The sequence below is a fragment of the Delphinus delphis genome, chromosome 19, assembly GCF_949987515.2.
Source record: "Delphinus delphis chromosome 19, mDelDel1.2, whole genome shotgun sequence".
Lineage (NCBI taxonomy): Eukaryota > Metazoa > Chordata > Mammalia > Artiodactyla > Delphinidae > Delphinus > Delphinus delphis.
Window position 1 is genome coordinate 19,663,833 of NC_082701.1, and position 110,498 is coordinate 19,774,330.

Sequence of the window (110,498 nt, forward strand, 5' to 3'; positions counted from 1 at the left end):
TGAACAATTATTCCTGTTTAAAAAAATATACTTTGGGCCCTTAAAATTTTCTGGCAATATGAATAGCTATTGACAACACTGCATTTGAGTAAAATCTGCGAAGTAAGTGAAGTTTAGGAGCTTTTCAGTCAACTTCTATATGCCTCTCTTCTATTTTTTCATTCAATACAAGGTTTTGTGCTTGATATGACCCAGGCCTAGATATAGGAAATTGGACAAGGCCCTAACCTGAAGGAGCTCATAATCTGTAATACAATACGGATTTTATTAGTAATATATAGATAGTCCTATGGATGCACTGATAAAGGTATCACTAAGTATGCTTTGAAACCTTTACAGAGGAGGGCTTCCCTTCCCTGGTGGCGCAGTGGTTGAGAGTCCGCCTGACGATGCAGGGGACACGGGTTCGTGCCCTGGTCCGGGAAGATCCCACATGCCGCAGAGCGGCTGGGACCGTGAGCCATGGCCGCTGAGCCTGCGCGTCCGGAGACTGTGCTCCGCAACGGGAGAGGCCACAACAGTGAGAGGCCCGCGTACCGCAAAAAAAAAAAAAAAAAACCTTTACAGAGGAGATGAAATTTGAGTTGTCTTAAAGGATGAGCACGTGTTTGCCTGTGAACAGACTATGAACCTGGTCTGTTCTCTGCCTGCATTGGTAGTGATTCCACCACTTCTCTGCAAATTGTTTCCTTCAAGGTCACAAAAAGATCAATCTTTTTTTTTTTTTTTCATATATAGCATACAGCAGTGTTAACTAAATTCATCCTGTTGTACATTACATCCCTAGCACTTATTTATCCTATAACTGAAAGTTTATACTTTTGACTGCCTTCATCCAGTTCCCCCTCCTTTCACCCCCCCACCTCTGGTAACCACAAATTATTTTTGTGGTTCTATAAGTTTGTTTGTTTTTGAAATATAACTGACCTACAACACTCTGTTAGTTCCTGTTACACAACACAATGGTTCGATAGCTTAGTATATTTCAAAATCATCACCACGATAAGTCTAGTTAGGATCTGTCACCATACAAAGATGTCACATCATTACTGACTATATTCCCCACGCTACATTTCATAGCCGTGACTCATTTATATTGCAACTGAAAGTTTGTTCCTCTTAATCTCCTTCACCGATTTCTTCCCTCCCCATACCGTCCTCCTCTCTGGAAACCACCTGTTTGTTCTCTGTATCTGTGACTCTGCTTCCATTATATTATGTCTGTTCATTTGTTTTGTTTTTCAGATTCCACGTATCAGTGAAATCATACAGTATTTGTCTTTCTCTGTCTGACTTATTTCACTTAGCATAATACCCTCTATGTCCATCCATGCTGTGGCAAATAGGCAAGGTTTCGTTCTTTTTTATGGCTGAGCTATGTATCTATATATATCTATATAGAGATATCAAATATGATTGACATACATATATATATATATATCTCACATCTTCTTTATCCATTCATCTATTGATGGGCACTTCCATATCTCGGCTATTGTGAATAATGCTCCAATGAACGTAGGGGGTGTGATCTTTGCTAACTAGTGTTTTCATTTTTTTCAGATAAATATCCAGGAGAGGAATTGCTGGATTGTGTGGTAGTCCTTCTTTTTTTTTTTTGGCCGCACTGCGCGGCATGTGGGATCTTATTTCCCTGACCAGAGATTGATCCTGTGCCCCCTGCAGTGGAAGCTTGGAGTCTTAACCACGGGACAGCCAGGGAAGTCCCTATTTTTTAACTTTTTGAGGAATCTCCACACTGTTTTCCATGGTGGCTGCATTTACTTCCACCAGCAGTGCACGAGGGTTCTCTTTTCTCCACATTCTCACCAACACTTGTTATCTGTTGCCTTTTGGATAATAGTCATTCTCACAGGTGTGACATGATATTTCATTGTGCTTTTGCTTTGCATTTCCCTGATGATTAGTAAGCTGAGCAAATATGTTCTGACCCTTTCTCTCTCTTCTCCTTCTGGGACCCCTATAATGTGAATGTTAGTAGGCTTGCTATGGTCCCAGAGATCTCTTAATCTGCCCTCATTTATTAAAAATTCTTTTTTCTGTTCAGTTTAAGTGACTTCCAGTACTCTGTCTTCCAGTTTGCTGATTCATTCCTCTGTATCATCTAATCTACTGTTGATTCCTTCTGGCATATTTTTAAAATTTCAGTTATTGTTTTCTTCATCTCTAGTTGGTTCTTCTTTATATTTTCTAACTCTTTGTTAAAAATTTCTAACTTCTCACTCTGTTCATCCTTTCTTCTCCTGAATTCTTTTTGTTTTATTTGGCTGTGCGAGTTCTTAGCTGCAGCACGTGGGATCTTCGTTGCTGAGTGTGGGATCTTTAGTTGTGGCATGTGAACTCTTAGTTACGGCATGCATGTGGGATCTAGTCTCCTGACCCAGGATCAAACCCGTGCCCCCTGCATTGGGAGCTCAGAGTCTTAGCCACTGAACCATCAGGGAAGTCCTCCTCCTGAGTTCTTTGAGCAGCTTTGAGCATCAGCCCGGGGGTACTGGGCTACTGTCAGCCTGCTGGTGTGTGGAGCTGGTCCTGGGGTCTCTGACTGCAGGGCCCTGTGGGTCCCAGAGTTGGTGTTGGCCCACTGGTGGGTGGGGCCAGGGCCCAGGGGTCCTGGGGCTGGTGCCTGCTCATTGGTGGATGAGGCTGGTCCTGGGGCTAGTGCCAGCCCACCGGTGTCAGGGTTGGGTCCTGGGGCATCTGGGGGTCAGAGGGTCTTAAGGAAGCTGGCCTGCTGGTGGGTGGCTGTATGTCTTCTTCTGGCTAGCTGTTTGGTCTGAGTTGTCCCAGTACTGGTGTGGACGCGCTGATGGCTGGGTCGAGGTTCTAGTGCTAATTAGCTAGAGAGAGGATTCCAAAATGTATCTTGCCAGCACTGGGGTCCTCATGGGAGAATGAGTTCCCAAAATGGCTGCCGCCAGTGTCTATGTCCACGGGGTGAGTTACAGATGCCTCCTGCTTCTCTGGGAGGCTCTCCAGGATCAGCAGGTGGTTCCTACCCAAGCTCCTTTCAAATTACTGCTTCTTCCCTGTGTCTTGGAGGGTGTGAGATTTTGTGTGCACCCTTTAAGAGTGGCGACTCTATTTCCTACAGTCCTCTGGCTCTCCCAAAAGTAAGCCCCGTTGGTCTTCAAAGCCGAAAGTTCCAGGGGCTCATCTTCCCAGTGCAGGAACCCTGGACTGGGGAGCCCAATGTGGGGTCTGGACCCCTCGCTCCTTGGAGAGAACCTCTGCAATTGTAACTACCCTCCCATTTGTGGGTCACCCACCCAGGTGTATGGGTCTTGACTATATTGTGTCTCTGCCCCTCCTACCCGTCTCACTGTGATTCTTTCTTTATATCTTTAATTGTAGAAGATCTTTTCTACTAGTCTTCTGGTCTTTCTCATCAATAGTTGTTCTGTAAATCGTTATAATTTTGGTCCACCCATGAGAAGAGGTGAACTCAGGGTCTTCCTACTCTGCCATCTTGGCCACTCCCCTCTCATGTTTTTTAAATTAATTAATTAATTATTTGGCTGTGTTGGGTCTTCATTGCTGCACGCGGGCTTTCTCTAGTTGCGACGAGCGGGGGCTACTCTTTTTTTTTTTTTTTTTTTTTCTTTTTTGGCTGTGTTGGGTCTTCGTTTCTGTGCGAGGGCTTTCTCTAGTTGTGGCAAGCGAGGGCCACTCTTCATCGCGGTGCGCGGGCCTCTCACTATCGCGGCCTGTCTTGCTGCGGAGCACAGGCTCCAGACGCACAGGCTCAGTAGCTGTGGCTCATGGGCCTAGTTGCTCCGCGGCATGCGGGATCTTCCCAGACCAGGGCTCGAACCTGTGTCCCCTGCGTTAGCAGGCAGATTCTCAACCACTGCGCCACCAGGGAAGTCCAGGGGCTACTCTTCATTGTGGAGCGTGGGTTTCTCTCTACTTGTGGCGTGCGGACTTGGCTACCCCACGGCATGTGGGCTCTTAGTTCCCCGACCAGGGATTGAACTCGCGTCCCCTGCATTGGAAGGGGGATTTTTAACCACTGGACCACCAGGGAAGTCCCTGTCTGGTTTTCTATATCAGCGTTATACTGGTCTCATAAAATGGGTTGGGAAGGATTCTCTTCTAATTTCTGGGAAAGATTATGTAGAATTGGTGTTAATTCTTCTTTATATGTTTGGTAGAGTCTCCACCAAAACCATATGGACCTGGATATTACCTTTTTTTCAGACTTTTACAAAATAAATTTCTTTACAGTTATAGAATTATCCGAACTATTTCATATAGAGTGAGTTCTGGTAGTTGGTACTATTTGAGAAATTGGATTATGGAATATTTACTTAATCTCAAAATACCACGCTACAAAATACGCATGACAAAGAAGAAAAGAGTAACTTTATACTGGAAAAGTCTGAAAGACATCACCTTAACTGATCAAAGTTAACGGTACTAGCAAAAGGCAAATCAAAATTTTGTACCACCTGATAGGATACAATGAAAAGAGCACAGCCTCTCTTTCATGCTATTCCTGCCAAAGGTAAAATCCAAAATCCAATCATGAAAAAAAAAAAAAATCAGAAAGCCCAAATTGAATAATCTTGTACAAAATAATTGTCCTGTAATCTTCAAAAACATCAATGTTATGAAAGTCAAAGAGAAAATGAGGAACTATTCTCGTGACTGAAGGAGACAAAAGAGATGTGACAACTAAATTAAAGTGTGATTTTAGATTGGATCATTAAGCTATAAAGGACACCACTGGGACAAATGATGAAATTTCATAGGTTGCTGAAAACCAGATGGTGGTATGTATCAATATCAATTTCCTAATTTTGATGGTTGTACTGTGGTTATGAATCCGAATGTCCTTGTTTGTAGAAAATTCACACTGAAGTATTTGGGGGGTGATGGAACATCAGGATGCCAATTTACTCTCAAATGGTTCAGAAAAAAATAATCTTTTTGTACTTAAAAGAAACTTTTCTGTAAATTTTAAATAATTTAAAAATTTTGTAGGACTTCCCTGGAGGCGCAGTGGTTAAGAATCCGCCTGCCAATGCAGGGTACACGGGTTAGAGCCCTGGTCAGGGAAGATTCCACGTGCCGCGGAGCAACTAAGCTTGTGTGCCACAACTACTGAGCCTGCGCTCTAGAGCCCATGAGCCACAACTGCTGAAGCCTGTGCGCCTAGAGCCCGTGCTCCACAACAAGAGAAACCACCACAATGAGAAGCCTGCGCACCGCAACGAAGAGTAGCCCCCGCTCGTCGCAACTAGAGAAAAGCCTGCGTACAGAAATGAATACCCAATGCAGCCAAAAATAAACAAATAAATTAATTAATTAAAAAAAAATTTTTTTTTGTAAATTACAGAAAAAAAGTTTCCAGACAGCCTCTTTCCATTTTGATCACTCTATTATTCTAGGGCTCCTAAACATTGATGGATATATTTTACTTACGCTTGTGCTGGATATCATCTACTCATTTGGAAATCTTTATACTTCTTATGCATCTGTTTCCTTCATGAGATTATTAAGCACCCAAAGGACATAATTTTGCCTCTGTTTCCTTTATATTTCCTTGTGGTATCAAGTAGCTGCTCTTAATAACCACTTGTAAACACTAAAGGTTTTGGAGCATGAATTATCTGAATAGTTGAATTGCCTCTTTCAATTTAAGCCCATGCAAAAAAACTAAATCATATCTCTTAAGTCATATGATGGATCCAGGAACCAAGTCTGTGCTGACTGCTCTTTCACACCAATCAATGGCCCCTGGGATTCAAAGAAATATGCATCTTGGTGGAAAAATGAGTCACTCCACCAACGCACAGCTGGACTCTCACACCAGACCACAATGGAAATGTGGAAATCTGAGTGGAGCACAAGGGATCTACATGTAACAGGAGTTCACACTCTTCCTGTTCTGTTACATTGTGAAACGGAAACATTGTTTTCTGGGAAAAGAGCCAGATTCCACAAATGAAATGGTTTTGCCTAACTGTACACAGCTGCTAAGCACTTACTGTGCTTATTGAGAGTGTCTTGTTTTATAGATTTAGACTTTGTTCCAACTGCAAAGTTTAAAGGAAGAGGGGTCCTATCGTGTGCAACAGAATAGAGGGTTTTTTGTTTCTTTTTTTTTTTAATTTTTTTTTCTTTTTGGCTGCGTTGGGTCTTCGTTGCTGCGTGTGGTCTTTCTCTAGTTGCGGCGAGTGGGGGCTACTCCTCGTTGCGGAGCGCGGGCTTCTCATTGCGGTGGCTTCTCTTATTGCGGTGCATGGGCTCTAGGCGAGCAGGCTTCAGTAGCTGTGGCTCGTGGGCTCAGTAGTTGTGGTTTGCAGGCTCTACAGTGCAGGCTCACTAGCTGTGGCCCGCGGCCTTAGTTGCTCCGCGGCATGTGGGATCTTCCCGGACCAGGGCTCGGACCCGTGTCCCCTGCATTGGTAGGCGAATTCTTAACCACTGCGCCACCGGGGAAGTCCTATTATTTATTTTTTTAACATCTTTATTGAAGTATAATTGTTTTACATTGTTGTGTTAGTTTCTGTTGTATAACAAAGTGAATCAGCTATACGTATACATATATCCCCATATCCCCAACCTCTTGCGTCTCCCTCCCACCCTCCGTATCCCACCCCTCTAGGTGGTCACAAAGCACCAAGCTGGTCTCCCTGTGCTATGCGGCTGCTTCCCACTAGCTATCTATTTTACATTTGCTAGTATATATAAGTCCATGCCACTCTCTCACTTCGTCCCAGCTTACCCTTCCCCCTCCCTGTGTCCTCAAGCCCATTCTCTCTGTGTGCGTCTTTATTCCTGTCCTGACCCTAGGTTCTTCCGAAACTTCTTTTTTTTTTTTAGATTCCATATATATGTGTTAGCATATGGTATTTGTTTTTCTGTTTCTGACTTACTTCATTCTGTATGACGGACTCTAGGTCCATCCACCTCACTATAAATAACTCAATTTCGTTTCTTTTTACGGCTGAGTAATATTCTATTGTATATATGTACCACATCTTCTTTATCCATTCCTCTGTCGATGGACACTTAGGTTGCTTCCATGTCCTGGCTATTGTAAACAGTGCTGCAATGAACATTGTGGTACATGACTCTTTTTGAATTATGGTTTTCTCAGGGTATATGCCCAGTAGTGGGATTGCTGGGTCGTATGGTAGTTCTATTTTTAGATTTTTAAGGAACCTCCATACTGTTCTCCATAGAGGCTGTACCAATTTACATTCCCACCAACAGTGCAAGAGGGTTCCCTTTTCTCCACACTCTCTCCAACATTTTAGCCAATGTTTTATAATTACTATACATGGAATATAACCTTTAAAAATTGTGAATCACGGGCTTCCCTGGTGGCGCAGTGGTTGAGAGTCCGCCTGCCGATGCAGGGGACACGGGTTCCTGCCCCGGTCCGGGAAGATCCCACATGCCGTGGAGCGGCTGGGCCCGTGAGCCATGGCCGCTGAGCCTGTGCTCCGCAACGGGAGAGGCCACAACAGTAAGAGGCCCGCGTATCGCAAAAAAAAAAAAAAAGAAAAAGAAAAAAAATTGTGAATCACTATGTTGTATACCTGAAACTTATATAATATTGTACATCAACTATACCTCAATAAAAAAATAAATTTCCACAGAATAGCACAGGCTTAATACATACATAATCCAATCTTCTATAGTTTCTACATCTGTACTCCTAAATAATGAAAATTGTAATATTTTAGACTTCTCCCTTTCCTTCATTCTCTACATGTAATCAGTCACCAAGCCCTATTGATTTTCCCTCCTATAGAGTTCTCCCATCAGACCTCTTCCCTCTATGAACATTGTACTGCTTTAGTTCAAATGATCATCTTCTCTTATTGGGACTATTGCAGTAGCCTCCTGATGGATCTCCCTGCTTCTAGTCTCAGCCCCTTCCAAACTATCATTTACATTTCCTCAAATCAATTTTCTTCCTAAAATGAAAATCAGTTCCTCTCCCTCTTTAGGTTAAAGTCCTTAAATTGTGCCTTATAACCTTGAGGATAAAGTCCAGACCTCTTAGCATGATTTCAGGATGCTCTGTGATTGGACAACATTTCCTGTTCAGCCTCACCTTTAGCCTCTCTGCCTCCAAATACCTCATGCTCCAGCCTCAATAAGCTATTTTCCATAGGCTCAGACGTCCTAATGTCTTTACCAAGATCTTTCCTCTGCTTAGAATCCCAACCCCCAGCTCCCTTTTTCTGCTCAGCAAATGCCTATTCATTCTTCAAGCCACAGCTCAACTCCTCTGAAATGTCTCCTGTGTCCCTGATGCAAACGTAATCACTCCCCTGACTGGTGCGAGGTGATATCAATGGGAGCTTAATATGAAATTAAGCTTCCATTGCTCCTTGTATATGTTGCCTTTTATGGCAGTTATCCCACTAAATTGTAATTGTTGAGCTACATATCTAGCTCCCATGTTACACTATAAGCTCCTGATGGCGAAGACCATGTCTTTCCATCTTTGAGTCCCCAACTCATAGCACTAGAACTAGCAATTTACAGGTACTTGGTAACTAGTCGCTAAATGTTTGCTTGAATTAATGATGTTCAAAATGAACTTTTTCTAAAGTACTATAAGATCCCAAAGGGCTTTCTGAGTTATCAGAGATTAGAATCATAGAGTCATAGAATATCAGAACTGGAAGGAATCTTAGAACTCCTATACAGATATCCTATATGGTATCCTAATAGATACTCCTATTTTTTTCATTTGTAGATGAAAAAACTAAGAACTAAGAGAGAGGTGAAAAGCTAAGAGAAGGAAAGTCATTCGCTTGAAATCACACCAATTTGGAGACAGATGTGAATAAATATTCTGTTCATCAGATGTGTAGTGTAAAATGGATTTCTCCTAGTCTAATAGATTATGTACAATCTATTCTAATCAGATTATACATTCAATTAACCAATTATTAAATTAACAAGAGCCCTCCTCTTTTTTGGATAAGTGGACTGTTTATTATAATTCAGTTTGAACTGGAATAAAGTTTTGCTGTTATCATGGTCAGGGAGGCTTTTTTTTTTTTTTTGCGGACGCGGGCCTCTCAGTGTTGTGGCCCCTCCCGTTGCGGGGCACAGGCTACGGATGCGCAGGCTCAGCGGCCATGGCTCACGGGCCCAGCCGCTCCGCGGCATGTGGGATCTTCCCGGACCGGGGCACGAACCCGTGTCCCCTGCATCGGCAGGCGGACCCTCAACCACTGCGCCACCAGGGAAGCCCAAGGTTTATTTTCTTTAACGTGCTGGTAGCTCAGATTGAACTGGAGCAAGTCATTATCTCCAGTGTCTAGGAGATACTCATACTGCGTGTTAATTAAATTTGTTAAACCCTCGAAGGATAGCTATATTTCCAAGTTATTTAGGAGAAACTCATTATTACCATCAGTTCTGCCTATAGGTGACACTGGGCGCATTAAAAAAATTAAACCTGGGCAGAAGACCTAAATAGACATTTCTCCAAAGAAGACATACAGATGGCCAAGAGGCACATGAAAAGATGCTCAACAATGCTAATTATTAGAGAAATGCAAATCAGAGATATCACCTCGCACCAGTCAGAATGGCCATCATCAAAAAGTCTACAAACGGGCTTCCCTGGTGGCGCAGTGGTTGGGAGTCCGCCTGCCGATGCAGGGGACACGGGCTCGTGCCCCGGTCCGGGAAGTTCCCACATGCCGCGGAGCGGCTGGGCCCGTGAGCCATGGCCGCTGAGCCTGCGCATCCGGAGCCTGTGCTCCGCAACGGGAGAGGCCACAGAAGTGAGAGGCCTGCGTACTGCAAAAAAATAAAAAAAATAATAACATAAAATTATAAAAGTCTACAAACAATAAATGCTGGAGAGAGTGTGAAGAAAAGGCAACCCTCCTAAACTGTTGGTGGGAATGTAAATTGGTACAGCCACTATGGAGAATAATATGGAGGTTCCTTAAAAAACTAAAAATAGATCTATATAATCCAGCAATCCCACTCCTGGGCATATATCTGGAAAAAAAACATGGTTCGAAAGGATACATGCACCTTGGTGTTCATCTCAGCACTGTTTACAATAGCCAGAACATGGAAGCAGGCTAAATGTCCACCAAGAGACGATGGATAAAGAAGATGTGGTACATATATACAGTGGAATATTACTCAGCCAGTAAAAAGAATGAAATAATGCCATTTGCAACAACATGGATGGACCTGGAGATTATCATACTAAGTGAAGTAAGTCAGACAGAGAAAGACAAATATCATATGATATCACTTACATGCGGAATCTAAAAAAAATGATACAAATGAACTTATTTACAAAACAGAAACAGACTTAGAGAACAAATTTATGGTTACCGGGTAGAAGGGTGAGGGGAGGGATAGCTTGGGAGTTTGAGATTGACCTGTACATACTGCTATATTTAAAATAGATAACCAACAAGGACCTACTGTATAGCACAGGGAACTCTGCTCAATATTGTGTAATAACCTAAATGGAAAAAGAATTTGAAAAAGAACAGATATATGTAAATATTTGTATAACTGAATCACTTCGCTGTACACCTGAAACTAACACAACATTGTCAATCAGTGATACTCCAATATAAAATAAAAATTAAAAAAAAAACTTTTTTATAGAAGGATTTGTGCTAAGTATTGCTGTTACGCAAATAGATAGTTCTAATTTCAAATTCCATCTATTTGTTTATCATAGAAGGGTTAAGCATAATCTCTACTAGGAAAACTTCTGCGATCAGAGTAATTATACACAGCAGGAAATAATAAAGTTGAATTTCTTTTCAAAATTGTGTACTATTCCATAATTTAAACTCTACTAATTCATTTTCTAAAATGATTCACATTGAAGCAAGTTTCCATTTATGTACCCCACCCCTTCAGGCCTTAGTTTCCTCATCTGAAAAACATTTAATCAGATGATCCCTAAGGTAATTCACGATCCTGAAAGAACATTGTACTACTGAGATCCCTTACTGAGCCAACATTCCATAATTCACTGATTTCAAGCCATAATTCTAAACTGAGTGCCTTCTGAATATAACAAAATGTGATAGGTGCTGTATAGATTTCAGAAAAGTCCAAGCCTATAAGAATTTAGTTGAAGAGAGCAAACAGACACAGAAAGAAATACTAATGCAAGAGATGTCTGAGGGGATGTTGCTCATGGCATGTCTTTGGAATAGGGTCTATCAGGCAAACTGGAATAGCAGGAAGTTAATGTAAAGGAATAGAACGAATTAACAATAATAATCAACTTGTATTAAATCGTACAAAATCCGGCAGCCAAAAACGAATAAATCTCCACTATACTGAGTGGAGCCACAGAAGGTGATTGGTTTTTTGCCATGCCACAGGGCTTGCGGGTTCTTAGTTCCCGGCCAGGGATTGAACCTGGCCCCAGCAGTGAAAGGTCCAACTCCTAACCACTGGACTGCCAGGGAATTCCCCATAAGGCTTTTTTTTTTTTTGCAGAGGGAAGACAACAATCAAAGTAACTTTTTAGGGAGATTAATAGGCAGCGCTGTGCATGCCGGGTGAATTGGAGGGAAGAGATTAGAGACAAAGAAATGGAAATGACATGGGCTTCGCTGGTGGCGCAGTGGTTAGGAATCTGCCTGTCAATGCAGGGGACACGGGTTCGAGCCCTGGTCCGGGAAGATCCCACATGCCGCGGAGCAGCTAAGCCTATGCACTACAACTACTGAGCCTGCGCTCTAAAGCCCGTGAGCCACAACTACTGAAGCCCGCGCACCTAGAGGCCATGCTCTGCAACAAGAGACACCACCACAATGAGAAGCCTGCATACCGCAACAAAGAGTAGTCCCCACTCTCTGCAACTAGAGAGGGCCCACACGCAGCAACGAAGACCCAACAAAGCCAAAAATAAATAAATAAAATTTAAAAAGAATAAAAAGAGAAGAATCCACCTGCCAATGCAGGGGACACGGTTTGATCCCTGGTCCGGGAAGATCGCATATGCCGTGGAGCGACTAAGCCCGTGAGCCACAACTACTGAGCCCTCATGCCACAACTACTGAAGCCCACATGCCTACAGCCCATGCTCTGCAGCAAGAGAAGCCACTGCAATGAGAAGCCTGTGCACCGCAACGAAGAGTAGTCCATACTCGCCGCAACTAGAGAAAGACTGAACGCAGCAATGAAGACCCAACGCAGCCAAAAAAATAAATAAAATTTAAAAGAAAGAAAATAGCATTATGAATAAAAATAGAAAAGAAAATAGCATGAATGTTCATAGACTTTTTCATAAGAGCCAAAAAAAAAAAAAGGAAACAATCCAACTGTCCATACAGACATGTAGCATAACTATACAATAGGATTTTATGCAACCATTGTGTACTGATAAACACTGCTTGTCCCCACGGATCACTCGGAACAAAATGCTTATTATCAAAACTTTGCTTAAACTTATCTCCTTCCAGGCCCCTGACCTTTGGCCCACTCTTAGCCTGAGCCAACACACAACCCATCCTGAGGATAGGCTGGCTTCAGAGAAAAGCGTTCTCTGCTCTGCTCTCTCATCATGCCACCCTTTCATCCCATTCCCTGATCCTCGTTCTTTCTAGCCTTGTTTACTCCTCTCTATAAAAGAAAACCCTTTTTTGCCTACCCCTTGAGACACCTGCAGATCTTATGGTCACAGCATTCTCTTTATTATATTAGACCCCCTCCCCTGACTGCCATAGTCCCTTTCTTCCCCTGCAATAATCCTTTCTAATAAAGTCTCTCTTTACTAACTCTGGATTTGTTCTTTATTTGACAGGTTGTTTATTTGGGGGGTTATGAAACTGTTCTAAAATCGATTATGATTGCCACCTCTTCGTACTAAAAACCATTGAACTGTACACTTTACATAGGTGAATTGTATGGTATGTGAGCTGTATGTCAGTAAAGCTAGTGGTTGTCGTTTTTATTTTTATTTTTTGAGTGGTTTCAAAAGCTGGGTTTTTTTAAGACTATGAAAGAAAGAAAAAAAAATGTTAGCAAGCGGGATGAGAAATACTGTAAATAAAAATAATACAACCTCACAAAGGCCAAGAGGGAGAGTCTCAAGAACAAACTGGTCAGCAGTGCTAAATCCTGTGGAGAGTTCAAGTAACGTTAGAAAAGGAGAGATAATTGGTAGAATGTGGAGTTTATTGGTGATTTTTAAGTGCTCTTTTAGTAGAAAGGAAGCCACCTTTTTGGCTTAACTGCAGAAATTTAAGGACTGAATTGAGGGTAAGGGATATGTAGCAGCAGTTCTAGAAAACAATGAATCTGAACAGGAGAAAATGGACGGACCCAGCCTTGGGAAGGCAGGAAGGTAAAACCAATTAAGACTGTAGTTTTGGTTTATGTTTGTTTTTTATTTTTAGGATAAGAGACCAGTGCATGCTGAAGGCAGAGGAGGAAAAGAGATTTGATGGCATTTCCATTCCCTTATTTTCGTGACTTTTCTGTTTATCAGCCAGACTCACTGCTTCCCTGAGACGAAAATTCTCACCCTGCAGCAAATTCCCTGTGTTCTTTGAATGTTTTCAAGCACCATACTATGCATAAATTAGCACTTAATAAATAATTCTCATTGCTTTCTGGTTCAGGAAAGCTACCCTATATATCAATGTTTGAAGGAGAAGAAAGGAAGGGATTTTTGAGGAAGAGAAATATATAAATATTATAGGCACTTTTCCTATATGTCAGAGAAGCAAGAATAGTGCTTATAAATCTGGGGAGAAAAACATCTCTGCTGTCTTTGGCAGCTGTAAGCCAGCTGCTGAAGACTGGTTTTCCATTCGGGATGGCTTCTCTGATGTGACAACACATCATTCACCCCAAGCATTTATTGTTAACAAAACACACTGTCTCCCTAGGGTCTCTTCCAGCACGACCCCAAACTGAATGGAACATACTGCACGCTGCACCCCTCACACCTTGTTGTGGGCTCCCTCAGTGTAAGCTGGTAAGATTTAAGGCAGAACCTCGATAAGAGATGAGAATGCCTGGCTGCTCTCCCACCCACCCGGCCTGTACTTTCACGCCTCACGTCACTGCAGGAAGGGTAGGGGGTGGGGTGGGGAGGAAGGCTGTACCCTGTGAACCCTTCCCTATTCTCCCAGGAAGTAGTGGGAACCTTCCCAGAGCACCTTCCCCTTTGTATCAGAAACTATTTGTGCATCTGTCTCCTCATGCTACGCTATGAGCTTCTCAACAGGAGGGACTGGGCTTTATTGAAGTCCCCAGCCCAGTAGCTGGCTCCTGGTAAATAGTCACACTTTGCTGAACAAATGGATGGATAGAGGAACACGATAGAGAGCTGTGAGATTCCAGCTGCTGACAGGGTTGCATCCTGGTGTTCCTTTTCTGGGCCAAAGGGTTGTTTGTTTCCATCTCTCTGTCCCTTTTACAGACCCTGCCTCACCAGCTGAAAGCACACAGTGGAACACTGTGCCTTTCAGCAGATAGAGTGAGCAATGGAAAATGCAAAGCATCAACCCTGAATACAAGCTATGGCATGCTGAACACAATTCCAAATGAAGAGAAACTGCTTATTTTCACTGAAATGGAGTGGAGTCCTCTGGGAAGGATTGTTTGGCTCCAGTTCTGGGTGTCGGTGTTGATAAAGCTGGTGCACCAAGGCTCAGCACGCCCCCTGTCGGATTTAGCTGGCATTTAGTAAGAAGAGGAACAGGAGAGAAACTTTGTCTGGTGCAAATACTTCTCTTGGACATAGGCAAACAGGGAGGGTAGGGCTCTTTCTGCGAAATTCTTCTCTGTTAAAGAGGCATCAAATGAGTCAGAGACTCCACAAATACGGACATTCCTTTTTGAAGAATAGAAATACTTTCCTGATGGGAAAATCAGATGGCATGGACTTGATTCCTTTTAGCAAGCATGCAACCACAAAAACAAATCAACCACTAAAACTCCTCTTCAGGACCCCTCCCCCACCAAGTGAGGTTTAAATTGTAATGTGTATATGTCCACTGATAGAGAACTGGTTAAATAAGTATAGTATCAATTCATCCCTACATTGGAAAACAAGGCAGCTCTGCATGCACTGATATGGAACAATCACCAAGATATATTAGTAACTGACAGAAAGCAAAGTGCTGATATATATACATATACATATATATATATATATATATATATATATATATATATATATATATATATATGGTGTGCAGAGACTTCCTATAGAAGATTCCACAAGAAAATATAACAACTGTTGTCTCCTTGGCCAGAAATTAGTTTGCTGCAGGCAGGGATAGAAAGAAAACTTCTTTTCACTATATTTCTTTGTGTGCTATTTGCAATTTGTACCTTACGTGTCACCTATGAAAATAATCTAATCAATTTTAAAAAGAACCTTATGAAGGTCCAGTAAGGTTCTCTACGGTCACTCTTCTTCCTCTCTAGAAGTCTTTTCAATCCTCAGTGGAAGGAACTTAAACTGCTAAAACACATTTTCTCTCAAATTCTAAAATAAATTGGCAATCTGTCAGTTCTAGTATATAAATACATGTGATTTATACACCAGTTCATTCTATTTGAATCTCAGATACGAAAGCCACCTGTTTCTGTGGAAACAGCTATTGAAGTGTCAGGGGAAATATTTTGTTCAATAGCTGTTGGGACTATTCCGGATGATCCCACGCTATCCCAGGCAGTGAGCTCTTCAGCACCTTTCTGGGTTGGTGGCTTCTCTGACTGGATTAATAGGGCCCAGGGTCCCCACCAAGCAGTTTTTCACTCTGCCTAATGATGACGCATGCCAGACTAGAACTGACCTTTTGCCAAGACCATCATCTACCCAGCTGGGGAAACCCAAGGTTGGTTTCCTAACCAGGGAAAAGGTTTGCAGCTTTTCTGGGGGAAAGGGGGCTGGTGCTGCTTCAGGGAACTCACTGCTCCAGTGCTGTGGGAGAGAGCAAAATGGGGGAGAATTGGCACTCTCTCTCCCCCGGACTTCTGAGCTAAGGGCCTTTCTTGATCCTGCTCAGAACTGCCTGCTCCTCGGTACCCATCATGGTTGAAAATATGTTTGTAGTTAAGGCTTAGGCCAACAGGTTGGCGGCACATTCGGGTGAGCGTCTGCTCCTCCCTGACCCAGTGAAAGATACAGCCTGCTAAGGTGGAAAGTGCAAGAGAGGAGTCCTGACACCTGGTTTGAGTGCCAAGCCAACGCTAACCTGCTGGTAACCTCCTGGTAAGTCACTTGCCCTCCGTTTCTGGTCCGTCAAGTGAGCAGGTGGCCTTTGATATCTCAGATTGCTGAGTGCGAGTCTCTGGGCTCCAGAGAGATGGATGACTCCCAATCCTGCTCTCTGAGGTGAGTGTCAGCCAGGGCTCTGGGGCAGGCGGAAACACAGGGAAAGGTGATTTTTAGTGAGTAAAAAGCTTTAGTTTTTACTTTATTGCCCATCTTAATCTTCCTCTGTTAGAATAATTCTAAGAGGAACCTAGAGGAGCTTGGTGGCCCCTTACCACCGCTGTGACTCTAACTTAAGTTCTCCCTTCCCTTCCACAAACGACCCCCAACCTTTTAGAACAGTGGTGGGTAACTTTGTGGGATGGGTAGTTAGAGGCCCCTTCGAAAAGATTGTGGAAGCCATGGGTCCTTTCCCTCTCAAAAACTGGACACAGGCAAATACTACAATATTTTGCACGTAACTTCAGGATATCCTGTCCCACCTGACGACCTAATCTAGAACTTAAAAAGGGGGGAGGTGGGTTAGCCGGTGAGCGAAAAGAGCGAGAGGGAAAAGTAGAGCAACACTCTAGGACCTGTTTTCCTACCGCAGCTCACATTCCTCCGCCCCAGTCCCGCTCCCGCCGCCTCCGCTAACAGCGGAGGCCCTAGTCTCCCGCTCCAACTATTCCAACCATCCTGGGAAGGGTGGGGCGCTCGGCTCTTGGGTCCCCCTGGGTCGCCCCCCCTTCCCTAGCATCGGTCTCCCCTTCTGCCCCGGTCCCTCCCTTTCTGGGGCCGAGCCAACCAATGGGGGACGAGACTCCGGGATTTGGCCTGGGAGCCGGGCAACTCACCGATCCCCCGCCCCACAGTTCTGGCCGCCATCCCGGTGCGCACGGACGCGGCTCGAATTTCCTCCGCTATCCGCTCTCTCTCGCTCTGCCCCCTCCCGCTCTTCCTCTTCTCCGGGTCTCCCGCTTCAGCTCCAGATCCACCCGGCCGGCCCCGCACGGCTCCGGGCAGCCATGGAGGACACCCAGCTCCACATCATCGAGCAGCCGCTTCCCGGGTACCCCGACGCCGGGGACCAGGGGTCCTCCACCATGGGGGCTCCGGCGGCGGAGGAGCCGTCGGGGGCCGGCTCTGAGGAGCTGATCAAATCCGACCAGGTGAACGGCGTGATGGTACTGAGCCTTCTGGACAAAATCATTGGCGCCGTCGACCAGATCCAGCTGACCCAAGCCCAGCTGGAGGAGCGGCAAGCGGAGATGGAGGGCGCCGTGCAGAGCATACAGGGGGAGTTAAGCAAGCTGGGCAAGGCACACGCTACCACCAGCAACACCGTGAGCAAGTTGCTAGAGAAGGTGCGCAAGGTCAGCGTCAACGTGAAGACCGTGCGCGGCAGCCTGGAACGCCAGGCCGGCCAGATCAAGAAGCTGGAGGTCAACGAGGCCGAGCTGCTGCGGCGCCGCAACTTTAAAGTCATGATCTACCAGGTGAGCTGGCGGGCGGACCCCGCCCAGAGGCCCGCCGTCCCCCGCCCGGGGCTTGGGGTGGGGGGACCTACCCGAGGCGCGGCTCTCCCGCCAGCCTGGCCCGGCTCGGGGGACCCGCCCTCCTTCCAGCGAGCGTTCCTGGGGTGGAGTGGGATGGGCGGCGGGCTCCTGGAGCGCAGAGGGGCGCGCTCTGCATCCTGCGCTCCCTCACCCAGCCCCTCCCTCTGGTGTCAAACGCGTAGCGGAACCGAGTTAGGGGGCTGGACTCGGGGACACTGCCCCTCGCAGATCGCTCCCGACACGGCTCTGTCAAAAGTCTTCCTACTTGGAGGAAGTTTTGGGGAGAGCCGCGGTGCCTGGCGGCCGTTGGGGCCCCCTGTAAACGGACACTGGCGGCGCGGCCCGTGTTTGGGGCCTCCGGCGCTGCCCGCCCGATATAGCGGGTGATTCAGGGCTCAGGCACGCACCGCGGGGGCTGCGCCAGGCGAGGGACGCGACTGCCAGCACGCCCCCGCGGACCCCGCATCAGCCTAGGCCGCCCACGCCGCCCCCTCGCTGCGATCTGCTCCCGCCTCGCGGCACTTTCGGCCCTTGTGGACACCCTAGCCCGCGGCGTGCATGTACCCTCAGTCTGTTGGAAGCAGCCGGCGGGAGGGTGGCCCGCGGCCTGAGGAGTGCTAGAGGGTCTGGTGGAGGGGAGGGGACAGCTCCCCACACCCGGGGCCCCGCGATCTGGGCGCGGTGAGTCACCCCGCATGCCTGCGGGGGCGGCCGAGGAGCTGGAGGACAGGCGGCTGGAGGCTGGCGCGCCCCAGGCTCCGCCCAGACAGCTTGTTGCTTCCTTTGCACCTCTCCCCATTCCTCCCGCCTGGATGAAAATGGAGTTTTTGTATCCTAACCCCATGTAAACCTGGGAATCTCAGCATTGCTGTTCCTCTCCACTCTGCCTCTCCAATCCCATTAGGGGTGGGTCTGAGCCGAGCGCTCTGTGATCTTTGATGGCGTGGGAATGTGCCCAGCCTTGCCTCCTCTCTGCTTCCCGCGGGCCTGGTTGATGTTCCCACCCAAGGAGGTGAGATCGTGGGGGTGGAAGGGTTAGTCTATGTCCCCTCTTCCCCTTCCTGCCCCTACCGAAGGGAATGGAAAGAAAAGAAGGCCAGATTTCCCACATCCCCCCAGGGAGAGGACTTCTGTCAGGAAGCTGTGGTTTCACTGACTGCCCAGAGGCCCTGGTACGCTGGGTTCTGAGTGACCATCAGGGATGTGGTGAGGTCCTTGGCTTGGTCAGTGTGGTGGAGCTAAGAGAAATGCAGACTGGGACAAGTTTGGGGGCAGTAGACATACATGAGCTGACACTTATCTGAGGAGGTGGTGGTGGGACAGAGGCTGAAGTGGCGCTCCCCCAACCCACCAGCGCCCAGGGACTCCTCCTGAGAGGTACTTGGCCTTTACGCAGTTTGCTTCCCCCATATAGCACTATCTGATAGAAAATATTTGCCCAGAATTGTTTCTACTTAATTTAACTGCTCCGAGGAAGTAGGATGGGGTGTGTATGTGTGTGTGTGTGTATGTGTGTGTGTGTGTGTGTGTGTGTGTGTGTGTGTGTGTGTGTGGTGTGTGACTTTTAAAGAGAACTGCCTAGTGCTGGGGTACATCAAAGCAAGGAGAACAGGGCAGGGGTGTGGGGCAGCAAGCCAGCTCTGTCTTTTCTCCAGAGCCTGGTGTGGTAGAGAGGAGCCATGTAGGGCTTGGATGGGTGACCCTTCTCACGTGAAATGTCCCAGACCGCAGAACCTGGGAAAATTCTCAGCCTGGAGGTAAACCTCCTTATGTCAAAGATGGAGATTCTGAGAGGACAGGTATGGAGAGAGACTTCTGTGCAGAGGCCAATGGCGTGTCTCTGTTACTGCCTCTCGGCAGTTGGCACGGACTGTGTGTCTGTATATTGTGTATGTGCCGTGGGGAGGGGGTCTAATCACAGGGTGGCTTTGACTGCATCAAGGTCAGTGGGGGACAGAGAGTTGAGGGAGAAGGAATAGCTCAAGCTGGGGACCCTGAGCCCCCAAACCACAGGAGAAATAACTAATACCTAAAGTGGTCCCGACCCACAGAGGAGCTCAGAGGTAAGGAAAAGATTCCAGCAACAGGGAATCTTCCCTGAGTTGCAGAGCAGATGTTCCAGGTGGGGGCGAGGGGGTGGAGTACTCAGCTTCTGGAGGAAGTTGGAGGCTGCTCCTCCCTGAGATCTGCAGGCCTGGGAAGAGAATGAGGTAAAAATAGCTCTGGGCCTTGGCAGACCTAATAGGGAAGATTGGGGGCAGCAACATTTACAATAAACTCAGGCTGAGGGGGTAGGATGTTTGGGTGGCCAGGCAGAGAGATTTGGAAAAAGGCCTCCTGGGATGATGTGAGTTTTCCAGTGTGGGAGCAGGGGAAGTGGTATGGTATTCCCCACTGCAGATGTGGGAGGTGGTGATGTGGCAAGGAGGGGTAAGGTGGAGGGAGCATGAAAGGGTGGGAAGGCCTCAGCTGTGGGATCAAGCCACCTGGCCTCCCACACCTTCTTCCTGGGGAATAAAGGAGGGAATCCCTTGTGTGACCCCACCCAGATTCAGGGAACTGCTAGACATAATGATTTCACGGGTTATGTTTGCATTTGACACCTCCCTACACAGACACAGACACACACGAAATTCAGCCCTTCCCATCACAGGATATCAGGGCCCTCACCTTGAACCCACTTCTGAGTCATTACTGTCCTTCTTTGGCATTTCCCTTCCTGTCTCCCAAACAAAAACTAGCAGTTGGCATCCCATCCTGTCAGGTGACACCTCATTAGGCAACAGCTAGTGAATGAGAGAAGTGAATTCTACTAGTAGCTAGGGGTAGTGGACTGAGAACCGCTGGGAAGATCAGGCCGACTGTGGGCACCATGCAATAGGAGGAGCTGTGGTCATTAAGAAGCCAATTCTCCCAGACGACGACTAATTTGGATATTGTTAGAGTTCTTCTAGAATCCAGAAAGGGAGGCTAAACATTTTCCGAAGTAGTTTTGATGAGGCATGGGTCCTACCCATGGACCCATCAGACCTGCTCCAAGTGCTTGAGGACAGGACCAGGAAGCATTTAAGGGCTTAGGTGGCTCATGGGCATTAAAGGGGAGGATACCAGGACTGGAATGAGGGCCTGCTGGCTTCTCCTCCTCAAATCCTAACCCAACCTATAGCTCCTTCCTGGACTCAAAGCAAATCAGGGCTATCTGGTTCCAGAAGAACCCCACACTTTTGTCCAAAATTCTTCCCAACTTGGGGCTCTGGTCCCTCTCACCCCGTACCCCGGTGGCCTAATGGAGAGAGTGTTTACCATACCCTTCCTCCAAAGAGCTAGCTTTGGTTTGTTTTTCCTGGTCACTGGATCCAAAGCAGGGAGCATGGGAGCATATTCTTAGACGTATTCCTAAGACCAAAGGAAATCATATTCTTCTCTCTGATTTTTTTTTTTAAAGCAAATAAAGTCTGACTATTGTAAAGGTCAAAATCAAAAAGGGAGGAGATAGCACAGAGTGCGCAACTGATAGGGAAAGGGAATATTGTTGCTAGGCAACCAACTGCAGAGATGAGTGGTGGTTTGTGCTATTATTTTGAACCATACCATTGTGAATATTTCATCATTCTGTCACTGTAGACTTTTTGAGCTGGAAGATGCCTTGGAGATAATCAACTTCAGCTCTTTTATTTTGTAGTGGAGGAAGCTGAGGCCCAGAGAGGGGAAGTCACTTGCCTACTGTCATTCAAGTGATTGGGGGTCAAAGCTGGGGCAAGAGCCCAGGTGTACCCCTTCTTCTGCTACACTTTCTGCTCCCGGCCTCCCCCTTCTGTTCCCGGGCTGTGCAGAAGAAATCAGGGAGGAGGCCAGCCCTAAGCTAGTTCTGGCTCCTTCATTCTCTGAGGGAGATAGTTGCACAGTCCTGGCACCGGGGCTGCTGTGTGTGCGTGCGTGCGTGCGTGCGCGCGCACGTGCAGTGTGAGCTGAGTGGCTACGGTTGGTGGTCATTAGCTGCTCAGCCTCATGGTGCTGAAGCAGAGGCAATGTGTGGTCACCAATGGCAGTGGAGGAGAGGGGTGCTGGGTATAAGGAGTGGAGCTCCCTGGCCAGCAGGGGTGTCCCCTGGCTAAGAGAGGACCACATTGGCTCCTTTCTCCTCAGCCTCCCTGCCACTCACGCCTTCTCCCTGTATCCTACAGGGAAGGTAGGCACCTGCTTCTTTGGGTATTTGTGGCTGCACGCCTTACTCAACACTGTTGTCGCTGGAGTCTGGTAGTGCCCCTAAATATCCCTCTCCCCTGACTTCTCCTGATTGTCCAAAGCAAGAGTGGCACCTCAGCCACTCAGGAGGGAGAGTTGGGAGCTGCTGCTGGGTGCCTCAGGACATAGGCCCACTGGTTGTAAAAATAGCTTGGTTTGGGGGGGTTTTTTTTGGCCGTACCGCGCAGCATGCAGGATCTTAATTCCCCAACCAGGGATCGAACCCATGCCCCCTGCAATGGAAGTGCAGAGCCCTAATCACTGGACTGCCAGGGAATTCCCCAAAATATCAATAGCTTTGTTTTTGATCCTGATTTCTCTGTGCATCTGGGTGTCTGATGGCCCATAAGTGGGTGGGGGGGATGGGTGGCAAGGGAGGCAGGAGGTGGGGATGTGGCCAAAGGGAAATAGCCAGGATGTCCCTCGTCCATGCCTCTCCCTCTCCTTATCCGGGGCGGCACCCGCGCCCACCCTGCCCTGGGGAATAACTGGGATCAGCAGCATCTGACTCAAGACAGTGAAGTTGTTTGCCTTCTCTTTTACTCCTTGGAGACTCCCCAGTTGGAGTCTAGCAAGTGGCCTCTTAGAAAACTCCTTCCCCGCCCCCAGCAGCTTCTTTCCCCCATCACTGCAACCTCCAACAGCATCATCCCACGACCACAGCAGGGTCGGGGTAGAAGGTAGGAGGCCAAGGATGGGACTGGGGAAGATTCTAGAGGGAGGCAGGGAGGTGGTTCTGATTAAACTGTGGTTATTAATTCATGGGCCTGGGTTTGTCCCTCCCCTTTCGGCCCTGGGGCCCTCTTGTTGAAGCATTTAAACTGTGGTGTCTTTCCATCCTAATCCTTGTGTGCTCCCCTCCCCTCTACTCACCAGCCCCAACTCTGCATGCCAACCAAGGCTTCCTTCCCCCAACTCTGTCCACACCCATCCCAAGCGCCACTTAAACCCCTTTTCCTCATCTTAGCCCAAGAAGAAGCTGAATGTACCCTCAGACCTGGCCACATCCAAGATCGTGCCTTTTGACCTTCTGCCTGAGACTGAGCCTTTTGACCTGAAGCCTGAGACAGTGCCTGAGCTCCCACCCTTTGACCAGACACCTAGGACCCTGCCCTATTACCCAGAGCCTGGGCCTCTGCCCACCCCAGAGGAGCCAACAGCCGGTGGGGGTACTTAGGGTCTCCTGGGTCACATGGGGCCGTGGGCATGGGGTGTCACACACCCAGTCCACCCCCAGCTCACTGCTTAGCAGTGGCCAGTCCAGGGTGGCTGGTCTCTTCCAAGCCACTGCCCCTTGTGCCTGGGTGATGGGTATTGTGAAAACACTCTCTCATTATGGGGAGTTCAGGCAATGGGGTGGGAGGTGATGGGAAGGGCCATCCCCTACGTCTTGGTTTCTGTCTTAACGGTCGATGCTCCAGACACCACACCTGAGCTGCACCCACGGCTGCCTGCATGAGATAGCCTGCAACTGCCCACACTTCTGATGCCCCCTCCCCTCCCCTCCCCCTCTGCCTCCTCCTCAGGGACAGACCAGTTTGGCTCAAAGCCTCTTTGGAGAGGGCCCTCATGAAGCCCAGGCCTGGGGTCTGTTCTGTGCCCTCTCTAGCCGCTCTCTACAGTTCGGGAAAACACTGACGCTTATTTTTTTCCAGTTTTTTTTAGCAAGTGTTTTGCAAAGCGATCCCTTATGTTTGCCAGATCCTGCCTTGGGTGGGGCACCCAAAAGCTGCCAATCAGGAGGCCAGAAGGGGGCACATTTTCATTGGCTCTGGCCTCCCTATCGCACAGTGTTTCTCAACCTTTTTGTTTGTTTGTTTAATAGCATTCTCCTAAGGAGTCCTTTTAGACATTTTTTTCCCCTAATTGTCCTCTCCCCCATGAAATTTTTTTTTATTTGAATTTTCTTTTACTTTATTTATTTTATACAACAGGTTCTCATTACTTATCTATTTCCCATGAAATTTTAACACTACAGATATACTATATATCAGGACTCTTTGGAGCCCCACAAACTATTGCAATATCTAAGATTTGTGCCCTCCCCCGCAAGAACCAATTTCCACCCACTTGGGGGCAACATGCCCCCTGTTGAGAATCATGCTATAGCAGAAAAGAAGGACCCTTCTACCTTTAGTGTCTTTCACCCCCTTGTCCTGGCAACCTAAAGTGGAGGTCCTGAGTTTTTAAGACTGCCCTCTCTTTCACCTCTCCCCATCTGCACCCTCCTCTAACATGGTCTCTGAGCAGATCCAGATCCTGGGTCTCTGAATGACCTCTGCAATGTCTTCTCTGGCCATTCACAGGCAGTGGCTGGGTACAGAACTAAGTCAAGAGAGGCTCTACCCAGAGCCATATGACACCTGTCCCTTCTCCCTGACAAATGTGAAGTGCCTGGCCAAGGACCAGGCAAATAGTAGGTGCTCAATTAAATTATAATAATATAAAAATCTTCCTAAGTCAGAGGATCTTAAGTTCATATAGCAGGGTTAGGGAGTGGAGAGGAAGGGGCTGGAAGCCATCCTGGGGCTCCTCTAAAATTCATCCTGGACTGGCACTTTCCTGGGTTGGGGAGCTGTGTGTGCTTGGTGGGGGGCAGGGGAAGCTGTGCATGCTTTTGTTCAGACCTGGTCATTAAAGGTAACTCTGGAAACTAAGCCTGTTGGGACTGGTGGTTTTGTTTAATAAAAATGTAGAAACAGAACAAACAGAGCTCTCTCTCCTTGCCACCCTGAGGCCCCTCCTTTAGCTTAGGAGCTCTGCCAGGGAAATAGGGGTGGCACAGGGGTGCCCAGCCTCTGTGCCCAGGGTTGGGGGAGGTGTTTTGGGATTGTGTTGCTGGTTGTTGTAGCAACAGGCCAACTGGGTGGGCCCAAGACAGCACTCCAAAGCTGTGAGTCATAGGGAAAACCTGGCTTGGAAACGGGGAGAAAAGACAAAATCCATTAATGGAGGCAAAAAGCTAAAGTCATGGTGGTATATCCTCTCCAGCGCCAATCCACTGGATATTATCCGGGACTTAGGTCAAACAGTTTCTTCCCCTATCCCCTGACCTTCCACCAAGAAGGCAGCTCCTCTGGTGTAAGCCATCACTCTGGAGGAAGCCTACAATGAATGGCTTCCAAGTACCTTTCTGGACTGGGGGGAGACAACCCCAGATCCAGGAATAAACCTCCCCTCACTGGGATTGCTCCCTGATGTTGTATTTGAGACCTTTCATCAGGCACTAGGAAGACACGATTGGCTACAAGAAGTCTGGAACTCTCTCCCCAGCCTTGTTCACGTTCAAACTCAGCTGGCAAAGACCTTTATCTAGGAAGCCAGAGGCCAGGAAAACCAGCCAGCTCAGCCTTTATGGGTTGGAGTGGAGCAGAGGGGAGAATCAGGGGTGCTGGTGTGGGGCAGGGAGACAATGTGGATCTGTTTTCCAGCAGCAGGGACTGTTTCCTGACTACTTCCCACCCATCAAGCTTAATCCTTCCCTTAATTCATCCACATAGTCTGAGCTTAGTGAAAGGAGGCATTCTCCTTCAAACGTCGGGGAGCGTGGGTGGGTTTTTAGACTAGGAGGCTGTGAAGGAGAGATCAGAGCTGACATTTTTTGATACTAGGGCTGCCGGTAAATTCTGGGTGGAGATGGATGAAGAAGTAGCTGGGAGTTTAGATGATAGAGAGTCCTAACATGGTGTGTAAGAGAGAGCACTCGGGTAGCAGGCAGGGAGAAGTGATTGCAAAAGGGAGACCCAAAGGGTACAACTGGGAATCAGAGGGACTGCTAAGAGAGATTGGGACCCTCCTACACTCAGAGCAAGGAAAACACCCCTTCAATGCCTCCATGAGTGATAAGAAACAGAGGATGGACGGACTGCCACAGGATGCCCATGATAGTACCCAGCCAGCTGTGGCAGGTGGAGACTACAAGTCCCAGCATGCCCTGAGCCCTGGTCACCTTGCCTGCTGGGAGGTGTAGTTGAGTAACGAGAGGTTGAGGTGGCTTGGTGCCCAGCAGAGCCGGTGCCCAGTTTGGGAGAAGAGGTAGAGCCAGCATTCCCTCTTTGTCCCTGCTAATAATATTGACAGGGAGGGAAGGAAGTTGGGAGGAGGTGTTCCTAGTTTTCAATGTAAACCAGGAAACTCTGTGGGGATGTGGATGGGAGGGAAGAGGAAAGAGGTTGGGGGCTGGGGAAGGAATTTCTGTAGCAGGCGGTACAGAGATACCAAGCAGTCAACGTATACGTGTATGTGCGTGCGTGTGTGTGTGTGTGTTCATGGGACGGGTCAGCTCGTGTTGCCTCATTTTTCTCAGATGGGGTTTTCTTACAATTCTGTGAAACAATCTTTAGAAAACCCTTTAGAAAAAGTACTGCCTATCATTCCTTTGTAGGAAGTCCCTAAAGAGAGTCTGGGCCAAAGAGGAGAGCCTGTTTACATTCTGGGTTATGTCCCCTTTTCCTGTCTGTGCTCAATCTCCCCTACCTTCTGGTGAGAGGTGATCCTGAGATTCTGAAATGTTGGTCCAGAGTCAGGATCTTGGAAAATCTTCCCGGAATGGAAAGCAGTGCTGGTGCTAGGTGTTCCCAGGGCAAGAGGGAAGAACTGGCTCTGAGCTCCAGGATCTCTTGCCCTCCTACTCCTGGTCCCTTGAGCTCCTGTTTGGGGGGAAAAAAGCAAGAATGGAAAAGCAATCTCTCCCTTCCATTCCAAGGCAGGGACGTCAGAACCAGAAGAAACGTCCAGGTTGGGAAGAAAACATGTCCTTGGCTCCCAGCCAGCTTCCTCCTCTTTCCTCAATTTCTTCATGAGGGTGGAGAATGTCCACTGGTGGAGCCAAACAGTATGAGGCGGGGGAGGGAGATAGGGCCACAGCTCTGCTTCCCTAATACTGGTTCTTCTGAAATGATACGAAGTCTGGGACACGCACTCCCTTTATGGTAAACTTGCCTTCAAGTTACCCTACTTGGGGGCCGCCTGAGATTGACTGTGAGCTCGTCCCCCTACCCGCACCCCTCAACCTAAACCGACTCTGCCCTTTGGTTTTGGGCCTGGCTTGGGCAGTGTGGGGCTCAGTGCACCAGAGGGCGCTCTGCCCATTTCCAAAGTTAAGTTGTGGTCCCTGGGACGCAAAGGGTAAGGACTGGTTTAAAATGGGCAGTCGCAGGGCTCAAGGAGACGGTTGGAGGGCCGCAGAGATACTTAACTGAAGTGCGAAAACATAGGCCAGACTCCGATCCGAAGCTCGGTTCCCTCCTCGCCCTGTCTGTATAGTTACTATTCATTCAATACATATTTCTTGAGCGCCCACGAGGTGTCCAGCTCTGTGCCAGGCGCTGGGGATACAACGGCGAGCAAGTCCAGGCCGATTTCACGGGTACCACGCACTCCGCAGGATCACGGGTGCCACCGCCCAGCCCCGGGTTCGCCCGGCGTCCCCCCAAGTCCCCGCCCAGTTCTCCGGCTCTGCCCCCTCATCTGTTCGCTCTGATCTCCCTTTAGGATGAAGTGAAACTGCCGGCCAAAGTGAGCATCGGCAAGTCGCTGAAAGAGTCGGAGGCGCTGCCCGAGAAGGAAGGCGACGAGCTGGCCGAGGGCGAGCGGCCCGAGGACGACGCGGCGGTGCTCGAGCTGTCCTCGGACGAGGCGGTGGAGGTGGAGGAGGTCATCGAGGAGTCGCGCGCCGAGCGCATCAAGCGCAGCGGCCTGCGGCGCGTGGACGACTTCAAGAAGGCCTTCTCCAAGGAGAAGATGGAGAAGACCAAGGTGCGCACCCGCGAGAACCTGGAGAGGACCCGCCTCAAGACCAAGGAGAACCTGGAGAAGACGCGGCACACTCTGGAGAAGCGCATGAACAAGCTGGGCACGCGCCTCGTCCCCGCCGAACGGCGGGAGAAGCTCAAGACCTCGCGAGACAAGCTGCGGAAGTCCTTCACGCCCGATCACGTGGTCTACGCGCGCTCCAAGACGGCGGTCTACAGGGTGCCGCCATTTACCTTCCACGTCAAGAAGATCCGCGAGGGCGAGGTAGAGGTGCTGAAGGCCACCGAGATGGTGGAGGTAGGCGCCGACGAAGAGGAGGGCGGCGCGGAGCGCGGCGAGGCGGCCAACCTGCTGCGCGGGAGCAGCCCCGACGTGCACACGCTGCTGGAGATCACCGAGGAGTCGGACGCCGTGCTGGTGGACAAGAGCGACAGCGACTGAGCGGGGCGCGGGGCTGTGCCCGGGAGGCCGCGCCGCCCCGCCTCTCCCCGCCCCCGCCCCCGATTCCTTTGTCTCTCCGAACTTTCTCTTTCGCATTCTCTCTCTGCCCCAAACGGGCTGGGATATTTCTAAATTGAGAACACCTCCCCTCAAGTAGCACCCCTCCGAGTCTTACGGCTGTTAAGACGGGAGGGGGAGGCAGCCTGCCCCATGGACAGCCCCAGTTTAGGCATATGCTGGGTGGAAATGCAGAGGGCGGTGATGCACGTCCTGGGGATCCAAGTCGGGGATTCTAGAGGAACTTGCTGTCGTTTCCATGATTGGGCCCCCCTTGGGCAGGCTGCCTTCCCCGCACTTCTCCGTAACACTCACACCCAGCTGCTGTCATTCCTGCTCACTGAGCTCTTCTTTCTCATCCTGATCCCTGGCGGCTTCAAAGCCAAAATTACCGTGAAAGGGAAGAGTGAATCTTGAAGAGGCCCCTTGCTCACATGGGAGACCCCATACTGGAAGGATGTGAAAGCAGCTTTGGGGAGCATCTGGGGCAGTGTCGGGGGAGAGGGCAGAGCGAGCCGTGACCCTGGATGACGGTCTAGCGCAGGCTGTATCTGCAAAAGGTGCCAATAAGGAAGGCTGGAGCCAGGCAGAGCCCTTGGGGAGCGGGGGCGGGGGGCACTTACTGTTTATGCATCTGCACCCAGGAGCACGTGGCTCTGGCTTTGAAAGAGAACAGGAAATAGTAGAAGGTGGAAATGGGTGAAAGGAGAATGTCCATTAGCAGCGTGAGAAACACAGCACAAGAATCCCATCTTACTGGGGTTCTCCGAGGACAGCAGGACCATTTTCAGGATAAGAAGGGAGGGCAATGTGAGAAATCCGCGATCCAAAGAAGAGAGAGGTAAGCCCCACCCCATGCCTCCACTGGGTATGGTGCTCCAGGGGCAGCCCGTTTCTCAAAGCCTAGAAAATTAGGGTCCCAGAAGAGGGCAGCACCAGGCTGCGGAGAGCTGCTAGGTAGGAGGGAGACGGATGGGGAAAAGAACGAGGTGCTAAAGGCCAGGCCACCAAGCTGAGAGCTGGAGGGGAGGGGAGGAGAGTATAGAATTCCTGTGTGTAGAGCAGCCCAGACTTGGCCCACTCCTGGCAGCTTCTTCTCAAGATCCTTCCCTAGAGCTAGTTATAATAAAGCTGCAGAACTTGCCAGGACTTCCTTGTGGGTTCCTCTCCTGACTCTTTGGGTTGAGAGGGGTGCTGCTTCCAGTCCAAAAGCCTGATTTCTGATCAGGTTCTCCTCAGGACACTTTAGTCCCCCTGTTCCTCCCCAGTAACGGTGGCTTGTCAGAAGCAAGGACAGACCCCCCTCACCCCCAACTCACAGTCGGAAGAGGAGGGCTGAAGGCTCCCTCGTTCGCCCCCTACCTCCTGTGCTTTACCTTCTCTGCTCTGCATTATAGAATTGCAGCAAATTGTTTTTAAGGGGTGGAGGGAGGGAGCCTGGGGACACATCTTTTTTACAATACAAAGCTTTGCTTTTTTTTTTTTTTTTTTTCCTGTTGGTTCCCTTCTTTCTTCTGGATGGTTGGAGACACACTGGCTGAGGGAGGATGGGGATTGTGGGACGAGGTCCCTTGGTGCTGATGGGCTGAAGGGGCCTGAGTTGTGGGCAGATAGAGTTTCCTGTGGGCTCTGGGGAGCCTCTCGTGTTGCTGTGTCCTGGTGAGCAGCCCGACCAATAAACCTGCTTTTCTAAAAGGATCTGTGTTGGATTGTATTCTCCGAAGGCAGTCACATAGGATGAGTTCCAGGAGGACAGGAGGGAACCAGGGAGGGAAAGAGAGAGAGAGGACCTTGGGTTTAAACGGGCCTCACTTACCTGGGTGGGGAGTGGGGGTGGGGTATTGTTATCATCCCCATTTAGAAATGGAAAAACACACACACACACACAGTGACTGGTCTAAGGCCACGTAGCTGGTAAGTTGTGAAGCTGGGATTCTAAGGCAGCCTGGCTCTAGTCTGTTTAACTGTGTCTGTAATCTTGTACTGTCTAGATGCGCTTCTCACTGTCAGAGCTTTAGTCCTCCAGACCCACCCAGTTAACTCTACTCAGCCTGAGCTTCCCTCAGATTCACGCTGCCAAATCAGACCTAGAGGAGGCAGTCTAGGGGAGAGGAAAAGTCAGAGGCCCTGACTCAGAGGCCTGAATGTCATAGAGAAGGGATTCCAGTGCATGGTATAGATGCCAGTCATAACCACACAGCATATTTAATTCTCCCCACAGCCCTGGGATGGGCACCACTTTTTTTTTTTTTAAAGATTTATTTTATTATTTATTTTTGGCTGTGTTGGGTCTTAGTTGCGGCACACAGGATCTTTGTCAAGGCATGCAGGATCTTTTTCGTTGTGGCGCACGGGCTCGTTGTTGTGGTGCGTGGGCTTCTCTCTAGTTGTGGCGTGCGGGTTTTTTGTCTTCTCTAGTTGTAGCGTGTAGGCTCCAGGGCGCGTGGGCTCAGTAGTTGTGGCGTGCGGGCTTAGTTGCCCTGCGACATGTGGGATCTTAATTCCCTGAGCAGCGATCAAAGCTGCGTCGCCTGCATTGTAAGGCGGATTCTTTACCACTGGACCACCCCAGAAGTCCCTGGGCACCTCTTTCATTGTCTGTACAGCCTGTCTTCCCCATGAGCAGCCTGCCCTACCTGCCCACAAGTTATGGATTTCCTAGAGCAATGGACACAAATCATCATGTGGGTTCTGCCAGCATCAGAATCACCTGGGGGAGTGGTGTCCCTAATAAAAACAATGTCATTTCTGGGGCTGTATCCCCGCCTCCTGCTGCTACCTCAAACAAGCTGAGTCCTTCCTCAGGGGCCATACGTTTCCTTTGGACTCCCCTGCCTCCGCCCCCAGCAGCAGGCACAGCAGTCTTGAGTTCTAAATCCCCCAGAAAGAGTCGGCTTTCCTCCAAAAAACATGGTCACTAACACAACATCGTAAAGCAGCTATACTCTGATAAAAATTAATTTAAAAAAAGAAATGAAATTATACTATACTCTACTCTGATAAAAATTAATTAAAGAAATGAAAATTGAGGCTGAAAATTCAGAGCCTGGGAGCCAGGAAAGCCAGGAGAAACCCACTAAGGATCCTCCTTCCTCTGGGATGTAGAGGTGCAGCTGTGAGAAGCAGGGAATGACGTCAGCACCCCAGCAGCGGAGAGATAAGCCCGAGGGAAACGAGGAAGGGCCCTGGGATAGCAAGCCGTTGTTTACTTCTCTTACCCACAGCAACAAGGTTCCTGGCCCCTCCCGCTTTGTTTCTACAAGCTACCCCCCTCACTGGTCCACCACACTTTCAATACCAGCCAAGTTACTTTGCTGTAACTTCCCTACGCAGTTCTATGTCACAGCGTGGGGCCGCAGCCCCAGAAGCTCTCCCCACATCAGAAATTATTCCTTTTCTTCTCTTGCGACTGAAGGGAGTTAGGAGGCTTTAAAGAAACAGCTGCCCACCGATGAACGTTACAAGGTCGCACTCCCACGAAGCATCTTTTTTACCAACCGGTCATGAGCTTGCCCATCCATCATTAACACTATTTCCATGGGTTAGAATCAGACAATAAACTAGGGGTATTTTCTCTCAAAGGATCCCATCAAATGTTACCTGTGTTGACCAAAAAAAAAAAAAAAAAAGCACAACCTAAAAGTTGAGTTATGTTTTATTCGGCAGACATGAGGGCTTCAAGCCTGGGACACAGCATCTCAGATAACACTGAGAGACTGTTCCGAAGAGGCGAGAGGGAGAGCCAAGATATATAGGAGTTTTGCAAAAAGGCCAGGTAGTTGGAACATCAAAAGATTATTGTTAATTAAAGAAATCCAGGCATCTCAAGTTAATGAAATTAGAGCTGTTTTGCCTATGGGAAGATGCAAAATCTGGGCTCATTAAAATCATTCCTTTGATATGCACCTCAGCTATTGGGGCCAGTATCCTGAGTTTTCTCATCCTGAGTCTCCTCAGGGTGCACCATTGGGGGTGGCTGCAGCAGTTGACTGCGGGATGGCGGGCATTCTTTGTTTCTATCCTGAGTTCCCTCAGGGCTCACTGTTGGAGCAGTTGTAATATGGTGGCTTGATGGCTGCAACATCCTTTGTTTACTGATAATGGCAGGCAGCGTTCTTAGGTCACGCCTGGGATCTAAGGACGTTCCTCTGCAGCCTCAGATTGAGTTATCAGGTCTCTAAATGGTGCCTCCAAAGTCCTTATCCCTAAGAGGTAATTTTCCATTGGGGTCAGGAGAAGACAGCTGCAGCCAATCTTGGACTGGTCCAGACCTCATTTGCTCTCACCTGGAGTATTTGAAATGACTTTAGATGCTCTTTCCAATCCATTCCCCACATTACTGCTAGTTAGAGATGGAGATAGAGATAGATACAGATATAAATATAGACATAGATATTTATATAGATTTTTTTAAATGAAAACATACTTTACGGTTTAAATGTCTTCCTTTGACCAAAGGGTTAAACTCCTTGGCATGGCTCACAGGATCCCTTGAGAGTTTGGTCCCTGCCTTACTGTTTGTTCTTCAATATACTCGTTAGGAGTCTGCTGGTCAGAAACGGACCACAGGGACTTACTTCCCTGGCCCTCCAGTGGTTAGGACTCCACACTTTCACTGCCGAGGGCCTGGGTTCAATCCCTGGTTGGGGAACTAAGATCCCATAAGCCGCGTGGCACGGGCAAAAAAAAAAAGAAAAAGAAAAGAAGGAAATGGACCACACGCTTTGAGGCCCGTGGGCCTTGGCTCAGGTTGTTACCGCTCTCTGGAATGGCCTCCCTCTTTCCATGTCCCTGCGTAAACCAACCTCTTCCCCAGCTCCACCCAAGCCAAACTGATCATTTCCTTCTCAGGGCTTCCATAGAACTCTATGTCAATAAACATTTGTTGAATGAATTATAAGACTTTATTGCAAGTGTCATAAACTCACCTCAAACTGGCTTCAGCAGAAAAAACAAAATGAAACAAAACAAACAGTACATATGGTCACCTTATTTTTTAAATTTTTTTGCAGTACGCGGGCCTTTCACTGTTGCTTCTCCCGGGCTTCTCCCGTTGCAGAGTACAGGCTCCGGACGCGCAGGTTCAGCGGCCATGGCTCACGGGCCCAGCCGCTCCGCGGCATGTGGGATCTTCCCGGACCGGGGCACAAACTCGTGTCCCCTGCATCGGCAGGCGGACTCTCAACCACTGTGCCACCAGGGAAGCCCTGGTCACCTTATTTTTGATAAAGGAGGCAAGAATATACAATGGAGAAAAGATAGCCCCTTCAATAAGTGGTGCTGGGAAAATTGGACAGCTACATGTAAGAGAATGAAATTAGAACACTCCCTAACACCATACACAAAAATAAACTCAAAATGGATTAAAGACCTAAATGTAAGGCCAGACACTATAAAACTCTTAGAGGAAAACATAAGCAGAACACTCTATGACATAAATCACAGCAAGATCCTTTTTGACCCACCTCTTAGAGAAATGGAAATAAAAACAAAAATAAACAAATGGGACCTAATGAAACTTAGAAGCTTTTGCACAGCAAAGGAAAACATAAACAAGACAAAAATACAACCCTCAGAATGGGAGAAAATATTTGCAAATGAAGCAACTGACAAAGGATTAATCTCCAAAATTTACATACAGCTCAATATCAAAAAAAAAAACCCAATCCAAAAATGGACAGAAGACCTAAATAGACATTTCTCCAAAGAAGATACACACATTGCCAACAAACACATGAAAGGACGCTCAACATCACTAATCATTAGAGAAATGCAAATCAAAACTACAATGAGGTATCACCCCACACCAGTCAGAATGGCCATCGTCAAAAAATTTACAAACAATGCTGGAGAGGGTGTGGAGAAAAGAGAACCCTCTTGCACTGTTGGTGGGAATGTAAATTGATACAGCCACTATGGAGAACAGTATGGAGGTTCAAAAAACTAAAAATAGAATTACCATATGACCCAGCAAGCCCACTACTGGGCATATACCCTGAGAAAACCATAATTCATAAAGAGTTATGTACCACAATGCTCATTGCAGCTCTATTTACAATAGCCAGGACATGGAAGCAACCTAAGTGTCCATCGACAGATGAATAGATAAAGAATACGTGGCACATATATACAATGGAATATTACTCAGCCGTAAAAAGAAACAAAATTGAGTTATTTGTAGTGAGGTGGATGGACCTAGAGTCTGTCATACAGAGTGAAGGAAGTCGGAAAGAGAAAAACAAATACCGTATGCTAACACATATATATGGAATCTAAAAAGAAAAAATGGTTCTGAAGAACCTAGGGGCAGGAAAGGAATAAAGACGCAGATGTAGAGAATGGGCTTGAGGACACGGGGAGGGGGAAGGGTAAGCTGGGACGAAGTGAGAGAGTGGCATGGACATATATACACTACCAAATGTAAAATAGATAGCTAGTGGGAAGCAGCCACATAGCACAGGGAGATCAGCTCTGTGCTTTGTGACCACCTAGAGGGGTGGGATAGGGAGGGTGGGAGGGAGACGCAAGAGGGAGGGGATATGGGAATATATGTATATGTATAGGTGATTCACTTTGTTATGAATCAGAAACTAACACATCATTGTAAAGCAGTTATACTCCAATAAAGATGTTAAAACAAAACAAACAAACATACAAACAAACCAAAGTGGAAAACAAGCATAGAGGGAATTAATGTAATTGAAAAAGTTCCCAGTGATAGGTCCAGGGGTGTCTGGTTGCAAGTTCTGATGTAATGTCTTTAGGAATTTCTCTCTCTTCCTGCCTCCTCTTCTCTGCTGTGGTTGTTTCATTAACAGTCAGATTTTCCACATGTGTTGGCAAAGATGACCATCCATAGCTGCAGGCTTATGGCTTAACAGCTCAACAACCTCAGTTAAGAGGGTTTCTTTCCAAATCTTTCCAGAATCTCAGATATGGCCCTGATAGGTCACATATTCAAATCACTGTGCCTCCTGACCAAATCTAGGTCATGTACCATTTCTAGAACCCACTTGCAAGGTGGAACTGAGAGTGGAGGAAGGCTCATTTCCCAAAGGAAAATTGGGTTGCTGTCAGAGGAAGGAGAGAGGCCAAGGGGCCAACAAAGCGACAGGTGTTCTTTCCCGATGATCTGTTTGTGATGTTGTGCTAGGAGCTGAGAGACTACAAAGACGACATATCTAGCTCTTGATCTGAAACAGTTTGCAATTAGTGGGAGAGGCAGATATTCAAAATAACTCCAAGTGATGACTGTAAGAGAGGTAAAACAAAATGCAACATCAATACATCGAAGACAGATTCATCCGCTTGGGGCACATGGGGAAACTTAAGGAGAAAGGGGGCTTTTGAGTTACAATCCTTAACACAGGGTAAGATTTCAAATACTTGTTGCTGAAGGGCAGAGACCATATTTTACTTGATTTTTGTGTCACCAGAGCCTAACAGTGTCTCGTATACGATTGCACTGGTTAATGTTATTTGGTTGAAAGCATAAGAAAAGAACATTGGCCAAAAGAGCAAAAAGGACCTTATATGGGAAGGCTGCCAAGTTATCCCATGGACTCCAAGGCTGGGAAGAGTAGGAATCAGGGGATCTCCAGGGACTTCTGAGAGGGAGTTGATGGATGGCCCTCTTGAAAGTGCTGACATTAATGCAACTCAGCTCTAAGGGCTCCCAGGCTCTGTGTCTCTCAGTTTCAAATTCCAAATTCCTGGCATAGAGAATCTGATTAAACCAGTAAACATGTGTTCACCCCGGATTTAATAATCTATGGCCAGGAGGACAGGACCATGGAATACAGACATGGCTGAAGGGACCCATTCCAGCATATGATTGGGGAGCGAAGGGGGCAATTCCCAGGAAAGGAGGACTTATTGTGAGCCAGGCAGGACCTAAGAAGTATCTATTGACATAGCAGATACTCAATACATGTTAATTAAATATAAGTAGTGATGTGGGACAGGGAAAGTCCTCCAAGCAAAGGGAACAGTGTGTGGAAAGGCAAAGAGGCAGGAACGCTGAAGGCATGATTGAGGAACGGTTAAGAGAATTATGGAATGTTAGACCAAAAATGGTTTTGTTTTATTTTTAATTTATTTTTTGGCTGTGTGGCTTGCGGGATCTTAACTCCCTGACCAGGGATCGAACCCAGGCACTCGGCAGTGAAAGCATGGAGCCCTAACCATTGGACAGCCAGGGAATTCCCCAAAGGTCTTGTTTTATAGATAAGAAAAAGTAGGAGTTGTTTTACAGAGGAAGTTGCTGTGGACCTGAGAAAGTAGTTTATCTGTACCTTATAAGACTCAGCATAAAAGAGTTATCAGAAGAGGGGTGGTCTTTGAAGTGTTAGGAATAAATGAGTTTGCCAAGGGAGAGAGGGGGTTAGGGAGAGAAGAGGATGGATTTTACTTTATTTATTTATCTTTGTTTTTAAAATATTTTTGAGGATGGATTTTAGAATTAAAGCAGGAGCGCCCACCTTTAGAGGATGGAGGGGGCTGGGGGAACAGCAAAGTAGACTGTGGGATGGTTGGAGAGGGAGAAGGACATCTTACTGGGTGCAGGGCACTTTCATAAACATGATCTCACGTAATTCAGATGTGTATTGGATGTCCCTCTGCTTGGAAAACCCCTGCCCCCTCCCTCCAGGGCTTCGTCTCTGCTGGTTGACCAGGTCCCCTGCCCCTGTCCATAGCTGCTTTGTAAAGGATGCCTGTCTGGGCCAATGTAATCTTCTCTGCCAGCAGTTTAGAATTTTGAGCCTACATTTACCAGGAAATTGGATATTTAATCTCAGTCAGATGAATCAAATGAAAAAGAATGCTTGAAGTGGTAGCATAAAAACACAAGTGATTAAAAACATTTGGAAACTTTGCTTAACCTTCAAAGGCATTTGTTGCCATAGTTAGAGACTGAACATTTCAGTAGGAGCCTCAAGCCAAGTCAGGACAAGGGAAGGGCAGAGTTTAGTGGGACTTCCACTAACTCCTTCTGGTGAGGTTCCTGGAATTGTCCTTTATAAGGTGTGGTTGTTCAAGTCTTTATTGGAATTTGAGAGAGATCTCAGATTCTTTCCAATAAGTTTCTCCCACACTGCCCTTGTTTTTTTAGTGTTTTTTTTTTTTGCATAAGATAATCATAGCTAACACTGTACTGAACGCTTTGCAGGTTACCTCCTTTAATCTTCACGACAACCTATGAGGTAGGTGCTCTCATAGTCTCTGTTCTGTCGATGAGGAAACTGAGGCTCAGAGAGGTTAAGCAACTGGCCCAGGGTCACACTGCTGTGTAGGTGGGCTGCCTGAGCAGTGGATGCTGCCATGACCTGGCTCTTATTTGTCATGTTGCACACTTAATTTGAGAGTATCATCCAATCAAGAACGCTTTAATGCACACTTACCAAGGTCAGAATTAGGTTCTCGATTTGAAGATGAGGGTGCTGATTGCCCAGGGTTGCACTATCTATTCTGTGTCAGAGCCAGGATTCAAACTCTGTGTGTCTCACTTCAGCTTCCATCAGCTTTCTAGTTAATGCAATTGCTTCTTTTAACCATTGTGATGGTTGAGGGAGGAAAGAATGTCTAGGAGGGAGGAAGGGGGATGATCGCAGTACCAGATTCTACAGCAAAGTTAGATAAAATGAATGACCGAGAAGAAGACATCAGCTTTGGTGAGGAGGAGGTCCCTAGTGGCCTTTAAGAGCCCTGTCGTATGGAGAGGAGAGGGCAGAAGCCACCTTGGTGCAGCAAGTGAGGGTGAGGACATGGGGGCCATAATGGGAAAGAAGGAGCATCTTCAGAGACAGAGAGAGGGAATAAGTGGAAAAGGTCCGGAGGGAGAGGAGAACGGATAAAGCTCAGAGGGGGAGGGGTGGGACCAAGAGGACTTCCATTTAGTCCATGTGTTTATTGAGTACCTACTATGTGCCCTGCACTGGAGAGATAAGGGAGCAGTAAACAGTCAAGGTCCATCTTCCTGGAACTGACAGTATAATGAGAAAGACAGATAAGAAACTGTTAACAGGGACTTCCCTGGTGGTGCAGTGGTTAAGTTTCCATGCTCTCAATGCAGGCAGCCCAGGTTCAATCCCTGGTCCAGGAACTAGATCCCACATGCATGCTGCAACTAAGAGTTCACGAGCTGCAGCTAAGGAGCCAGTGAGCCACAATCAAGGAGCCTGCCTGCCACAACTAAGACCCAATGCAACCAAATAAATAAATAAATAATTTTAAAAAAGGAAACTGTAAACAGATAAATAAAATGAGAATTATGATAAGAGTTCCACAAGAAACAGCACATAGAGATAGAGACTGAAGTTCCTAGGAGTAACCTTAGGTGGAGGTAGTTAGACAAGGTCTCTCCGAGCAGGTGAGACCAGAAGGGTGAGAAGGAACTAGCCATGCCAGAGCTAGAGAAGGAACAAGAAGGGCATGTGCAAAGGCCCTGAGGTGGAAATGGACTGGCTGGAATTTAGTAAGCAGGAGGGAGTTTGGTGGGATAGGCGGGGCCTTGAAAGGGATGAGAAAGGAGAACTCCTTTTTCGTAAGCCCCATGGAAATGACATGGTAAGAATGATGTTTTAAGCAGCATAGGAAAAGCGCTTAGCCTTGAAAAATAGTGAGTAGGGAAGACTGTTCTTTAGACAAGAGAGAACAGAGCTGCTTGCATGATGATGCCTGAGAAGTGTTTTTGCAGACAGAAAGTAGGAGTCCAAGGAATTCATGTTGCACAGACCTGCTCTTCCCTGTGATTTTAGTGAGGGTGAGTCGGGCAGCCCTGTGTGAGCCTTTCTATTGCTGAGTCCCATGGGGGTCTCATCACCCACACAAGTTGCCCATTGCCCCCTTTGCCACCCCTGAGAGTCTTCTCTAAACCTTCTCTTCCTTGCCGGGCCTTCTTCTTCTTTTTTGTTTTAATTTAATTTAATTTATGTATTTTTGGCTACATTGGGTCTTTGTTGCTGTGCACAGGCTTTCTCTAGTTGCAGCAAGTGGGGGCTACTCTTCGTTGCGGTGAGCGATCTTCTCATTGTGGTGGCTTCTCTTGTTGCGGACCACAGGCTCTAGGCACGTGGGCTTCAGTAGTTGTGGAATGCGAGCTCAGTAGATGTGGCTTGCAGGCTCTAGAGTGCAGGCTCAGTAGTTGTGGCGCACGGGCTTAGTTGCTCCATGGCATGTGGGATCTTCCCAGACCAGGGCTCGAACCTGTGTCCCCTGCATTAGCAGGTGGATTTTTTGTTTGTTTGTTTTTGTTTTTGCCGTACGCAGGCCTGTCACTGTTGTGGCCTTTCCCGTTGCGGAGCACAGGCTCCGGACGCGCAGGCTCAGCGGCCATGGCTCACGGGCCCAGCCGCTCCGCGGCATGTGGGATCTTCCTGGACCGGGGCACAAACCCGTGTCCCCTGCATCGGCAGGCGGACTCTCAACCACTGCGCCACCAGGGAAGCCCTGGCAGGTGGATTTTTAACCACTGCGCCACCAGGGAAGCCCCAGGCTGCCTTCTTGAATTAGAGTTTTACTGCTAATTCATCAGTCTCAGTTCCTAATCTAGATTATAGTTCCTAAATCTCTCTGAAGTGATAAATGGACACTTATCAGTTACCTATTGCTGTGTAATAAACCATCCTAAAACTTAGTGGCTTAACAATCCTGAGGAAAAAAATAACAAAGCTGGAGGTATTACACTTCCTGATTTCAAACTATATTACAAAGCCATAGTAATCTTCCCTGGTGGGCCAGTGGTTAAGACTCCGTGCTCCCAATGCAGGGAGTCCAGGTTTGATCCCTGGTCAGGGAACTAGATCCCGCCTACCACAACTAAGTGTTTGCATGCCACAACTGAAGATCACACATGCCACAACTAAAAGATCCTACACGCCAAAATGAAGATCCCGTGTGCTGCAACTAAAACCTGGCGTAGCCAAATAAATAAATAATAACTAAATAAATAATTAATTTAAAAAATAGCATGGTACTGGCAGTAAAACAGATACATAGATCAGTGGAATCGAATTGAGAGCCCAGAAATAAATCTACACATATACGGACACATAATACTCAACAAAGGAGTAAGGACATACAATGGAGAAAGGACAGGCTCTTCAATAGATGATGTTGGGAAAACTGCACAGCCACATGCAAAAGAATGAAACTAAACCACTGTCTCACACCATACACAAAAATCAACTCAAAATGGATTAAAGACTTGAATGTAAGACCTGAAACTGTAAAACTCCTAGAAGAAAACATAGGCAGTATGCTCTTTGACATTGGTCTTGGCAATATCTTTCTAGATATAACTCCTCAGGCAAGGGAAACAAAAGCAAAAATTAGCAAATGAGGGAATTCCCTGGCGGTGCAGTGGTTAGGGCTTGGCACTTTCACTGCCAGGCTGGGTTCGATCCCTGGTTGGCAAACTAAGATCCCACAAGCTGCATGGCATGGACAAAAAAAGAATAAAAAAAGAAAAGAAAAGAAAAACAAATGAGATTACATCAAACTAAAAACTTCTGCACAGCAAAGGAAACCATCAACAAAATGAAAAGACAACCTACAGAATGGGAGAAGACATTTGCAAATGATATATCCAAGGGATTAATATTCAAAACATCCTTGTTGTACAACAGAAATTAGGACAGCATTGTGAAGCAATTATACTCCAATAAAGGTGTATAAAAAAAAGAATTATGGAATCACAGAACACTGTAAATCAACTACACCTCAATAAAATTATATATATATATATACATATAAAAAAATAAAAATGGGCAGAGAAGATGAATAGACATTTTTCCAAAGAAGACATACCTGTTGATGGCCAATAGGCACATGAAAAGATGTTCAACATCACTAATTATTAGGGAAATGCAAATCAAAACCACAATGAAATATCACCTCATGCCTGTTAGCATGGTTATTATCAAAAAGGCAAAAAATAACAAGTGTTGGCAAGGATGTGGAGAAAAGGGAACCCTCATACACTGTTGGTGGGAATGTAAATTGGTGCAGCCACTATGGGAAAAAGTACGGAGGTTCCTCAAAAAATTAAGAACAGAACTAACATATAATCCAGCAATCCCACTTCTGGGTATTTATCCAAAGAATACAAAAAGACTAATTTGAAAAGGTATATGCACCACTATGTTAATTGTGGCATTATGTACAATAGCCAGGATGTGGAAACAACCTAAGTGCCCATCAAAGGATGAATGGATAAAGAAGATGTGGTATACACACACACATGCACACACATACACTCACACACACACTCTATGGAATATTACTCAGCCATAAAAAGATGAATTCTTGCCATTTGCAACAACACGGGTGGACCTTGAGAGTATTATGCTAAGTGAAATAAGTCAGACAGAGAAAGACAAATACTAAATGATTTCCCTCATATGGGGAATACAATAAACAAAGAAAGAAACAGAATAAATGAACAAACCAAATGAGAACAAACAGGCAGATACAGAGAACAGAGTAGTGATTACCAGAGCGGAAGGGCAAAATGGGTAAAGGGGATCAACTGTATGATGATGGATGGAAACTAAATTTTTTGTGGTAAGTAGGCTATAGGGTATATAGAAGTAGAAATATAATGTACACGTGAAACTTATATATTGTTATAAACCAGTGTTACCTCAATTAAAGAAAAAACCAAACAAACAACTTAGTGGCTTAAAACAATGGCAACATTTATTTTGCTTATGAATTTGTAATTTGGGTAAGGCTCAGCAAAAATGGCTCATTTCTGCTCTGTCTGGCCTCCATCGGGGTGGCTTGAAAACTGGGGGCTGGAATCATCTGGAGTCTGGCTGACTCACAATGGATGCTTGCTGTCAGCTAGGCCTTAGCTGGACTCTTGGCCAGAACACCTTCACAAGGTCGCTACATATAGCTTGGGCTTCCTTACAACATGGTGGCTAAGTTCCAAGGGTGAGTGTTCCAAGAGAAAGAGTCAGGTGGACACTGTATTGCCTTTTATGACCTAACCTCAGAAGTCATGTAGTATCAAATCCATTGTATTCTATTTATTAGAAGGGAGTCACTCCTGATGTGGAATGAGAGTCTACCTTTAGATGGGAGAAGTGTCAAATGATTTGCAGACATGTTTATAAACCACCACGGGCTTGAATGGGCTGGGCTTCTGCACTCTGCCTTTATTCACTTGATGGGTAGAGGGTGAGGGCATCATCTTTTCCCCTCCTTTAGACCCTTCCTTCCTTGGGGATCCAAAAGGAAGTTTGAGCCTGGAGATGAAGTCAAGGAAGAGCAGCTCTTCAGGCTCTCCAATGAAACACACTTGGGGACTTCCCTGGTGGTGCAGTGGTTAAGAATCCACCTGCCAATGCAGGTGACATGGGTTTGAGCCCTGGTCCGGGAAGATCCCACGTGCCGCGGAGCAACTAAGCCTGTACACCACAATTACTGAAGCCTGTGCGCCTAGATCCCATGCTCAGCAACAAGAGAAGCCACTGCAATGAGAAGCCCGCGCACCGCAACGAAGAGTAGCCCCTGCTCGCTGCAACTAGAGGAAGCCTGAACGCAGCAACGAAGACACAACACAGCCAAAAATGAGTCAAAAAAAAAAAACAAAAACCGGCTTCCCTGGTGGCGCAGTGGTTGAGAGTCCGCCTGCCGATGGAGGGGACACGGGCTCGTGCCCTGGTCCGGGAGGATCCCACATGCCGCGGAGCGGCTGGGCCCGTGAGCCATGGCTGCTGAGCCTGCGCGTCTGGAGCCTGTGCTCCGCAACGGGAGAGGCCACAACAGTGAGAGGCCTGCGTACCGCGAAAACAAAACAAAACAAAACAAAAAAAACACTCTTGGATTTGAACCCTGACTGTCATTTACCAGCTCTTTGTTCTTGGGTGAGTCACTTAACCTTGGATAAGCCTCATTTTCTTCAACTGTAAAATCAGAGTATCCTCCTCATGGAGTTATTTTAAGGATTAAATGAGTTAATAGATGAGTTACATAATACATGCTCAGAAGCAGGGACGTGTGCACAGTAAACACTCCATGTGTTAGCTGTTGCTAATATGATTATTCAACAAGTTTATTAATATTTCATTGACTCAGGCTTAGGTGAGTTCTGGGCTAGATGCTGGGATTACGAAAGCGAGCATGAAAGGGTTTCGGCTTCCAGGAACCAGAAGCTTAGGGGAAATGTTTTCAAGCATATGTGAGCAAAGAGTCCAGGCTTTGGAGGCAGCCAGACCTGATTCTCATTCTGAGTTTGCCTGTAGTCTCTATCTGTGGGACCCTGGACCAGTCTTTCGTCTTTCAACTTTCTCGGCCATAGTTTCCTAGTGGAAAATGAGAATTATAACAGTACCTACCTCACAGGGTTTTGGTGAGGATCAAACAAGATAATCTATGTAAAAAGCTTAGCACAGTTCCTGGAAAGTGGTGATTGTTTTATGAATGTTAATCATTAATTTTATTTATCAGGAAGTAGGCTAACAAGTGGATTCATTAGAGTCCAATGTGGAGAATGCCAAACTGGATGGGGAAACAACCTGCTAAAGGAGTCCAGCAGAAGAGATCAATTTTGCTAGGAAGAATCTCAGAAAGCCTGGAGGCGGTGATGTGGGAACCCGGCTTTGAAGAATGAGTAAGAGTTCTCAGGTAGGGAATGAGGAAAGAGAAGATATTCCAGGTGGAAGCAAGGAGATTTGCAAAGGCATGAAGTTACAGAAGGTGTCCACATGTTTGGAGGAAGGTGATAAATTCAGTGTGGGAACTTCCGGGTGTGTGGGATGGAGGGGATGAGACTGGAAAAGGGAGTTCAGATCAAAGCATTGGCTCAAGTGAGAGAAACTGCTGACTTTAAGCCAAGGGCAGCCTTGGCGGTATGGAGAAAGGCCAGTGGCTGGGCTGGAGGGAGCTTTTGTAGGTGGAACAGATAGATTCAGGGCTAGATGTTCCATGTGAATTGAGCGGAGGGCAGTGAGGGAAACAAAGGCCAGCTGCAGAGGAGTCAGGGAGGAGGGCAGGGTTTGGGTGGATGGAACAAAGTTATGAGACGTGGACTCTCAAATCCACTGCACCACCAGGGAAGTCCCAGACCCTATATTGTTAAGGAGGTAGTCAACTGCATGGGAGAGCACAGCTAAAGCAGAGTTTAGGTGAAGTGGAAGGTGGGGGATATCTGTCCTGAAGTGAAGATTAAGATAAATGCAGCCACCAACACACACACACACACACACACACACACACACACACACACACACACTACGGACACATATAGCAATTTCCACGCCGGGCTGGGTCTACAGGAGGGCAATAGGAAACTCTCAATCCCACCATGAGTGACCCTATCAGTTGCCCTATAGATGCTCTCACCTCTCACTTGCATATAAGGTGGTCCAAGGGTCTAAATTGGGGAACCAGGAGAATTTGTGAGTAAAAGCTCATGCTGAATATTTCTGGGACTAGACTCCATAGTCACCAGCAAACTCTCAGAAGTATCTATGATCCCCCAACGGTTAGGCGTCATTGGTTTTCTCACCAGAAATTAATAAGAATAGCTATCCTTGGGGAGAAGGATTGGTGGGGGAAGGGGGGAGATTTTCAGTTTTAAGTTTTGACTTTTCTTAACTGTCTGAATTTTCTAACCACAAACGTGTGAGTTTCATTGAAAAAACTGTCATCAGGGTTTATTTGGGTGGTGAGATAACAGGCCCTTTTTAGATTTCATCTTACTACCTCTTTGTACTAAACAAACACAACAAACACAAACAAACACTAATAGCTGTTATTTTTTAAAAACCCTGATAGTCTTAACACACACACACACAAAATCACACTATTATGCAAAGTACATCCTCTATTATGTAAGGTAAAATGTCTACGTTTCCTATAAACTACTAGTTTTAATGCAGTAAAACTTGCATTCGAAGTAGATAAGGCGAAAAAGAAAAAGGCACACCATTTCAAGTATTTCAATTCAGACGCATAAAAACAATGTGTATATGTGTCATTCTTCATCTGTACTGTCTCCTCATTCCCTTGAACCGGCCAGTGTGCGAGCCGTTGGCCTTTGATGCTCGAAGCCAAGACGGAACGCAGGACTGGGTTAAATCCACTACCCTCTCCCCACGCACTCTAGTAATTACTCTATTTCCACGTCATGTTTCCGGGTGTGTGTGTCCCGACTCACGCAGAAACTGAAGTTCAAAGCAGGCGGGAGTCACCCATGTTCTTTTTGCTGTCCCCAGAAACCCAATTCAGGCGTTGGGCCCCTAGAGGATCTGGCGATACCTGGGGACTGTCTAACTGGCTGATTCCCACGTGGTAAGTGGCTCCCGACCTCGCCCCCACGTGGTGTCAAGGGCCGGGAAGAGGGAGAGCAGGCAGAAGAGAGCCGCATCAGGGCCATTTAAAGTGTCTTGACGTCACGCACTGCCAGGAACTCAGCTGAGTTTTCAGCAGGACATTCCGGTCATCTTCCCTCCCTCCCCCCGGGCCTCTCTGCCCAAGGCCTTGGTTCTTCTCCTGCTGTTACGGAGGGAGGAGCACTAAGCCCTCGGAACAGCCAGAACAGGGGCGTTCCCAGCCTTCTATTGGCTCCGCCCTTTCTCCAAGAGGCTCTTCTTATTGGCCAGTGGGTGGGGCATCGGTTGTACAGTACACTCACCAGGGCCTCTGGGTGGCCGAGAAAACTGGTTGTCTCATGAATTATGCATGAGCGGCGTGTCAGGGCCCGGCGGGGTTGGGCGGGGATTGGCTGGAGGGACTGTAATTCAGCGGTTTCCGGAGCTGGGGCAGCGTAGACTGGTAGGGGGAGGCTGGGGTTCTGACGTCGCCGCGGAGGGAGCGAGCCCGAACCGGATCCTTGACAAGAACCCCAGCTCGGCGCTTACCCCACATCTGCTAGGCGAGACTCCGCGGCCTGAGGGACCCCGCGGCCCGCACCCCGGCGCAAGCGCAGCCCCGGCCAGTCGGGCCTCAGCCCGAGCAGCAGGTGAAGGGGATTAAGGGTGGGGCTGCCCCCCGACGGCCTCCAGGCCTGGGCATCCCCGGGCGGGGGCGGGGGGCGAGCGCTGGGAGCCTCTGGGGTGTTTGGGGGAGTAGTGGATGGAAACTTCAGTGGGTCGAGGGGTTACGAGGAGAAACGGAGGGTAGCTCTGAAGGGACAGCTCCCCGGGATGACAGGAGCCGGCCTCTGAAGGGACAGGGTGCGCTGGAAGGAAGTTTCGTTCTTTGGAGAAAGGGGAGACGCCGAGGAAGAGAGAATGGGCTGGAGGGGGAGGACTGTGGGGCGAGGGCACTCTAGGGTAGGGGGGCAGGAGTGAGGGACAGCCCCCCAACTTCCTGCTCCCTGGGGCTCTGGGGACGTTCCGGCCACAGGAGCGACTGTCACGCCGGCGGAGATCTCCACAGAGGTTGGTGGGGCGGGTTGGCAAGCGCCTCCTCCCCGCCCCCCGGCGGGGCCCGGCGGCTCCCGGCTGAGCCACTTCCTCCGCCTTGCCCTGTTCCCGCTCCTTTAGGAGCCAGCTGTGCCCCCCTGGAGGAGGTAGGAATAGGTGTCTTCCCCCTACAGCCTCATGGACTGGTTGGTTGTGGGTAGGATTATTGCATAAGAATCAAGTTTCCTGTAGGGAAATTGACAGTCTTGTACTCTTTCTAAATTCCCTCCCGTCTTTTTCTAGGTTAAAGTCGTGATTCCCTCCTCCCCCTTCTAAAAAAACAGAATAAAACCCCCATCAAGCCAGCTCTAGAGGGAAATAAACCTATTTCCTCCTTGACATTGTTCTTTTATAAACACCTGGTAAACTTGGCCAGAAGATGAATAATTGAGCCCTTGCGTTTACTGGATTGTGGTGTTGCTTAATTGCATAGGACAGAATGAACCAATCCAGAGTGGGAGTTTTCTGTCACAGAGCCAACATCTTGGGTAAATGCAGAGGAGAGGGAAACGAAGACAGGCTGGCCTTGGCAAAGTCATGTGTGCAAACTTTACCTGTGTTTGGGGGTGTGGTTGCACTTAAGTTAGCAAAATTCAAACCATCACCCAAGTTGTTTTTCCCGTGTTTAGTCCACATCCCTCTGTGTTATATCAGGTGGATGTATGGTACTGACACACTTATTCGTCTTAAAAATGTATGTAAGGTGTCCCTGCTGGTTTTTATTGTGTGTGCATCTAAAGGGTATATTTATTCTGTGTGTGGGTTGTAATTTTTTGGCTGGCTGGGCTGATACAGCATTGGTTTGAATAAATCAGAACAGTAAATTATCTCAATCTTTTATATGTGGATTTAGACTGTGTTATGACTTGATTCAACCAATTTTCTGTTTTATATTAAATATATCTATTCCCTGAGTCAACACATTTATTTCCTTATTACATGTGCCAGACTGGGGTACTAGTAGAATTTTTGCAGTGACATTTGCACAGTGGGATGGAGGAAAGAAATCTTCAAAACAAAACAAGACAAAAAATGTAGATGTTAGAGACTTGATCTTATTAATCTCTATATCTGCTAGCATATCCACCACAAAGAACCACTAGAAAATTCATAAATCTTTTATATGTAGTTCTTTTGGGAAGAATAGCCATGTAGAAATATCCACAGTTATGACTTGACCCACAAAGGGTAGATAGTTCATATAACCTTAACTCTGTTTTGTAGATAAGGAAATTGAGATCAAAGGAACAAAACACTTGCCTGGGGCAGCAGAGTGTCATAGTGGTGGAATTTGTACCTTCTGTATATTTTGTTTGCTTTTGACTATCTATGCTTAAGTATTAGATCTTGATTTAGTGTGACTGTAGGCCCTGCTGGGAAAGATGTCAGTGAAATTCTGACATATACCTAGACAATGAAATACCACCAGTAGTCTGTAAGACTCCAAGGGAGATATTTAATAAACAGGTGAAAAATGATGTACAAATGGGGTTTCCTTAGGTTTTTAGGTTTTGTTTTGTTTCCTATCTAACTGCTATGGCTAACTTGGGAAGTAACTTTTTTTTTTTTTAAATATTTTATATTGGAGCATAGTTGATTAACAGTGTTGTGTTAGTTTCAGGTGTACAGCAAAGTGATTCAGTTATACTTTTACATGTATCTATTGTTTTTCAAATTCTTTTCCCATTTAGGTTATTACAGAATAGTGAGCAGCATTCCCTGTGCTATACAGTAGGTCCTTGTTGGTTATCTGTTGTAAATATAGCAGTGTGTACCTGTCAGTCCCAAACTCCCAATCTGTCCCTCCCCACAAGTAGCTAACGTTATAGTGTGCATAATTTACCATCAGAATTTAGCTGTTTGCTAATGGAAAGAGATATTTATTTAGGCAAGTTTGTAGGTGAAGGACAGTCATGACCTAAATGTCATATAAACCAAAGTGCCTTGTGGCTTGATCAGGGGTCATTTGTGTCTCTAGAAAGTTGCTTTCTCCTCCCTGCCTCTGCACATCTTGACTTTCAGATGGTGAGATGGGGCAGAGGTGGTGGCCATCATTACAGATGCCGAGTCTGGCACCTTTTAATCTTATGGCTTTCTCAGAGGTGATGTACAAATCAACAAATATTTACTTTTTACAACTTCGTGGAAGTTGCTATGAGGAACAAGACGCCTTGTTTACAGAACTTGAGGTCTACTGAGGCAGCTTCATAAATGCTTTATCCATGTAGTGCAACATGTTTTCCTCGAAGAGGTGGTGAGACATTAAGCCTGTGCTGTCCAACAAGGTAGCTATTATATATTAAAAAACATATAGCACAGATATAGAACATTGCCATTATCGTAGAAAGTTCTGTTGGACAGTGCTTCACTAAGCGCTACAGGTCTTCAGTAGAAGGATTGGTTATGAGGCTTGCAGTTGTCTAGAAGTCTTCTTGCTAACTGAGAGCTTTGATCTGGGGCCCAAATAATGGTTGGCATTTGACAGATATAAAGAATTTGGGGTGAGGAGGTATGGTGATATAACACAAACAAAATCCTGGTAGATTAGGAAGGTAAGTAGGGGAGAAGGAGTGCCTGCATATAAGAGGTCTTGAATGCAAGACCAATGAATTGAAAGATTTTTGAGGCTGAATACTGGTGTTTAATCATGGAGTGCCTACCCCATGCCTGACCTTGGTTAACTTGTACAAAGTAAGTCGGTACATATGGCCTCTGCCCTAGGGGAGTTGTCACTGAAGCTGACCTTATACACTGGGCCAGCACTCAAAAAGAGGGGTCCTGACTTATTGGATTTGTGTTGTTAAGTGCAGAAGTGCTTTTTGAGGATTTTTAATTGGCTACAAATGTCCACTCACATTTTCTGTCTTCCATATTTAAAAAAATTTATCATAACTTTTGGGTCATGTATAACAACCAGCCAAAGAGCACTTGAAGGGCATCCCCAGATCCTGGAGAACTCCTGGTGTCCTGGGGCAGCCTTGGTGAGGTCCAGCAGGATGACACCCCTGGGCTACTTCACACTTCAGTCTTTGTTGGTTATCGTGAAAAAAAGTAATATTGTGGTTACACATTAGTTACAAGGAACCTTGGCTTACTATGGGGCACTTTTGTCAGGAATGCTAGATGGTACTTTGGTGGTAAGTTGTTTGAAATGTCTCCAGTTTTTAAAAGGAATAGCACATGCAAGAAAATTTCTGTTATGGTCAGTTCTCCTATATCAGTATTATCACAACTCGGTTCAGATCAGCAAGCATATTATATATTGAGAGCTAACTATTGTGCTAGGCAGGATCCAAGGATAATGCACTATGGTCCCTGTTTTCACAGAACCGGAAGTGGTGTTGTCGGGGCCGGGGTATGTGCTGTGTCAGTATGGACTTAGGGTTGGGAAGATGATAGCACAGTGGTTCAGAGGTCAGGCTCTGGAGTCAGACACATCTGGGATTGGATCTTGGATCTGCCACTTCCTAGTCAGAATCTGAACCTCAGTTTTCTTATCTGTAAAAGGATAGGATAACAGTACTTATCTCCTAGGGCTGTTGAAGACTCCAGGAGATAATGCAGGTAAAATACTTAGCATAATGCCTGGTACACATTACCAGGAGATTAACTCTTTTTAGGGGTGAGAGAAAGGCTTTATCTTAGAGGGGTATTCACATGGGAACACCTGAAAATGGTTTTGTAGGATCGGTAGGAATTCTCCCAACAAAGCTGAGTGGTGAATAGTTGCATTCAAGGCTGAGGGAACATGAGCGTGCAGAGGCTTAAAACAGCATAGTGTGTTCAGGGATCTATAGGTAGAAGTTCTTAATTTAGGAGAACTGAGGGGAAAGGAAGCTACGGCTCTTAGCCCTTCTCTTCTGTTAATAATTGGGTTCAAATGTCATTAAGTTGTTTTGTCCTGTTTATGAAAGTAATGCATGCGACTGTAAATAAATTTATATTTGTAGAAATATAAACTATGTATATTTTATATATATGTCTTATTAATTTGGTGTATGTTTCTCCAGCTTTTTTGCAGCTTTTTCTACTTACCAATTTATCTTGGACTATTTTATTGCAAATTCCTTTTATTTTTATTTTTTATAAATTTATTTATTTATTTTTGGCTGCGTTGGGTCTTTGTTGCTGTGCGTGGACTTTCTCTAGTTGCGGCGAGCAGGGGCTAGTGTTCTCTGTGGTGCACAGGCTGCTCACTGCGGTGCCTTCTCTTGTTGCAGAGCACGGGCTCTAGAGCGCAGGCTCAGTAGTTGTGGCGCGCGGGCTTAGTTGCTCCATGGCATGTGGGATCTTCCCGGACCAGGGCTTGAACCTGTGTGCCCTGCATTGGCAGGTGGATTCTTAACAACTGCGCCACCAGGGAAACCCCACAAATTCCTTTTTAACAGCCTAATAAAAGAATAATAAGGAAGGCAGATCTGCCCCCCAAATAAAACAAGGTTTAGATTGTCTGGTTTTCCTTTCTGCTACGCCCCCCCCCCCAATCCATATGAATAAATGACTTCCCTAATCACTGAACTTTTCCCTGACTTTTTAACTACATCAAACAAGGAACTTATGTTTTGAGCTTTCCTAAGGTAGCTGTTACTGTAGTGTCGAAATGCTTGGGCAGTGAGTTTGAGGGTTTCATGGTCCACAGTTGCAATAAGAGTTAAAAGAATGGTGATGAGATCAGACTTCCTGGGCTTTAATCCCAGATCCAGCACCTCTTAGATCTTGGGTCAGTTGCTTTAACTTCTCCAGGTTTCAGTTTCTCTGTCCATAAAATGCAAATGCTAGGTCCAGTTGTAAGGGATTCGTGAGGATTGAGCAAGATTTGAAGCAACGTATATGAAGTACTTTGCACAGTGCTTGGGAGATAGCTAAAATTGGAGTGCTTAATAATTACTATTATTAAAACCTGCAATATCTATCTAACTATAAAGTCAGGCCAGTTATGATTCACAGTAACCTTTAATGACCCAGAGGAAAGAAGGAGTAATCAGGAGATTCTAACCTAATAGGAAAAAAACTAAATGAATAGGGATGAGGGGGATTTACACTGTGGTGGAGGAAATGAAGTCTATCACGTAAAAGGAATAGACAAGGCAAACCATAAATTCCTGTTTACACAGATGCCCTTGTCATACATATGTCTCTTTGCGTCTTCTGATTGTGGCCCATTTATTTGAAGTAATATTCAACACATTAAATTTTAATGACCACTTAGGATTTGAACAGTCCCTTGGAGTTCTTCTTGATACAAAAAGTGCAGATAATATGAAAGGTTTCAGGGGTATGGGAGTCAGGCAAGGACGGTGGGACAGCATGCAGCTTGGGGGGTTGAGGCAGCATCCTAAGTAGAGTGATCTGTACGAGGCTGGGAAGTGATTTGTCCCTTCACTTCTGTGTGTGTGTATGTGTGTGCGCGCGCGCGCGCGTGTTTTCATTGGAGGAGTCTAGCTTTGCTTTCCTGTCTTGTAACTTTCCTTTGCAAACAAATACTCAAACCAGCCTTGTGGTTTAAGAAGAGCCATTCAGCACCTTCATGAAACGGGTTCTCTTGCACCAGCTCTCCAGTTTGGGGTCAGAGAAGGCTGGAGAGAAAAGGCCTCCCGGCTGTTTCTTGGCCGAATGTGGGGCAGAAGGAAGCCAGCAGAGTTTGAAAGAGAAAGTAAACCTTCTGGTAAATAAATGGCTTCCCCATTGTGGAGGAGGAGTGCAAATTATTAGGGGGATGTTTGGGTAGTTTTTGTAGAAGCCGTTTCTGAAGACTGATTGAGATTATTGAAGGTGAGCCCGATTTAGGAAAACCCTGCCTGGTCTGCTGTGAACTGACTGTTTTCCCGCTTTGTTGATTGATTTTATTAGTTTGTGGCAGCCTGACCTCGCATTCTTGTTATGAGAATTGGAGGATTTGAGTGTGACCTTGAGCACCTGCTTAGGTGAAAGCTTCTTAAAATGCATGTTTTTCGCTTCTTTTCTAATGTTAATTTTGTTTTTACTTTTGAGCAAACGCTTTTCCTGACAGAGTCTAAAATCAGGAGACTTTCCTTTTGTTCTCTCCTCACCCCCACCCCCCAGTTCACCCAAATGTAGTCCTCAAAACCTCAAACCCCAGATGTTAGCTGTGTAGTTACCTCTCCTCTAAACCAAGCAAAGTGCAATCATCCATTGAGTTAGCATTAAAATCGTCAGCCTTCGAATTTCTTTCTACTTGTGGTTTAGTCACAATAAATATTTAATCTCAGACCGACTTTGCCTTTGGGCCTCTTTTTATCAGTAGGTTTAGGGAAAGCAAGTTTATTGAAACATTAACCAAAATAGAACGTAATTAGGATGGTCACTCTCTTGTGCACAGGGGCAGATGGAATAATCAAAGCATTCTGAAGCCAAATTTCAATATTTATTCTTCTGGGGATTTTTGTTTTTTTGCAGTACGTGGGCCTCTCACTGTTGTGGCCTCTCTCGTTGTGGAGCACAGGCTCCGGACGTGCAGGCTCAGCGGCCATGGCTCACGGGCCCAGCCGCTCCGCAGCATGTGGGATCTTCCCGGACCAGGGTACGAACCCGTGTCCCCTACATCGGCAGGCGGACTCTCAACCACTGAGCCACCAGGGAAGCCCCTCAATATTTATTCTTAATTCCACGTGTTATTGTCCCTTTTCATTCGAGTACATAAATAAGAGTGGCCTGTAAGTAGAAGCAGCTGGGACACTTGAGGGTCCTAATTACTACGTTGAAGAATCCTAGGTTCATGGAGCCATTTAAGATTCCTGTTTCTCAAATGTACTGCTGTGGTAGGGGATGTCAGTAGGGGTGGGGGTGAGGGAGGTTAGGTGAACTCTGTACTTCCCACTCAATTTTGCTTTGAACCTAAAATTGCTCTAAAAAGTCAAGCTTATTAATTTAAAAAAAATCCTGCAGAAATATCTGAGGTGTCCTGGGTCAGAAGTGCCCGGTGTACAGCTGTGTGATTCCAATGACTTCCTTCTACCTCAGGGTACCCTAAGCTTGGCAATGAGAGTTCCATGCTTTAACCCAGTGAGTATCTCTCAAGTAATGGAGAATGAGATGAACCTGCTTCCTCTTTCCTTAGGAAAGATAGGTTAAGAATGCTAGTCTTAACCACAGATTTGCAGCAAGGATGTATCAGTTTTGTTTTTCAGTTCCAGATTTCAGTTTTCTTATTTGGGGGGGTGGGGTTTTAATTAGTACAGTAAGTGGAAAGTCTCCCCTTCACCTCATCCTCTGAACTCTCTCTCCCAGGGACAGCTAGTTACCTATTTCTTATCTTTCTAGAGTGATTGTGCGTGTTATACAAGCAAATGTGTTATTCTCTCTCTCTTTTTCCTTCCAGAGATAGTAGCAAATTATACGCGTAACTCTGTATCTTACTTTTTGTCACTTTGTTTATCTTAGAAAATATTCCATGTGAATATGTTTATATCCGCCTCATGTTTTTAAGATCTGCATGGTGTGGATTTAGGGTGGGATGAAATATTCAGTATTGTGATCTCAGGAGAACTTGGAGGGGAAATTTCAGTTTATTGTTGCTTTAAAAAAAATTCTTCATAGTAGTCTTCTAGGCTATGGATGTCATAATTTATTTAATATCCTAATGATAGGCATAGACTGCAGAATCTAAAGACAGAAAGCAGTGTTGTAAGTATCATCATGTTTGTCTTGAGGCACGTATGAATACATCTGTACCTGTATACTTTTAATGTTTTAATCATCATATGCATACTGCTTAGAAATGTAGCTTTTCAATGAACAGAGTGCACATTTCCCTTCTTAAACGTATATTTAATTCTGGGGGAGAAGTCTAGCTACCTCATTTTTTTTTTTTAATATTTATTTATTTGGCTGCGCCGGCTCTTAGTTGCGGCAGGCAGGATCTTTGTTGCCGTGTGCGGGATCTTTAGTTGCAGCATGAGGTGTCTTTGGTTGCAGCATGCGGGATCTAGTTCCCTGACCAGGGATCGAACCCAGGCCTCCTGCACTGCGAGCATGGAGTCTTACCTGCTGGACCACCAGGGAAGTCCCTAGCTACCTCATTAAATATGAAACCCCAGTGAGTGTCTGTTACTTGGGCAGGTAGGAATTGTTGCACACCCTACCCACCCCCCCCCAATATTTTTTAAAGCTTGCTGTTCATATACCTATGATACCAAGGTCCAGCTTCTATTAATGTCAACGGCTCCATCCTTAAATCACCACACACTGTTTTGTGTAAGCTCCCGCTGCTCCTTTGGCCAGTGGTCGTGGGGTTTTTGTTGTTGTTTTTGTATTGTTCCCATGGATAGTTTGCTCATTGATGCTTCTGTTTGAGTTGTCTGTAGGAGCAGTTCTCAGAGTGTGGTCCGCAGACCCCGGTGGGTCTCAGAGCCTTTCTTGGTGGGTCTTTGAGATCAAAACTATTTTCATAGCATTATTTGTGTTTTTTATGTAGTTGGCATTTGCACTTATACTAGTAGCCATTGTACTCAGTGCACTCTCAGGAAAAAAAAAATCTGATTTCCCTTAAGAATGTCTGTGATCAAACAGTGAACAATATTAATTTCATTATCTCTCAACTCTTGAGGATGTCTTTTTGATATTCTGTAATGAAATGGAAGGGATGCCTAAACCACTTCTGCATAGAGAAGTACAGTGGAAAAGCACTGTGGTATTGTTTGAGTTGTGATCTCATACTAGCTGCTTTTTTCATGAAACACCATTTTTACTTGAAAGAATGATTGACAGACTGATGGGGATATTGGTAGGTATTTTCCCAAAAATGAATGAAGGGAAGCTTTCTCTTCAAGGAAAACAATTGACAGTATTTGTTACCGATGATAAAGTTTAAGCTTTCGATGATAAATTAGAGTGTGAGAAAACTTGTATCCACTACTGTGACTTTGACGGCTTCCCAGTATTAATTAATCTAATTTTTTGACAATAACAAATGTGATTTTGTGATAGTTTATAATGAAATGTGTTGACATTTGGAAGGTCTGCATGTCTCTGAAGTAGTGTTTTCCAAATGATTAATGCATGGCATTACAAAATCATGCATGGGAAAACATTCTACTCAGAATGCAAGATAGACTAATGGATCTTAATGTAACTGAGTGTGAAGAGTTCATTGCTGTGGTTTCAGAATCTGCATTGCATCTAACCTTTAAGAAACTACTACTTGTCGGGCTTCCCTGGTGGCGCAGTGGTTGAGAGTCCGCCTGCCGATGCAGGGGACACGGGTTCGTGCCCCGGTCCGGGAGGATCCCGCATGTTGCGTAGCGGCTGGGCCCGTGAGCCATGGCCGCTGAGCCTGCGCGTCTGGAGCCTGTGCTCCGCAACGGGAGAGGTCTCAATAGTGAGAGGCCCGCATACTGTAAAAAAAAAAAAAAAAAAAAAAAGAAACTACTACTTGTCAAGTTTTGGTGTAATATTAAAGAATATCCAGACTTATCTGCAAAGATAATTAAGATACTCTCCTCCTTTTCCAATTAGTATGAAGCCAAAATTTCTTCTACACTTCAACCAGAACAACATACTGCAACAGACTGAAAGAAAAACAGAGTTGTGAGAATCCAGCTGTCTTCTGTTAAGCCAAGCATTAGAGAAATCATTAAAGAAATTTCCAGAACTTTAACAATGCCAGTTTCCATTTTGTTGCTGTTGTTGTTTTGGAAAATAGGTTATTTTTCATAGAGATGTTATTTATGTAATAGGTTTATTGCTTTTTTAATAAATTAATAAATATATTTAAAATTTCTCAGTTTTAATTTGTAATACAGTAAACATTGGTATACCTCCATAGAGAAGAACTCTTAGGGCTCCCCAATTTTTAAGGATATAGAGGGGTCCTGAGAACAAAAAGTTTGAGACTTGGTCTAAAGGTTTTAGCATAAGAACCCCTGGGATACTTGTTTAAAAAACAAGATTCTATGGTTCTGTTCTAGAGCCTGGTTTAGTAGATCTAGTGTCATTTTTAACAGGCAGCCCTGATACAGGTGGTCCTTGGTTTGAGAAATGCTGCCCTAATGAATCATAAGCTATAAAAGTCTTCAGATTAGTGAAGTCATATCCACAGGGTTTAGAAATCGTTGTTTTGAGGATGAAGGTAAATGGTAGATATGTGGTCTACTAAGTAAAAATACTTTGGAGATTTCTTTTTATTCTGTTTGTTCTTCTTAGTATTTATGGAACTGAATATTAATCAAATAGATTATGACTATCAAAAGCATCACTTTACCAGATTAATGTTCAGTTTGGTTTTATTGATAGATTATCCATGAACATATTAAGACAGTTTCTGAAGGATTGGATTAACTTCTAAAGACAATTCTGGTAAAGAATTGTCTTTAAATTCTATAAGAAGTGTTCTATTTCAGACATGTCTTTTAGTTTAGTACATGTAATGTAAATAAAGCTCTCATTTTCCTTTCTTCTTGCAGTTGCTTGTATTACTAATTCAAAGAGAAATTTATTTGTCAGAGATCACACAGCAGAAATAAGACTTAAAAACCCCAGCCTAAACTGGAATAGTGTTTCTAAATTCTAAATTATTATCTTTATAAGTATTTATTCTTTTTCTTTCTAAGCCATGTCCACTACCTCACTTACATTGTCAGATTATAATTTCATGAGTAATTGAGGCTTTTTCTTAACCTTTGCTTGTGTAGATGCTAATGGATAAGATCAGCTGTTCTCTGAAGAGCGCTCACATCGTGCAAAATTATAATGTACAATGAGGTCACTTATTTTTCCAAGTATATTATTCATTTTGATAAGACTTTCATAGAAAAGCTTGTCTAATTGGGGAGATAGCTTATCTTCCTTCTTAAATATAATTGAAACTTTATGGGGTCAGATTTATCTTTTTTTTTTTGGCGGTACGTGGGCCTCTCACTGTGGTGGCCTCTCCCGTTGCAGAGCACAGGCTCCGGACGCACAGGCTCAGCGGCCATGGCTCACAGGCCCAGCCGCTCCGCGGCATGTGGAATCTTCCCGGACCAGGGCACGAACCTGTGTCCCCTGCATCGGCAGGCGGACTCTCAACAACTGCGCCACCAGGGAAGCCCAAAGACATTAACTTTTTAAAAAAATTTATTTATTTTATTTGTTTTATTTTTGGCTGTGTTGGGTCTTCGTTGCTGCACTTAGGCTTTCTCTAGTTGCAGCGAGTGGGGGCTACTCTTCGTTGCGGCGCACTGGCTTCTCATTGTGGTGGCTTCTCTTGTTGCAGAGCATGGGCTGTAGGCACGTGGGCTCAGTAGTTGTGGCTCGTGGGCTCAGTAGTTGTGGCATGCAGGCTCAGTAGTTGTGGTGCATGGGCTTAGTTGCTCCGCGGCATGTGGGATCTTCCCAGACCAGGACTCGAACTCGTGTCCGCATTGGCAGGCAGATTCTAAACCACTGTGCCACCAAGGAAGCCCGACACATTATTATTAACATTAGAGTTCACTCTGTTTGCATTCTAGGAATTTTGACAAATGTATAATGACATATATCCACCATTACAATATCATACAAAATAGTTTCACTGCCCTACAGATCCCCCGTACTCCACCTATACATCCCTCCCCCAAACCCCTGGCAACCACTGATCTTTTTTAATATCTGCATAGTTTTATCTTTTCCAGAATGTCATACAGTTGGAATCATACAGTATGTAGCCATTTCAGACTGCCTTCTTTCACTTGGCAACGTTCATTCAGATTCCCCATGTCTTTTCAAGGCTTGGTAGTGCATTTCTTTTTATTGCTGAATAATATTCCATTGTCTGTATGTACCACAGTTTGTTTATCCATTCACCTATCGAAGGACATCTTGATTGTTTCCAAGTTTTGGCAATTAAGAATGAAGTTGCTGTAAGTACTCATGTGCAGGTTTTTGTATAGACATAAGTTTTCGGCTCATTTGGGTAAATATCAAGGAGCAATATTGCTAGATCCTAACTGAAAGAAGGAGTAAGAATGGTGGGTTGGAGGGTCACCAAGTTGAAGGGATACTGCTCTGTCACCATCCTGCTCACCCTTTTAGTGGTATTGGACACAGCTGAGCATCTTTTTTTTTTTTTTCTTAAAACATTCTCTTCTCTTGGCTTCTGTGACATTTTCCCTGGTTTTTCTTCAGTCTTGCTGGTCTTTCCTGCTTGCCTTTCCTGGTTCATCTACCTGAACACTAATGTTGAAGTGCCTCAGGCCTCTGTCTGGGGCTCTCTTTTCTCCTCTTTTTCTATATTCTCTCCTTGGGTTATCTTATCCATTACTTTGACTTTATCATCTCCATCCTGATGACTGACTGACTACCAAGGGCGTATCTCCAACCCAGGTGTCTCCAGGCTCCCAATTCCTGTGTCCTGATGCTTAATTGACATTTCCCCTTGGGCAGTTGTAGTTATCTCCTATTTATCTTGTCCAAAACATAACTCTTTGAAGTAGTTGGGGACTTCCCTAGCGGTCCAGTGGTTAAGACTTCAAGCTTCCAATGCAGGGGGCACAGGTTTGATCTCTGGTTGGGGAACTAAGATCCCACATGCCGCGTGGTGCAGCCAAAGAAATAAATAAATTAAAAAATTGAAGTAGTTGATTTACAGTATTGTGTTAGTTTCAGGTGTACAGCAAAGTGATTCAGTTAAATATATGTATAAATTTTTTCAGATTCTTTACTATTATAGGTTATTACAAGATATTGAATATGGTTCCCTGTGCTATAAAGTAAATCCGTGTTGTTTATTTTATATATAGTGGTGTATATCTGTTAATCCCATACTCCTAATTTAAACCTCCCCCCCAAGAAACATAACTCTTAAGCTTTCTGACCACAAGCTTGTGCCCTTCTCCCCACTCAGCTTTCCCCATCTAAGTAAATGGCATCACCACCTAGCCCATGGTACAAACCAAAAACCTAGGAATAGCCTTAATTCCCCCTTTCTCTCATACCTCTGCTTCTCTTCAAATCATCAGCAAGTCCTGTTGCTGGTTCTACCTCTAAAGTTTTCTTAAATTCCTTTACTTGTCTCGTCCTGACTTCTGGTCCTGCTCTATGGTAGACTAGATACCCTGAAAACCTCCCCTACAAAACACCAAGAAATGTTGGATACACTGAGCTCTCCAGGAAATTAGGGAAATCTTCAGAGGCAAAGATCAAACAGAATCGCACCAAAATAAGGGAGAAGTCCGCCTATGATGGGTGTGGGTGTGGGGGGCATTTCTCTATCCCCATTACTAAAGATTTTTAGTTTAACAGCCCCTCTAGGCAGCAGACAGGGTCTTGCTCTTGGTAAGGAGTCGGCCAAGTCTGAAAGAATTCCTAAGCATAGGCCTGTCCATTTTAAGATTTGAATTTACACTCTCTTTGGTCCTGGAAACTCCAATCTGAGATTCTTAACATAATAAGGTCCCTTTTCCTTTAGGAGTCACAACAAATAGCTTACATCCTTCCAGATGCCATATCTGAAGTATGACCCCAGTCACTAACTACCCTACATCTTTACTGCTCTTTTCACAAGTGGTAATTATCGTCCTCATTTACTTGTCTGTCTTCCTCCATCTCAAGGAGGGAAGAGACCTGTCTGTCCTGTTCACCACTCTATACTACTGAAGGATTTTTGTATTGTTTTTTTTAATGAATGAACAAATGAATGGGTCAGTGATTCGAGTAAGTAGGCTCCTTCTGAGAGAAGATAAAATGATGTTGCATCAATTTTATTTTATTTTGGTACTAAGCATTTCACTTTAAAGCAGTTTAAATTTTTATCCAGAGTAATGCATACAAATAATTTAGAAATTGAAGAGTACTGAAAGACTCATGTTGAAAACAATAGTCTTCTGTCCCATCCATTCTCATTTCCAAGTATTACTTCCCAGAGACAGCTGCTTTGAAAGCATTTAGCTTTTTTGGGGGCGTATTTACTTCTGTGCTTCTAGATAATAAGCTTATGCTGCTATTTTAAAAAAATTTTTATTGGAGTATAGTTGATTTACAATGTTGTGTTTCAGATGTACAGCAAAGTGACTCAGTTGTACATGTACATATATCCACTTTTTTTAAGATTCTTTTCCCATATAGGCCATTACAGAGTGTTGAGTAGAGTTCCCTGTACTCTAAGCAGGTTTTTTTTAGTTATTTATTTTGTATATAGTAGTGTGTATATGTCAGTCCCAGTCTCCCAGTTTATCTCCCCATCCCCTGATACGCTACTACTTTTGAAATATCAAGTCTTAGACACCTTTTAACTTCCTATTACCATTGGTGAAGGTTTTCTTTCACCACCGCTCTTCCTTCCCATACCTCACAATGAAATCATAATTTTTATTTTTTAAATTTTTTTATCATCATAATCTTTAAACCACTTTAGTTAAACCACTAAATCATGCATTTTATTTTGACTAAATAAGTATTGTTCACTGATAAGCCAAGTAGTGTACTATGATTACATTTCCTTTCTCATGCAAATATTTGTTTTTTCTGGAGTTAATGTTTTTATCTTAAAAATTGATTAAGTTTTCTTATACCTATTGCTAACTTTCCCCACATGTTCCAGCAGTTCTCTCAAATGCCTGGCAGTTTACTTCAGATATTTAAGCACATTGACAATCTATTCATCATTTTCTTGGCATCCCTCTCACCCCATCATCCTGCTGCAATCTGGGTCTCCTTTTTTTTTTTTTGCAGTACGCGGGCCTCTCACTGTTGTGGCCTCCCCCGTTGCAGAGCAACAGGCTCTGGACGCGCAGGCTCAGTGGCCATGGCTCATGGGCGCAGCCGCTCTGCGGCATGTGGGATCTTCCGGACCGGGGCACGAACCCGTGTCCCCTGTATCGGCAGGCGGACTCTCAACCACTGCGCCACCAGGGAAGCCCTGCGTCACCTTTTATTACTCTCCTATGTCAGATTCCCTTTTTCCTAGATCTCGCGTCTTCCTCTTTCTGGCTTGATTGCTTCATTTGCTGAACCACAAATTCTAGTAACACGCTATCAGGAAAAAGGTGCCTGGGAAATAAATTTTCTTTTGAGCATCTGAAATCTCTTTATTCTTTCTTCACACTTGAATGATTGGGTTGGGTGGGCACTGAATCATTTGTTCATCATTTCGAAGGCATTGTTGGCTCAGTTGGCTTTGAATCTTTCAGTGTCTGTGTTGAAAGTTTTTTTTTTTTTTTTTTTTTTGGCTGTATTGGGTCTTCGTTGCTGCGCGTGGGCTTTCTCTAGTTGCGGCGAGTGGGGGCTACTCTTTGTTGTGGTGCGCGAGCTTCTCACTGCAGTGGCTTCTCTTGTTGTGGAGCATGGGCTCTAGGCGCACGGGCTTCAGTTGTGGCACATGGGCTCAGTAGTTGTGGCTCGCGGGCTCTAGAACGCAGGCTCAGTAGTTGTGGTGCACGGGCTTGGCTGCTCCACGGCATGTGGGATCTTCCGGGACCAGGGCTCAAACCTGAGTTCCCTGCATTGGTAGGAGGATTCTTAACCACTGCGCCACCAGGGAAGTCCCTGTGTTGAAAGTTTGATGCTGTTCTGATTTCTGATCCTCTCCAAGAGACCTGGTTCTTTTCTCTGGAAGTTTGTATGACTTCTTCATTCCCACTGTTCTGAAATTTCACAGAATGTGCCTTCATGCGGGTTTATTTTCATTCATTGGATTGGGTTCTAGATGGGTCCCTTTCAATCTGGAAAGGGAAATTCTTATTATTTCTTTGATAATTCCCACTTTACCATTTTCCCCTTCTCTTTCTCTGTGAATCCTCTTGGTCAGATATTAGATCTTTTGGACAGATCATCTGAGTTGTGTTTTGTTTCCCCTCTGCTTCTATTTTCCATCTTTTTTGTTGTGGATTATATTCCAGAGGTTTCCTTGGCTCTTACAACCCATCTATTTAGATTTAAATTCTGGGTGACATTCTCAATTTCAAGAGTCCTTTCTCAGTTGCCATTTTCATCTTCATTTTTATCCTATTCCTGAGACATATATAATTTGTCTCTTTGAGGATACTATTTATAGTTTTGTGAAATTTTTGTATACGCCTAGTATTTTCTGATTCCTGAATTCCTTTTTTCTTTTGTTCATCTCTCTCTCTCATGTTGGAGGTTTTCTTCAAAAGTATTCTTTCTGTCTTCTGCTGGTTTCGGAGAAAGGTAGTTATCTGGAGGATCTAAATGCTTCTTATACAGATTTTTCAACCAATTCTCCTATTTTTAGCCAAACTTCTTATCCCTCCCTTCAACCATATCTACCACCTCCAACTTTGAGCTTTTTCAGGGTTATACAGCATACACTTACTGTTCAGTTTTCTCAGCTGTGCTAGACAGTTACCATCACTCTGCTTTCTGGATTCCAGAATTTTACTGACATCTTTTGTCCACTGTCATCTCATTTCCCATTCTTTGTCCTTGTGGGTTTGTACCCATTGCCCCTGCTTTACTGTCACTTTAGAAGGCCTGTGGGTCATGTTTAACCAGAAGATCTGTGTCTTGTCCTCTTGAGCACCCCTGTGTTTGCACATGCGCTGGTCCCTCTGCTTGGACTGGCTACCCCTTCCTCTCTAGCATTACCAGCTCTCCTGCAGAACTGCTGTACCTTGGAAAGCCAGTGTACCTTGTAAAGTATAGCACCACTCCATTTCCATGTAATTACCTTGTTATTTGTCTGCCTTTCTTTCAAAACTGTATCTTCCTTGACAGGAGGGACCAGTTTGGACAAGTCCCAGGAACACCATTCACCTTGTTATTTTGGAGTTATGTTCCAGGAGTACACCCTGAACTTGTGCATTCCTCTCACTCTGGCAGAGAGACTATGAATTCTCCAATTCTGTGTTCCTTGGGGCTTAGCAAAGCACCTAGGAAAGAGGCACTCAAATGTTCAGTAAACCAGTGACACCTGTACATGTGGCCTTCTAAATGTCACAAGTTGGCTAGAAAGCCTCTGAGATGGAGATGTAGTGTATAGCATGATGACCATACTTAACCACACTGTATCGTATGGTTTTTGTTAGTTTGTTCAGTTTTTGTTTGATTTGTTTTTAATTTTGGCTGCACTGAACAGCTATGCGAGATTTCAGTTCCCCGACCAAGGATTGAACCCGGGCCACGGCAGTGAAAGCCCAGAATCCTAACCACTAGGCCACCAGGGAACTCCCTTGTATGTTTGAAAGTTGTGAAAGAGTAGATCTTAAAAGTTCTCATCACAAGAAAAAAATCTAACTTTGTGAAGTGATGGATGTTAACTAAACTTACAGTGGTAAGCATTTCACAATATACACATATTTCAAATCACTGTGTTGTATACCTAAAACTAATACAACGTTATATGTCAATTGTAGCTCAATAAAACTGAGGAAGAAAATAAAATAAAAGAAGACCTCTGAGAAAATGATATATTTTGTTTCTGTGCATTTTTGTCTACCGAGGTCACAGTATGTGATAAACTTTTTTTTCAGACCCCAACATATTCTTCAGAAGAATAGCAACTGTGACTCTTTCTTTCTGCCTGGATAGAAGATTTTCTCTTTGTAATCAGACTTTTCCCTACCATTCTAGCCGTATTTTTCTAGTTGTAAAATTGAAGGCTTGACCTACTCCTTGTCCTACTTTGTGGTGGAAAGAACACTAGACTAAGTCAGGAGACTGATTATTGGATGTTGTTCCCAATGGTCATGTCAGTGATCTATTTCCATGCCTGTGAAGTGAAGAGGTTGGATTTTATATATTTTAAGAGCTCTTAAACAACAATAACAACAACTATATGCTTTTTGTTACTGAGTTGGAGCCCAAGTGTCTTGAGGGCACAACATTGAAAAGCAGGCAATAGATTTCCTGTGTAAAGAGATTTACTGTTGATTCTAGGTTGGGTCGTAGACCTTTCACTTTGGGAATATCTCAAAATAAACTTACTCATCCGAGTGGTTTTGTTTTATGAGATACCTCATTTCAGTGTCTATATGTCAGTATTTAGTTATATAATTTCTTCGGTTCTCCAGTACTACCAACAGGCTCAAGTCATGTAATGTTCCCTTTTAGATGGCGGCAGGGAGCTAAAGTCTCATTATTGCGATTTAAGGAGTAACAACTCTACTGTGTAACAGTTTAGCTTGATAGGAAAAGCCTTATAATAAAAAAAAAAATTGTGATGCTTACATTTTCTTTTTTTTTTGATACTTACATTTTCATATAAATTCTTCTGTTGGGAAACTACATATTTGCTTTGTCACTTATAGAAAATTTTTATGAATTATTGTACCTATTAGATCATGCTTAAGGAAGACTAGCTTATGCCATTATGTGAAGTTAGTTAGCTGCTTAAGGTATTTCAGTCTTTGTGCTAAAAGTATGTTACAGATTTTTTCAGCTTATTAATTTTCATTCCTTTATTCAACAATTATTTGAGCATTCTCTAGGTACTGGGGAAGTAGCAGTGAACAGAAGAAAGTCTGTTCTCATGGAGCTCACATCCCTAGCAGGTGGTGGTGGGGGAGAGAAACAAAAAAGAAATCTGTGGCGTATTGGATGGTGATGAGTATGTGAAAAAAATTCCGCAGGGGTAGATGTGCTGTTTTAGATAGTGGTATCAAGGGACATTTGCACAGAGACCTGAATAAAGTGAGGGAGCGAGCCAGGTAGCTGTCCAGGGGAAGAGCTTTCCGGGAGAGAGAAGAAGGTACAAAAGACCTAGGGCAGAAATGGGTGTGGTGTGTTCCAGAAGCAGAAAAGAGAGAGGTGTGAGCAAAGGAGTGAACAGTGGAGAGGTCAGAGAGGCATCCAGGGCAGAATGGACTGACTATCTGGTGGACCATGGTGGGAGTTTGGATCTTCTTCTGAGTGGGTTTTGAGCAGAGGAATGAAATGATCTGGCTTATATTTTGAGAAGATCTATAATGTGGAGAATAGACTGTAGAGGGACAGGAGTGAGAGCATCAAGCATCAGTTAGGAGTTTAGTAAGAGCTGATGGCGGCTTGGATTAAGATGGTCGCAGTGGAGGTAGTGAGAATTGCTCACATTCTAGATATGTTTTTTTTTAATTAATTAATTTATTTACCTTTTGGCTGTGTTGGGTCTTTGTTTCTGTGTGAGGGCTTTCTCTAGTTGCGGCAAGCGGGGACCACTCTTCATCGCGGTGTGCGGGCCTCTCACTATCGCGGCCTCTCTTGTTGCGGAGCACAGGCTCCAGACGTGCAGGCTCAGTAGTTGTGGCACACGGGCCTAGTTGCTCCGCGGCATGTGGGATCTTCCCAGCCCAGGGCTCGAACCCATGTCCCCTGCATTGGCAGGCAGATTCTCAACCACTGCGCCACCAGGGAAGCCCTCTAGATATGTTTTGAAGGTAGAGTCCACAGGATTTGTTAATGGATTGGTTGTTGGGGGGAGAGAAACAGAGAAGGAGGAAGAGGAGTCGGCTTATATTAAAGGTTTTTAGTGTGAGCACATGCAAGAGTGGAGGTGTCATTTGCTAAAATGGGGAAGATTGGAGGGGAAGTTGGCTGGGAGAGGGTTTTTTTTTTTTAATATTTATTTATTTATTTTTGGCTGTGTTGGGTTTTCTTTGCTGCACGCGGGCTTTCTCTAGTTGCGGTGAGCGGGGGCTACTGTTTGTTGTGGTGCGCAGGCTTCTCATTGTGGTGGCTTTTCTTGTTGTGGAGCACGGGCTCTAGGATTCAGTAGTTGTGGCTCACGGGCTCAGTAGTTGTGGCTCGCAGGCTCCAGAGCACAGGCTCAGTAGTTGTGGCGCACAGCCTTAGTTACTCCTTGGCATGTGGGATCTTCCTGGACCAGGAATCGAACCCGTGTCTCCTGCATTGGCAGGTGGATTCTTAACCACTGCGCCACCAGGGAAGTCCAGGGAGAGGATTTTAATGAAAGGGTTAGTTTGGGGTACATTAAATTTGGGATGCTTGTTAGACACCCAAGTGGAGATATTGAGTAGGCAGTGAGATAGAGGACTCGAGTTCATGGGAAAGGCTAGGGCTGGAGATGTAAATTTGGGGATTGTCAGATGTTATTTTGAAGGAGTGAGACTGGATGAATCATTTAGAAAATGAGTACATAAAGGAAAGAAGAGATTAACTACTGAAATAGTTTTAACAGCAAAGTCTTTCCCTTTAAAACTCCAATTCCTTTCTCACGGAAGTTGGACTCTATCAAGATGGTATTCCATCACTATGTTAGTAAAAATGTTCTGGTCACCAAGTGTCATAAAGCAACTGAAATTTAGTTGCGTAAAGCAGCAACCATTTAATTGTGCTGACAGATTCTGTGGGCAGGGATTTGGGTAGCACGGCAGGGATGGCTTGCCTTTGCTCCACAACGTCTGAGGCCTCAGCTGGGAAGACTTGAACGTCTGGGGGCAGTTATCATCCGGAGGCTGCTTCACTCACATATCTGATGCCTGGGCCGGGATGAATCAAAGGCTGATCTCAGCTGGGACTGTACACCAGCTGCCTCTGTGTGACCTCTCTGGCCTTGGGTTTCTCAGAGGATGTTGGTTGGGTTCTGGAAAATGAGCTTTCTGAGAGAATCAGGCCTTTATAGTTGCATATCAATACTTCTGCTGGTTGGAGCAGTCGTGGGTTTAGCTAGATTCAAGGACAGGGAACAAAGACCCCTTCTCCCAACAGGAGTAGTAGGGGAGAATTGGAGGCATTCTAATGTGTGTGGCAACCACCAAAAATGCCCTTTGAATTTGAGGTTCTGCCCCCAAACCATAGTGACTTTGAAGGAAGGGGATCTAACACAGGATCCGTGGATGTGGATTCTCAGCCCCAGTTATACGGTGCTCCATGCTAAGTGACCAGATTACCTTAATATCTCTTCCAGGGAAAGTGGCCTGAATAAATTCAAGAAAATTTCTTCCTTCTCTTCAATGAGTGTTGAACTATATTGTGGGTCTGTGACACTGAGATTTAGAAATTTAAGTTCCCTTTCTCTGCTTTATTTGTCTGTCTTAAAAGAATTTATTTCTAACTTACATAGCATTCTAGATCAATGGATGCTTTTTGACTCTTTTATTTGGGCTTTGACCAAAGATACCAGTACCTACAGGCTTTTTTCCCCGGCAACTTGCCCTCCTCCTCCCTTTGTTGCCTTCAAGCCTGGAAATTTTGACATGATGGTTTGCTTGCTCAACTTAACAGTTGTTTCTCAAAGGCTAAACTCCTGTTTGTAAAAGTTGGTAGCTTGCCTCTGATTCCTGTGAGGAGGAGTTGCTCAGCATTCAAAGCTCGTTGGAAGGATGCTTTGCTTCTCTCTAGAAAAACCTCCAAATTCTAGGTAACCAATCATACAGGGTAGAGCTAACCTTGTTTTCCTAGATGCGGTTGCGTATTGGTGCCGTACTTTTCAGTATTGTAGCCATCGGCGAGTGTTCAGTAGGAACTTTGGCAGTGGAGGTGGTGTTTATATGTGTGAGTAAAGGAAGCTATAAAGGAAATACTCATTTGGTGTCTTAAATTTGGTATCAGAATGATATATGTGAGGGTCAGATGGAGGAGATGGAATCAAAACAAAAAAAAGCCTGAGCCACATACCTAAGTACTGTGGGCATTCCGAGTTGAAGCAGTGGTTGGACTATGGGTAGGGTTAGGGAATGCCTCTCCAGCGGAGACAAGAAAGGGACGTATACTGATTCACTTTGTTATAAAGCAGAAAGTAACACACCATTGTAAAGCAATTACACTCTAACAAAGATGTAAAAAAAAAAAAAGGGACATATAGTGCCACCAAGGGGAAAAACATTTTAGGCAAGAGCATCTTTGAGAAAGGAGCAAAGTCTGTGGGGGTGGAGGCGAGGGCGAGGGGGAGATGAGTTGACTTGACATTTTGAAAGTCATCTTGAGGCTGGAGAGAGGAGCTGGAGGGGCCAAAGTTGGCTGAGGAGTTGGGGAGCCTTAGCCGGGGGTAAAGATTTTGGGTGGGACAGTGTGAAGCTGGTGTATGTTTGTTTGTTTGTTTAATTTTTATTTATATATTTAAAAAATTTTATTTTATTTATTTATTTATTTTTGGTTGTGTTGGGTCTTTGTTGCTATGCGTGGGCTTTCTCTAGTTGCGGTGAGTGGGGGGCCACCCTTTGTTGCGGTGCGCGGGCTTCTTATTGCAGTGGCTTCTCTTGTGGAGCATGGGCTCTAGGCATGTGGGTTCAGTAGTTGTGGCTCGTGGGCTGTAGAGCGCTGGCTCAGCAGCTGTGGCACACGGGCTTAGTTGCTCCATGGCGTGGGGCTTAGTTGCTCCATGGCATGTGGGATCTTCCTGGACCAGGGCTCGAACCTGTGTCCCCTGCATTGGCAGGCAGACTCCTAACTACTGTGCCACCAGGGAAGCCCTGGTGTATGTTTTTGAACTGGGAGAGTTGCTGTGGTTTTACTCTTATTGAAAGGTCACTGAAGGGTCATCCTTGAATTTTTCAAACAGCAAAACTGAAAGAGTTGGTCTGCTTCTCAGAATACTTCTTACTGGACGCAGTGTCCTTGCCTGGGAGAATCTGGTGCGGTCAATGTAGCTGTAATTCATACCAGTGGTTTATTCATTCCATATTTTTTTTTGAGTATCTGTTATGAGCTGGGCATCCTGCTGGATGCTGCGGAAGTGAAGGGAAGACACACTGGTGATCAAAAGCCCAGGCTTTTCCTGTCCTCAGGCTGGCAGGCAGTCTGGCATAGAGGTTACAAGTGCAAGTTACGGAGTCACAGTGCTCAGGTCCAAGTAAGGAGAACGTCAGGATCTTTCCCAAAGCAATGTCTCCCGGAAGCTAAGGGACATGCATATTCATGAAGGGGCTTGGGCAGAGGGGAATTCAGCATAGGATTAGGGCAAGGGTCTACAGAGTCCAAGCTTTAGTTGATTGAAGTCAGGAGGGTCAACATCATTGTTCTATCCTTCACCTGGATGGGGGCCTTAGTTCCTGCAGAACTCAAAGATATATTGTCATGTATATCTCTTGAGGAGGAACTAGGACTCTTCTTTGTTACTTCGCTGTTCTTTGACTACCTTTTCTTTGTTGTGCACTCCTGTGTTCTCTTAAGATCATTAATCACTGAGACCTGTTCAAGGGCAAGCATTGCAGCCAGGCGTAGATCACAAAATGGCTTAGGCCAAAATAGCTTCTCTTATGTTGAGAAAGCCATTCCTGGTTCACTTTCTGCAGGGACCCCCAAGCTATCTGCTTACAGACTTGTCACTTGTCTGCTTAAAACTCTACAGATCTCCCCATTACCCTTGGGCGAGAGTTCCTGTTTCTTTTTATGGCTCACACCAGAGCCTTCTCCAGCCTCATCTCATGCCATAGTTCCCTGATGCAGTCTCCACAGGGCTCTGCTTCATTACAACTGCCTGGACCCCATCCTTGGGGATGATTATTCAGTACATGTAGAGTAAGGACCAGCCTCCAGCATCTCAGAGCCCCTCAGGTGATTGTGATGTGCATCCTGGGTGAGACCTGATTCTGCTCTTGTTCCAAGGTTCTCAGTCTGGCCACACCTTAGCATTGTCTGAGGAGCTTTTAAGTATTGAAACCTGGTTCCCACCCTCAGCAATATTCCCATTTGGCATCTGGTTTGGTTCCCGGGCATCTCTATTTTACTTTTTAAAAAATATCTGCCCTTGGGCTTCCCTGGTGGCACAGTGATTGAGAGTCCGCCTGCCGATGCAGGGGACACAGGTTCGTGCCCCGGTCCGGGAAGATCCCACATGCTGCGGAGCGCCTGGGCCCGTGAGCCATGGCCGCTGAGCCTGTGCGTCCGGAGCCTGTGCTCCACAACGGGAGAGGCCACAACAGTGAGAGGCCCGCGTACTGCAAAAAAAAAAAAAAAAAAAAAAAAAAAAAAAAAAATCTGCCCTTGTAATTCTGATCTGCAGCCACGGTGGGGAACCTCTGCATACAGAGGGCAGAATCCAGGAGTAGATGTTGTGGGAAAACAGATCCTGATTCTGGAGTAATTTACCCTTTCAGATCTCCAAGTATTTGAAAAGCCACTCTTCGTAATTTATATTTTTCTCTCCTAACCTCACTTCCTGCTCCCCAAGTCTTCTTCCTGGGCAAAACGTTCAAGTTCTTGGACTCCTCACACCCTGATTGCCCCTCCCTGAATGTGTTTGTTTTATTAATGCACCATTTAAATTGTGATACAATTAGAATATCACTAGGTGTGGGCCAGTTACAGCTGGACTAATAGATCCCTTCATTCAAATGCTATATATGTCTGTTAAAATGTCATTAGATCACACTGGCTTGGTATTATGGTTGACTCATGCGTTACTAAAAATCAATGAAAACTTCCACTGTAGCATTAAGTTCAGGAATTCTGAAAACGGACTTATTTGGGTTAGGAGTCCAGCTTCATGCCTTTACTACCTGTCTGATCTTGGGTGAATCACTTAAAATTCTGTGCCTCATTTTCCTCCTCTGTAAAATGGGTATAAAAATAGTGTCTATCTCATAGGGTTGTCGTGAAGATGAAATGAATAAATAAATATGTCAAGTACTTAAAAGTGCCTCGCACATAGTAAGTGCTATATAAATATTAGCAATAACCATTAGTTCTTTGGACTGCTCTTAAACCAAGATTCTTATTTTTCATCTTTTTCATTCATTTGCATATCACTTGGTGTTTTCACCTTTAGTCTTTTTAGGACCTGGAGCTATCCTTAGGTGAACTATGGGTGGAGATATTTGATCAGGGCACCAACCCAACCCTCTCCCCTTCACTCACACCAGATCACAGCATTACTAACTCCTCCCTCAGGATGTTACAAAGACCCATTAAAATGCATGTAAGCAGGGAAAGCTGACTTTATCATTTAACAGGACTAATCCAATTAATTAATCTGTGTTTCCCAGGGCATTGAGGAAATGGATTTAGTATAAGAAATGCTGATGAAAGGGATGCCGTGAGGGGAAGGAACAATACGGCCATGAGGTGTACCCAGCACATATAGGAAGGATGCTGTACATCTGTTATTTTTTTTTAAACCGATATAACAATCCTTCAAAAGAGGGTTACTTCCCCATTTTACTAGAGAAGCCTGTTATGTAGTCAAGTAATATCTCCCAAACAAACAGCTGATAAATGGTAGGGAGGGCTTGCACCCAGGCCCATCCAAGGTCAAGTCTCTTGGTACTTGGCTTTACACCACACCGCTTCAGAGGAGCGTGTCTGGTTGGCGGAGGGGACGTGTGACAAAGTGGGGGGCCACGTGATGCTCAGATTTGGTTTGTTTTGTGGTCTTTATCTGGAGCTCAGACCTGTTCTCAGGCAACTTTAACCATGAACTTCACACTCAGTAATTGACAAAGCGCATCTAGTTGTGTTACTTTCAGTTTAGAGGGAATTATGTTTGTTATGCTCTTGTTCTTTTAATCTGAAATATTTGTGATCAAATATGCTGCCTATCCCAAATGAAGTTTGGAGAATATGTCCGTTTTTGTTTTTGTTTGTTAATTCCATAACACTATTAGATTTGAAATAAGAGGCCTTGACAATTCATAGTTTTCAGAATCTTTTTCTCAGAGGTAGCTGCGTGAGCACTATATTTTGGGTGGTGCTTTTGGTTTTGTTTTTAACATCCTGATTATCCTTCATGGATCAAGGCACGAGGTTTTCCTTCCTTTTTGCTGTTAGCATTCCTGGTAGTCTCCACCTCTTACACTTAACTGTAAACCTGATACATTTTATTCTCTGTGTTTCTGGATTTAAATTAGATAACTATACAAAAGTAGTGCTAGTGATAAGACTTTACACTGGTCAGAATTTGGAATGGAAAAAATCATGTGCTCAGCACAAGATTCTTGAACTTTTCCAAGAATTAAAGTGAGATAAGAAGAATGAGGGATAGTAGAATTTGGGGGGTTGAATGTGCTCCAGAGTATCATTAAAACTGTGCTTTCGCTTCTCCGAGCTCTGCTCCCCAGTAATTTAGTACTTCTTTCTTTCTTTTTTTTTTTTAAATGGTACAGTCACTTTTTAATTTTATTTATTTATTTATTTACTTTTGGCTGTGTTGGGTCTTCGTTTCTGTGCGAGGGCTTTCTCTAGTTGTGGCAAGCGGGAGCCACTCTTCATCGCGGTGCGCGGGCCTCTCACTATCGCGGCCTCTTTTGTTGCGGAGTACAGGCTTCAGACGCGGCGCAGGCTCAGTAGTTGTGGGTCACGGGCCTAGTTGCTCCGCGGCGTGTGGGATCTTCCCAGACCAGGGCTTGAACCCGTGTCCCCTGCATTAGCAGACAGATTCTCAACCACTGCGCCACCAGGGAAGCCCAGTACTTCTTTCTTTTTTCAATTTTGCCACCTTAGTAGGGAACTATAATTCAAGTTCTCTTATATCTCAATGTCCATTTTTTGCAAAGAAGTGTTTGTTTCTGACTTTAAAGCAAATCCTATTATTTGTAATTGAATATATTTGAATATTACAATGAGGTTAGTTCAGATTGGGCACTCAAGTGTTAATATTTTGTCTTTTTAGGAAATCAAAACTAGATCTCTGCAAAGACTTTTTATTAAAGGCAAACATCTAGTCTTAAACTTTACAAAGGAACTATTTGGATTTGTAAGCAAGGAAATTACATATTTAGTATACAAGTGTACTTATTTCGAATTATCTTTTTAAATTTGAAATTCCAAAGTCTTAATGTCTAGGGTAATTATCAGTGGTGAAATAGTTAAGCTATAATATTTAAATGTGGACTCCCTGTCATTCGTTGCACCTTTAATCCAACAGTGAAAATGTTATGAAGGTTGAGTGTCTTTGTCTAGTATTAATTGCCTCTTAGTGTTTCCTCATTTTTTTCTCCTCCCTAATTTACTTTAAGGAGTTTGCAGCTACCTCATATTATTTTTGGAATGTGGTATGGCGAGAACAAAAAAATTGGAGCTTATAATTATAAATAAATTCTGTGACCCTTAATGGAATTTTCAGGATTATATTGAAAACACTAATAGAAACCAAACAGTTGTTCTCTGGGCTTTAAACAGAAATCCCGTTGTATAGAACATGTTTACTATAAAATAAGAGTTAAAAGAGAATAGAAAGCTGTAAAAAATCCTATGATCCTAACTTCCAGAAAGAAATTAAAAAAATATATACGTACCCTGAGATAGATTAAGAGGAATTATATCAACATGTCCAACATGTCAATTGTAGTTCTGGACAGTGTGATGATACGATATGGGTGATTTTATCTTTTGTTTTTTGTTTTTGTATTTCTCCAAATCTTCCACAGTGAATATTATTACTGTTTTTTTTTTCCTTAGGCCACACTATGAGGCATGTGGGACCTTAGTTCCCCGACCAGGGATCGAACCCGTGCCCCCTGCAGTGGAAGTGCAGATTTTTTTTTTTAATTAATTAATTTTATTTTACTTTATTTTTGGCTACATTGGTTCTTCGTTGCAGCTTGCGGGCTTTCTCTAGTTGCAGCAAGTGGGGGCTACTCTTTGTTGCAGTGTGCAGGCTTCTCATCGTGGTGGCTTCTCTTGTTACAGCGCACGGGCTCTAGGCGCGCAGGCTTCAGTAGTTGTGGCACACGGGCTCAGTAGTTGTGGTGCACGGGCTTAGTTGCTCCACAGCATGTGGGATCTTCCTGGACCAGGGCTCAAACCCGTGTCCCATGCATCGGTAGGCGGATTCTTAACCACTGCACCACCAGGGAAGTCCCAAAAACGCCTTCTTAAAAGGACTGGTTTCAGTAGAAATTAGTACCATTTCTATGTTATTTTATACTTTGGTTGCCTTAGTCACTGGACCTTTCCTGACAGCAAAGAGGAGCTTAGTGTAGGCAACAGATAATATACAAGTATGAATAAATACGTTCTATTTTAAATGCAGGTATTTCTAATATAGAGTATGGCTAACACCCGAAGAAGAATCTCGGGACTCATTGCAAGGATGAACAGAAATTATCTTTAGATTGCTTTCTGTTCTGGATTATTGTATACACCTGGTTTTCGTCCCTCTCACTTTCACCCCTGACTCACTCACCCCTGTCGTAAATCCACTGGTGCCTGCATGCGAAGAGCAGGTGTTAATTTAAAAAGATGTTTTATGGAATGATGTAATGAAGCCTTTTGTAAGTCGTCTTGACTTGTGGTTCTCAACACATCCCTTGGTTTCTTTAGATTGAAGTGTATAAATGAGAACTGTGACTTGGACAGACCTTTTTTGTGTAATAAGTTCCCCATTAGACAGTAGTCATTTGCCTTATGACTTCTTTTTAGTAAGTTATCCCCAAGAGGTTGAGAAATTCCTGTTTTGAAAAGTCCAGAAAGTCTTTGGTGACTTGCTGTTTCATTTTTATTGTTCTTTTCTTTTGGGTTGTAGAAAACAGGATCACACTCACCTTTCCTTTACTATCTGTGAACCTTAAACTGAGTAAACGCCTGGAGAGAATTAAGAGAATGTATTGCCCTAAGCCAGCCACTGTATGGAATGAATTGACTTGTCTCCTCTGCACCCAGAATGGTGCTGGGCACTCACGTTGTTGTGCAAATCGCTCTCTGTGTTCTGGAGTTCAGTGAAAGTGGTTATTAGGTCGGGCTTAGAATTATTCCATAGGTAAGAAATACTTCAGTTAGAATTTAGCAGAGTCCTTCAGATTAACTTGTAATTTGAAAAACCGGAATTGAGATTGTTAAAAAAAGTTTTTTTCCAGTAAGACAATTACCACAAAGCCAGTGGGCAATGGTTTTCCTAGACAATTTGGCTTTTGATCTCTTGAGGATCTAGAGTTCTTATGAAGAGCAATTGGTCTGATTGCCCTGTGGTTCCTGTTAGTTAAATATGGTTTGTAGCTAAGCAGCTGGTAAGGAAATCACTGACTGTTTGCCCATGTTCTCCTTGAAAATACTGCCTGCCCTTTGGCTTTAATTTAGAATGATTCTTTTTTTAATATAGAGTAGCTATTAAGTATTACCTACAGTGATTAGACTGAGAAGTAGAACATAACATCAGTCATTTTTGGTCCCTTAATTTTATGGAAAATACTGTTAGCTGGTTTCTGGTTTAAGAAATAGCCCCATTATTATACTACTCACTACAACTAACTAAAACCCAAACAACAAAAACCCTCTTGAGTAATGGACTAGAAACGAATTGGCAAATTTTCAAAAACTTGTAATTTTTTAATGGTATATGAGTTTGAAAATGCAAATATTCATGCATGACTACATTGTTAATCCATGATTGAGCAGGTATGGTGTGATGCTGCTTTATAGTTTTAATTTGGAACTTCAGGGAGCAGACTGTGATGGCTCTACATTTGTATCCAAGATCAGCAATTAAATAATTAGTCTATTTTTTTATTAGTCTATTTTTTAATTGATTTATAACACGGGAGTTTATTATGAAAAGTAGGTGTCTATTTCTTTAAATCCTTTATTAGAACATGGCTTTTGGGTTACATAATCTAGAGCAGTAGTGTCCAATAAAAATAGAAGGCAAGTCACATATGTAAAGTTCCTAATAGCCACATTAAAAGAAGTAAAAAGAGATGGGTGAAATTCATCTTAATAATATATTTTATTTGGGGAATTCCCTGGAGGTCCAGTGGTTAGGACTGGGCGCTTTCACTGCCGGGGCCCAGGTTCAATCCCTGGTCAGGGAACTAAGATCCCGCAAGCTGTGTGGCGTGGCCAAAAAAATATATATATATGATATATATATATATTTATATATATATACGTATGTGTATATACACACACATATATAAGTAAAAAATATATATATAAAATTTAATCCAATATATCTAGAATATTAACATTTCAATATTAGCGAGACATTTTACTTTCTTTTTTGTACTAAGTCTTCAAAATCTAGTGTATTTCAGTTTGAAACCAGCCACATTTCAAGTGCTCAGTAACCACATATGGCTGCTGACTACTGTATTGAATTATGTGGGTCTGGAGTTCCCTACATTCACATGCAGTAGAATCTACATAAATTGGCATATTACGCAGATGTCTGTGCAGATCAAGTCCTGAGAAACACAAGACAGATCATGATGCGTTTAGCCTAGGAGGCAGATTTTTTTTTTTTTTAGTTGGGGTATGGTGGTTTTACAATGTTGTGTTCGTTTCTACTGTATAGCGAAGTGAAGTAGAGTTCCCTGGGCTACACAGCAGGTTCTCATTAGTTACCTGTTTTATACATGTTAGTGTTTATATGTTAGTCCTAATCTCCCAATTCATCCCACCCACCCTTTCCCCCCTTGGTGTCCATACGTTTGTTCTCTACATCTTTGTCTCTATTTCTGCCTTGCAAACTGGTTCGTCTGTACCATTTTTCTAGATTCCACAAATATGCGTTAATATATGATATTTGTTTTTCTCTTTCTGACTTACTTCACTCAGTATGACAGTCTGTAGGTCCATCCACGTCTGTACAAATGACCCAATTTCGTTCCTTTTTATGGCTGAGGCAGATTTTTAACTTGGCCCAAATGTGAATATTGTAAGAGAGTTCTAATGGCCTTTGATTTTTTTTAAAATTTATTTTATTGGAGTAGAGTTGACTTACAATGTTGTGTTAGTTTCAGGTGTATAGCAGAGTGATTCAGTTATACATATATTTATTCTTTTTCAGATTCTTTACCCATATAGGTTATTATAGAATACTGAGTAGAGTTCCCTGTGCTATACAGTAGGTCCTTGTTGGTTATCTATTTTATATATAGTAGTGCGTGTATGTTAATCCCAAATTCCTAATTTATCCCTCCCCTCCACGTTTCCCTTTTGGTAACCATAAGTTTGTTTTCAAAGTCTGTGTGTGTGTTTCTATTTTGTAAATAAGTTCATTTGTATCATTTTTAAAAATTAGATTACACATGAGTGATATCATATATTTGTCTTTCTCTGTCTGACTTCACTTAGTATGATAATCTCTAGGTCCCTCCATGTTGCTGCAAATGACATTGTTTCATTCTTTTTTATGGCTGTGTAATTCCATTGTATATATGGACCACATCTTCTTTATCCATTCCTCTGTCGATGGACATTTAGATTGCTTCCATGTCTTGGCTATAGTAAACAGTGCTGCAGTGCACACTGGGGTGCATGTATCTTTTCGAGTATGGTTTTCTCCAGGTCTATGCCCAGGAGTGGGATTGCTGGGTCATATGGTAGTTCTATTTTTAGTTTCTTAAGGGACCTCCATACTGTTCTCCATAGTGGTTGTAGGCCTTTGATTTCCTGTTGAGAGTAAAATTCGACATGGTTACAATGCTTCAGCGTGTAGCGTGCGCTTCAGTTACTGCTTTCATTAGCCAGTGTTTAGCATACATGTACCACTGCCCAGGTAGCATTGCATCGGTCCTGTGGCAGGTTAATCTTGGGGGTGGAGATGGGGGGCTGGGGGTGCGACTGCAAAGGAGTGGTAGCTGAAAATGCTCGGGAGGTGCCTAAGACATTGTTAAAAAAAATCCCAAGCACCTAGGAAACTTAACTTATTCCCCTCTAATGTTGTTGGAAGGTTTAGTTTATTTATGGAAACATATTGGCCCGACTGGGGCAAATACCTCGTCCTGACATTCTCATCTCTTTGCTTTACTGAACTTTTTCACCAGTGGAACTTAAGCCCTTGGTACTTGAGGAGGGAAATACTTTAGATCTGTGGCATAAGTGTAAAGCATACACTGGTTTAGAAAACTTAGTACAAAAAGAAGAATGTAAAGTATCTCGTTAATAGTTTTTGTATGATCGCATGTTAAGATGATAACATTTCGTATATTAGGTTAAAGAAAATGTATTATTAAAGTTAATTTTACCTCTTTCTTTTTACTTTTTAAATATGGCACCTAGAAAATTTAAGATTACATATGTGGCTTGTATTAGATTTCTATTGGATGGTGCTGCCTTAGTTTTTTTTTTAATTAATTAATTGATTGATTTTTGGCTGTATCGGGTCTTCGTTGCTGCGTGTGGGCTTTCTCTAGCTGCGGCGAGCAGGGGCTACTATTCGTTGTGGTGAGCGGGCTTCTCGTTGCGGTGGCTTCTCTTGTTGCGGAGCACGGGTTCTAGGCACACGGGCTTCAGTAGTTGTGGCAGGTGGGCTCAGTAGTATGGCTCTCGGGCTCTAGAGCACAGGCTCAGTAGTTGTGGCGCACAGGCCCTAGTTGCTCCGTGGCATGTGGGAATCTTCCCAGACCAGGGCTTGAACCCGTGTCCCCTGCATTGGCAGGCAGATTCTTAACAACTGCGCCACCAGGGAGGTCCCTGCCTTAGATTTTTAATTGTTCAATTAAAGACTGCCGTGAGGGGACTGACCCTGCTTTCCTGAATATGTGCTTGAAAGCTTGATCAGTTGATGCCATCTTTGCAGTAGCAAGGGGGTATGCTGTTTCTGTCCCCGCAAGAAAGAGAAGGAGAACAGCAGCACAGCCCTTTTGAATTCTGTAAGGACCCCAGATTCTGAACAGCTTGGTGATCATTTAACTTGCTGCTCTGAGAACACAAGACCTGTCGGTTTTGTCACCAGTTTGCCCAGTCCTTTTTATGAAAGGACCAGTAATTAGGTGCTTATTCATGCCTTCTCCAAGAAATAAATCAAGCACTCTAGTAAAGTGTACGTATTTGTATGTAGTCTACCTTTCAGTAAATGTTCTCACTGTCCCAGAGAACCATCTCAATATACTTTTTTTTTTTTTTTTTTTTTTTGCGGTACACGGGCCTCTCACTGCTGTGGCCTCTCCCATCGCGGAGCACAGGCTCTGGACCCGCAGGCTCAGCGGCCATGGCTCACAGGCCCAGCCGCTCCGCGGCATGTAGGATCTTCCCGGACCGGGGCACGAACCCGCGTCCCCTGCATCGGCAGGCGGACTCTCAACCACTGCGCCACCAGGGAAGCCCTCAATATACTTTGATCCATATATACTTTAGTCTTTGGCTCCTACTCATAGTTATTTTTTACAGCTTCTTAAGACTACTTGGTCTGTATTGCTATTTCCATGACCCCAAGCTATTCAGAAAGAGGACTCAAGGTGGTTAGCTGACTTGGCTTCTCCTTGAGCATTTCCCTGGGGTGTTCATGAACCTGGGGACAACCTGAATGCCTGGTTTTTAGCTTCTCTTCTTTCTCATCCCAGACTGAGAAATTTTAGAAACAAAATTACTCTTTTTTTTTGAGTGGGAGAATCCCAGGCAGGTCCTTGCTTATGTGTTTAAACCTGTAGTCTTGGAATTAGCTCTCTGCCTCCCTGAACACCCATATCCCACATTTTGTTCTTAAAGATCAAACTTAGGTTTACTGTGTTTCTACCTCCTAGTCCACCTAAAAGGAGTGTAGAGTGGAAAGAAAGGAGCTCACATCTGTTGAGCATCTGTTGTGTGCTAGACACTGAGCTGGGTGCTCAAGAAATATTATCTCAGTAACCCTGAGGGGTGGGAATTATGGTCTCTGATAGAGGAGGAAATGGAAATCTGGAAGTTAAGTAATTTCTCAGCTTCACATACCTCTGAGAGATAATGGGTTCTAGAACATGACATCATGCCCACATTGTCATCCTGGTTTAGGAGAAAGAAGCTGCGACGTGGTTCCAGAGGTAGAGATTTGAATGTATATGTATTGTTCTGAACTGGGAGAAACATGGAAGATCCTTTCCAAAGCACCTTTTATCCCTAATCACAGACCCGATGCCTGTGTTGGATAGATTGTTTCCCCTTACTGGGGCTTGTAGTGACCATATACACCTTTGGTTTGCAGTGTGACCCCTGATTCCAGCAGAATGGCCCAATGGAATCAGCTACAGCAGCTGGACACACGGTACCTGGAGCAGCTTCATCAGCTGTACAGTGACAGCTTCCCGATGGAGCTACGGCAGTTTCTAGCCCCTTGGATCGAGAGTCAAGATTGGTAAGTCCTTCCTGAGAAGCTCCCCAAATTGTTAGGTTTTAGTTTGAGACAAGAGACATGATCTGCTCTAACTTAACTCTTTGCTAACTATTTCGTTGAAAAGCTTATGGGTACAGGTGATGGGATAAAAGAGAACAGAAGATAGAGAGGTCATTTTAGTCTTGTAAAAACATTTTCTACATTAGAAGGGCATCTGGGCAGCTGTCTTTTGGCACATTGAAGCAGCCTGCTTGGTGGTAGATGTTTTGAAGCCTGACTTTAATCTCATTTGCTTGATGAGATGCTCTGTGTGTTCTGACACTTCAGGGACATGCTATAGATATATAGATATATATTTTTTTAATTGGAGTATAATTGCTTTACAGTGTTGTGTTAGTTTCTGCCGCACAGCGAAGTGAATTTTTTTTATCTGAATGAGAATTCTGTCGTGGGTAAAAGTTTGGGTTCGTACTTCTGATTCCCCTTTCATTAAGGGAAAGAAACACAGAGTCAGAGAAATAGACTCGTTCATAGAGGAGATAATGGTACAGAATCCCAACAACTATTTCCTTCCCTTTTTTTTTTTAATATTTATTTATTTTATTATTTATTTATTTTGGCTGCTCCAGGTCTTAGTTGAGGCACACGGGATCTTTAATTGCAGCATGAGGGATCTATTCCCTGACCAGGGATTGAACCCGGGCCCCCTGCCTTGGGAGCATGGAGTCTTACCCACTGGGCCACCAGGGAAGTCCCTCCTTCACTTGAATGTATTCAGGTCCACCTATTAATTTTGGTTTAATTCAGGCCCCTGACCTAGTTTTTCCAGAATTTGGTAAGGGGCCAGAGAGGTGATACAGAGATGTCAGAAGTAGGCCACCCTAGCTTGGGATGGCTTATTTGCTACTAAAAGTCTGACCACAGAGTTGACGGAGAATTTAAAGCAAAACAACATACCTGTTCACTCAAGTATTTGATAAATATAGAACTATGACCGTGGCTAATAGTATCTGGAATAATGGTTGATAATTTTTAAATGGATGACACTTATGGTTGCTGAGCAAGATGCATCTGAAGTGATGAGTGGGTTGTAGCATCAGGTTTGCCTTGGGGTTTTTCCTCCTCGGTGGTGATTTCTGCGTGCATGCATGTGTATGTGTGCGTGTGTAGGTTTCAGAATCGTCATTCTTTATCCTCTTCCTTTTCCTAGGGCATATGCGGCCAGCAAAGAATCACATGCAACTTTGGTGTTTCATAATCTCTTGGGTGAAATTGACCAGCAGTATAGCCGCTTCCTGCAAGAGTCCAATGTTCTCTATCAGCACAACCTGCGAAGAATCAAGCAGTTCCTTCAGGTGTGATGAGAAACTGAACCCGCAGAGGAGGGTTTTATCTTTCTTTCCTGAAAGTTTCTTTTCTCATTTTGCTAAATAATGAGAACATATCTTGTACTTTAAATCCAAGGAGAAGTAACTAGCCCTTTGAGTATCGTTGCGAAATTCACTTTTTTGGTTCACTGAAATAATAATGTGATTGCTATGTTAATCGTGTTATGTTAGTATGTTAATAACATGACTGTGATGAGGGCGGATGACTAGGAAGATGACTCTTACTTTTCAGTGTTAAAGGTTTGACCATAAATGGATACTCCTTGACAAAGTCAGTTGCCTCCCTGTAAGACTGGGATAACACACTGTCCAAAGACAGACGACCAAGCCTTCTCTCAGTGAAGTACAGCTCCTCATTACTGCCTTTCTTCCTCTCTTCTTCCCTTCGTCTCCCACTATTTGCAGCCAGGCTCTGAGGCCCTTGCTGTGTTGTTTCATGTAGTAAATGTCACACTTTCCCTAATTTATGAGGAAGTTAGCAAAGTTCAGTCCACATCTCCTTAGTCTACTGCCGCTTTTCATTCTCTTTCTCTCCTACGTACAGAGCAGATACCTTGAGAAGCCAATGGAGATTGCCCGAATTGTGGCCCGGTGCCTGTGGGAAGAGTCCCGCCTCCTCCAAACTGCAGCCACTGCAGCCCAGGTGAGGCCTGGGAAGAAACAAAGTGCTGTTGAAATGTGCTTCCTTTGTGTGTACAAAGATGTGCTTGCTCTTCCAGGGTCTTTAGGATGTGCGCTGACCTATGGGGAGAAGTGGGTGTTCGGGGTTTTGGGGTTCTTTGGTTTTTGTTGTTGTTTGGGGTTTTTTTGGTTATTTTGGCCATGCCGCATGTGGCATGTGGGATCTTAGTTCCCTGACCAGGGATTGAACCTGCGCCCCTTGCGTTGGAAGCACAGAGTTTTAACCACTGGACCACCAGGGAAGTCCCTGGGTTTTGTTTTATACAAAGAAAATAACATTTTTTTCTTGCATATAAAATGCATTCTACTTTTTAAGAAAAACTTTAAAACATTACAGAAAATTACAAGAAAGAAAGTTAAAAAACAAAGACCTGAAATGTCCCTCATTCCTCTTTTTTTTTTTTAACATCTTTATTGGAGTATAATTGCTTTACAATGTTGTGTTAGTTTCTGCTGCATAACGAAGTGAATCAGCTATACGTATACATATATCCCCATATCCCCTCTCTCTTGCGTCTCCCTCCCACCCTCCCTATCCCACCCCTCTAGGTGGTCACAAAGCACCAAGCTGATCTCCCTGTGCCATGTGGCTGCTTCCCACTAGCTGTCTCTTTTATATTTGGTAGTGTATATATGTCCACGCCACTCTCTCACTTCTTCCCAGCTTACCCTTCCCCCTCCCCGTGTCCTCAAGTCCATTCTCTATGTCTGCGTCTTTATTCCTGTCCTGACCCTAGGTTCTTCAGAGCCTTTTTTCTTTTTTTTTTAGATTCCATATATATGTGTTAGCATACGGTATTTGTTTTTCTCTTTCTGACTTACTTCACTCTGTATGACAGACTCTAGGTCCATCCACCTCACTACAAATAACTCAATTTCGTTTCTTTTTATGGCTGAGTAATATTCCATTGTATATATGTGCCACATCTTCTTTATCCATTCATCTGTCGATGGACACGGGTTGCTTCCATGTCCTGGCTATTGTAAATAGCACTGCAATGAACACTGTGGTACGTGACTCTTTTTGAATTATGGTTTTCTCAGGGTATATGCCCAGTAGTGGGATTGCTGGGTCGTATGGTAGTTCTATTTTTAGTTTTTTAAGGAACCTCCATACTGTTCTCCATAGTGGCTGTATCAATTTACATTCCCACCAACAGTGCAAGAGGGTTCCCTTTTCTCCACACCCTCTCCAGCATTTATTGTTTGCAAATTTTTTTGGTGATGGCCATTCTGACTGGTGTGAGGTGATACCTCATTGTAGTTTTGTTTTGCATTTCTCTAACGATTACTCACTCCTCTCTTCATTGTCTCTTCCCAGGAATCCAACATTAATAGTCTGATATATATCCTTTCATACCTTTCTCCAGGCTCCCATAAACTATAGAAAATACACACACACACATTATATTTAAATTGGTTTACTTTTCTGCATCTTGCTTTTTTCATTTAATTATGTCATGTAAATGCTTCTAAGTCAAGTAGTATAAAGCTAACTCACTTTATTTGCTGCGTAATATTCTGTGGTATAGATCTGCTATAATTTATTCCGTTATTACCCCTTCGATAGACAGTCACTTCTTTCTGGGTTTTTTTTTTCCTCCACTGTAAACACTAGTGCAATGCCTCCCTATATGTCTTTATATATTCATGCTTTGATTTCTCTACTATGGATTTCCAGGCATGGACTTGTTAGGTCAAGGGGTGTGTGCGTGTGTGTGTATAAAATATACATAAATTTTTTTATAGATAGTTCTGGATTGCTTTCCCCAAAGGCTGGAACAGTTCACATTTGCACCAGAAGGATATGACAATGTATTATTCTTGGGAGCCACCTGGGGGGATGGTTTGGAATTGAATCATTCAGGTTCATATGCATTTCTCTTTGTGGTTAAGTTTGAGAATAATCTCACTAGAGCTAGAGATACAATTAGTTTAGGGAATAGGGATTATGTGATGCTAACAGGCCCATTGGGGGAACACATATTGATATATGATAGTCATCTCTATCTATCTAGATCGTCTAATCTATTATGTGTATATGTGTATGTGTATCCTGCTGTGTGCTGGTTGTTATGGCCCCCTGCTTTAGAGGAGGTTGTGGTCTGGGAGAAACAGAAAGTCAAACAACTTTATAATGCAATAAAATACAAATTATTAAAATATACTAAAAGAGATGAAAAAACTTAATTAGATCAATAACCATAAAAATATATTGAAAAAGACTTGAAAAAAATTACACTCCCCATCCCACCAAAAAAGCCAATAGGCCAGATGGTTTAAAAGTTTTAACAAACTTTTGTGGTACAAATTGTTCCAGTTATCATTTAAACTCTTCCAAAGTGTAGGGGAAAAAACGAGATGTTTCCAGCTTATTTTATGAGGCTAGAATTAATGCTAATATCAAGACCTAAAAAGACAGTGTAAGTAAAGAAAAGGTTAGGATTTTTGCATCCTGCTTAGTATACAAAGCATGGTTTATATTCTAGGAATGCAAGGGTGGCTTAACATTAGGGATTCTATTAATGTAATTCATTAAATGAGTAAGTTAAGAAGAAAAATTGTATTTTTGTTAGATGACAAAATTTAGTGTCCATTCTAGATTTTAAAAATAAGGAACTTTTGGGCTTCCCTGGTGGCGCAGTGGTTGAGAGTCCGCCTGCCGATGCAGGGGACACGGGTTCGTGCCCCGGTCTGGGAGGATCCCACATGCCACGGAGCGGCTGGGCCCGTGAGCCATGGCCGCTGGGCCTGCACATCCAGAGCCTGTGCTCTGCAACGGAAGAGGCCACAACAGTGAGAGGCCCGCATACCGCAAAAAAAAAAAAAAAAGGAACTTTCTTAACAAAAAAAAGAATATTTGTCAGAAACCAAAGGGAACATGATGTACCGTGGTGAAGCACTAATCTCATTAAAAACAGTTACAAGATTGAGGGTGCCTCCTGCCATTGATATTTTTCTGACAGATCCAGCCATTGTAATAAGACAGAAAAAGGGAGTGTTAATGCTGGAAAGCAAAAGACAAACTTTTAAAAAAACAAAACACAATTATTGGAACTAACAAGGGTTCAGAAAAGCGATTGTGTTCAAGATAAATGTTTTAAGAATCAGTAGTTCTCTTATACAATAGCAACAATAACCCTCCATTACATGACAATGTAATGGAAGCAAAGATTTTCATAACAGGAAAGACAAATGTGTATGATATGCATATATTATTGAAATGTATGATAAAATGTCTAGAAGGATATATACCGAAGCATTAATGTTGTTGGTTACAGGAGACTTATTTAATTTCCCTGAGGTGTTTTCTTTAATATCGTATAATCAGGGAATTTTTTTTCTTTTTTTTCCCCCTTCTTTTAATAAAAATGTGGTAGAATACACATAACATGAAATTTACCATCCCTTCTTTTTTTCTTTTAGCTGTGCTGTGCAGCTTATGGTTGGGATCTTAGTTCCTCGACCAGGGAGCCAACCCATGCCCCCTGCAGTGGAGGCGTGGAATCCTAACCACTGGTGCGCCAGGGAATTCCTGCATCTTAACCATTTTTAAGTGTACCATTCAGTAGTGTTAAGTTCATCACATTGTTGTGAACCAATCTCCAGAACTTTTTTCATCTTGCAAAACTAAAATTCTATATCTATTAGACTGTAGCTCCCCATTCCCCCTGGACCCTGGCACCACCATTCTAACTTCCTGTCTCTATGAATTTGACTACTCTATGTACCTCATATAAATGGAATCATACAGTGTGTGTCTTTTTGTGACTGGCCTATTTCACTTAGCATAAAGTCCTTAAGGTTTATCCATGTTGTAGCAGGTGTCAGAATTCCCTTCCTTTCAAAGGCTGAATACTATTCATTGTGTGGCTCTGTCACATTTTGTTTATTCATTCATCTGTTGATGGACACTTGGGCGGCTTCCACCTTTTGGCTATTGTGAAGAATGCTGCTATGAACATGGGTGTACAATTTTTTCTTTTATTTATTTATATTTATTTAAATTTATTTTTGACTGCGTTGGGTCTTCATTGGCACGGGCTTAGTTGCTCCGCGGCATGTGGCATCTTCCCGGACCAGGGCTCGAACCCGCGTCCCCTGCATTGGCAGGCAGATTCCCAACCCCTGCACCACCAGGGAAGTCCCCAGTTTTTTCTTTTTAAAGACAAAAATGTAGCAGGAACAAAGAAGAAAGCACATCTAAGTCTAATTGAGTCAGGAACGGCATCATACAGAAAGGAGAGGTACTGTTTGAGCCGAGACTCAATGCTTATTGTACGGGCATCAGGCAGATGGTAAGGAGACCACAGTGTAGGGAGAAAGAAGATCGTGTTCAGACAGAAACAGGACTGCATGTATTCTTGGGAGAAGTGTAGAAAGTTCAGCATCTGACTCGGTAAAGGAAGATAAGGTGGTCAAGGGCCACATCATGACAATCTTCTTAGTTACTCATGCCTGGCAATTTGGCCTTGGAAGAGCGGTTTGCCACAAGGGCCTTGGGCCCAGACCTCCTGGGTTTGAATGCCATAGATCTGCCTCTTGCTGTGTAACCTCAGGCAAACTGTTGACTCTCTGTGTTCCTCCACTGGGAATGATAATGGCACCGACTTCATAGAATTAAATTAATTCCTGTGTGTAAGATGCATAGAACAGTACCTGACACATAAATACGAAATAAATGTTAACTGTTTTCTGTTGCTGCTGTCATCATCATCATCATCCTCATCCTCATCCTCATCCTCATCCTCCTCATCCTCATCCTCACCACATCTGTAGGAAATGGGGACCAACTAAAGAATTTTAAGCAGAAAGCTGATAGGCTCGGATGTGGATGAGGGGGTAACTGATAATACTCACTGTTCAAGACTCGGGCATCAGGGAGGTTAGCCAAATGGCACTTGTCTGTGTATCACTAGAGTTTGCTGTTGTGGAGAACCTTTATGTTTGCATCCTGTTCCATAAGATAAAAATAATCAATTTAAGCCCATTTGGATAGAGGCACCAACTTTGCCATGAGAGTTAGAAAAGCAGTACGTGTCCCAAGAATGGTCCCAATCGTATTGATCAGGGGCTGGCAATCAACACCCAGGGCCCAAATCCCGCCTGCTGCGTGTTTTTGTAAATGAAGTGTTTTTGGAACACAGTCGCACACATTCACGTATGCACTGTCTCTGGCTGCTTTCATGCCGCAGTGGCAGGGCTGGGTAGTTATACAGTCATACAGACTGTATGGGCGACAAAGCCAAAAAATACTTTCCACCTGGCCCTTAGACAAAAAGTTTGCAGCCCGTAATACAGAGCTACCTCAACCCAGGCCTCACTGTTGTTTTGTCTGTTTACATCATTCTCGCATATTCCCACCTGCCTTTCGTGGGTAAAGCCCGAGGAGACAGGAAGACAGGTGAGTGTGATCCCTTGTCTCCCAGGGCTCTCAGTCTAATTGGGTGATAGGTGCACAAACACTTCAAGGGAGAAAGACGTAGAGGAGGATGTGAGTACTTTTGCTTCGGGAAGTTGAATAAGGTTTCACAGGGGAGCAAACATTTGCACCGGGTTTGAAGGTGAGTGAGTTCAGCTGTGCTAGGCTGAGTGGACAGGGGGCCCGGAGTCAGTGTGGAAACACGTTATGTGTGGGGAAGGGTGGGTAGTTTGCAGTGACTCAAGCACGGGGAGGGAAGGTTTCAGTTGTTGGATTGTGTGAAACATCTGTCTGTGCTGGGCTGAGACGTTTATACCTGGAAGCAGTGGGGAACCAATAGATTTTACTAACGTATCAGAAGCAGGTTTCTGTGGGTAATGACTGATCACGTCTATTTTCTCCCTGTAAGTGCAGTACCAATTTAGAAATAGACATGGGAGTTGAATACAGATTAAAATATCAGCTGTATTGTTGGTAAACAAGACCAAATACATGACTTGGATGGGTAACCATGGGGGCTTTATTTATCTATCTATCTACTTAGATTGTAGTATAGTTGATTTATAATGTTTCAGGTGTACAGCAAAGTGATTCAGTTATACATGTACATGTATCTATTCTTTTTCAAATTCTTTTCCCGTTTAGGTTGTTACATAACATTGAGCAGTGTTCCCTGTGCTATACAGTAGGTCCTTGTTGTTTAGATACCTGTCCCCTGGGTCAGGTCTTGGGGTGACAGAGTTTGCAGGGGCAGCACTGCCCCAGTCATCCTTATGGAACTTCAAAGGCCACTCACTAATGCCCACTGAACAGAGACATAGGCCTCTAGAACTGCTTCTAGAAGCCGAGCCCTTGCTTCTGCCCCAGGAGTGCCCCAGGAAGGCAAGAGTGGGAGGAGAGAGGCACCAGCTTAAGTGCTGGGCCCTTTGAAGATCTCCATGTGCTAGAGTCTTTCTCCCAACCTCACTAATCCGATGAGTCGCTCCCCCTGTGAAGAGAGTAAGGGTGGAAGTCGCCTTCCCAGAACTTCTAAGGGAAGTCTGTATCCTGTGGGCTTGGACAGGGTCCACTGGAAAAGGAGAGTATGGTTCCCTCTAAAGCGGGCATGTTTAGATCTATTTTGGAGACTTCTGGCAGCAGTGTAGAGAGCAGATTGGAAGTGAGCGAGATCAGACGCAAAGGGGTCAGCAGTCGGGGCTTGAACTGAGCCCGTGGGGCTAGAGATCAGTTGGAGAGACGATGGAATATAGAACCAGGAAGGTTTGGTGGCTCAGTGTGAAATCAAAGACAACCCAGAATTTCTAGTTTGGGAAACTGGGTATATAATGTCTTTCTTGGACTCTCAATTCAGTTCCATTGGCTGATATCTCCATCCTATGCCAGTAGCACACTGTCTTGGTCACTTGCAGCTTTTACATGGTCTTTTTTGTCCGAAGACGTCCTATTACTTTGACAAAACTTATTTGTAAGTTTCATGTGCAATTCGACCTTTTCAAGGCACCAGCCTTCCCTTCTCCCCTGAGATAGTATCTCTTGATAGGGAATTTCACCCTGGGACAGAACGGTTTTTTTATTATCCCACAGAAATGTATTGGACACCCCCATGCTTTTTTTTTTTTTTTGGCCACACCTCCTGGCGTGCGGAATTTTAGTTCCTCGACCAGGGATCGAACCCCTGCCCCCTGCAGTGGAAGCATGGATTCTTAACCACTGGACCACCAGGGAAGTCCCCCTGCCCAATGCATTTATTTATTATTATTTTTAAATTTAATTTTTATTTTATATTGGGATATAGTTGATTTACAATGTTGTGTTAGTTTCAGGTGTACAGCAAAGTGATTCAGTTATACACATACATATATCCATTCTTTTGCAGAATCTTTCCCATATAGGTTATTAGAGAATACTGAGTAGAGTTCCCCGTGCTATACGGTAGGTCCCGCCCGATGCATTAAAATAGGCATCTAGCATCTGCTGTCATAAATTGTTGTGAATTTTTTAATATATATACGTACCTAGAATGAGTTTTCTGAAGGTAGGGGCTGTGTCTTAGCTCAACATGTAGTCTCCTAGTGCAATACGTAGAGTGGGATTATAGTATGACCTAGAGGTAAAAAGCCAAGGATACAGGTAAAAGTGTGAGAGCTTTCTTGGCACCAAACCGACAGCACCTGGAGAGCACCGGCTGCCGTATAACCACCTTTCCCCTCACAATGGCAGCAGCAGCTCAGGCCAAGCAGGAAGGGTAGTGGGGGTGAATGGGGACTAGACAGAGCTGTTTTTCTCCCCGTATCTCCAGTGTTCACATGTACCTCGGCTCCCTTTTTTGGCAGCAAGGGGGCCAGGCCAACCATCCCACAGCCGCCGTGGTGACGGAGAAGCAGCAGATGCTGGAGCAACACCTGCAGGATGTCCGGAAGCGTGTCCAGGTGAAGCAGGTCTAGGGCAGGAAGACTTTCCTTGGGGAAGTTGCGTGTGGGTCCTGCCTGTATCTTCTGTGAGGTTTTTAATCCTATTCAGAAACTTCCTTTTCCCTCTCCCCAGGGAAATCCTTTTTACTTCTGTTTTGGTTTGTTTTAAACAGGATCTAGAACAGAAAATGAAAGTGGTAGAGAATCTCCAGGATGACTTTGATTTCAACTACAAAACCCTCAAGAGTCAAGGAGGCAAGTGACTATTAGAGATGTTAAAATCTCCCGTAGAAAGTGAGTTTGTGCTACTTGAGTCTCGGGACTTGCTTGTTCAGACTCAGGGGAGTGGGTGCTCAGGGGCTGCTGGCGCTTAAGGGAGCCTAGTTACTGAGGATAGGAGTATTCCGTCAGCTCAAGGAGTTTCTCCTTCCTTCTCAGATATGCAAGACCTGAATGGAAACAACCAGTCAGTGACCAGGCAGAAGATGCAGCAGCTCGAACAGATGCTTACTGCGCTGGACCAGATGCGGCGAGTAAGAGCAGTGGACACCTCCACCTCCCTGTCTCACTCACGTGCAGGACTTGGGCATCTCAGGGAAGAACTTGCTTGTTTTCTAATGAGTTCCTTCTCTGGAATTTACTAAAGACTGTGGTGAGAGACGGTCTGAGGAAATGTTTTCTGACTTTGTTTTTGGTTTCCAACCAGAGCATCGTGAGTGAGTTGGCAGGGCTTTTGTCAGCTATGGAGTACGTACAGAAAACTCTCACGGATGAAGAGCTGGCGGACTGGAAGAGGCGGCAGCAGATTGCTTGCATTGGAGGCCCTCCCAACATCTGCCTAGATCGGCTAGAAAACTGGTAAAACAGGAAAGAGAAGTTTTTCCTTTCTTTTTAGAAAGTTGTGCTAAATTATGGTCAGAACTGCAGGCCTAAAGAGTCGCTACTACATTTCAGGGGTGGGGACTTTAACATACTCAAACTTAGTCTAAGGGTTAAAGCTTTTACTTTACTTGGACAATTTTTTTTTAATGAAAATGTACTTATATTGCTATATTTTATTTTTTTAATAAATTATTTATTTGGGTTCTTTTTGGCTGCATTGGGTCTTCGTTGCTGCACGCGGGCTTTCTCTGGTTGCAGCGAGCGCGGGCTGCTCTTCGTTGCGGTGCTTGGGCTTCTCATTGAGGTGGCTTCTCTTGGTGCGGAGCCCAGGCTCTGATGCGCGGGCTCCAGTAGTTGTGGCTCACAGGCTTTAGAGCACAGGCTCAGTAGTTGTGGTGCTCGGGCTTAGTTGCTCCACAGCATGTGGGATCTTCGCGGACCAGGACCCGAACCCATGTACCCTGCATTGGTAGGCGGATTCTTAGCCACTGAGCCACCAGGGAAGTCCCTATATTGCTATATTTTAAATATATTTGACTAATTGAAATAAAGCTTTAGGTTTAACTGTATTTAACACGTGGACTAAATTTTAAATTTTAGTTACTTTAATACTCTCAAATGACATGCTTTCTATAAGGGGAAAAAGTTCAAATACAGGATATTAATAAAGAGAAGAAAAGACTTTAAAGATCAAATCATGCAGAGGTACTTAGAGTTAAAATTTTGGTGACTGTCACTCTAGATATCTGTTGTATATATAAAGATAGAAATCTGTACATTTCACTTTAGTAGGATCGTTCTTTATATGCTCCTCTATAATCCGCTCTTTTACTTTCATTCATTCGGAAAATCTTGATGGAGCACCCTTGATGTGCAAGGCCCAGAGATGAATACGCTGCACCAGCTTAAACTGGGAGAAACTTGACATGAAAGGGAACCCAGATACACAGAGCATGAAACTGGAAATTTAGGACAGCTCTACATGAGATGCCTGTTTGTTCATATCCTCACTAACCCTGAGCTTTGCTGATTTACTGAGAGCAGTTTTAAATGCTTCCTGATCAGGGAACCAAAAAGCTTAAGTTCTGGGAATGGAGAATGTAGATGCCAGAAGGGAGTCAGTGAGCTCAGAAGTCCTGGTGCCGTCCTCCCCCGCCCCTTGCCTTCCACCTTCTCTCTTTGGGGTCTTTACTAAACTAGTCGGGGGCCATCAAAGAGAGGCACTAATATTCTCCATTCCTGGGGACAGACTTAATCAGCCTTTGTCTCCCTGTCTACTTTATCTATATGCATGTTATCAATATTTTGAAACATAATATCATATCCTTTGATCCACGGTAGGTGAGGTTGAAAGGGCTCCTGGGGATCATGCAGTTCAACCCCCCATCTCTCAGGCAAGGGGACACCAAGGCCCACGAGAGTGAAGGGACCTGGCCAAGTTCGCACAGATAGTGAGGGACAGAGCTGGCTCAAACCCATCTTCTTGGGCTGTCTGATGTCCTGCGCTTCCCCAGTCCTCACATTTGGGTACAAAGACAAGTTAGGCTGAGGAGAGTGAGCACCAAATTCCTTATTTCATGTTCTCCATATCTGGGTTCTAATGTTTGTCACTTTCCAGTGGTAACCCGATTAATGCCTCCTAGTGGCATAAGTTTTGACACTTCTTCCTCTATGCCTGCCTTCCTCTTTGAAATGTAAAATTTTAGGAAGGCACTGTTTTAAAAAGGCAAAATAGGGGGCTTCCATGGTGGCGCAGTGGTTGAGAGTCTGCCTGCCAATGCAGGGGACACGGGTTCGTGCCCCGGTCTGGGAAGATCCCATGTGCCGCGGAGCGGCTGGGCCCGTGAGCCATGGCCACTGAGCCTGCGTGTCTGGAGCCTGTGCTCCGCAACGGGAGAAGCCACAACAGTGAGAGGCCTGCGTACCACAAAAAAAAAAAAAGAAAAAATTAAAAAGGCAAAATAGGGAATTTCCTGGCGGTCCAGTGGTTAGAACTCAGCACTTTCAGTGCCGGGGATCAGGTTCAGTCCCTGGTCAGGGAACTAAGATCCTGCAAGCCACACAGCATGTACAAAAAAAACCCCAAAAAAGGCAAAAATAAGTTTCCCTTTTCTAATCTAATGCTGCTGAACTGTACATTTAGAAATGGTCAATTTTACGCTATGCATATCTTCCCACGATGAAAAAAAATGCCCCTTTCTTATGTCAGGGGACTGCGTAGAGGTGTTTATACCTGTTGTATTCCCTTCCCCTTCTCCAACTCACCTGTGTACACCCACTTAGGTAACTGGTGTCTTCCTTATTTTATTGGCAGGATAACCTCATTGGCAGAATCTCAACTTCAGACCCGCCAACAAATTAAGAAACTGGAGGAGTTGCAGCAGAAAGTTAGCTACAAAGGGGATCCCATTGTACAGCACCGGCCAATGCTGGAGGAGAGAATCGTAGAGCTGTTTAGAAACTTAATGAAAAGGTAACTTAGAGTCCCTGTCCTTTTCCCCCATCACCCCCGCCCTCCACCCCCCCTCCCCAAAATGTCATTGAACAAGAGATTGGCTGACTTCCGAGGAACAGGACAGGGACTGGCCCACTGAGTTGTGTGTGAACCACTGCCCTTCTCTTTCCCTTCCAGTGCCTTCGTGGTAGAGCGGCAGCCCTGCATGCCTATGCATCCCGACCGGCCATTAGTCATCAAGACCGGTGTCCAGTTTACAACTAAAGTCAGGTGGGCCACGGAACCTCCACTTCTGGCAGATACTGTATCAAGGGTCACTCTCAGGGCCAGAACAGAGCTGGTGGCCAGGGTTGTTCTGTATCCGCGTCGCAGGCAGTACTGTGATGGGTATGGAACTTGTTGGCATGATATCAGCTTGCTCTTTGATTCTCCTGTCAAAAGCTAAAGAATGGTAATCTTTTTGAGGTTACCTGGGCATATTCCTATGACTCAGGCCCATTGTATTCCTAAGATTCCAGGCCTAAAGTCTTAAGCCATATAGAATCTCCATCTCTCCTGCAAAAGGGGCAGAATAATGCCAGTTATCTTTTGTTCTTTGAGCCTACTTTCCCCTGAGGATTTTAAGGGAAAGAGTAAAGCTTAGTGATAATAGAAGCTAAGAGGCCACAGGGCAGATGGGTGAGGGGCCTGCAGGTGGAGCGTTACTTTCACATTCAAGTCAGAACAGGTAAGCTGGGGTTTGCCCTTCTGTAGTGAAATTTCCCTCCTCAGAAAGGTAGTATGGTGTTAGGTTTCAGGTTTAATAGAAAGAATACCACCTGCAGAGCATGTATTCCTGTAATATTTTTCATGAAATGGCTTTCATTATCCTTTGGTGAGTCTCTCACAACTTTATCTAAGTTCTTAGTTCTTAGGCTTTCTTTCAGTCCCTTTTGGCCTGATGCTTGACTTAAGGTCAAACCCAGCACTCGTGGGAAGAGGAATTTGGGATTATGACTTACCTCTTTAGAATTGAAGAGTTAACGAATTTTATATTACTTCAACTAGAAGTTGCTGGGGGAGCCTAGTGACTTTTTTTTTTTAATTGGATGTTTTTTCTTTGCTCTGAAACTTTTTTTTTCTTTCTTTCTTTGTTTTTTTTTTTGAGATAGATTGCTGGTCAAATTTCCTGAGCTAAATTATCAGCTTAAAATTAAAGTGTGCATTGACAAGTAAGTACTCCTTATCTTAGCTCTTTTTTTTCTTTTTTTTCAAATGAGGGACAGAGAAATGGGAACTTTTACAGACAGCATGTGAACTTAGAGGCTTTATCTCCGTTCAGAGATCTTCGTTTCTTTAAAAAGTTTTCAAAAGCCTTGCTGTGCATTGTCATTTATGTGCCTGAACAAAACCACGAAGCTGGCGGTACAGATTTGAGTTGCGATTGCTGTTGTGACCTCGAGTTCCTCTTTTTCTTTATTCTTTTTTTTACTTATAAATGTAATGTATGCATATTATATAAAACTGAGAATATATGGGAAAATTGATTTTTGTTGCTGTTTCACACTTTACCACATAATGGAATCCTTTTCAGAATTTGACAGTACCTTTAAAAAATTAAAATGCACTTACCCTCTGAAAAGATTAAAAAAGAGAAAATGTAGGTGATATAATTGTTTATCTGGAAATTTCATGAAAATGAATTGGAAAATAGTTACTAATGAAATTAGGGACTTGAGGAAGGTGGTAAGTTTAATAAATCAATAAATAAGCAAAAATTGATTACTTTAACCATAAATTAGCATCAACCAGTTAGAAATTATAATAGAAAAATGATCTCACAATAAGCAACAAAAATAAAAAATATATGGTGATAAACTTAACAGAAATATTTAAGACCTACTTGAAGATCACTGTGAAAGTTTAGTGAGGAAGTGACTTTTTAAAAATGAGGCGATAAGTCATACTTCCGGATTGAAGACTTTTAATTTTATTATAAAGATGTTGATTCTTCCCAGTTAATATAGAACCAACCAAAACGTGAATAGGATTTTTAAAAACGCTTGACTTGCTTTTCAAGTTATATCTTAGATGAAAAAAATAAGCAGAGATAGTTTTTAAAAAGGATTTGTTTATTTTTAATTGTGATAAACATAAAATTTACCATCTTAGCAATGTAAAATCTTGCCCCAAATACTTCTTTAATATCATCAAATAGCCAGTTACTGTTCAAATTTACCTCATATTTTTTCTGTTTTCTTTTTTTTCTTTTTCTTTTTTTATGGATGTATAGTTGATATCAACCATTTGTAAGGGTGCAGTTCAGCAGTGTTGAGTATATGGACATTGTTGGGCAACAGATCTCCAGAACTTTTTCATCTTATAAAACTGAAACTCTATATCCATTGAAGAACAAATCCCCATTACCCTCTCCCTCCAGCGCCTGACAACCACCAGAATGGTGGTTCTTTTGCTATTCACTTTCCAAAAGAATTTTTTTAACAAATAAAAATTATGGGGGGTGGTATGGGAAGCTGCCTTGCCCAATATTAAAATGTATCACAAAGTTTCAGTTGCTAAATGAGTGTGTTACCAGGGCAGGAATAAACTGATCATTGAAGCAAAATCTAAAGTCCAAAAATAGACTTCAGGTTTATATAAGGAATTAATATACGTTTTAATTGATATCTTAAATTAGTGAGGGAAGCGTGGATTATTCAGTAAGTCGTCTTAGGGAAACTTGGTATTGGGGGGATTTGAGTAAGAAGTTAAACTTTTCACTATCCATCAATAAATTCTAGATATATCTTAAAAGCACAGCAAATGTATAATATAATGGTGGTAAAAATGGCAACCACTTTCGGAAAACAACGTGGCACTTTCCTAAAAAGTTAAACATGCACCTGCCCTATGACCTAACCATTCCACTCCTAGGTATTTACCCAAGAGAAATGAAAGCATGTGTCCACACAAAGGGTTGTACAGGAATCTTCATTAATAGACGAGTGTCCATCAACAGGTGAATAAACAGTTGGTGGTATATCCATGCAACAGAATATTATTCACCAACAAAAAGGAATGAACTATTGATACCCACAACACAAGGATAAATCTCCAAATTAATACACTGAATGAGAGAAGCCAGACCAAGAAAAACACAGTACATACTTCATGTTGTCATTTATATAAAATTCTAGAAGTGCGAATGAATCTATCATGACTGAGAGCAGATCATTGGTTGCCTGGGGACGGGGGTGGGTGGAGTGTGGGATTGGGGAATGGGTCACATAAGGGCGTGGGGAAACTTGGGGATGCTGGATATGTTCATTATCTTGATTGGGCTGATGTCCCAGGTGTGTATAGTATACATATATCAAACCTCATCAAATTGTGCATTTTATATATGCAGTTTATTATTTGTCAATTATATCAAAGGTATACAAAAAAAAAAGAATGTGGAAAAAAAAGTAAATATAGGCTAGACATGAGGGAAAATTTTCTGATAACGAGAACTTTAAGTTCTCAAATGTGATATATGGGGAATTCCCTGGCAGTCCAGTGGTTAAGACTCTGAGCTTTCACTGCCGAGGGCCTGGGTTCAATCTCTGGTCAGGGAAGTAAGGTCCCACAGCTGCATGGCCAAAATAAATAAATAAAAATAAATAAAATAACATGTGGTATATGGAAAGGTATCTTTTGAATGGTTTAAAAGTTGATCCATTTTAATCTGTAAACTCCCACAGAATGTGCTGTTTAATAAATAGTAGCTGTTTTTCTAAAAGTATAAGTCAGTATATAGCAATGGAGAAGGACTTTTTAAACAGAACTAAAATAATTTTAAAAAGAAAAGAAAACACTGAGAAATGGTGACTATATAAAAAATGAAATATTCAAAAACACAGGGAACACACTGGGAAGAATATTTCCAGCTACATCAATGGGATGCTCTGAGTTACAGGTAACAGTAAACCTCTGCAGAAAACCCAGTGTGGCTTAAATAATAAGGAAATTTACAACCCAGTTTAACTAGAAATGCAAAGTTAGAACAGGTTTCTGACGATGAGATCAGTGACTCAGTTGATGTCATCAAGGACTCAGAATCTTCCGTCTCTCTTCTCTGCCACCATAAGTGTCACTGGCATTCTAGGTTTGCCTTCTGGGTTGCTGCATGGTTGCTTGTGGTAGTTAAGGCCACATGCCTCCTTGCTCATGTTCAGCTGAAGCTATGGAATGTAAGTACAGCCTGAGAGAGAATCCTTCCCAATCTGATTGAGACAGTAAAGGTCCTGTCCTCACCCCTGGACTGCTGCACTGTGGGCATGCTCTATTCTGGTGAGCTTAATGATCAGGGTCCCCTGGAGGTGGGGATGGGAAAGATACTTGACAGAGTCAAGGTTCTGTTAGGAAGAGGGGAGTGGAGTTTGGGTAGGCAACCAGCTGTGTCTACTACTTCAGCATGTATAGGGTTGTTAATTTCACATAGAAAATGTAATTGAGTCATTTACAGAAATCCCCAGGAGAACAGCAGTTTTTCCATCAGAATAAATTATAGGTGTTCAAAGTAGTCTTTTGAAGAAACTCAGGGCCTTTTTTGTTACCACTGGTTTGTGTTCTTAACAGAGACTCCGGGGATGTTGCAGCTCTCAGAGGGTAAGTTCAGCCTGGAGGCTTCCTTGTGTTCCCGTTTAATCTAACTTTGTCCTCTGACCACTCGCTCACCTATGTGGTTGGTTTTTTTCTCCTGTGATTCAGATCCCGGAAATTTAACATCCTGGGCACAAACACGAAAGTGATGAACATGGAAGAGTCTAACAACGGCAGCCTCTCCGCAGAGTTCAAACACTTGGTACACGGGAGAAGCCTGGACTCACCTTCTCCCAGGGCCTCTGGCAGGGGGAGTGGTTAGGGGAGAGCCTCAGGTGACAGGGGATGCTCTTTGCTTTTCTTACAGACCCTGAGAGAGCAGAGATGTGGTAACGGGGGCCGAGCCAACTGCGACGTAAGTTTTGTTGGGGATGAAAGCCAACTACAGGAGGGTTTTCTTTGAGCAGGAGAGAAAAAGAGCCTTCTTACTGCCCAGAAGTAGAGACACCTGACCAGCTGCAGTCACCACAGGCCAACATGACACATCAGAAGTCACTCATGCCTTGGAGTACTCTGGCTCGGAGCACTTCCTTGATTGTCCGGGGAGTTAGCTCATCATTAAGGAGTGGAAAGTCCCTTGCCCACACCCGTGTAGTGGAAAAGAAGCCTTCCACCTTGCCTGGGGCTTTCCAAATTCCCCTTCCATCTTCTGTGCGCTGACATGGCTTGGCCCAGCTTTTGGTGACCTGTTTTGGTCACTGAGGTGGGATGGAAGGTTTCAACAAATCCGAATTAAACACTTTACCAAAAGAAAAAGAACAAAGCAATACGAATCCCCTTATTTCTTCTCTGCCTCCCATTTATTCAGATTATTGGACTCTTAGTGTTAGGAATAAACTTAAGGGACTTCCCTGGCGGTCCAGTGGTTAAGAATCAGGGCTTTCACTGCCATGGGCCTGGGTTTGATCCCTGGTTGGGGAACTAAGATCCCATAAGTCACGTGGCATGGCCAAAAAAGAAAAAAAAAGAATAAACTTAAAAAAAAAAAAAGGTAAATGTGACCAAAAACTAGTTTTAAATATTTTTTAAATAAAACTGTGACACCCTATTCTTTTTCTGATATTTGTCCCCTGAGCTATTCTTACCCTCTTCTCTAGAACGTAGCAGGCTTTTTGAAAAAAAAAAAAACAAAAAAAATTGAATTTATAATACTTGACAGCAGTTAAAAAGTGAGGTATGCAATGATACAGGAAAATGTATGTGGCATATTTATTTAGGAAAAAAAGATGTAAAATAATTTGAGTAGTATATTAGTATATTTGTTTAAAAAAACTTACACTGTATTTTGTCTATTCATGTCTGCATTACAGAATTCTAGAGGAATATCTACCAAACAGTGCTGCTGTTCTTATCCAAGGCTACTCTGTACTATCTCTGTAATATTTGCATTTAAACTGAACGTGTATTACTTTTGTAATTAGAAAAAGCATTTTAAATATGAATTGGAATTTCTAATAATTCATTGGCAATTCTCATTCAAAATAATGTCGCTATATTGCTGGTGGGAGTATAAATTGTTACAGTCACTTTGGAAAACAATTGGGCATTATAAAAATGAACATACCCTGTAAACCAACAGTGCCACTCCCAGGATTTAACAATAGAGGAATCTTTGCACATAGGTAGCAGGAGATATGTGCAAAATGTCAGAGCGGCCTGATTGTAAGCCCTAAATACAAACCAAATGCCATCAGCACTAGAGTGGATAAGTGATCTGCAGTATGGTCAGGTGATGGAATACTATACAGCCGTGAAAATGGAGAAATTGCAGGTGCACGCAGCTACATGGATGTGAAAAGCAAGTCACAAAAGAATACACAGGGTGTGATTCCATATGTATAAGATGGAACTAAACAAACTAAACCACACATACATTGTTTAGAGGTATAAATGTGGTAAAACCATAAAGAAGAGCTAGGAAATGATGAACTCAAAAGACAAAAGAGCCATTAATTCTGAGGGAGGAGGCACAGGGATGGATGGGGTTGGGAAGGGTGCCCAGAGAACCTCAGTAGTGATGGTCTTTCCCTTAAACTGGGTGGTGGGTACACAGGTGTTCACTGTTTTGTCAGTCTTTGTGCCTTACCCATTTTATACATAACCTATTGGATCTCCTTAGTATCACAATAAAGCTAGTAGGAGGTCAGGTTGGGGACCATAGCACTGGAGGGTGATAGTGTTGAAGAGACCACGTGCTCCAGTTGTGTCTGTGGCCACCTGGGGGATTGCCCTTCTGGATGGTGTAGTGGTGGCGTCAGGACTGAATACCATCCTCTCTGAGGAATAGCGTCCTTCTTCTTCTTGTAGGCCTCCCTGATTGTGACTGAAGAGCTGCACCTGATCACCTTTGAGACTGAGGTGTATCACCAAGGCCTCAAGATTGACCTAGAGGTGAGTTCTGTGACAGAACTGGGTAGGGCCGCACGCAGTGGTAATTCAGGACAAGACTTCTTCTAGTTGAGGTTTTTACTCCAGAAGGTGGAATGGTGACTCTTTGCTAAGCACTGTGTTTACTTTTGCTTCTCTTCCTCCCCAAAATCCTTCGTATCCCACCTGAGAGTAAAGTCTTGCCTGAGTGCTTAGAAGATACATGTCTACTCAGCTTTCAGCAAACTTGATATAAAAACTCATATTTAGACATTGATCATAGCTGACTTTATAAAGTTTGGGCAAAACAGTCTTTCAACAACCAGTGTCTTTAGTATACAGACAATCATGGCATTTACATGCTCTTTCCCCAACTTTCTTGATCTTTAAATTAAAGATACACCGGAAAAAGCAGGAACCCTAGTCTTTGATCCCTGGGACCTCTCTGTTTCATGGGCAGGTACAGCTTCGATTCGTGGAGGATGCCTTGCAGGTGTTTTAAATGGGGAATCCGTGGACTGTGAGTCCACCGTGAGCAAGTTAGCTTTACAAGTTCCTGGTGATGTTCAGACAGCCGCCGAGTTCGGCATTCTTTCCGCTCTGGGTGTTGAGCTGACTCAGCCCCGCTCCTCCCTGAGGGCTGGAAGCGGGTGTGCTCCACCACGGCCTGTCCTTTATTCCAAACCCTGCGGGATATGCGTGAAGAGGTTTTGGAAGCCACGAGGGCCTTCTGCCTCCCCAGCTCATTCCCCGCTCCCTCCACAGACCCACTCCTTGCCAGTTGTGGTGATCTCCAACATCTGTCAGATGCCCAACGCCTGGGCATCCATCCTGTGGTATAACATGCTGACCAACAACCCCAAGGTGAGTCGGGCCCCCATTTTTCCTGAGACTTCTCGGTGCCTCGGGGCTGTCACAGTACCTAGCGCAGCTCATCAGGCACCGCCCTCTCAGCTAAAGGGGTAAACGTGTCATTTCCAATAGAACGTGAACTTTTTCACCAAGCCCCCAATTGGGACGTGGGATCAAGTGGCCGAGGTGCTGAGCTGGCAGTTCTCCTCCACCACCAAGCGCGGGCTGAGCATCGAGCAGTTGACAACGCTGGCGGAGAAACTCTTAGGTCAGCGCTTTACCTCTTCTCCCCTCACCCTCCTCGGAAAAGGAATCTGGCCCATGGGGCTGTTCATTCAGAAGAGTTTACTGAGCAAGGTGCTGTGCCGGGGCCAGAACACATGTGCTTCCGCACGTCAGGGAGTCAGGCTACAGAGGAGGTGTGCATCCTGGGGGGTGTTTTTATGAGGCGGGAGGCAGATTTCTTTTCTCTTGGTGGCTGTCTCCCTCACCCTTCCAGGGTACTACTTTATCCAACCATCGGAAGATACTTTAAGTGCGTGTTAGAGCTAGAGGCTTGGTATCCCTGTCTGTTTCTTCAAGAAACCGTAGGCTTGTTTTTAATTTTCTCCCTGGAAAAAAAGCCTTAGTAGAATGTCTTGCGTGCTACCTATGCTTTGTCCTGTGCTGCCACCAAATGTGACCCTGTAGCTCAAGCTGTCAGCTTCTTAGTGTGTGCTGCTGGTCCCCGGACCACCACACGAGGCTAGTAAGGGCAGCTGGGCTAAACAACAACTGGGGTGGGGGGGGTGTCAAATGATGGGGTCGGGTGTGGGGCGGACGGGTGCACCATATGCACACAACAGTGGCAACATTCAAATACATGAAAACCAACGGTTTCAGGGCCTGCCGTGGGGCAGTTGTGCACGTGTTCTGTTTGAAGAAATAAGATCTTGATTCAAAACTGAAAATTATACTACGTTATTATTTTTTTTCCTTCAGGACCTGGTGTGAACTATTCAGGGTGTCAGATCACGTGGGCTAAATTTTGCAAAGTAAGCAACCGTGTGAACTCCGTGTGGCCGCCTCACGGGAGGGGGAGGGGAGGGGGAGGGGTGCTTACCTGCTGGGAGGTCGTGGAGGACGCTGGGCCCGAAGGCCCTAGGCTCTCGGTCCAGCGGCCAGTAGCGTCTGCCTGAGGCTAGATGGGCCTGAGGATTCTGGTGGCACCTCACGCCTAGGAAGGAAAAGCCTGGGACGGTGGTGGACTTGGCTTTCCCATTATTCTTTTCTCCAGGAAAACATGGCCGGCAAGGGCTTCTCCTTCTGGGTCTGGCTGGACAATATCATTGACCTTGTGAAAAAGTACATCCTGGCCCTTTGGAATGAAGGGTAGGTTGGAACTCTTGTGTCTGGCAGGGTGCGCAGGTGTGACAAGTCCCCTGCTCTCCCAGCAGGCCAATAGCAGGGCAGCCCTCAGCCCAAATCTTGCTGTTTCTCCTCTTTGCCTCCAGGTACATAATGGGCTTTATCAGTAAGGAGAGGGAGCGGGCCATCTTGAGCACCAAGCCCCCAGGCACCTTCCTGCTGAGATTCAGTGAAAGCAGCAAAGAAGGAGGAGTCACCTTCACTTGGGTGGAGAAGGACATCAGCGGTATGCTTGGCTCTTCCCCACCCCACCTGTGGTGGCCTCTGCTGGTTTCAGACACAGGCTGCCCCCTCGTGGGCAGAGATGGCCTCGCACCCCCCGCCCCAGGCTTGTAAGGCACATCAGGGTGACTTCTTTTCTCTAAGTTCTACCAGCTGGAGGACTGGTTTGCCAGTTTTGTTTTGCTGGCTCCAGGGACTAATATTTGCCTATTTAAACTTCATTCTTCATCTCCTTTCTTTCCTACTCTGTTACTATATCTTATGCAAATAGTTATCCAAGTGTATTACCTGTGGCCCAGCTGGATAGCCTCTCCCGAAGCCAGCTGAACATTTCCCCAGCGCCAGGTGACTGGGCAGGATATTCAGGGTATTGAGCGCTGGGTTGGCATAAGCCTTTCCCCCTTGAGGGAAAATAAGTCAGGTAGTTTTCTCTGAGATCACCTGAGTCTTCCCTTCCCATTTCCCCTGACAGGTAAGACCCAGATCCAGTCGGTGGAACCATACACCAAGCAGCAGCTGAACAACATGTCATTTGCTGAGATCATCATGGGCTATAAGATCATGGATGCCACCAATATCCTCGTGTCTCCGCTGGTCTATCTCTACCCTGACATTCCAAAGGAGGAGGCGTTCGGAAAGTACTGTCGGCCAGAGAGCCAGGAGCATCCCGAAGCTGACCCAGGTAGTTGTTGATTTTCCACGACAGCCGTTTAGTTCTGGGGAAGAGTGGGAAATTGTAGGATCCTGGGAGGACAGATAAGGTAAATGCCTGAAGAACCTCTTTCTGGGAAAGAACTTTGTAGTGAGTGCCTTTGGGGGTGGCTGATGGGGTTACAGAGAGGAGAGGAATCAGTCACCAGGCTCTGCCCTCCAAGAAGCACCAGTCTCAAGGGGGAAGCAGCATGCACACACCCAGCCATACCTGAAGCACCATGGAGAGAAAGCGAGGGCAGAATTCTCTAGAAACAGGATGCCCAGCCGGCACAGCACTTCTTACAAAGCATATGCTGGAAGGTTTGCGATTCAGACTTCAGTCTAGCGTGTTTCCTTTCCCCCGTCACGGAACAATGTGAGCAGCGCCAAGAGGGATGAAGAAAGGCTTTCTGGAGGAAATGAGTGTTAGCAGCGCTGGAACATGGTTTAAGAGCACAAGAGTGGTGATTGAAGGGGAAGACAGCAACTGGTGGGAGGGGCGTGGAATTGGTCCTTTGAATGTGCAGCTCTTGAAAATAAGATGTTTTTTAATGTGCAAGAGCCCATGTGCTTATGTAAGTTACACATACATTTTCCACACTAAACCCTCGCTCTCTAGCACCACCACCAGCGTGGAGGGCAGAGCCCCCTAGTCTGTTCCCATGGGCGTCTGGGGCTCGGACACTGGGTTCTCTGTCCAGATCCTGATGAGAACACTATAATTTGCTGTTCTTTGTTTTTATTTAAGTTTTCTTAATCACAGAGCCAGTAGTGGTTTAAAGGGATCCTTTGAGGTTGGCTTCCCTGCCCCAGTTGCTTTGGAAAAAACCGTTTTTGTACAGAGCTCTCCCACACACAAACACAAACCCACCAGCTCTCTTGGGGTGAGAAGAACGAGACTTAGAAGAGGGAGTTGGGGCTAATTGGCAATTGACTTTCCTTTGTTCTGGGGTTGAGTCTTGGCCACACTCTAGGCCAGCGTAACTCTCACTTCCTGTCTGCCCCTTATCTCTCCTCCCACGTTGTGCTTCGGTTGGGAGATCTGTTTATCAGCCCCCATCACACTACCCTGTTTCTTCTGCAGAAGGCATTTAGGTCCAAGTGCTGGGCCCTTGACTAATTTTGCTTTCAAGGTCCAAGTTTCAAGTCTGAGGCTGCGCCCTCCCTCAAGCCTCCTGTGTGACTGGGAGGCAAGGCCCTTTCCTGCCTGGAGACCTCAGTGTTTCCTCAGGGGCAAGACTGGCAGTCACAGGAAGGGAATTAATTACTTGAGTGCTTGTCTGCCTCCTGGGGCTGGGTGTGCGCATGGCAAATGGGTCAGCAGGTGTGGGGTGCCGGCGGGCTGCATGTGGGGTCCTCCAGAGGAGAGCAGCTAGAGCAGCTGACCATTTCCTCTCCGTTCCCATCCTGAAGGTTGGTTTTTTTGTAAAGTATGAGCCCATTTTTAGAGAGCTCGTTAGTTGCTCCACGGCATGTGGGATCTTCCCAGACTAGGGCTCAAACCCGTGTCCTCTTCATTGGCAGGCGGATTCTTAACCACTGCGCTACCAGGGAGGTCCCTCATCCTGAGGGTTTTATTGTCTCTAGGAGATAAATCTATCTCCTAGATTATCTTCCCAGGACTCTTCCCTCCTTCTTACTCAGAAGCTCACCCGGTATTTCCTCATGGCTTGAGGGAGACATTCCTCTGTAGAAATGACAAATTCCTTATCTTACAAATTAGATAAGTACATTTACAACCTTGTACGGAGCCATAAATCAGCTTTTAGTCTTAGTTCTCCTTTGCTTCTACTGTGGCATCTCAGGCCGAAGGTGTTTTTCTCAGCAACGTTGATCAGTTAGGGAATTAAACCCTTTTCTGTCTGGGGTGTCAGCTCCCCTCAGGCCTGGGCCAGAATGGATTCATAAGACACCAGAACCCTGCTTTGATAGCTTCTTTGGATTCGGTACTGAGTTAACCTATTTCTTGGCCGAAAATAAACTCATATGGGAGTCTACGGGCCCCTCGGCAATGCCCTTTCTCAGGCTGTCATTGTACTTTCTGATCCCTCAGTTTCACCGTAAGCCCCAAGCTTTATAGCTGTGCTTCTCTCAGCCCACCCCACCCTGCCCCGCTCCATGCCTCCTAGGTGGTTTGTTCACCTGAATCCCCCAAATTCCATGCCAGTGTCTCCAGGGCTCTTTGACCTCTTGCTGTAAGCATTTAGCACTTAACATTCATTTATTTCAGTCTTCACATTTCTAACTGTAGAGCAAGAATCATAAATGACCAAGATGGGCCCCTCCCTCTTCTGCCTCCCTCTTATTTTATACTCGAGAGAGAAAAGCCCTTGGCCGGATCTCTTAGCTGTTGAAGACGTAAGGCCTCCTGTCACCCAGTCCAGAGCCATCCTCCCCACCGAGAGGCTCTTCTGTGTGATGTAGTTATTCAACTGGGGGGTTACTAATACCCTCACCGAAAAACGTAATAGTGGCAGATAAGTGCTGATGGGAACAGAAGGTGTCACCCTCAGCTTTGGAACTGCATATGAGCCGTTTCCACGCTCTCTTAAAGACTCGGTAACTTCGGTATCTGAGCAGGACGTGGTGCCCAGACTGCGTGGGCTCAGTCCTGCATGCGGGGGACTCAATCTAAGAGATACAACCAGGCTGGAATGCAATCCTCAGTCCACATCCAGGCAGTTAAACTCTTTACATGATCGAGGGGAAGAATGAACACAAGGCTGGAGCTCATCTGAGCTCGGGTGGGACCAGGGTCGGCTGAAAAGTCTCAGGAAGGTTTGAGGGAAAGAACCGAGCTTCCAGCTGCAAGCACTGGAACATCAGAGTATACAGTGAGGGAGGGCAGCCCTGAGGGGAGACGGAAGTTCCAGACAATCTCTGGTCAAAGATGGAGTGAGTTTCAAGTCAGCCCTGGGGAGGCAGCCGGCTTCCTGCTGCCTGGTACCCAAGAGTGGAATCACAATCAGTAAGCCCGAGTTTTCTTCTACCCAGGTGCTGCCCCATACCTGAAGACTAAGTTCATCTGTGTGACACCGTAAGTGGCTTCCCTTCCCAATTTTGCCTCCATTTCTAATGTACTCAGTTATCCCTGGGAACAGGACACCGGGTGAGAGTTCTCTTGTGAAGGGTTGGAACCCTCCGAGCTATGTTCAGTCCTCAAAGTGACCTCGTGTGTTTAAAAAGCTTGAGCTTTTATTTTTCTGTTGGAGACCAGAGTTTGATGGCTTGTGTGTGTGTGTTTTGTTCTTTTTTTTTTTTTCCATTGTGTCTTGTCAACCCGGCCCTCTCCCCTCCTGCTGCTCCCCATTTCCTACAGAACGACCTGCAGCAATACCATTGACCTGCCGATGTCCCCCCGCACTTTAGATTCATTGATGCAGTTTGGAAATAATGGTGAAGGTGCTGAACCCTCAGCAGGAGGGCAATTTGGTGAGTATGTGGTTGCCGGACTCTGTCCCTGTGAGGGAATTCAGTCCCCTTGGTGTGATGCTCCCATGGGCACAGCCAAGCGAGGGGCACCTGGATTGGTAGGAGGAGTTCTCGAACAGCGCTGTCCTATAGACACGCGCACCCCCATGCCAGAGTAAATTTTCTAGCAGCCATGTTAAAAACAGTGAAAAGGAACAGGTGAGGTTAATTTTACAAATGTATTTTCTTTAGCCCAGTAAATCCAAAATAGTGGCATTTCTGCACGTTAGAGACAAATGAGTGTGGGATTTCCCTGGCGGTCCAGTGGTTAGGACTCCACGCTTGCCCTGCATGGGGCATGGGGTCAATCCCTGGTTGGGGAACTAAGATCCCCGCAAGATGCACGTGCGGTGCAGCTAAAAAAAAAAAAGAAAAAAACGAATGAGGTTTTCTTTCGTACTAAGTCTTTGAAACCTGCCCCGCGTTTTATAACCACAGCCTACCTCGGTTGGGACTAGTCACATCCCAAGTGGCTCCAGCCTGCTGCGTTCAACAGGGCAGCCTTAGAGCTTCTTTAAACCTGGAGAGTTGGGAATGAGTTAAGGTAGGAAGAAGGCTGAGCCCTTCCAGAAGGGAGGGGAGAGAATCTGGATTCTCTGACCCCATCTTGATGACCAAGGGGCAGGGGCAGGAGACTAGATGGCGGTGGCAGCCTGAGCCTCTGTGCCCCGAAAGGCTAGGGGTGCGGGCCCCGCCAGCTGTGGGGCTCAGGCGACTGAACTGGCTCTCCCTGTGTGTCCCCCCAGAATCCCTCACGTTCGACATGGAGCTGACCTCGGAGTGCGCTACCTCCCCCATGTGAGAAGCCGAGGACGGAAGCTGCAGAGAGAGGTGACAGAGGCACCGACCCATGTTCCACCAGCCCTTAAACAGCCCAAGCCCAGATCAGCTCAGCTCCCAACTCAGTGGTTCCAGATTTTTTTGTCGTCTCTCAGTTCGGTTATCTTTGAGCAATCTGGGCGCTTTTTAAAATAGAGAAATGAGTGAATGTGGGTGATATGCTTTTATCTAAATGCAAATAAGAATGCGCTCTCTGAGGCTGTGATCGGGGGGTGTGGAAGGGGTGGCGAGAGGGAGAAAGAGGAAATGTCTTTTTTGCCCCCCTGCCCGCCTTTCTCAGCAGCTTGTTGTTGTCATTGTCAGACAAGTGCCTCTGGTGCCAGCGGCATCCCTCTGCCGCCAGCGGCATCCCTCTGCCTATTTCTGTAAGCTAATGCCACAGTTGTCTCTAGCTACATCCTCCTGGCATTGCACTTTTAACCTTGCTAACGTTCAAATAGAAGATAGGACTTTCAAAGCCCCTAGGTTTCTTTTTAAACTTAAAAAAAAAAAAGTTTTTTAAAGGGCAAAAAAACACTGTATCAGCATAGCCTTTTCTGTATTTAAGAAAACTCAGTTAATTTCCTCCTTGGTGCTTTAGGCATTCAGCTTTCTTCAGGCTGATAATTTCTATAAACCCTGACATGAGCTTCAGATCCAGCCCTTAACAGACATCTGAAGATGTGGCTTGGCCTTTGGTTTCCATATAGGAAGGTTGAAGGAGACCCTAAACATTTTAGACTTTTTTTTGATAAACAAAATTTTTATTTTCCCCCTTCACCTACCGGCCTGTTAGTAGGTGAGGCTGGGCAGAGGGGCACTTTCAGCCTGCTCGCCTTTCCTCCCCGGACTTCGCCCCTGTTTCCGAGCCTGTGTGGTTTCTGTGGGTGCCTTCTAAGGGATGGGATGATTCTTCCTCTCCCCCAGTTTACCTGAGCCCCTCTTGTGGCATGGCTCCTTCCCATGTCTAAAGGTCCCTTGTCCTGTTTGCTTTAGGCATCCTGGTCTCAGGACCTCCTGGAATAAGAGGGAGAGAGCTACAGGTCGAACATGAGTCAGACTGCGGGGCCCCAGTCAAGGGTCTAGTTGAGCTCAGGGATTATGGTTCTTATCCCAGCTTCTTGGTGATTTCCTGCGGCACCTGTAATCACTTCTTCACTTGGTTAAGCCAGGGGCAGAGGCTTAGTGATAAGCTCGAGGTCTGTCCCTCACATGAGGGAGCGTACACCCCAGCCTTCCCCCAGCGCTGGTGACGTCTCCTCCCCATGGGGGCCCCCCTCGGTGAGGCAGAACGACTCGCATTTTCTGTGCATCTCAGAACACTTAGCAGCATGAGAAGTGGTCTCTGATATGGGGCCTCCTCAGACCCAGAGGCACGGCCAGATTGGGTGGTCCATAACTACCTTGTCTCAGTCGACCAGAGTTTCTAGGGAATGCTATGCGTCACACCCAAATTTACCAGTTTTTGAAGGAAGAGGACGAGACCTTCTCTCCAAGACAAACAGGGGTTTGATAGGTGGTACGGAGCAATCTCCCTTTAGCAACACTCTCTAGATCATAATTAGCTTAACTCGAGGGACCTCAGGTGAGGCTCCCGGCTTCGCTGGAGCAGAAACTAAAACCCTGTGGCTTTTAGGTCGCATGTGTTTCTGGTTTTAACCCTGATTATAGCAAAAGCCCTGAGAGGAGCTGAGACTTGTTTTGGTCCCTCCTTTAAAAAACGCGGTCCTGCAGGACCTGCCTGCCTGCCCCCTGCCCAGCCGAGGGTTCCCGCGGGCGCCTAAGCTACCCACACGGTGGTTTGTGAGATGCTGTCCTGACCACTGCATTCAAATTTCAATGTATACTTACTTAATAGTGTAAAAATTTATATTATTGTGGGTTTTTTCTTTCTTTTTTTTTTTTTGTATATTGCTGTATCTACTTTACCTTCCAGAAATAAAAGTTATATAGCGACCGTCTGCTGGCACGGCAGCTCTGTCTGGCTGGAGGCTCGGGGTGGTCCCTCTTCCCCTGCTTCAGCTCTGAAGGGGTCTTACAGGCTGAGCCTGGGTCTTGAAAGCAGGTGGTTGACCGCGGCCCCGGGCTGGTGGCCTTAGCCTCTCATGCCCGAGTAGACACAGGCCCGCCTCTGGGGCACCGAGCGCCTCCCATCTTAACATTAGCCGCCAGCCTCCAGCTCAGGGGTACCTGGAGGAGCCAGGGGTCCGACCCCTCCCGCTCGGAGGCAGCTTGAGTGGAGGCCTTCCTGCTCCCTCTTCCTGCCTCCCTCCGCCCTCCCTCCCGGGGCCTTTGCAAGCCGCGGTGTCCTGTCTGGGGTCAGATAAGCTACCTAAGGGGGGTTGGGGCGC

The 110,498-nt window shown here is 44.9% G+C and overlaps 2 protein-coding genes across 7 annotated transcripts; both read left to right on the forward strand.

The window, feature by feature from the left end:
- The first annotated feature begins 17,088 nt into the window (after positions 1–17,088).
- CAVIN1 (caveolae associated protein 1) lies at positions 17,089–29,978 on the forward strand. The gene is made up of 2 exons (XM_059998623.1): positions 17,089–17,712; positions 27,511–29,978. Exons 1-2 carry the CDS (start codon positions 17,242–17,244, stop codon positions 28,210–28,212), a joined length of 1,173 nt encoding a protein of 390 aa, XP_059854606.1. The 5' UTR covers positions 17,089–17,241; the 3' UTR covers positions 28,213–29,978.
- A 13,852-nt stretch (positions 29,979–43,830) lies between these two features.
- Positions 43,831–110,128, forward strand: STAT3 (signal transducer and activator of transcription 3). Of its 6 annotated transcripts, XM_059997657.1 has the most exons (25): positions 43,831–43,902; positions 45,495–45,570; positions 80,326–80,475; positions 81,665–81,809; positions 82,387–82,485; positions 90,279–90,374; positions 90,530–90,611; positions 90,795–90,889; positions 91,063–91,214; positions 93,553–93,711; positions 93,871–93,963; positions 94,845–94,904; positions 98,293–98,322; positions 98,425–98,518; positions 98,624–98,671; positions 100,624–100,707; positions 101,449–101,547; positions 101,668–101,803; positions 102,517–102,569; positions 102,812–102,906; positions 103,029–103,168; positions 103,637–103,849; positions 106,852–106,894; positions 107,177–107,289; positions 108,075–110,128. In XM_059997657.1, the coding sequence occupies exons 3-25, from the start codon at positions 80,348–80,350 to the stop codon at positions 108,128–108,130; spliced, it is 2,313 nt and encodes a 770-aa protein (XP_059853640.1). In that variant the 5' UTR covers positions 43,831–43,902; positions 45,495–45,570; positions 80,326–80,347; the 3' UTR covers positions 108,131–110,128. The 6 variants fall into 6 exon arrangements, with proteins under 6 accessions (XP_059853640.1, XP_059853635.1, XP_059853637.1 ...); XM_059997652.1 differs by lacking the exon at positions 43,831–43,902 and having other exon boundaries at positions 45,500–45,570; positions 103,637–103,846; XM_059997654.1 differs by lacking the exon at positions 43,831–43,902 and having other exon boundaries at positions 45,500–45,570; positions 103,637–103,846; positions 107,227–107,289.
- The last annotated feature ends 370 nt before the right edge of the window (positions 110,129–110,498 follow it).

Excerpts from the sequence above, each read along its gene's own strand:
- CAVIN1 (XM_059998623.1), top strand. The coding sequence starts at position 17,242 with ATGGAGGACACCCAGCTCCACATCATCGAGCAGCCGCTTCCCGGGTAC. Across the intron at positions 17,713-27,510 it reads TTAAAGTCATGATCTACCAG|GATGAAGTGAAACTGCCGGC; the intron begins GTGAGCTGGCGG and ends ATCTCCCTTTAG.
- STAT3 (XM_059997657.1), top strand. The coding sequence starts at position 80,348 with ATGGCCCAATGGAATCAGCTACAGCAGCTGGACACACGGTACCTGGAG. Across the intron at positions 90,375-90,529 it reads ATGTCCGGAAGCGTGTCCAG|GATCTAGAACAGAAAATGAA; the intron begins GTGAAGCAGGTC and ends TGTTTTAAACAG. Across the intron at positions 106,895-107,176 it reads AAGTTCATCTGTGTGACACC|AACGACCTGCAGCAATACCA; the intron begins GTAAGTGGCTTC and ends CATTTCCTACAG.